This window comes from Mustelus asterias, chromosome 11, assembly GCF_964213995.1.
Source record: "Mustelus asterias chromosome 11, sMusAst1.hap1.1, whole genome shotgun sequence".
NCBI lineage: Eukaryota > Metazoa > Chordata > Chondrichthyes > Carcharhiniformes > Triakidae > Mustelus > Mustelus asterias.
In genome coordinates, this window is record NC_135811.1 from 110,723,084 (window position 1) to 110,867,262 (window position 144,179).

Genomic DNA, 144,179 nt, shown 5'->3' on the forward strand with positions numbered 1-144,179 from the left:
AAGGGCCTGTACTGCGCTGTAATGTTCTATGTTCTATGTTCTGTCGCCTGAGAAAACAACCTGTCCGCATCGATTCTGTCAAACCCTCTTCAGAATGTTTCAATGTGATCACATTGTAATAAACTCACAACATCCGATTAAAGTCCAACAGGTTTATATGGCAGCTACCAAATAAACCTGTTGGACTTTAACCTTGTGTTGTGAGACTACTTACTGTGTCCACCCCAGTCCAACGCTGGCATCGCCACATCATGATATTGTAATAAACATGATGTGGAGATGCCGGCGTTGGACTGGGGTAAACACAGTAAGAGTTTTAACAACACCAGGTTAAAGTCCAACAGGTTTATTTGGTAGCAAATGCCATTAGCTTTCGGAGCGCTGCTCCTTCGTCAGATGGAGTGGATATCTGCTCTCAAACAGGGCACAGAGACACAAAATCAAGTTACAGAATACTGATTAGAATGCAAATCTCTACAGCCAACCAGGTCTTAAAGGTACAGACAATGTGAGTGGAGGGAGCATTAAGCACAGGTTAAAGAGATGTGTATTATCTCCAGACAGAACAGCCAGTGAGATTCTGCAAGTCCAGGAGGCAAGCTGTGGGGGTTACTGATAGTGTGACATAAACCCAAGATCCTGGTTTAGGCCGTCCTCATGTGTGTGGAACTTGGCTATTGGTTTCTGCTCAATGACTCTGCGCTGTCGTGTGTCGTGAAGGCCACCTTGGAGAACGCTTACCCGAAGATCAGAGGCTGAATGCCCGTGACCGCTGAAGTGCTCCCCCACAGGAAGAGAACAGTCTTACCTGGTGATTGTCGAGTGGAGTTCATTCATCCGTTGTCGTAGCGTCTGCATGGTTTCCCCAATGTACCATGCCTCGGGACATCCTTTCCTGCAGCGTATCAGGTAGACAACGTTGGCCGAGTTGCAAGAGTAGGTACCGTGTACCTGGTAGATGGTGTTCTCACGTGAGATGATGGCATCCATGTCGATGATCCGGCATGTCTTGCAGAGGTTGCTGTGGCAGGGTTGTGTGGTGTCGTGGTCACTGTTCTCCTGAAGGCTGGGTAGTTTGCTGCGGATAATGGTCTGTTTGAGGTTGTGCGGTTGTTTGAAGGCAAGAAGTGGGGGTGTGGGGATGGCCTTGGCGAGATGTTCGTCTTCATCAATGACATGTTGAAGGCTCCGGAGTAGATGCTGTAGCTTCTCCGCTCCGGGGAAGTACTGGACAACGAAGGGTACTCTGTCCACTGTGTCCCGTGTTTGTCTTCTGAGGTGGTCGGTGCGGTTTTTCGCTGTGGCGCGTCGGAACTGTTGATCGATGAGTCGATCGCCATATCCTGTTCTTATGAGGGCATCTTATGAGAGCACCTCACTGTACCGCAAGCCCACGGATAACCTCACGCTGCTCCACTTCTCCAGCTATCACCCTAAACACATTAAAGAAGCCATCCCCTACGGACAAGCCCTCCGTATACACAGGATCTGCTCGGATGAGGAGGATCGCAACAGACACCTCCAGACGCTGAAAGATGCCCTCATAAGAACAGGATATGGCGCTAGACTCATTGATCGACAGTTCCGATGCGCCACAGCGAAAACCCGCACCGACCTCCTCAGAAGACAAACACGTCCAGTACTTCCCCGAAGCGGAGAAGCTACGGCATCTCCTCCGGAGCCTTCAACATGTCATTGATGAAGACGAACATCTCGCCAAGGCCATCCCCACACCCCCACTTCTTGCCTTCAAACAACCGCACAACCTCAAACAGACCATTGTCCACAGCAAACTACCCAGCCTTCAGGAGAACAGTGACCACGACACCACACAACCCTGCCACAGCAACCTCTGCAAGACGTGCTGGATCATTGACACGGATGCCATCATCTCACGTGAGAACACCATCTACCAGGTAGACGGCACCTACTCTTACAACTCGGCCAACATTGTCTACCTGATACGCTGCAGGAAAGGATGTCCCGAGGCATGGTACATTGGGGAAACCATGCAGATGCTACGACAACGGATGAATGAACTCCGCTCGACAATCACCAGGTAAAACTGTTCTCTTCCTGTGGGGGAGCACTTCAGCAGTCACGGGCATTCAGCCTCTGATCTTCGGGTAAGCATTCTCCAAGGCGGCCTTCACGACACACGACAGCGCAGAGTCATTGAGCAGAAACTGATAGCCAAGTTCCGCACACATGAGGACGGCCTAAACAGGGATGTTGGATTTATGTCACACTATCAGTAACCCCCACAGCTTGCCTCCTGGACTTGCAGAATCTCACTGGCTGTCCTGTATGGAGACAATACACATCTCTTTAACCTGTGCTTAATGCTCCCTCCACTCACATTGTCTGTATCTTTAAGACCTGGTTGGCTGTAGAGATTTGCATTCTAATCAGTATTCTGTAACTTGATTTTGTGTCTCTGTATGTCCTGTTTGAGAGCAGATTTCCACTCCATCTGACGAAGGAGCAGCGCTCCGAAAGCTAATGGCATTTGCTACCAAATAAACCTGTTGGACTTTAACCTGGTGCTGTTAAAACTCTTACTGTAATAAACTTCAGGGAATACTGGCTCACCTTACTCAATGCTCACTGACAGGACAATCCCCTCAATCACCCCAGCAATCAGCCAGTTGCATTTCGCTTGCTCCCTCTTTGAGGTAAGTGTCTCCTTTCTTTGGGATGGATAAGCTGCACATCTGCTCCAGGTGTTACCTCAACATGAACCGAGAAACTGCTGTAAGACTTTCTTTACTATTATCCTTTTGTAAGAAAGACTCTCCTGACATTAGCTTTCCTAATTACACACTGTACCTGTGTTCTGTCTTCCTGTGATTTGTGTACAGGGCATCCGAATTCCCCTCAATAGCAACAGCCAGGACAAACATCCTTCCTGTAACTACCCTATCACACCCTGTAAGAATTTTGTACATTTCAATGAGATCACCTCTCATTCTTCTGAACTCTTAATCCAGACCCAGTCTCCTCAATCTTTCCTCATAGGACAGTCTTGCCACCCCAGGGATTAGGCTGATGAACCTCCGCTGCACTCACTGTTTGGCCAGTATATCCTTCCTTTGGCAAGGAGACCAAACCTTCACACAATACTCCAGGTGTGGTCTCACCAGGGCGCTATACAATTGTAGCAAGACTTCCTTCCAGCTACACTCAAATCCCCTTGCAATAATGCCTAGCATACTGTTTTCCTAATTGCTTACTGCATCTACGTGTTAGCTTTCAGCACCTCATGAACAAGGAGACCCAGGTCCCTTTGAACATCAATATTTCCTAATCTCTCCCCAGGTCTGTTTTTCATACAAAGTGGATAACTTCAATTTTTATAATCCATCTGCCATGGTCTTGCCCATTCACTCAACCTCACACTTTGCATCCTCCTCACAAGTCACATTCCCACCTAGTTTTGTGTCACAGGAAACTTGGAAATATTACATATGGTCCCCAATTTGGATTGTGAATAGCTGGGACTCGAGCACTGATCCTTGCTGTATCCCGCTAGTCACAGCCTGCCAACCCACGAATGATCCATACATCCCGACTCTCTGTTTTCTGACCATTTAGGAATCCTCTTGTCAATGCCAGGACATTTCCCCCAATTCCATCCTCTTCACTCATCTCCTGTGTGGGACCCTATCAAAGGTTTTCTGAAAATCTGAATATGCCACAGTTCTTCCTCATTTATTCTGCTGGTATCATCCTCAAAAACTTCCAACAGGTTTGTCAAACATGATTTCCCTTTCATAAACCCATGTTGACTCTGCCCAATCTCACCATTATTTTCAAAGTGCCAATTATCGCAACCTTCTGATTAGATTCGAGCATTTTCCTTACTGAAGAAAGACATTTATGTCAAAGCTTTTCATCAGGCACTCATCAGAACAGTTCACAAGAATACCAACATCAAGGGAAAATTAAATTTATTCTGCATGAGAAGCGACTGCTGATTGGCAAGTGGACTCTGATTGGTGGAGTCGTTGCCATGGAGAATACACCAGTTGATGGTGACTGACAATTAATTGCCAAGCATTGTTTGAAATTTTGACCAGGTAGCTTGACTCTGATTAGTTGAGGCATTGCCCTGAGGAATGAATCAGTGAATGGCTCTCCCTTATTTTACATAGAACAATACAGCACAGGAACAGGTCCTTCGGCCCACAATGTTGTGCCAAACATGACGCCAAATTAAACAAATCCTTTTTGCCTGCCCTAAGTCCAGATCTCTCTATTCCTTGTATATTCATGTGCTTATCTAAAAGTTCCTTAAAAGCCCCTATCGTATCTGCCTCTATTGCCACCCCTGGCAGCGTGTTCCAGACACCTATCACTCTGTGTAAAAAGAAAACCTGCCCCTCACATCTCTTTTGAATTTTCCCCCTTTCACCTTAAGTACATGCCTCCTAGTATTAGACATTTCAACTTTGGGAAAGAGATTCTGACTGTCAACTCTATCTATGCCCTTCATAATTTTGTAGACTTCTATAAGGTCTCCCCTCAGCCTCCGCCACTCCAGAGAAAACAACCCTAGTTGGTCCAGTCTCCTTATAGCTCATACTGTATAGTTCAAACAGCATGCTGGTTAACCTCTTCTGCACCCTCTCCAAAACCTCCACATCCTTCCTGTAATGTGGCGACCAGAATTGAACGTAATACTCTTAAGTGCAGCCTAAGCAAAGTTTTATTAAGTTGTAACATGACCTCCTGACTCTTGTATTCAATGCCCTGACCAATAAAGGCAAGCATGCCATTTGCCTTCTTTACCACCCTATCTACTTGTGCGGCCACTTTCAGGAAGCTATGGACTTGAACCCCAACATCCTTCCACACATCAGGGTCCTGCCATTAACTGTATACTTACCCTTAACATTTGATCTCCTAAAGTACAGCACCTCACACTTGCCCGGATTAAACTCCATCTGTTATTTCTCCGCCCACAACCTTCTATACTATCCACAACTCCACCTATCTTTGTGTCGTCTGCAAATTTACTAACCCATCCAAATACATTTTCATCCAAGTCATTTATATACATCACAAACAGTTGTTTAGTTGAAACAGGGACATTATGTGTACATGTTCTTTCTGTCTGCAAGTAACAGACCTCTGTGTATATATGTAGCTTCCAGTACACACACATGTGCCACATTGAAAGCACGATTGACAATCTGAAATTGGTTGTCAGCGTAATTCCTAGCACACTGAAGACTATTTAGCAAATGTTGTCCAATCACAGAGTCACATCTAATGTTGGACACTGTGTTTTGAGTTTTGAAGCACGGACTAGTTGGGTACGGTCTGCACCTTGTCCATTGCGAAGAGCGGAAGGGACATGCTGTTTGATATGATGCCATATTCTTTGAGATGTCCAGCCTACATACCTAGCATCACACTGGCACTGAAATTCATATACCATATTACTCATTTGTGTGATAGTAAGAAAGTAGATTTGATCTAAACTGTCTGAATTTTGGAAGAATGAGAGGTGATCTCATTCAAACAAACAAGATTCAGAAGGGGTTTTAAAGGATAGAAACAAAAACAGAAAATGCTGGAAAATCTAATCAGGTCTGACGGTGCCTATGGAGAGAGAATAGAGCCAAGGTTTCAAATCTGGATGACCCTAAATCTCGAAATGTTGGCTCTATTCTTTCTCCACAGGCACCGTCAGACCTGCTGAGATTTTCCAGCATTTTCTATCCTTTTTTTCCAGATTCCAGCATTCGCACCAATTTGCTTCTGCTAAAAGAGTTGATTCTGATTGGTTCCCTGGTTGGGGAATCTAAAGCAGAAGCACAATTTCAGGGAAAAGGACCAATCATTTAGGACTGAGATGGGCAGTGCGGTGGCACAATGATTAGCGCTGCTGTCTCACAGCACCAGGGACCCGGGTTCGATTCCTGGCTTGGGTCGCTGTCTGTGTGGAGTCTGCACGTTCTCCCCGTGTCTGGGTGGGTTTCCTCGGGTGCTCTGGTTTCCTCCCACAGTCCAAAGATGTGCGGGTTAGGTGGATTGACTATATTAAATTGCTCCTTAGTGTCAGGAGGACCAGCTAGGGTAAATGCATGGGGTTATGGGGATAGGGTCTGGATGGGATTGTGGCCAGTGCAGACTATATGGGCCGAATGGCCTGCTTCTGCACTGTAGGGCTCTATGAGGAGAAATGTCTTCACCCAAGGGTTGGAGTTTAGAAAGATTTGTTTAAACTTTATTTATGAGTGTCACAAGCAGGCTTACATTAACACTGCAATGAAGTTACTGTAAAAATCCCCTAGTCACCACTCCGGTGCCTGTTCGGGTACACTGAGCGAAAATTTAGTAGGGCCATTGCGCCTAACCAGCACCAGTCTTTCAGATTGTGGGAGGAAACCAGGGCACCCAGAGGAAACCCACGCAGACATGGGAAGAATGTGCAAACTCCGCACAGACAGTGACCCAAGCCGGGAATCAAACCGGAGTCCCTGGCGCTGTGAGGCAACAGTGCTAACCACCGTTGCGCCCCTGAAGATGTTTCTATTTGTAGGCGAGACTAGGGTCCGAGGACACAACTTCAGAGCCAGAGGGTGGTGAATCTATGGAATTCATTGCCACAGAGGACTGTGGCGGCCAAGTCAGAGTGTATTAAAGACAGAGATAGATAGGTTCTTGATTGGTAAGGGGATCAAAGGTTAGGGGGGAAAGGCAGGATTTGATTTGATTTGATTTATTATTGTCACATGTATTAACATACAGTGAAAAGTATTGTTTCTTGTGCGCTATACAGACAGAGCACACTGTTCATAGAGAAGGAAACGAGAGAGTGCAAATGTAGTGTTAATGCAAGGTAAGTCCATTCAAAAGTCTGACAGTGCCAAATCTGTGAGAAATTGCATTAAAGCGTTGTTAGAGAGTTTAAAAGAGTTAGAATTAAGTTTTAGAAGCATAAAACAAGAGTAAAAGATAGAATTAGATGGTATGGTGGGCACAGCTTGCAAGAAGTCGCCTTGCTCCGGCGCCATCTTGGATTTTATAGGGTTGAGAAACTTACCAGCCATGATTGAATGGCGGAGGAGACTCAATGGGCCGAATGGCCTAATTCTGCTCCTATATCTTATGGTCTCATGGGTTGTGAATCTTTGGAATTCTCTGGTCCGGAGAGTTGCGGATGCTCCATCATTGAATATATTTAAGGCTGGGATAGACAGATTTTTGGATGAAGGGGTTCGTGGTAAGGTTACATTGAAGCTAAGCTCAATGATTGGAGCAGAGCAGACTCCGCAGCCTGTGTGTTTTACTCCTGCTCCTTATTCCTTTTATCTTGAGTCAGGTGAGCATGGAGGAGCTGGCTCCTGATCAGCACAGTCTTGCTAGCTCGGGCTGGCTCCTCCGGTTCGAATATAATCACATCATCGGGAATCAGGCACTGCAGACATTTCTGGATTATGTGACGAGGGTTTCAGTCCTTTCTGCTGTTGCCCTGGGCTGAATAAAGAGCCACAATGTTGTATACACACAACACTGGCTTCTAATCAGGGATGTTAGAGTGGGTCACTGCCCACTACCCCAGGCTGCTAGATACCAGGACAGTGAGACAGTGACCAGTTCTGTATTTTACTTCCTAAATTCTCATTTATAAACACTGCAGCTGTTTAAATCTGCTTCTCAATTACAGACTGTGGGCAGCACATTGCAGGAGGATGCAGCTGAAGAAAGGTTGGTGTCTCCAAACTGACTAAAATAATCCACATTAACCCTCATTTCAGTCTGCCATTTGTTGTGAACTCTGACCCCTTTCCCTCTGTGTGTGACTTCTGACTTTGTGCTGTGTGTTCTGTGGGGCAGAGGTTTGGAGGAGGTTGTGGGGATGGTGGTGGGGGTGTGAACTGGAGGGAGGGGGTCACTCAAGTTCATGGGTTTTTTTTAACTTTCTGCACTTCCTTCTATTTCAGATAATTCATCCAATCAGGTTTACAATTATCAACCATGTGACCACCCCGAACGCACCTGTGACGTCACCTGTCCCTGCGTCACCGCCCAGAATTTCTGTGAAAAATTCTGTCAGTGCAGCCCCGAGTGTGAGCTACACCGGAGGATCCAACACTCCGGGAGGGGGAGGGGGAGGGGGGGGGGGGGGCGTTGGAGTTGATGGACGGGTTGTGAGGGATAGGGTGAGGGAAGACCGCAGGGATTGGTCTTTGGCCCGCAATTGTTCACTATTTACATTAATGACCTGAGAGAAGGAGCAGAATGTGAGGTTTCCAGAGTTGCCGATGGTAAGAAGTTCGGTGGAAGGGCAGGTTGTGATGAGGATATTGTGATTCTGCAACGGGATATAGATTGTGTGACTGGGTGAAAACCTGGCAAATGGAGTTTAATGTGGGGAACTGTGAGTTCATGCACATTGGTAGGAGGAATCAAAAGGCAGATTATCTAAATGGAGAGAGACTGCAGGTGAGTGAAGTACAGAGGGATCCGGGTGTTCTAGTGCATGAATCACAGAAAGCTCGCAAGCAGGTCCAACAAGTAGTTCGAAAGGCAAATGGCATTTTGGTCTTTATTGCAAAGGGATTTGGGGTTTTAAAAAAGGGAGGTTTTGTTGCAATTGGACAGGGTGTTAGTGAGGCCTCACCTGGAATACTGCGTACAATTTTGGTCGCCTTATCTAAAAAGGATATAGTAACATTGGAGGCAGTCAGAAGGACATTCACCAGGCTAATTCCTGGGATGAGGGTTATCCTATCAAGAGACTAAATAATCTGTGTCTGTATTCCTTGGAGGAGTGACCTTATTCAAACATATAAGATCTTGAAGGGGCTTGACAGGGTAGGCGGTGAGATGTTTTCACCAGTGGGAGAGTCTCAAACAAGGGAACATTGCTACAAGATAAAGGGCCGGTTATTTAAAACTGAAGTGCATAGAAATTTCTTCTTGCAGAGGGTGGTGAATCTCCGGAATTCTCTGCCCCAAAGCGGGGTGGAGGCTGGATCATTAGAAGTATTTAAAGTGGAGGTGGATAAGTATTTGATAGGTCAAGGAATAGAGGGCTATGGGAAATGGCACAGAAAAGGAGCCAAGACCTGCATAGATCAGCGATGGGCTTGGTAGGGGTGCTGTGGGTTTGGGGCGGTGGGGGTGCTGTGGGTTTGGGGCGGTGGGGGTGCTGTGGGTTGGGGGATGTAGGGGGGGGTTGCGGGGAAGGGGGTGCTGTGGGTTGTGGTGGTGGGGATGGGTGGGGGGGGTGTAGGGGGTTGGGGGGGTTTGCGGGGGAGGGGGGTGCTGTGGGTTGGGGTGGTGGCGGGGATGGGTGCTGTGGGTTGGGGTGGTGGCGGGGATGGGTGGGGGGGTGCTGTGGGTTGGGGGGTGGCGGGGATGGGTGCTGTGGGTTGGGGTGGTGGCGGGGATGGGTGGGGGGGGTGCTGTGGGTTGGGGGGTGGCGGGGATGGGTGGGGGGGTGCTGTGGGTTGGGGGGGTGGCGGGGATGGGTGGGGGGGTGCTGTGGGTTGGGGGGGTGGCGGGGATGGGTGCTGTGGGGTGGGGGGGTGCTGTGGGTTGGGGGGTGGCGGGGTTGGGTGGGGGGGTGCTGTGGGTTGGGGGGGTGGCGGGGATGGGTGGGGGGGTGCTGTGGGTTGGGGGGGTGGCGGGGATGGGTGGAGGGGTGCTGTGGGTTGGGGGGGTGGCGGGGATGGGTGGGGGGTGCTGTGGGTTGGGGGGGTGGCGGGGATGGGTGGGGGGGTGCTGTGGGTGGGGGGGGTGCTGTGGGTTGGGGGGGGGGGTGAGGTTTTGAGCTATATGGCATCTATGGGAGGGTGTCTAACGGGGTTCAGTGTTTTGCCCAGGTGGTGCTTGGCTGTAAATGCAGCTTAAATCTGAAACCGTCAGAATCCAAAATAGAGAAAAATGTGGATAACTGATTATTCAGTGAGGTTTTCAGTTGGCTGAGCACAGGCCTTGTGGAGACTGGAACTCGAAACTGGTTCTGACAGGGCCATAGGCCTGAGGCTGAAGGAGAATCAGCTGGACACAGGCCTGAGTGTTAGAATAATCTCAGTCTGTTAACCAGCATTGCAGGCTTTAAATCTAATGTCACTCATACGAGTTGTAGCAGAGACAGACTGAATACATTTAGCAACAGAGTTTAGGAAAAATTCCTGTTGAATATTTGAAACAGGAACAGGAGGCCATTCAGCCCCTCGGGACTGTTCCACCATTCAGCCCCTCGGGACTGTTCCACCATTCAGCCCCTCGGGACCGTTCCACCATTCAGCCCCTCGGGACCGTTCCACCATTCAGCCCCTCGGGACCGTTCCACCATTCAGCCCCTCGGGACCGTTCCACCATTCAGCCCCTCGGGACCGTTCCACCATTCAGCCCCTCGGGACCGTTCCACCATTCAGCCCCTCGGGACTGTTCCACCATTCAGCCCCTCGGGACTGTTCCACCATTCAGCCCCTCGGGACTGTTCCACCATTCAGCCCCTCGGGACTGTTCCACCATTCAGCCCCTCGGGACTGTTCCACCATTCAGCCCCTCGGGACTGTTCCACCATTCAGCCCCTCGGGACTGTTCCACCATTCAGCCCCTCGGGACTGTTCCACCATTCAGCCCCTCGGGACTGTTCCACCATTCAGCCCCTCGGGACTGTTCCACCATTCAGCCCCTCGGGACTGTTCCACCATTCAGCCCCTCGGGACTGTTCCACCATTCAGCCCCTCGGGACTGTTCCACCATTCAGCCCCTCGGGACTGTTCCACCATTCAGCCCCTCGGGACTGTTCCACCATTCAGCCCCTCGGGACTGTTCCACCATTCAGCCCCTCGGGACTGTTCCACCATTCAGCCCCTCGGGACTGCTCTGCCATTCTTTACGATCATGGCTGTTCTGTGATGTAACTCCATGTGTTTTTATCTTAGGTCAGAATCGTTTTCCTGGCTGTCGTTGTAAAACTCAGTGTAACACGAAGCAATGTCCCTGTTACTTGGCTGTACGCGAGTGTGATCCCGATTTGTGCCAGACCTGTGGGGCCGCTGATCACTGGGACAGCAAGAACGTCTCCTGCAAGAACTGCAGTATCCAGCGTGGCCTCAAGAAGGTGCTGTAGAACTGGCTGAATGCCACCAATACCACGGAAATGAGCACGGTGACCACTAGTTGGGCCCAGTGTACGTGGGGACCCTGTAGCCGGGGTCTCCCTGTAGAAACATAGAAATATAGAAAAACTACAGCACAAAACAGGCCCTCCGGCCCCACAAGTTGTGCCGAACATATCCCTACCTTTTAGGCCTACCTATAACCCTCCATCCTATTAAGTCCCATGTACTCATCCAGGAGTCTCTTAAAAGACCCTATTGAGTTTGCCTCCACCGCCACTGACGGCAGCCGATTCCACTCGCCCACCACCCTCTGTGTGAAAAACTTCCCCCTAACATTTCCCCTGTACCTACCCTCCAGTACCTTAAACCTGTGTCCTCTCGTAGCAGCCATTTCCACCCTGGGAAAAAGCCTCTGCGAGTCCACCCGATCTATGCCTCTCAACATCTTATATACCTCTATCAGGTCTCCTCTCATCCTACGTCTCTCCAAGGAGAAAAGACCGAGCTCCCTCAGCCTATCCTCATAAGGCATGCCACTCAATCCAGGCAACATCCTTGTAAATCGCCTCTGCACCCTTTCAATCTTTTCCACATCCTTCCTGTAATGAGGCAACCAGAACTGAGCACAGTACTCCAAGTGGGGTCTGACGAGGGTCTTATATAGCTGCATCATTATCCCCAGATTCCTAAACTCAATCCCTCGATTGATAAAGGCCAGCACACCATACGCCTTCTGTAGCCGGGGTCTCCCTGTACCTGGGGCCCTGTTATTAATCAGCTGTCTGAAAGTCCAGCCCATAATGCAGCAGGACGCAGGCAGGTTTATTGTTGGAGGAGGGGGAGCGGAGGACAGCAGCCGATTCCCCTCAGAACGAACCTTTCTACTGGTGGCCAGTGCGGATTGTGAGGGAGGTCATTCCCAATGGGGGATCCGTTCCCGGGTGGGGGGGAGGTACACTGATCAGAGGGGTCTATTTGCAGTGCTGTCCAGCTGCTGGGACTCTCTTGTCTGGCCAACCCTGGATTTGGGTTTATCACAGTCTATATATCATAGTCTATATATCAAAATCTATATCACAAATCTATGGGATTCTCACTGATTCCTGTTTATTTCCCAGCACTTGTTACTTGCTCCATCGGATGTGGCCGGATGGGGAACTTTCATCAAGGATTCCGTGCAGAAAAATGAATTCATCTCGGAATATTGTGGAGAGGTTGGTTATGATTGTTGGAACGAAGGTGATAGTTCCCATGTGGCCAGAGTCGGAGTCTTTGTAGGTCTTGTAGGAAGGGTTTACTGGGAGAGGTTACAGGGAGCAGGAAGGTGAGACTTTGGAGAAATTTGACAAAGGATGAGAATCAGTCACTCTTACTGTCCTAAACTCCAGCAGAAACAAACCGCAAATGTCCAGCCTGTTATCATGAGACAAACCCCCCCCCATTCTAGGTGTTAGTCTAGCAAACCTCCTGTCAACTGCTCCCAACACATTTATATCCTTCCTTAAATAAGGAGACCAATAATCAACACACAACTCCAGACACGACCTTACCAATGCCCTTTGCAACTGAAATGTAACCTCCCTACTCTTGTATTCCATTCCCTTCGCAATAAACAATAACATTTTAAAAATGCTTTCTTTTTCTCTTTTTTATTCTTGCTGCCAAAATGAACAAGTTCTTTTTCAACATTTTACACCATTTCTCAGATCTCCTAACTCCTCTGTATTCTTCTGTGTGACACACCATTCGTTACATCCCGCCAACCAGAAAGAAACTCATCTACACCGGATCTCTATTCCCGTTAGCCAGCTAATCTTCAGTCCGTATCAATGTGTTACTCTACACCGTGAGCTTTGATGTGGCTCCTTATCAAATGTTTTCTGGAAATATAAATACAGTACGCGGTCCCCCTATATCCACAGCACATGTGACACCGTCAAAGAACGCCAATAAGTTGGCGTTATTATGATTTCCCTTTCACAAAACCATGTTGACTCTGCCTGATTACTTTGAAGTACCCCGCTGTAATGTCTTTAATAATGGCTTCTAGCATTTCCCCAATGACAGATGTTAGACCAACTGGCCAGTATGTCCCTGCTTTCTGCCTCACTCCCTTTTTGAATTAAGGATTTGATTTGATTTGATTTATTATTATCACATGTATTAGTATGCAGTGAAAAGTATTGTTTCTTGTGCGCTATACAGACAAAGCATTCATAGAGAAGGAAAGGAGAGAGTGCAGAATTGTAATGTTACAGTCATAGCTAGGGTATAGAGAAAGATCAACTTAATGCAAGGTAGGTCCATTCAAAAGTCTGACAGCAGCAGGGAAGAAGCTGTTCTTGAATTGGTTGGTACATGTCCTCAGACTTCTGTATCTTTTTCCCGACGGAAGAAAGTGGAAGAGAGTATGTCCGGGATACGTGGGGTTCTTGATTTTGCTGACTGCTTTTCTGAGGCAGCGGGAAGTGTAGACAGTCAATGGATAGGAGGCTGGTTTGCATGATAGACTGGGCTTCGTTCATGACCCTTTGTAGTTTCTTGCGGTGTTAGACAGAGCAGGGGTCATACTAGCTGTGATACAACCAGAAAGAATGCTTTCCATGGTGCATCTATAGAAGTTGGTGAGAGTCGTAGCGGACATGCCAAGTTTCCTTAGTAGAGGCGTTGGTGGGCTTTCTTAACTATAGTGTCGGCATGGGGGGACCAGGACAGGTTGTTGGTGAACTGGACACCTAGAAACTTGAAGCTCTCGACCCTTTCTACTTCGTCCCTGTTGATGTCGACAGGGGCATGTTCTCCTTTACGCTTCCTGAAGTCGATGACAATCTCTTTCATTTTACTGACATTGAGGGAGAGATTATTGTTGCCGCACCAGTTCACCAGATTCTCTATCTCATTCCTGTATTCTGTCTTGTTATTGTTTGAGATCCGTCCCACTACAGTGTTGTCATCAGCAAAATTGAAAATGAATTGGAGGGAAACTTGGCCACACAGTCAGAGGTGTATAAGGAGTATAGTAGGGGGCTGAGGACCCAGCCTTGTGGGGCACCAGTGTTGAGGATGATCGCGGAGGAGGTGTTGCTAGGAGACTGTCCCAACGTGGCAGCACCCTCTTTCCCGGTACTGACACCCCTCAAACCGGAACCCACTTCTGCCCTGTGCATTCATCTCTTTGATCTTATTTGCCCAATGCCAATTTGCTTCTGCTTCTTGGTTTGGCGCCTTGGCCTCTCTCCTTGCCCTGCCTCTGACCCTGGTACCAACATGGACCGCAACAACTGTGTCCTCCCCCTCCCACTGCAAGCTCCTGTCCAGCCCAGAGCAGATGTCCCAAACCCTGGCACCAGACAGCAACACAGCCGTCTGGGACCCTTGTTCTTTGCTGCAGAGAACAGTATCTTTAGCCCTCACTATCCAATCCCCCACAACAGCACATTCCAAGCTGCTACCTGAGCAGCTTCCTGCATCACGGTGCCTTGGCCAGTCAGCCCATCCACCCTCCAGACCAGACACGTTGTCAGCACCTCAAACCTATAGCAATAGGATCACAGCTGACCCAACATTCCTCACACCCACTTTCCTGCCCTTTCCCCGTAACCCTCGATTCCCTCACTGATCAAAAATCTATCTCGGCCTTAAATATAGACAAGGTTTCGGCCCCCACAGCTCTGTGGCAAGGAGCTCCAAAGACTTTCAACCCTCCCAGAGAAGAAATTCCTCCTTATCTCAGCCTTAAATTGGCGCCTCTTTATTCTGAGACTGTGCCCTCTGGTCCCAGACTCTCCTACGAGGGGAAACATCCTCTCAGCGTTTACCCTGTCAAACTCCTTAAGAATTCTACATGTTTCAATGAGATCACCTCTCATTCTTCTAAATTCCAATGAGTAGAGTCCCAGCCTGTTTAACCTTTCCTCAAGACGATCCCTCCATACCGGGCATCATCCTAGTGAACCTTCTATGAACCTCCAATGAAATAATATCTTTATTTAAATAAGGAAACCAAAACTGCTGACAGTGCTCCAGATGTGGTCTCACCAGTACTTTGTACAATTGCAGCAAGACCTCACTATCTTATACAGTAGCACAGTGGTTAGCATTGCTGCCTCACAGCTCCAGGGACCCAGATTCGATTCCCAGCTTGGGTGGCTGTCTTTCTGGAGTCTGCACATTCTCCCCGTGCCTGCGTGGGTTTCCTCCAGGTGCTCTGGTTTCCTCCCTCAGTCCAAAGATTTGTATGTTAGGTGATTAGCCATGGGAAATGTGTGGGGTTAAGGGGATAGGGCCTCGGTAAGATGCTCTTTTGGAGATTTGATGGGCAAAATGGCCTCTTTTGCACTGTAGGGATTCTAAGATACTCCAACCCCCTTGAAATAAGGGCCAACATTCCATTACCCTTCCTGATTACCTGCTGTACCTGTATGCGAACTTTCTGTATTTCGTGCACAAGTTCCCCCAAGTCCCTTTGTGTTGCAGCTTTCTGCCATTTTTCTCCATTAAAGTAACATTCTGTTCTTTTCTTCTCCTTTCCAAAATGAGCAACTTCACATTTTCCCACATTATATTCCATTGGCCAACATTTTGCCCACTTACTGAACCTATCAATTTCTCTTTGTAAACTGTATCCCTCTCACAACTTGTCTTTCCACCTATTTTTGTATTTTCTGTAAATTAGGCTGCAGGACATTCACTGCCTTCCTCCATTAATATATATTGTAAACAGTTGCGGTCCCAGCGCTGATCCCTGTGGAACCCCATTGGTTACAGGTCGCCAACCAGAAAATGAACCCCTTCTCCCCACTCGCTGTTTCCTGCCCATTGGCCAATTCTCTCTCCAATAAACTCCCTCCAGTACCATGGGCTCTTATCTTATGACTTAATCTTTTGTGAGATACTTTATCAAATGCCTCCTGAAAGCCTAAATACATCACATTTACTGGTTCCCCTCTATCCACTCTAGTTGAGATTTCCTTGAAAAACTCTAATAAATTATTCAGACATGATTTCCCTTCCATGAAAACGTGCTGACTCTGCTTGATTAGATTATAATTTTCCAAATGTGTTGCTATTGCTTCCTTAATAATTAATTCCAACATTTTTCCAACAATAGATGTCAGGCTAATCGGCCTATAGTTACCCCTTTTTGCCTCCCTCCCTTTTTGAATAGGGGTGTCGCTTTGGCAGTTTTCCAATCCTCCGGTACTTCTCCAGAATTCAAGGGTTTTTGGAAAATTACAACCAATGTATCCACTATCTCTGTAGATGCTGCTTTTAGGATCCTAGGATGCAAACCATCAGAGCCAGGGGACGGATCTGCCTTTAGCCCCATGAGTTTGTCTAATGCTGCTTCTCCAGTGATGTAATTAATTCCTCCCTGTATTCTTTAGCCTGTTTGACAATTCCAAAGCCTAAGTCTCCAGCACACCTGTTGGTCCCTTTACCTCACTCACCCTCACACCTTCTTATCCCTTACCACTGAATAAATCATTTGTTCAACTCTATTGTAAGAGGTGTGACTCTCCTGGAACTGCATACACTTTTGGTTTCCTCATTCCAGAATGTAGTTGCATTTGAAACAGTTCAGAGAAGGTTCGTTGAGCTGAAGGGCTTGTATGAGGTAAAATTGAGCAGATTGGACCCGTGAGTTTGGAAGAATGAGAGGTGATCTTATTGAAACATATGAAATTCTGAGGGAGCTTGACGGGGTCGATACTGAGAGGATGTTTCCCCTCGTGGGGGAATCTAGAACTAGGGGGCACTGTTTTGGAATAAGGGGTCTCCCATTTAAGTTGGAGATGAGGAGGAATTTCTTCAGTCAGAAGATAGTGAATCTTCCCAGAGAGCAGTGGGTGCCGGCTCATTGAATATGTCTAAAGTCAAGTTCCACAGATTTTCCATCGTGTTGAGAGTGAAGTGTTAGGAAAGTGGAGTTAAACTGTAATGGATTGGATGGTGAGGTTTGAGGAACCAAACCTTCTGCTGCATGATGTAGTGTCAGGTTTCCAAGGCAACCTCTTTTGCTGTCGGTCTGTAGCCTCCGATCTGGAAAATTCTTTAAATCTGCCCAGTCGCAGGTTGGGGGCCAGGTCGGGGCACGGCCGGGTTGGGGTCGGGTCGGGTGTACGGTTGGGGTTCGGCGTTCAGGACCAGGGACCGGGTCGGGGGCACGGTTGGGGGCCGGGTCGGGTCAGGGGTCAGGAGTACGGTTGGTTCGGGGGTCGGGGGCAGAGTCGGGGCTGAACTGGGCCACTTTCAGTCTCACTGGGCCACACTGGGCTGGGCTGTGGGATGTAAACAAGGTGCAGTCACTAATGGTTAATCTCTTTTTCTTGCAGATAATATCTCAGGATGAAGCTGACCGGCGTGGGAAAGTCTACGATAAATACATGTCCAGCTTTCTCTTCAACCTAAACAATGGTCAGCACTCGCGCTTCCTCTGCGGCAGTTACTGATTCACTCTCTGATTGAGGTGATGCTGGAGTTATTGCTTACCGCTGGCTGTCGGGGAGTTACGATACTCACTGGAGGATTATGCAGACCTGGCTTGGACCTTGCAGCAAATTCCCAGTGAGATATCACTGGGCTAGTGATCCCGAGGCCCAGGGTAATTCCCCGGAGATCTGGGTTGAAATCCCACGATGTGGAGATGCCGGCGTTGGACTGGGGTGAACACAGTAAGAGTTTTAACAACACCAGGTTAAAGTCCAACCGGTTTATTTGGTAGCAAATACCATTAGCTTTCGGAGCACTGCTCCTTCGTCAGATGGAGTGGAAATTTGCTCTCAAACAGGGCACAGAGACAGACCTGGTTGGCTGTAGGGATTCGCATTCTAATCAGTATTCTGTAACTTGATTTTGTGTCTCTGTGCCCTGTTTGAGAGCAGATATCCACTCCATCTGACGAAGGAGCAGCGCTCCGAAAGCTAATGGTATTTGCTACCAAATAAACCTGTTGGACTTTAACCTGGTGTTGTTAAAACTCTTATTGAAATCCCACCACAGCAGATGGTGAAATTTAAAATATCTGGAATTAAAATACTAATGATGACCAAAAAACCATTTTCAGATGTTGTCAAACTCACCTGGTTCACTAAATCTGGCCTGCCCTACGTGTGACTCCACACCCACAGTAATGTCATAAACTCATAGAGGTCTACAGCACAGAAAAAGGCCCTTCAGCCCATTGGGTTTGTGCCGGTCAAAGACAAACCAGCTAACTATTTTCATCCCATTTCTCAGCAGTTGGCCTGTAGCTTTGTCTGCCTTGGCATCGCAAGTGCACATCTAAATACTTCTTAAATGTTAATGTTAAAGTTTATTTATTAGTGTCGCGAGTAAGGCTTACATTAACACTGCAATAAAGTTACTGTGAAATTCCCCTAGTTGCCACACTCTGGCACCTGTTTGGGTCAGTGCAGTTAACCCGCACATCTTTGGACTCTGGGAGGAAACCCACGCAGACACGGGGAGAACGTGCAGACTGCACACAGACAGTGACCCAAGGCTGGAATTGAACCCGGGTCCCTGGCGCTGAGTCAGTGGTGCTAACCACCGTGCCACCCTATGAGCATCTCTGTTTCACCACCCTTTCAGGCAGTGAGTTCTAGACTCCCACTACCCTTTGGGGAAAAGGTTTTTCCTCACATCCCTCAAAACTCCTGTCAATTACTTTGCATCTTTGCTCCCTGGCCATTGATCCCACCACCAAGGGGAAAGATTTCCTGCTGTCTATCTTTGCCCCTCGTAATTTTATACATTTCAATCCTAATTCTCCCACCCCCCCCCCATTTCCTCTGTCCCAAGGAAAATAACCGCAGTCTATCCAATCTCTCTTCATAAATAAAACTCTGCAGCCCAGGCTCTATCCTGGTGAATCTCCTCTGCACCCTTCCCAGTGCTATCGCTGTCCCTCCGAGCAAGTCACTCAGTTCAAGAGCAATTAGGGATGGGCAATAAATGCCAGCCCAGCCAGATGTCCTGCGATGAGGAGTTTACCTGGATCTTTCGCAATTAGAAAAGAGAAGAAACATAGAAAAACTACAGCACAAAACAGGCCCTTCGGCCCCACAAGTTGTGCCGAACATATCTCTACCTTTTAGGCCTACCTATAACCCTCCATCCTATTAAGTCCCATGTACTCATCCAGGAGTCTCTTAAAAGACCCTATTGAGTTTGCCTCCACCACCACTGACGGCAGCCGATTCCACTCGCCCACCACCCTCTGTGTGAAAAACTTCCCCCTAACATTTCCCCTGTACCTACCCCCCAGCACCTTAAACCTGTGTCCTCTCGTAGCAGCCATTTCCACCCTGGGAAAAAGCCTCTGAGAGTCCACCCGATCTATGCATCTCAACATCTTATATACCTCTATTAGGTCTCCTCTCATCCTACGGCTCTCCAAGGAGAAAAGACCGAGCTCCCTCAGCCTATCCTCATAAGGCATGCCACTCAATCCAGGCAACATCCTTGTAAATCTCCTCTGTACCCTTTCAATCTTTTCCACATCCTTCCTGTAATGAGGCGACCAGAACTGAGCACAGTACTCCAAGTGGGGTCTGACGAGGTCTTATATAGCTGCATCATTATCCCTGGACTCCTAAACTCAATCCCTCAATTGATAAAGGCCAGCACACCATACGCCTTCTTAACCACCTCCTCCACCTGCAGGGCCGGTTTTAGAGTTCTATGAACTCGGACACCAAGGTCCTTCTGATCCTCTACAGTACTAAGAGTCTTTCCCTTTATATTGTACTCCTTCATCCCATTTGACCTGCCAAAATGGACCACTACGCATTTATCTGGGTTGAAGTCCATCTGCCACTTCTCCGCCCAGTCTTGCATCCTATCTATGTCCCTCTGTAACTTGTGACATCCCTCCAGACTATCCACAACCCCGCCAACCTTCGTGTCTTCGGCAAACTTACCAACCCATCCCTCCACTTCCTCATCCAGGTCATTTATGAAAATGACAACCAGCAAGGGTCCCAGAACAGATCCCTGGGGCACACCACTGGTGACCGACCTCCAATTAGAAAAAGACCCATCGATACACACTCTCTGCCTCCTTTGGGCAAGCCAGTTCTGGATCCACAGGGCAGCAGCCCCTTGGATCCCATGCCCTCTCACTTTTTCTAGAAGCCTTGCATGGGGGACCTTATCGAACGCCTTGCTAAAATCCATAACACCACATCTACGGCTTTCCCTTCGTCAATGTGTTTAGTCACATTTTCGAAGAACTCCACCAGACTCGTAAGGCACGATCTGCCTTTGACAAAGCCATGCTGAGTATTCTTGAGCATACTAAACCTCTCTAAATGCTCATAAATCTTGTCCCTCAGGATCTTCTCCATCAGCTTACCAACCACTGAGGTTAAACTCACCGGTCGGTAATTTCCTGGGCAATCCCTATTCCCCTTCTTGAAAATAGGAACCACATCCGCAATCCTCCAATCCTCCGGCGCCTCTCCCGTCTCCATCAACGACGCAAAGATCATCACCAGAGGCTCTGCAATCTCTTCCCTCGCCTCCCACAGTAACCTGGGGTACATCCCATCCGGACCCGGCGACTTATCTATCTTGATGCCACTCAAAGATTCCAGCACAACCTCTTTGTTAAAGTCCACATACTCAACCTTTTCAGTCCACCGCAAGCCCGCAGTACATCCACCCAGGTCCTTCTCCTCTGTGAAAACCGAGGCAAAATACTCATTAAGCACCTCTGCCATTTCTACTGGTTCCGTACAGATTTTCCCGCCTTCACCTTTTATAGGCCCGATTCCTTCACGTCTCATCCTTTTACTCTTCACATATTTATAGAATGCCTTAGGGTTTTCCTTAATCCTACCTGCCAAGGCCTTCTCGTGACCCCTTCTGGCTCTCCTAATTTCCTTCTTTAGCCCCTTCCTGCAAGCCGTATACTCATCTAGATCCCTATCTTCGCCAAGCTCTCTGAACCTTTTGTACACTTTCCTTTTCTTCTTGACTAGGTCCCGCACAGCTTTCGTGCACCACGGTTCCTTTAACCTACCAACTCCTCCCTGTCTGCTCGGAATGTTGTCCTGTAGAACTCTAGACAGACATTCCTTGAAAAACTAGATTGTTCTTGTTGGGGGGTTGATGTGGAGACTGGAGAGAGGTTGGGGAGAGAATCAATGGTCATAAGTAACAGGAGCAGGAGTGGGTCATCTCACCCTCCCTCAAACCTGGTTTATCATTCAATAATGAAGGAGCAGCGCTCCGAAAGCTTGTGATTCTAAATAAATCTGGACTTTAGCGTAGTGTTGTGAGACTTCTTACTATATCATTCAATAAGATCTCTGCTGATCTGATTGTGATTTTATTTCTACTTTCCTGCCTGTCCCACATAACCCCTGACTCTAGTCGATCAAAATCTGTCCAATTCGGCCTTGAACATACTCTGACCTTAACCTTAACTCAGCTTCCACTGCTGTCTTTGGAAGAGAATTCCAACCACCCTCTGAGAGAAAACACTCCTCACTGCTATCGCGATGGGAGACCCTCATGTCCCTTAGTTCCAGATTCCCCTGAGAGGAAACATCTCAGCATCTACCCTGTTAAAACCATCCGAAGGTTATATGTTTCAATAAGATCACCTTTCATTCTCTAACTCGGAGTCTGGGGGGGGGTAACTGGGATTCTGCTCATCGAAGCTTATATTCCTGTTTTGTAGATTTTGTTGTTGATGCAACGCGCAAAGGAAACAAAATTCGTTTTGCGAATCACTCCGTCAATCCCAACTGCTACGCTAAAGGTAAGGATCCAGCTTGTCTTGGAGGGGGGGAATGGGAGGGGTAAGGATCAAAGTGGGTGAGAGAGGAGCATGAAGGGATTAGTTGATGCGTTTAAGGAAGGGAGTGTTGAAGATGTGAGAAGGGAAACAGCAGTTTTTTGCCCATTTCAGATAGTCCCCCCCTGCCTCCACCTCCCCCCCCCCAACGCCCTCTGACCCCCTTCACCATGGGAATCACGACTAGCAGACTGGCAGCACATCCACCAGCCCTGTGACTTATGGGAGTATGACCTCCAAATCTGCGACCCCATGGCCAATGGAGCTGCAGGTCATGACCTCTGACCCCACAACTGATTCCTCCTGTGTATTGATAAGTTTTCTAACTCTTTCTCTAGTTGTCATGGTGAATGGTGATCATCGAATCGGTATCTTTGCAAAGAGAATGATCCAGACCGGCGAAGAATTGTTCTTCGACTACAGGTAAAACCTCAAATTAAATCTTCACAGACCATCGAATGAGAATTTCACAGTTAGTCAGTGACACAGCGACACAGTGACCAGTGACACGGCGGCACGGCGACACGGCGGCACGGTGACACAGCAGTTAGCACAGCGCCAGGGACAAAGTTTCAATTCCAGCCTCGGGTCACTGTCTGTGTGGAATTTGCACGTTCTCCCCCTGTCTGCGTGGGTTTCCTCCCACAGTTCAAAGATGTGCGGGTTAGGGAATTTGGTGGAGTAAGTTTGTGGGTTACAGGGTAAGCCTGGTTAAGAATCAGTGCAGACTTGATGGGCCGAATGGCCTCCTTCTGCACTGTAGGGATTCTATGATTCCATTTATCACTATCCTTCTCCTAGATCACAATTGCTTTGTGTCATTTTCAAAATGCACAGTACAAGTGAAATCTGAGAAACCGCGGGTCACAATTCCAGCCCCTGGTGAACTCCACTTCCATCAGCCACAAAACAGCCATTCACCAAATGCTGCCACTCGGCCAGTTTCACATCCTTGCTGCCATCTGCCTTTTATTCTGCGGGCTTCAACTTTGCTGACAAGCCTTTTGTGGCCTTTTGGAATTTCATGTATACCACATCGACTGCACCGCCCTGATCCACCCTGTGTAACCACATCGACTGCACCGCCCTGATCCACCCTGTGTAACCACATCGACTGCACCGCCCTGATCCACCCTGTGTAACCACATCGACTGCACTGCCCTGATCCACCCTGTGTAACCACATCGACTGCACCGCCCTGATCCACCCTGTGTAACCACATCGACTGCACCGCCCTGATCCACCCTGTGTAACCACATCGACTGCACCGCCCTGATCCACCCTGTGTAACCACATCGACTGCACTGCCCTGATCCACCCTGTGTAACCACATCGACTGCACTGCCCTGATCCACCCTGTGTAACCACATCGACTGCACCGCCCTGATCCACCCTGTGTAACCACATCGACTGCACTGCCCTGATCCACCCTGTGTAACCACATCGAAAAACCCAATCCAAACTAAAGCTGAGTTTTTTCCTCTCAAATCCGTGCTAGCTTTCCAGAGTTTCCGAGTGACAGTTTTCACTACAAACTCCATCTGGGGTGGGACCAAATGTCCGAGGTTAAATGAAATAAAAGAGGATGTTTGAGGGGCGAGGGTCCGCGGGGCGAGGGTTTATAATGAGTGCTGATGGTCAGTCTATCACCAGAGGTGAAGGAAGGGAAGTTTCGGTGACGGACAATGTGAGGGCACAAGAGGGGTAGAAATTGGAAGCAGAATTGATCATTTTTCCCAGGTCCAGGTGGGAGCACGAAGCGTCATCAATGTAATTATCGATGTGACACAGGAGGCATTGTGGGAGTGGACCTGGGTAAACTGGAACAAGGAATGTTCCACATGCCCCATAAAAAGACAGGCCCGTACTGGTAGCCATAGCAACAGCTTGTCTTTGCAGAAAGTGAGAAAGTTTAAAGGAGTTTCAGCCAAACCAGCAGAATGACACCACAAACCGATATTCCGCTCCCCCTCCCCCACCCCACTTCCCCCTCCCCCACCCCACTTCCCCCTCCCCCACCCCACTTCCCCCTCCCCCTCCCCCACCCCACCTCCCCCACCCCACCTCCCCCTCCCCCACCCCACCTCCCCCTCCCCCACCCCACTTCCCCCTCCCCCACCCCACTTCCCCCTCCCCCACCCCACCTCCCCCTCCCCCACCTCCCCCTCCCCCACCCCACCTCCCCCTCCCCCACCCCACCTCCCCCACCCCACTTCCCCCTCCCCCACCCCACCTCCCCCACCCCACCTCCCCCACCCCACCTCCCCCTCCCCAACCCCATCAGCATTCTGCAAGGAATGCTCCCTTTGCGATGCCATGGTCCACTCCTCTACTGCCCCCAATCCTTCATCCCCTTCCCACAGCACCTTCCCTTGCAATCACCTTCAGTGCAACACCTGCCCCTTTACCTCTGCCCCTTTACCTCTGCCCTCCTCACCATTTACAGCCCCATCCATTGACTCTGTCTACACTTCCCGCTGCCTCAGCAAAGCAGCCAGCATAATTAAGGACGCCACGCACCACGGACATTCTCTCTTCCATCGGGAAAAAGTTACAAAAGTCTGAGGTCACGTACCAACCGACTCAAGAACAGCTTCTTCCCTGCTGCTGCTGTCAGAGTTTTGAATGGACTTACCTCACATTAAGTTGATCTTTCTCTACACTCTGGCTATGACTGTAACACTACATTCTGCACTCCTTTCCTTCTCTATGAACGGTATGCTTTGTATTGCGCACAAGAAACAATACTTTTCACTATGTTAATACACGTGACAAATCAAATCAATCACTCCTTTCAGGTGCTGCAGCATTTCACGTGAACCTCCTTCAACTTGGTCTGTTGTAACCCAAAAGAGAAAACCCTGGAACATCTCAGCAGGTCTGGCAGCACCTGTAAACAGAGAAAAGAGCTGACGTTTCGAGTCCAGATGACCCTTTGTCAAAGCTAAAAGGGATAGAAAGTGGGAGATATTTATACTGCAGGGTGAGGGAACGAAAGATGAGTCATAGCCACAGAAACCAGGGGAAAGGCTGCTAATGGCAGCCCATAGAGAGAATAGAAGGTGTGAATGGCCAAACAGCAGAGAAGCTGGAATCAGAGGGTGAACTGTGACAGATGAAGATGTGGGGGGAGGGGGGTGGGAGAGAGGTAAAATTGAGAAAAGGGGGGATAAAATAGGGCGAGGATCTGGCAGATGGAATATAACGTTAGCAAATGTGAGGTTATCCACTTTGGAAGAAATAATAGTAAATTAGAATATTATTTAAATGGAGAAAAATTATACCGTGCGACTGTGCAGAGGGACCTGGGGGTCCTTGTGCACGAATCGCAAAAACTCAGTCTGCAGGTGCAGCAGGTGATCAAGAAGGCGAATGGAATGTTGGCCTTGATCACGAGGGGGATAGAATATAAAAGCAGGGAGGTCTTGCTGCAACTGTACAAGGCACTGGTGAGGCTGCAACTGGAGCACTGTGTGCAGTTTTGGTCCCCTTATTTGCGAAAGGATATATTGGCCTTGGAGGGAGTGCAGAGAAGGTTCACCAGGTTGATACCGGAGATGAGGGGTGTAGCTTATGAGGAGAGATTAAACAGATTGGGTCTGTACTCGTTGGAGTTTAGAAGGATGAGGGGTGATCTTATAGAGACATATAAGATAATGAAGGGGCTGGATAGGGTAGAGGTGGAGAGATTCTTTCCACTTAGAAGGGAAACCAGAACTAGAGGGCACAGCCTCAAAATAAGGGGGGGCCGGTTCAGAACAGAGTTGAGGGGGAACTTCTTCTCTCAGAGGGTAGTGAATCTCTGGAATTCTCTGCCCATTGAAGTGGTGGAGGCTTCCTCGTTGAATATGTTTAAATCACGGGTAGATAGTTTTCTGATCGATAAGGGAATTAGGGGATATGGGGAGCAGGCGGGTAAGTGGAACTGATTCGCTTCAGATCAGCCATGATCTTGTTGAATGGCGGGGCAGGCTCGAAGGGCCAGATGGCCTACTCCTGCTCCTATTTCTTATGTTCTTATGTTCTTATGAAAGAGTGGGGAGGGGAGGAAAATAAAGACAATAAAAAAATAAAAGGTAGAAAACAGTTAAAAATAAAATAGAATGAAAACAAAGGGGCCGAGATGGGGGAGAGCCAATCATCTCCAGTTGTTGAATTCGACGTTGAGACGGAAGTTTTATTTGCTGCTCCCAATGCAGTCTCCTCTGCATTGGAGAGACTAAATATAGACATTGCTTTGTGGAACACCTTCACTCAGTCCCTAAGCGTGACCCTGACCTTCCGGCCGCTTGCCCTTGGAGCTCAGCACCATGATCTCATGCCCACATGTCTGCCCGGGCCGGCTAAAATGTTCCAGTGAAACCCAACACAAATGGAGGCACATCACCTCATCTTCTGATTCGGCACCTTACAACCTACTGGACTCAACATTGAGTTCAAAAACTTTGTCTGTGACCTTTCTCCTCCATCGAGATGCCTCCCCACCCCTCAACACCCTTCCCCACCCCCTCAACACCCTTCCCCACCCCCTCAACACCCTTCCCCACCCCCTCAACACCCTTCCCCACCCCCTCAACACCCTTCCCCACCCCCTCAACACTCTCCCCCCACCCCCTCAACACCCTTCCCCCACCCCCTCAACACCCTTCCCCACCCCTACCCTGCCTCCCACCCCTCCCCCACCCTTCCCCTCCCCCCACCCCTCCCCCGCCACTCCCCCACATGGCCACCTGTGCCTTGTTCAGTTTTGCTGCCACTGAGCACTGACCTTTACTCTATTAACACATTCTGAGATGTGACGGTTTGTTGCTATGCTCACCCTTCAGTCCCGAATGGCGCCATTAACTCACTTTGTCTCTGATCCCTCCGGCAGTCTCTCCTTTGCTCTGACTTATCCCTGTCCTTCTGTTCTGCCCCCACCTCCACCCATCTCTCCAACTATATCATTCATTCCATTTCTCCCCCTCTTCAGTTCTGTAGAAGGTTTATACATATATATATATATATATGGACTCTAAACATTAACTCGGTTTCTCTCTCCACAGATTCTCCAGCATTTTCTGTTTTTGTTTCAGATTTAGAAACATGTACGCAGTGCCCTCGGTATTTTGCTTTTGTTTGTACTTTAAGCCAGGCCTGTGTTAGTACAATTCCCATGTGGTTCTCTGAAACTGCGGCTCATTAAGTTTATTCACTACACTTTGCAAGTCACATACAAGCACCCTAATATCCCGTCCTTTCCTATTTCTGCAGTAATTAAAGTACATTTACTGCTCTACGAATAGAAGGTTACTGAAATGCACAGTGCGGCTTTTCTGAGAGCCCAAAGCCCTTCCCAATTCAGGAAAGTCTGGCTTAAAAGTGTTGCTGACAATTCAATTCCTGAAACACCAATCACAGACTGGCTCCATGTTTCTGTTTCAGATACAGTCAAGCAGATGCGCTGAAATACGTGGGAATCGAACGGAAAATGGAAATGCTCTGATCCTGTTAATATTTTGGTGTCAAATTGTGTTTGATTGTGAGTTAGACAGACACGTCCATTAATACATTTGCTGAGCAGCTGGTGTGAGTTCAGCCTCCTTTAGCCTGTCAGAGGCAGGGATATTATTTCACGTTACTCTGCCTCAGTGTGTGATTAGCACAAACATTCAGTGTCTTTTGCTGCTCCTTATAATGCTCTTCCTGCTTCCCCTCCTCCATGTGTAACACCCCCTCCCCACTCCCTCAGTGCCAGACCCCGGACCGTCTGCTCCCCAGCTGGGAATTTGTGACCCTGGTTAAGGTTAATTAGGAGCCAGAGCTCGATGGCAAAGGGCATCGTCTCCGATGGATAAAATCACTGAGAATTCAGGATCCAACCCTGTGGAAGAAACTTGTCCTTCTCCAGGGACATAGTCCAGGTTCTGGATGGGTTTCTGATGTCAGGCTGCCTCCAGAGAAGCAGATGATTCTGTTCAGAATGTGGAAGTGCTGATCGCTATGTTAAGTGTTTCTGCTGCAGAAACCAACAGCCTTGCAATGCTGAGATGGAGAAAGAGAGAGAGAAAAATAAGTTTAGAAAGTTGGGTGGTTCTCTTACGCTGCTGTGTCCTGCTGCAGTGGAAGTCGTGTTATAATGCAGCTTACAGTCTGTGCTTGTGTAAGATGCTGCTGCCTGTGATTTACAAACCCCTGTGCGCTTGTCATTCACAATGTCTCCACTCACTGTTAGCCCAGGTTTGCGATGTAACTCCTGACGTAACTCGGTTTGTGTGAAGCCGTGAGTTTTCTGCTGGAACAATGGTTTTGAGAAGTTTTTCAGGGTCCCGGTTTTGCAGAGTTTCTGATTTTGCAATTTGAGAATGGTCTGAATGTCGAAGAGAAGCTTGAAGCAGAATCCACTCTTCCTATAAATTATATTTAAAATAAAAATATTAAAGGAATTTGCCTGCACATTCTTACTCTCTCCACCAGATGGTGCACAGCACCAACATTTCAAAATTATTCTGCCATTTATTAGGGTAGGTTTCAGTGAGAGGGAGGCTAATTTAAACCGGGGTGCAACATTGGTTAGAACAATGGCGAGTCTTCCAATAGTGTCATGGTGGGATCTTCAACATCCCTGCTGAGAGAACAAATGTCTCAACTGAAAAATGGTATCAAGGGTGGCAAATCTTCGGAATTCTCAATTCCAAAGGGATGTGGAGGATTAGCCATTATATTCAAGGACAAGATCGATAGATTTCTAGATATTAAGGACATCAAGGGATATGGGGACAGTGCGGGAAAATGGCATTGAGTTCGATCAGTCATGATATAATTGAGCGGTAGAGCAGGCTTGAGGAGCTGGGTGGTCTACTCTTGTTCCTGTGGGGAAGTGGTGACATTGCTGGACAAGTAATCCAGAGGATTAGGCTAATGCGTTTGGATCCCACCATGGCATGGAGTTTAAATTCAGTTAATAAATCTAGAAGTAAAGTGACCATGAAATGATTGTCGTAAAAACCGCTCTGGTGGTTCACTGTCATCCTTGGTCTGACCTACAGGTGACTCCAGATGCACAGAATCCACAGTAATGTGGTTGATTCTGAACTGTCCTTTGCAATGGCCAAGCGAGCCACTCAGTTCAAGGACAATTGGAGATGGGCAGCAAATGCTGGCCTTGCCAGCGACGCCCACTTCCTGTGAAAGAATAAATGAAATAAAGTCGCTCAGTTGCATCAAAATGACGTCAAAGTCCATAAAAAACAATGAAACTAGACTATCACCCAGAACTGACCTTGGCACAGGAAACGACAATTGCTTCAGGTGAGGTGCCTGAAGATTGGAGGGTGGCAAAAGTTGTGCCTTTGTTTAAGAAAGGCTGCAGGGAAAAGCCTGGGAACTACAAACCAATGAGCCTAATGTCTGTAGTGGGTAAGTTGTTAGAATGCCTGTAGATCCTGTCTGAGAGACAGGATCTACAGGCATTTAGAGATACGAGCATTGATCAGGAACAGTCGGCATGGCTTTGAGTGGAAAATCATCTCGCAATTTGATTGAGTTTTTTGAAGGGGTAACCATCGAAGGAGGGCAGTGTAGTTGATGTTGTCTACATGGACTTTAGCAAGGCCTTTAACAAGGTACCACATGGTAAGTTGTTGCATGAAGTTAAATCTCACGGGATCCAGGGTGAGGTATCTAATGGATACCAAATTGGCTTGACGACAGCAGACAGAGGGTCGTTGTAGAGGGTTGTTTTTCAAACTGGAGGCCTGTGACCAGCGGTGTGCCTCAGGGATCAGTGCTGGGTCCACTGTTATTTGTCATTTATATGAATGATTTGGATGAGAATATAGGAGGCATGGTCGGTAAGTTTGCAGATGACACAAAGATTGGTGGCATAGTGGACAGTGAAGAATGTTATCTAGGATTGCAACGGGATCTTGATCAATTGGGCCAGTGGGCGATGAATGGCAGATGGAGTTTAATTTAGATAAATACAAGGTGACGCATTTTGGTAGATTGAATCGAGGCAGGACTTACTCAGTTAATGGTAGGGCGTTGGGGAGAGTTACAGAATGAAGAGATCTCGGGGTATAGGTTCATAGCTCCTTGAAAATGGAATCACAGGTGGACAGAGTGGTGAAGAAGGCATTCGGCATGCTTTGTTTCATTGGTCAGAACGTTGAATACAGGAGTTGGGACATCTTGTTGAAGTTGTACAAGACATTGGTAAGGCCACACTTGGAATACAGTTCTGGTCACCCTATTATAGAAAGAATATTATTAAACCAGAAAGAGTGCAGAAAAGATTTACTAGGATGCTACCGGGACTTGATGGTTTGAGTTATAGAGAGGCTGGATAGACTGCGACTTTTTTTCCCTGGAGCATAGGAGACTTAGGGGTGATCTTATAGAGGTCTATAAAATAATAAGGGGCACAGATCAGCTAGATAGTCAATATATTTTCCCAAAGTTAGAGGAGTCTAAAACTAGAGGGCATAGGTTTAAGATGAGAGGGGAGAGATCCAGAAGGGGCAATTTTTTCACTCAGAGGGTGGTGAGTGTCTGGAACAAGCTGCCAGAGGTAGTAGTAGAGGCAGGGACAATTTTGTTTTTTAAAAAGCATTTAGATAGTTACATGCGTTAGATGGGTATAGAGGGATATGGGCCAAATGCAGTAAATTGGGATTAGCTTAATGGTTAAAAACTAGGCGACATGGACAAGTTGGGCTGAAGGGCCTGTTTCTATGCTGTAAACCTCTATGACTATGACAATGGTATAGCTGCAAAGTCCTTCTTACTAACATGTGGGAGCTTGTGACAAAATCAGGAGAGCTGTCTCACAGACTAGTCAGGCAGCAGCCTGATATAGTCATACTCACAGTACCATACCTCACAGACCATGTCCCTGGCATCACCATCCCTGTGCATGTCCTGTCCTACCAGCAGGACAGATCCAGCAGAGGTGGCTGCACAGTGTTATACACTCAGGAAGGAATTGCTCTGGGAGTCGCCAACATTAACCTCAGACCCTGTGAACTCTCATGGGTTCAGGTCATACAGGGTCAAGGAAACTGCCTGCTGATTATCACCTACCAATGCCCCAGAGTTGATGAACCTACTCTTGAATGTTGGACACCACTTGGGGGAAGCACTGAGGGCAGAGAATGAACGATGGTGGTGGGGGTTGTCATTGTGTTTGCTGCACTCTCCATTCACTCTGCAGGGAGCAGCAACATCCATTCTGTGAGTGGAGAGACATCCATCACCATGGGCAGTTTGCTCAATGACCAACACTGGCACATGGTTGAAATCGAGCGCTATGGGCAAGATGTTAATTTCACGCTCGATGGTCATGTTGAACGTGTGCACACTAATGGTGAATTTGACCACCTGAATTTGGATTTGATGGTAAGCTGGTTTTCCATTTGGAGCTGCCTTAGCTTGGTATTCTCTGGCTAAAATCTTCTGAATTCTTGGAAGAGATTCAACTCAGTTACAAATTTCAGTTCAACATTTCAACAATGACAAAAAGTCATCCAGACTCAACGTCGGTTCTGTTCTCTCTCCACAGAGGTTGTCAGACCTGCTGAGATTTTCCAGCGTTTTCTGTTTTTGTGTCAACAATTTCCTGTTGCATTTGAGTTTGTTCTTTATTTGTGTGTTAGCTGTTGCAGCTTTTCCTGCTTGTATGCCATTGTTTTGGTGAACAGATTGAGTCTGGGATATACAGCTCATGTACGTCTTACTTTCTCACTACTAACCCCCATTTGTCAGTTTTATATCAATCAATGTACATCACAAGGGGAGGTGGTGATGTAGTGGTTTAGTCACTGGGCTAGTAATCCAAGTTCAAATCCCACTACCATAGATGTTGGAATTTGAATTCAATCAAAAAATCTAGAATTCAAAGTCTGATGACGACCTTGGAACCATTTTTGATTGATGTAAGAACCCATCTGGTTGACGAATTTCCTTTAGGGAAGGAAATCTGCCGTCCTTACCCGGTCTGGCCGACATGTATCTCCAGAGCCACAGCAATGTCCTTGCCTCTTCAATACCCTCTGAAATGACCGAGCCTAGCAAGCCACTCGGTCGTATCAAACTGCTAAAAGTAACTCAATAAAGAAACAAACTGGACGGACCACAAGGGTATTGACCTCGGCACCGAAATGGCAATGGCAAACTCAGCCACTTCAATCCTGCAAAGTCCCCCTCACTTTGGCTTGAGCCAAAATCAGAAGAGCCGTCTCACAGACTAGTCAAGCAGCAGCCTGACATAGTCCCACTCACAGAGTCATACCCTATAGACAATGTCAAAGACATCACCATCACATCCCTGAGGTGGTATACAGTCGGGAGGGAGTTTCCCTGGGAGACCGCTACATCAACTCCGGCCCTCTTGGAGTCCCACGGCATCGCGTCAAACATGGACAAGGAAACCTCCTGCTGATTGCCACGTGCACCCTTCGCCCTGCTGATGAGCAACACCCGGAGGAAGCACTGAGGGTGGTGAGCACAGAATGTACTCTGGGTGGGGACTGCAATGTCGATCACCAAGAGTGGCTCAGTAGCATCGCCACAGAGCTGGCTGAGTCCCAAAGGACATCACTGCTAGACTGGGACTGCGGCAGGTGCTGAGGGAACCAAAAAGGGGGAAAAACATCCTCATTAATCTGCCTGCCACAGATGTACTGACCCTCTGACAGTGCGGCATTCCCTCAGTACTGACCCTCTGACAGTGCGGCACTCCCTCAGCACTGACCCTCTGACAGTGCAGCACTCCCTCAGTACTGACCCTCTGACAGTGCGGCATTCCCTCAGCACTGACCCTCTGACAGTGCGGCACTCCCTCAGTACTGACCCTCTGACAGTGCAGCACTCCCTCAGCACTGACCCTCTGACAGTGCGGCACTCCCTCAGCACTGACCCTCTGACAGTGCGGCACTCCCTCAGCACTGACCCTCTGACAGTGCGGCACTCCCTCAGTACTGACCCTCTGACAGTGCGGCACTCCCTCAGTACTGACCCTCTGACAGTGCGGCACTCCCTCAGCACTGACCCTCTGACAGTGCGGCACTCCCTCAGCACTGACCCTCTGACAGTGCGGCACTCCCTCAGCACTGACCCTCTGACAGTGCGGCACTCCCTCAGCACTGACCCTCTGACAGTGTGGCACTCCCTCAGTACTGACCCTCTGACAGTGCGGCACTCCCTCAGCACTGACCCTCTGACAGTGCGGCACTCCCTCAGCACTGACCCTCTGACAGTGTGGCACTCCCTCAGTACTGACCCTCTGACAGTGCAGCACTCCCTCAGCACTGACCCTCTGACAGTGCGGCACTCCCTCAGTACTGACCCTCTGACAGTGCGGCACCCCCTCAGTACTGACCCTCTGACAGTGCGGCACCCCCTCAGTACTGACCCTCTGACAGTGCGGCACTCCCTCAGCACTGACCCTCTGACAGTGCAGCACTCCCTCAGTACTGACCCTCTGACAGTGCGGCATTCCCTCAGTACTGACCCTCTGACAGTGCGGCACTCCCTCAGCACTGACCCTCTGACAGTGCAGCACTCCCTCAGTACTGACCCTCTGACAGTGCGGCATTCCCTCAGTACTGACCCTCTGACAGTGCGGCACTCCCTCAGCACTGACCCTCTGACAGTGCAGCACTCCCTCAGTACTGACCCTCTGACAGTGCAGCACTCCCTCAGTACTGACCCTCTGACAGTGCGGCACTCCCTCAGTACTGACCCTCTGACAGTGCGGCACACCGTCAGTACTGACCCTCTGACAGTGCGGCACACCGTCAGTACTGACCCTCTGACAGTGCAGCACTCCCTCAGTACTGACCCTCTGACAGTGCAGCACTCCCTCAGTACTGACCCTCTGACAGTGCGGCACTCCCTCAGTACTGACCCTCTGACAGTGAGATATTGCTTCTGGATTATTCTGGATTGTTCTGGGGTGGCAGTCTGGCTTTTCAGTTCTCAGGCACTTCCCCACATCAGAAATTGCCGAGTTATTTTCTGTCCTCTGTTCTCACTCATCCGTCTCTGGGCCATGCATCTGTTCACAAGCAACTGTAGAGTTTTGTTGTGTGGGAAATTATTTATTGTGGTTCCTTGTTTAAGGTCAGGAGCTGCTGAAAGTTGTGATCTAATTTGAATGAAACAGTCACTTGGAAGGAATGAAAACAATGTTTAATGTGAATGAGAATTAGAATGTCTCATTACAAACAACTCCGACAGGCAGACTTCCTCAAATATCCAAAAATTAAAATGATCCAATCTTCAGTTATCCATTCACATCTTTAACAAGTCATAACAATCAACTCTGTATTCAAAAAAACTAAACCTTCTGCAAAACCATTCCCACACATTTCACTGGTTTCCAGAATGTTTGATGGACACATTTCTCGTTCCTTTGCCCAGATATTTCACGTTTAATATTAAACAGAAACAAGAGCTTGTGACCATCCTGGTGATCACACCTGGTACATTCTGCATTTGAGCTCAAACGAGCCAGTTCCCACTCCATTCTGACATTTCACTCTTTTCCAAGCTTGAGGTCATATCCTGACACAAGTCTGGCTGATCCAGCACCCCCTCTCATTCACCTCCATTGGCTCCCAGTGTCAATGCATTGATTGCAAAACTCTCACGTGTTCCGATCTCTCCATGGCCTCGCTCACACTATCCACCCTCCCCCTCAACCTAATCTGCTCCAGAGCACAACCCGCCAACATATCTGATCTCCTCTGCTTCAGAGATGTATCTTCAATGTTAAAGGCTCTGAGCAGGAGTGTGTGTTGAACCTGAGTTTTAGGATTGTCTCAGGGACAGACCACTGGCCATAAGTCTGCATCAGTAACAAGCAGTTCCTTGGATTGGGAGCTTTGGGTTATGTTAGATTACACAAGGTGTCTGAGCAGATACTTCTTTCCAGTTCCAATGTATTCATATTCCAAGCAACAGCTGATTCTGAAATTTGGGGTGAAATACAAACATTGCTCATCGAACATCGAGATAACTTGGGGTCAAATCACATGTTTTCATGGAGAAATATGGGGGTTAAATATTTGCAGTCTTCAGCAGCCAGACAGTATTTCATCGGATGCGGGAGTCACTGGCTAGGTCAGCATTTATCGCCCGTCCCTAATTGCCTAATGAGATGGTCACGGTGCCGCCTTGAACCCGCAGTCTATGTGGTGTAGGTACACCCACAGTGCTGTTAGGGAGAAGTTCCAGGATTTTGACCCAGTGACAGAGCAGTGATATATTTCCAAGTCAGGATATGAGTGACTTGGAGAGGAACTTGCAGACGGTGGTGTTCCCTGCATCTTCTGCCCTTGTTTTTCAAGGTGGTAGAGGTCACGGGTTTGGAAGGTGCTGTCAAAGGAGTCTTGGTGAGCTCCTGTAGGGCATCTTGTAGATGGTACACAAGGCTGCCACTGTGTGTTAGTGGGGGAAGAACTGAATCTTTAAGGTGATGGATGGGATTCCAATCAAGATGGCTCCTTTTTCCTGCAGGTTCAGCTTCTTGAGTGTTGTTGGAGCTGAACTCATTCAGGCAAACAGACAGTATTCTATTACACTCCCGACTTGTGCCTTGTAGAAGATGGACATGCTTTGGGGGGGGGGCGGGGGGTGAAGGGGTGTCAGGAGATGAGTTACACACCTCAGAATTCTCAGCCTCTGACCAACTCTTGTAGCCATAGTATTTATATGGCTAGTCCAGTTTCTGATCAATGGTAACCCCTATGCTGTTGATAGTGTGGGATTCAGCAATGGGAATGATGGGGAAATGGGTGTGATTCTCTCTTGTTGGAGATTGTCACTGCCTGGCACTTGTGTGGTGCAAATGTTACTGGGTACCTGGATATTGTCCAGATCTTGCTGCATTTGGACATTGGACTGCTAGTCACAAATGGTACTGAAAATTGTGCAATCATCTGACCTACTAATGGAAGGAAGGTCATTGACAAAGCATCTGAAGATGGTTGGGCCGATGAACCCCAACCTAGGGAACTCCTACAGTGATGTCCTAGAACTGAGATGATTGACCTCCAACCACAATAACCATTTTCCTTTGTGCTGGGTATAAATGCAACTAGTTTAACAACACCAGGTTAAAGTCCAACAGGTTTATTTGGTAGCAAAAGCCACACAAGCTTTCGGAGCCCCAAGCCCCTTCTTCAGGTGAGTGGGAATTCTGTTCACAAACAGGGCATATAAAGACACAGACTCATGAATAATGGTTGGAATGCGAATACTTACAACTAATCAAGTCTTTAAGATACAAACAATGTGAGAGGAGAAAGCATCACGACAGGTTAAAGAGATGTGTATTGTCTCCAGACAGGACAGCCAGGACCAACCATTATTCATGTAAATTGAGTCTGTGTCTTTATATGCCCTGTTTGTGAACAGAATTCCCACTCACCTGAAGAAGGGGCTTAGAGCTCCGAAAGCTTGTGTGGCTTTTGCTACCAAATAAACCTGTTGGACTTTAACCTGGTGTTGTTAAACTTCTTACTGTGTTTACCCCAGTCCAACACCAGCATCTCCACATTATAAATGCAACTAGCAGAGAGTTTTCCCCGGATTGCCATTGACCCCAGTTTTGTTCAGGTTCCTCGATGCCACACTTGCTAAATGCTGCCTTGATATCAAGGGCAGTGTCTCTCATCTCACCATTGGCGTTCAGCTCTTTTGCCAGTGTTTGGACCGTGGCTGTCGTGAGGTCAGGAGCTGAGTGACCCTGGCATGACCCGGTCAGAGGGCAGGTTAATGCTGGTAATACACATGGCAGTGTCAGCACCAGGGCACAAGGCAGTCTGATTGGTGCTGATAAGGGCAGTGACCCTCATACTGCAGTTCGATACTTGATAGATTGTAGAATTTCTCAGCTGCTGAAGTTCTGTCTGTTTGGAGTCACGAGTTAGCACTGGATTTTACAGCAGTTTCAGCCACTTAATATGCCAAGCAGCCAAACTATTATGGAATGTATTTAGTACATAAAATGCACAAATAATAAAAACACGAATAAAACTATTACATCAACTGGACACTGTCAGACACAGATGGAAAAGGCACAGAGGCAGAGCAGGAGAGAGAAAGCGTCGGTGAGTGGGGAGAGATGGGGTGATCAGGAGGGAAGAGAGGCACCAGTGTGTGTATCAAGTCATCTTTTGGACACACTTTGGGGCAGTTCCATCGCTCAACACCCAGTGAATAGTGTCAGGACAGGAAGAACAATTCTTCAGAATCTCAGAATCCTTTTACAGTTAGAAAGGATGGGAGGGGAATTCAGAAAATAAAACTATCAAATCCCTCTTTAATCCTGAACCTTACTTAGAAGCTCTATTAACCCAACTAAAACCACCTCTCTGACAGCCTGAATCCAGTCTAGACACTGTCTCTGACAGCCTGAATCCAGTCTAGACTGACTGTGTCTCTGACAGCCCGAATCTAGTTTTGATAAGCCCCCTTTCACTGTAGTTGTATCAGAAAGACCCTAAAGGCTGTGATAGCTGGAGGTCCTGTTGCTTTGAGACACTAATCCTGGTTTTGATCGACACACATACTTGTCTGTGTTAACTGTTCCCAATTTCACCTGTAATGGCAGTGTTGCAGCAAGCTCTGATGTTCATGGTGTGAATCTCACAGCAAGTATACGTGGAGCAGGGAGTGGGGGGAACACTGACTGGCTTTGGTATGAATGGACATGAGTCCAGAGTCCTCACCATCTGCTGCACCCTCTCAATGAGTTTGCTTCATTCACTCGCACCAAGTTAAAGCCATTTAGAAAATATTACAGTAAGAATTTTAAACAATGTTGATTCAGACTTGACAAAAAGAACAGTAAAAAGTAAAAATATATTGCAAGTGATTGTTTATGTCAAAGTGAGGTGTATATTGCAGATATTTTGCATGCACTAGGACAGCATACAGTATAGCAGTGCATTGGTTATAGTTTGGAACAAGGATCCCAATCCTCACTCTAGCAGCAGCAGCAATTCAGAAATAGATACGGTTCCTACTCATTTTTATCCTTAATTATCAGCATTAGATTCCACATGATCTTTTAAAAAAAAAGAACCAATTAGAAAGATTTCCTCAGGTGTGAATATAGCAGATGTTTCACTAAAACCAGGTGATTTGGTTTTGTAAATTCCTTTTGCGTGTTTTTTTTAGATAAACCTTGATCACAAATCAGGAATGTTAATCAGAGACAGGGTTTAACGTGGAATTCCACCTCAAGCAGAGATTTTCTTACAACTCCCTCTTGACAAAACACAAATTCAGCTCCAACTATTCAGTTTTCGTCTCCTCCAGGATCTGTGGCAGGTTCTGCTCCTTCTTCAGTGAGGCGGCTTTGGAAGGCTCGAGCGGTTTGGCTTCATTCGTGTGATAGCTACCCTTGTGACGGTAATAATAGAGGAAAAGCAGCACCAACAGGGCGAGGATGGTGAATAGGATCACCGCTACGATGACTAAAAGAGAAAAAGACACAAACCTGATTAGTGGGAAATCCAAATACCTCTGGGCTCAGACACATGCTCCCAGAATCTGACAAAACAGGCTTGTTTTTCCCAAAAAATATCCCAAACATTTGATCTTTCTTGACAGATGACAAACCTGGAATGACAGGTTTGGTTCTGGTCATAGACACAAACAAGATTTCCCAGTACTGGAATCAGTCCGTTAGGGGGGGAACCCTTGGCCTCGAGCCTCCTTCTCCTCCTGTTGCAATATCCCCTCTGTGGGTCAGAGCTTTCACTCAGATTCCAGGCAGCACAAAGCTGGAGATCCAGTGAAGTAATGGGCAGGTGACAGTAAACTTTAGCCCACACCCAGAAAGCCCATCAGCAAAGCAAACAGGTGCCTTAAGGCTACTGAACCTTACACCGCTTTCCGGAAATTCTTGGAGGCTTTTGGCCAATGGAGGTAGCGTGAAGGGCTGAGGGGAGAGGTGAGGGAGGTGGCTATTATCCAACTGGCCAAAGTTTTAAGAGCCTATCTGTTCACAGTCCATGCTGATGGTTCAAGATAGCAAACTGAGGTTGGGGGTGGGGGGGGAGAGTGCAGCTTGTGAACTAGCCACATGCCAACAGCAGAGGCAATCACCAGAGTCCAACTTTATTTTTGCTCATTGCTCTGGCCTCTTTGTTCTTGAGAGCGGAAAATGAGAAAGAAAAGGCAACGGAAGGGATTACAACTCAGTATTATCAAAATTAAACCAAAGCTGCAGAGGAACAGGTCACAAAGCTTTAAATTAAATAGTGTGGCAAAGAATCAGACGAGGGAATCAGGTAAATGGAAACAACTAGGTAACAGAACAGGGCAGTAATGTGGCTGATGATTACAAAAGAGTGACAGGGACAGAAAATAAGAGTGCACCAAAGATAAAGCCAGAGATTACAAAAATTATTTACATAAAAGGCCCAGTACCTGAATGCATGTAGCAGTTGTAGAAAAATGGGTGAATTTTAGCTCAGATCGAGTTAAATATGCACGATCTGATAGGCTTACAGAGACAGTTGAAAGGTGAGCAGGACTGGGACTGAATGTTAAAAGTTATTTGACATATTAGAATGACAAGAGACTAGGAAAAGGTGGCAAGATAGCCTTGTTAATTAAGGAAGACATTAGCTCAGTGCTGAGGGACCACCTTAGCTTGAAAGACCACGATATAGAATCAGTTTGAGTAGAGATAAGAAATAGTAAATGTGAGCGGTGACTGTGGGGTGGTTTACAGGCTCCCTAACAACAGTTACTCTGTTGAAGGGGGGGGGGGGGGTGGTCAGCGCATTCCACAATTCCACAGACTCTCCAAAGGACCAACACTAACTTTACTCTTTTCCTATCCTAAACCATGTAGAAACCCTTCCTGCCTGGGAACCAACCTCTCAGCATCGACCCTGTCGGGCCCCCTGAGAATCCGACATGTCTCAATAAGGTTGCCTCTCATTCTCTAAACTCCAATGAGTACAGGCCCAGCCAACTCAACCTCTGCTCATAAGAAAATCCCTCCCTACCCAGAATCGACCAAGTGAACCTTCTCTGGACTGCCTCCAATGCCGGTATATCTTTCATAGAGTCATAGAGGTTTACAGCATGGAAACAGGCCCTTCGGCCCAACTTATCCTTGCCACCCTTTTTTTAAAAACCCCTAAGCTAATCCCAATTGCCCGCATTTGGCCCATATCCCTCTATACACATCGTACCCATGTAACTATCTAAATGCTTTTTAAAAGATAACTAATGGAGTGCCAAAGGGATCAGTGCTGGGACCGCAACTATTCACAATCTGCATCACAGACTTGGATGAAAGGACTGAATATATGGTGGCTAAATTTGCAATGACACCAAGATAGGTAGGAAAGCAAGTTGTCAAGAGGAGGTGAGTGTCTATAATGGGATTTAGATAGAACATAGAACATAGAAAGCCACAGCACAAACAGGCCCTTCGGCCCACAAGTTGCGCTGATCATATCCCTACCTCTAGGCCTATCTATAGCCCTCAATCCCATTAAATCCCATAGAACATAGAATAGGTTAAAGCAGTGGACAGAATTTGGCAAATGGGGTATAACACTAATAAATATGAACGTGTCCACATTGGCAGGAAGAATAGAAAAATTGTGTATTATTTAAATAGAAAGAGATTGCAGAGCTGATGGACAGAGGGATCTGGGTGTTCTGGTACATGAAGCAGAAAATGTTAATATGCAGATGCAGCAAGTGATTAGGAAGGCAAATGGAGTGTTGGTGTTTATTGCAAGGGTAATGGAATATAAAAATAGGGAAGCTTTACTGCAGCTGTGTAGGGCCTTGGTGAGACCACATCTGGAATACTGTGTACAACTTTGGTCTCCTTATTTGAAAAAGCTACAATTGCTTTCGAAGAGTTTCAGAGAAGGTTCACTGGATTCACTCATGGGCCAAAAGGCTTATCTTATGAAGAAAGGTTGGTCAGATTGGGCCAATACCCATTGGAGTTTAGAATAATAAGAGGAGATCTTACTGATCCTGAGGGGACCTGATAGGCTGGATGCAAAGAGGATGTTTCCCCTTGTGGGAGGGACTAAAAGTAGATGATAAAGTTAAAAAATAAGAGATTTTGTTTAAGATGGAGATGGGGAGGAGCTTTTTCCTCCTAAAGGGTCAGTTAAATGTGGAACTTTCTTCCCCAGAAAGCAGTGGAGGCTGGGCCATCAAATTATTCAAGACAGAGTTAGACAGATTTTTGATAGATGAGGCAATCGAGGGTGACCGAGGCAATCGAGGGTGACCGAGGCAATCGAGGGTGACCGAGGCAATCGAGGGTGACCGAGGCAATCGAGGCTGACCGAGGCAATCGAGGGTGACCGAGGCAATCGAGGGTGACGGGGACACAGACAAGAGAGCGGAGCAGAGACCAAAACCATGATCAGTCATGATCTTATTGGATAATGGAGTATGTTCGAGGGGCTGAATGGCCTCCTCCCACTCTTTATCCAACACCCCAAGTTCCCCACAATCCTCCCATCCCGGCTCTGTCTATACTCACCACCAATGATGACTCCCGTCAAGTAATCGTATCCAAATCGGGGCGTGTCTGAAAAACAGTTTGGTATTCAGTTCATTTCCATCCATTCTCACTCAGCCAATCAAACAATTGCACAGGGCAGATGCAGGGCAAAGGGGCGGGGGGGGGGGGGCGGAGGGACGGGCGAGAGAGGGGGAGTGTGGGGGACCGAGAGGGGGAGAGGGTGGAGGGGGGGCCGAGAGAGGGAGTGGGGAGCCGGGGGGGGGGGGGGGGGAGGGGGGCCAAGAGAGGGAGTGGGGAGGTGGGGGGCCGAGGTGGGGGGGGGGGGGGGAGCGTTAGGGGGCGAGAGGGAGCGGGGCGAGCCGACGGGGAGTGTGGGGGGGGGAGCAAGAGGGGGAGTGTGGGGGCAAGAGGGGGAGTGTGGGGGGCGAGAGGGGGAGCGGGGGGCCGAGAGGGGGAGCCGAGAGGGGGAGCAGAGGGGGAGGGGCGAGAGGGGGAGCGGGGGGGGCCGAGAGGGGGAGCGGGAGCGGGGTGAGGGCCGAGAGGGGGAGTGGGGGGGCCAAGAGGGGGAGTGGGGTCCGAGAGGAGGAGATCCGAACTGGGGGGGGGGGGGGGGGGACTGAGAGGGGGAGCAAGAGGGGGGCGGGCGGGGTGAGGGTCGAGAGGGGGTGGTGGGGGGCTGAGGGGGGGAGGCAGGGGGAAGCGGGAGGCCGGGGGGAGAAGCGGGGGGCCGGGGGAGGCGTGGAGGCCAGAGGGGACAAGAGGGGGGCAATATGGGTGTTGCTCTTCAAGCTTAAAAAGGTCCAAGAATCAAGCAGGGATTATTCCTCCCTCGTGCTCCTCCCCAGTCCCCACCACCTCCTCCATTACCCACCATCACACAGCTTTCCCCATCCCATGCACACCAACCTCCCCCCTCCCTCCCTCTCCCCCCCGCCCCCCCCACAACCTTCTCTCCCTGTCGTCCCTGGTTAACCCCAGCTCAGTGTAATAGAGTCATAGAGGTTTACAGCACAGAAACAGGCCCTGCGGCCCAACTTGTCCATGCCGCCCTTTTTTTTCTAAACCCCTAAGCTCGTCCCAATTGCCCGCGTTTGGCCAATAGGGGCGGCACGGTGGCACAGTGGTTAGCACTGCTGCTTCACAGCTCCAGGGACCTGGGTTCGATTCCTGGCTTGGGTCACTGTCTGTGTGGAGTTTGCACATTCTCCTCGTGCCTGCGTGGGTTTCCTCTGGGTGCTCCGGTTTCCTCCCACAGTCCAAAGATGTGCAGGTTAGGTTGATTGGCCATGCTAAAATTGCCCTTAGTGTCCTGAGATGCATAGGTTAGAGGGATTAGTGGGTAAATATGTAGGGATATGGGGTCGGCCCTGGGTGGGATTGTGGTCGGTGCAGACTTGCTGGGCCGAATGGCCTCTTTCTGTACTGTAGGGTTTCTATGATTTCTATGATATCCCTCTATACCCATCTTACCCACGTAACTGTCTAAACGCTTTTCAAAAGACAAAATTGTACCCGCCTCTACTACTACCTCTGGCAGCTTGTTCCAGACACTCACCATCGTCTGTGTGAAAAAATTGCCCCTCTGGACACTTTGTATCTCTCCCCTCTCACCTTAAACCTCTGCCCTCTAGTTTTAGACTCCCCTACCTTTGGGAAAAGATATTGACTATCTAGCTGATCTATGCCTCTCATTATTTTATAGACCTCTATAAGATCACTCTTCAACCTCCTTCGCTCCAGAAAAAACAGTCCCAGTCTATCCAGCCTCTCCTTATAACTCAAACCATCAAGTCCTGGTAGCATTCTAGTAAATCTCTTCTGCACTCTTCCTAGTTTAATAATATCCTTTCTATAATAGGGTAACCAGAACTGTACACAGTATTCCAAGTGTCCTTCAAGAAGGGGAGTAGGGACAACCCTGGTAATTATAGACCGGTGAGCCTTACTTCTGTTGTGGGCAAAGTATTGGAAAGGATTATAAGAGATAGGATTTATAATCACCTAGAAAGGAATAATTTGATTAGGGATAGTCAGTACAGTTTTGTGAAGGGTAGGTCGTGCCTCACAAACCTTATTGAGTTCTTTGAGAAGGTGACCAAAGAGGTGGATGAGGGTAAAGCGGTTGATGTGGTGTATGTGGATTTCAGCAAAGCGTTTGATAAGGTTCCCCATGGTAAGCTTTTGCAGAAAATACGGACACATGGGATTGAGGGTGATTTAGTGGTTTGGATCAGGAATTGGCTAGCTGTAAGAAAACAGAGGGTGGTGGTTGATGGGAAATGTTCATCCTGGAGTTCAGTTACTAGTGGTGTACCGCAAGGATCTGTTTTGGGGCCACTGCTGTTTTTCATTTTTATAAATGACCTGGATAAGGGCGTGGAAGGATGGATTAGTAAATTTGCGGATGACACTAAAGTCGGTGGAGTTGTAGAGAGTAGGGAGGGAAGTGGCAGGTTACAGAGGGACATAGATAAGCTGCAGAGCTGGGCTGAGAGGTGGCAAATGGAGTTTAACGCGGAAAAGTGTGAGGTGATTCACTTTGGAAGGAGTAACAGGAATACAGAGTACTGGGCTAATGGTAAGATACTTGGTAGTGTGGATGAACAGAGGGATCTGGGTGTCCATGTGCATAGATCCTGAAAGTTGGCACCCAGGTTGATAGGGTTGTTAAGAAGGCGTACGGTGTGTTAGCTTTTATTGGTAGAGGGATTGAGTTTCGGAGCCAAGAGGTCATGCTGCAGCTGTACAAAACTCTGGTGCGGCCGCACTTGGAGTATTGCGTACAGTTCTGGTCGCCGCATTATAGGAAAGATGTGGAAGTGTTGGAAAGGATGCAGAGGAGATTTACCAGGATATTGCCTGGTATGGTGGGAAGATCGTATGAGGAAAGGCTGAGGGGCTTGAGGTTGTTTTCGTTAGAGAGAAGAAGGTTAAGAGGTGACTTAATAGAGGCATACAAGATGATCAGAGGATTAGATAGGGTGGATAGTGAGAGCCTTTTTTCTCGGATGGTGTTGGCTAGCACGAGGGGACATAGCTTTAAATTGAGGGGTGAGAGGTATAGGACAGATGTTAGAGGTAGGTTCTTTACTCAGAGAGTAGTAAGGGCGTGGAATGCCCTGCCTGCAGCAGTAGTGGACTCGTCAACATTAAGAGCATTCAAATGGTTATTGGATAAACATATGGATGATATTGGAATAGTGTAGATTAGAGGGGCTTTAGATTGGTTCCACTGGTCGGTGCAACATTGAGGGCCGAAGGGCCTGTACTGCGCTGTAATGTTCTACGTTATTCTATGTTAAGTGTGGCCTTACCAATGTCTTGTACAACTTGACATCCCAACTCCTGTATTCAATGTTCTGACCGATGAAACCAAGCATGCCGAATGCCTTCTTCACCACTCTGTCCACCTGCGACTCCACTTTCAAGGCGCTATGAACATGTACCCCTAGATCTCTTCTGTAACTCTCCCCAATGCCCTACCATTAACTGAGTAAGTCCTGCCCTGGTTCAATCTACCAAAATGCATCACCTCGCATTTGTCGAAATTAAACTCCATCTGCCATTTGTCAGCCCACTGGCCCAATTGATCAAGATCCCGTTGCAATTGGAGATAACTTTCTTCACTGTCCACTATACCACCAATCTTGGTGTCATCTGCAAACTTACTAACCATGCCTCCTATATTCTCATCCAAATCATTAATATAAATGACAAATAACAGTGGGCCCAGCACTGATCCCTGAGGCACACCGCTGGTCACAGGCCTCCAGTTTGAAAAACAACTCTCTACAACCACCCTGTGGGAAGCCAATTTTGTATCCATTTAGATACCTCACCCTGGATCCTGTGAGATTTAACCTTATGCAACAACCTACCATGCGGTACCTTGTTAAAGGCCTTGCTAAAGTCCATGTAGACAACATCAACAGCACTGCCCTCATCTACCTTCTTGGTTACCCCTTCAAAAAACTCAATCAAATTTGTGAGTCATGATTTTCCACTCACAAAGTTTAAATGCCGATAGAATTTTATCTGACAACTCTGTAAAAGCCCAATCTGTCTCAAGGCTGTAATTAGATGCTGGTTGTTGATGAATTCAGGCTGAAATGATGCTTTGCAAAGTGCAACTGGCAGTAAATTTGGGAAGAATTCAGTTACATATTGTGACACAACCTCTCCAAGCGTCCTGTGTACCTGGCTGCAAAGCCCAAGGATCTTCCTCCAGGAGAACTGAAGACAGGATAATGGGGAGAGCTCCACAGTTCGATTCCACCAATTCCCCCAGAACCTCCACAGTCCGATTGGTGTCCGCTCTCAGCGCCACTTTCAATGGGGCGATTCCATTAAAGTTCACTCCAGCCAGACACCCGGTAAACCCTGGAGTGTTAAACCGCTGGATCTCTGGATCCAGAAGCCCCACCTCTGTCGGGATAATCAAACACAATAAATTCGCAAAGGCAGATTTACACACAGATGGTGCTGAAACATTACACAATGTGCTTGATAAACCGGCTCAAAGTGTGAGGGGATGACTCACCGTTAGATATCACATGGACTTCCAGAGGGCATTGGACAGAATCTCTTACACAACGCTCTCAGCTAAAGTTGAAGCTCTTGGAATTGAAATCAAACTAATCTGAGGTCAGCTGTTTCTCACGTCGGTGCTGACTCAATGAGCCAAAGGGCCTCTTCTGCACTGTATGATTTTACTGACCCTCTGACAATGCAATACTCCCTCAATACTGATCCTGACAGTGCGGCACTCCCTCAGTACTGATCCTCCGACAGTGCGGCACTCCCTCAGCACTGACCCTCTGACAGTGCGGCACTCCCTCAGCACTGACCCTCTGACAGTGCTGCACTCCCCCAGCACTGACCCTCTGACAGTGCGGCACTCCCTCAGTACTGTCCCTCTGACAGTGCGGCACTCCCTCAGTACTGACCCTCTGACAGTGCAGCACTCCCTCAGTACTGACCCTCTGACAGTGCGGCACTCCCTCAGTACTGACCCTTTGACAGTGCAGCACTCCCTCAGTACTGACCCTCTGACAGTGCTGCACTCCCTCAGCACTGACCCTCTGACAGTGCAGCACTCCCTCAGAACTGACCCTCTGACAGTGCTGCACTCCCTCAGCACTGACCCTCTGACAGTGCTGCACTCCCTCAGCACTGACCCTCTGACAGTGCGGCACTCCCTCAGTACTGACCCTCTGACAGTGTGGCACTCCCTCAGTACTGACCCTCTGACAGTGCGGCACTCCCTCAGTACTGACCCTCTGACAGTGCGGCACTCCCTCAGCACTGACCCTCTGACAGTGCAGCACTCCCTCAGAACTGACCCTCTGACAGTGCTGCACTCCCTTAGCACTGACCCTCTGACAATGCGACAGCCTAGATGCTGTGTACAGTTTTGGAGTGTGGCAGGATTTTGATGACCTGAGTAATCATTTTAATGAAGAAGAACAATTTAAACATTCTCACAAAATAAACAATACAAAATCTAGAAATATACAAAGAATATAAATGCAAAATGGAAGGAGCTGCTTGCAAGATTCACGCAGTCTTAGTGCAGCAAGAAAGTCCTGGAGAAGGTTTATAGCAACCCAAACTCACTGCTGCACACAGACCCATTCAGCTGCTCCCCTGCTGCCCCCCCGCATTCTGCCCACCCAGTCTCCTTCCCTCCCCCGCCATCACGCCAGTCTGTGTGGCTAAGGTCTCTGTGCCAAGGAGTAACAGCAGAGGGTCTGTGGCAGCAGGAATGGAATCAACACCATTAAAAATCACTTCCTTGTCACAGATCCCACAGTCCGCCCACCCGGCTTCAACCTGCCGGCATTCCACAGCCATTCCCACACTGCCCAAGGTCTTCCTGCAGGCACTTGGCACAAGTGGAGTCTTGTCGGCAATGCAGACTGCGGGTGTGATGCAGAGAGTGAGACCTGGTCTCTGTGGAAGCTGCCTCCTGGCTTGGTGATTATTGGACACAGGAATATAAAAGAACCGGACAGAGAGAGCTGCAATAGGAACAAGATGTGGAGATGCCGGCATTGGACTGGGGCAAACACAGTAAGAAGTTTAACAACACCAGGTTAAAGTCCAACAGATTTATTTGGTAGCAAAAGCCACACAAGCTTTCGGAGCTCCAAGCCCCTTCTTCAGGTGAGTGGGAATTCTGTTCACAAACAGAGCTTATAAAGACACAAACTCAATTTACATGAATAATGGTTGGAATGCGAAGACTTACAACTAATCAAGTCTTTAAGAAACAAAACAACGTGAGTGGAGAGAGCATCAAGACAGGCTAAAAAGATGTGTATTGTCTCCAGACAAGACAGCCAAGAAGCAGAGAAACTGCAGAAAGTTATAACCTCACCCATCACTCGACCCAGGAAGAGGGATCTTGGAGAATCAAAATTCTTATCTCCCCACAGAGAAATCTGATTTCTGACAATCGGAAACTCGTCCACCTGGAGAAAAAGCAGATGAGAGGCAAAGTTTTAAAACTGCAACAGTCAGACACTACCATGTCCAACCAGCAGGGGGAAGCAACTTCTGCAACTCAGTCCCATGGGAGGAGGGGAGTGTCTATGGGGCAGGGGGGCATGGTTGGTGGCTGGGGGGGCGGGGCTGATGGCTTGGTGGGGGGGGGGGGGGGGGGGGGGGGGAGTATCTGGTGGGGCACATGATGAGGGGAGTGTGCATGGGGGAGTTTGGGGAGTGGGTTTGGATGACTCACGCCGTAGCTTCACCAGGTTGACATGCTCCCAGCATGCCCTCTGGCACATTGACCCAGGGTGGATCTCGTGGCTTGATGGTAATGGCAGAATGGGGGATATTGGGGGCCAGGAGGTTACAGATTGTTGTTGTAAAGAACTCACCTGTTTTGAGCTGCTCGATCTGTTCTGAATCTAACATGTTTAACATACTAATAGAGCCACGCAATACGATGGAGAGTGTCTTCAGTGTGAAGACAAGGCTGTGGCCAGCTAGCCAACGTCCATCGACTATGGTAGTATTGGTAAATCCCACCGGGAGGGGGGACCGCACGATCCCACCGGGAGGGGGGACCGCACGATCCCACTATTGGCCTCCACATGTACAGTGCGGCGGTCGCTCTAACTGGCTGTCAATGCCAACACAGTGGTCATTTTTACATGCTGGTTCTTTCACTTCTGGGCACTAAGACCCAGCAATCACGGCCAGTTTAATGATCCAGTCACTGTCTGAAGGTGTGCAACCGTAATCCAGCCTTTTGTGACAACTAGGTTTGATCCGGCTTTGATCCGGGTGCAGCACCTGTATTTGCTCCGGGTTTAATCCGGGTACAGTACCTGTATTTGCTCCGGGTTTGATCCAGGTGCAGCACCTGTATTTGCTCCGGGTTCTCTCTGGGTTTAATCCGGGTACAGTACCTGTATTTGCTCCGGGTTTGATCCAGGTGCAGCACCTGTATTTGCTCCGGGTTCTCTCCGGGTTTAATCCGGGTACAGTACCTGTATTTGCTCCGGGTTTGATCCAGGTGCAGCACCTCATAGAAATCATAGAAACCCTACAGTGCAGAAAGAGGCCATTCGGCCCATCGAGTCTGCACCGACCACAATCCCACCCAGGCCCTACCCCCACATATTTTACCCACTAATCCCTCTAACCTACGCATCCCAGGACTCTAAGTGGCAATTTTTAACCTGGCCAATCAACCTAACCCGCACATCTTTGGACTGTGGGAGGAAACCGGAGCACCCGGAGGAAACCCACGCAGACACGAGGAGAATGTGCAAACTCCACACAGACAGTGACCCGAGCCGGGAATCGAACCCGGGACCCTGGAGCTGTGAAGCAGCAGTGCTAACCACTGTGCTACCGTGCCGCCCTATTTACTCCGGGTTGGATCCGGGTACAGTACCTGTATTTGCTCTGGGTTTGATCCAGGTGCAGCACCTGTATTTGCTCTGGGTTGGATCCGGGTACAGTACCTGTATTTACTCCGGGTTGGATCCGGGTACAGTACCTGTATTTGCTCTGGGTTCGATCCAGGTACAGTACCTGTATTTGCTCCGGGTTGGATCCGGGTACAGTACCTGTATTTGCTCTGGGTTTGATCCAGGTGCAGCACCTGTATTTGCTCTGGGTTCGATCCAGGTACAGTACCTGTATTTGCTCCGGGTTTGATCCAGGTGCAGCACCTGTATTTGCTCCGGGTTTGATCCAGGTACAGCACCTGTATTTGCTCCGGGTTGGATCCGGGTACAGTACCTGTATTTGCTCTGGGTTTGATCCAGGTGCAGCACCTGTATTTGCTCTGGGTTCGATCCAGGTACAGTACCTGTATTTGCTCCGGGTTTGATCCAGGTGCAGCACCTGTATTTGCTCCGGGTTTGATCCAGGTACAGCACCTGTATTTGCTCCGGGTTTGATCCAGGTGCAGCACCTGCATTTGCAGTGGGTTGGATCCGGGTACAGTACCTGTATTTGCTCTGGGTTGGATCCGGGTACAGTACCTGTATTTGCTCTGGGTTGGATCCGGGTACAGTACCTGTATTTGCTCCGGGTTTGATCCAGGTGCAGCACCTGTATTTGCTCTGGGTTGGATCCGGGTACAGTACCTGTATTTGCAGTGGGTTGGATCCGGGTACAGTACCTGTGTTAGCTCTGGGTTGGATCCGGGTGCAGTACCTGTATTTGCTCTGGGTTGGATCCGGGTACAGTACCTGTGTGTATACATCCCTGTCTTGTCTGGTGATGTTAACCCAATGCGCTTTGCCATCTGCCACATTTTCCTTTACCAGGATCCTGGTGTAGGGATTAGCAAAGGAGCCAAGCTGGTATCGAAGTACCAAACTCCCTGTAAAGAAAATGCCAACAAGCTGATTGCAAAGATTCTTTATATTAGACAGCTGGATAGAAAAAAATTAATTAAAAAATGAGAAATCAGGAGATAGATGCAGCGGGGCAATGACTTCATCCAAGGCCATCCAACAACCACTGGAGCTCAGAACAGTAAGTGTGGGCCATTTGGCCCCTCAGGACTCCTCTGCCATTTGATAAGACCATGACTGGTCTGCTTAATCCTACTTTCTGCCTGTTCCTCTTCTCTATGACTCCCTTGTCAATCAAGAAGCTATCTAACTGGATGACCAAGTCTCCACTGAACTCTGAGAAAGAGTTTCAGTCTAACGACCCTCAGAGAAAATAATTCACATCTTAGCCTTAAACGGGAAACGTCTTATTTTTAAACTGTGTCCCCTAGCGGAGAATGACTACAGAATTGCATGATTCACAGAAGATTAGTATGCAGGTATTAATTAATTATCTTAATTATTAATTCAGAAAGCTAATGGAATGCTATCCTTGATTACGAGAGAAATTCTCCATAAAGGTAAGGATATTATACAGGGGGATAATGAAACCACAGTCCGGAATACTGTGTGCAGTTCCTTAGTTGAGGAAGGATATAACTGGAGGCGGTTCAGAGGAGGTTACTGGATTCAGGAATGAGAGGGTTATCCTATCAGGATATGTTGGCCAGGCTGTGCTGCTTTCCATTGGACTTCAGAGAGTGAGGGGCGACTTGGTTGAAGTGTATAAAATCCTGAATGATCTCGACAAGGTGAACATGGACAGGATCTCTCCTCTTGTGGTGAGTCCTGAAGTGGGACTCACCACAAGAGAGAGTCTTTTTAGGACAGAGGAGGAGAGCTGTTTTCTTCCAGATTATGGAGCATTCTGTCTCAGAAGGCACTGGGGGTGGGGTCATTGAATAATTTTAAGGTGGAATTTTCATAGAATCCCTACAGTGCAGAAGGAGGCCATTTGGCCCATTGAGCCTGCACCGATAACAATCCCACCCAGGCCATATCCCTGTAATCCCATGTATTGACCCTACTAATGCCCTGAAACTCAGGGGCAATTTATCATGGCCAATCAACCTAACCTGCACATCTGTGGAATGTGGGAGGAAACCGGAGCACCCGGAGGAAACTCACACTGACACGGGGAGAATGTGCAAACTCCAGACAGTGACCCAAGGCTGGAATTGAACCTAGGTCCCTGGCGCTGTGAGGCAGCAGTGCTAACCACTGTGCCACCCTCAGATTGATTCCTTTACCTAACAAGAATCAAAGGAATGTGGAATTCAAAACACAAACCAATCAACTGTGATTTTAATAAATGGCGGACGGAGCAGGCTCGAGGGGCTGAATGGCCTACGGCAGCTCTTATTTGGTATGTTCTAGTCTCTCTCGTGGTTGCAGGGTGACCGGGACTGGGAACTGAATATACAGGGTTATCAGGCATTTAGGAAGGATAGACAGGTAGAAAAAGGAGGTGGGGTAGCTTTGTTAATAAAGGATAATATCAGGACGGTAGTGAGAGACGACATAGGCTCCAAGGAGCAAAACGTGGAATCGTTGTGGGTGGAGATAAGGAATAGTAGGGGGAGAAAGACACTGGTAGGCGTGGTCTATAGGCCCCCAAATAATAACTTAGAGGTGGGGAGGGCTATAAACAAGCAAATAATGGATGCGTGCAAAAGTGGAACGGCAATTATCATGGGGGATTTTAACCTACATATTGATTGGTCGACTCAAATTGGACGTGGAGGGCTTGAGGAAGAGTTCTTGGAATGCTGTCGGGATTGTTTCATTGAACAGTATGTTACAGAACCTACGCGAGAGCGAGCTATCTTGGATCTGGTTCTGTGCAATGAGACAGGTAGGATTAAGGATCTTCTTGTGAAGGATCCTCTTGGGATGAGTGATCATAACATGGTGGAATTTCTGATACAGATGGAGGGTGAGAAAGTAGGGTCCCAAACCAGTGTCCTCTGCTTGAACAGAGGGGAGTACGATAGGATGAGGGTGGAATTGGCTAATGTAGACTGGGCGAGCAGACTGGTAGGTAGGACAGCTGAGGAACAGTGGAGGATTTTTAAGGAGATTTTTTAAAGTACTCAGCAAACATATATTCCGGTGATAAAGAAGGACTGTAAGAAAAAGGATAACCGGACGTGGATAACGAAGGAAATAAAGGAGAGTATTAAAATAAAATCAGATGCGTACAGAGTGGCCAAAAATAGTGGAGAATTAGTGGATTGGGAAAGCTTTAAAGAAAAACAAAGAACGACTAAGAAAGCGATTAAGAAAGGAAAGATAGATTATGAAACTAAACTAGCTCAAAATATAAAAAATGATAGTAAAAGTTTTTACAAGTATATAGAACATAGAACATAGAAAGCCACAGCACAAACAGGCCCTTCGGCCCACAAGTTGCGCCGATCACATCCCCACCTCTAGGCCTATCTATAGCCCTCAATCCCATTAAATCCCATGTACTCATCCAGAAGTCTCTTAAAAGACCCCAACGAGTTTGCCTCCACCACCACCGACGTCAGCCGATTCCACTCACCCACCACCCTCTGAGTGAAAAACTTACCCCTGACATCCCCCCTGTACCTACCCCCCAGCACCTTAAACCTGTGTCCTCTCGTAGCAACCATTTCAGCCCTTGGAAATAGCCTCTGAGAGTCCACCCTATCCAGACCCCTCAACATCTTGTAAACCTCTATCAGGTCACCTCTCATCCTTCGTCTCTCCAGGGAGAAGAGACCAAGCTCCCTCAACCTATCCTCATAAGGCATGCCCCCCAATCCAGGCAACATCCTTGTAAATCTCCTCTGCACCCTTTCAATGGCTTCAACATCTTTCCTGTAATGAGGTGACCAGAACTGCGCGCAGTACTCCAAGTGGGGTCTAACCAGGGTCCTATAAAGCTGCAGCATTATCTCCCGACTCCTAAACTCAATCCCTCGATTAATGAAGGCTAGTACGCCATACGCCTTCTTGACCGCATCCTCCACCTGCGAGGCCGATTTAAGAGTCCTATGGACCCGGACCCCAAGGTCCTTCTGATCCTCTACACTGCTAAGAATGGTACCCTTCATTTTATACTGCTGCTCCATCCCATTGGATCTGCCAAAATGGATCACTACACACTTATCCGGGTTGAAGTCCATCTGCCACTTCTCCGCCCAGTCTTGCATTCTATCTATGTCTCGCTGCAACTTCTGACATCCCTCCAAACTATCCACAACACCACCTACCTTGGTGTCGTCAGCAAACTTACCAACCCATCCCTCCACTTCCTCATCCAGGTCATTTATGAAAATGACAAACAGCAAGGGTCCCAGAACAGATCCCTGGGGCACTCCACTGGTCACTGACCTCCATGCAGAGAAAGACCCCTCCACAGCCACTCTCTGCCTTCTGCAGGCAAGCCAGTTCTGGATCCACAAGGCAACAGCCCCTTGGATCCCATGCCCTCTCACTTTCTCAAGAAGTCTTGCATGGGGGACCTTATCGAACGCTTTGCTGAAGTCCATATAGACCACATCCACCGCTCTTCCTTCGTCAATGTGCTTGGTCACATTTTCAAAGAACTCAACCAGGCTCGTAAGGCACGACCTGCCCCTGACAAAGCCGTGCTGACTACTTTTGATCATAATAAACTTCTCTAGATGATCAAAAAGGAATAGAGTGGCTAGAGTGAATGTTGGACCCTTGGAAGATGAGAGGGGGGATTTAATAGTGGAAAACGAGGAAATGGCTGAGACGTTAAATAAGTTCTTTGTGTCGGTCTTCACGGTGGAAGACACAAATAGTTTGCCGAATATTAGAGATCGAGAGTTGGTGGGAGGGGAGGTCCTTAATACAATTACTGTTACTAAGGAGGTGGTGCTTGGTAGACTAATAGGACTGAAGGTAGACAAGTCCCCGGGCCCGGATGGAATGCATCCCAGGGTACTGAAAGAAATGGCTGAGGTAATAGCAGATACGTTAGTGGTTATTTATCAAAATTCGCTGGACTCTGGGGTAGTGCCGGCTGACTGGAAAACAGCTACTGTTACGCCGCTGTTTAAAAAAGGAAGTAGACAAAAGGCGGGTAACTACAGGCCGGTTATCTTAACGTCCTTAGTTGGGAAGATGCGAGAGTCCATTATTAAAGAAGAAATAACAGAGCACCTGAATAAGAATGGTTCGATCAAGCAGACGCAGCATGGATTCATGAAGGGAAAGTTATTTGACGAATCTACTGGACTTTTATGAAGATGTCACTAGTGCGGTTGACAGAGGGAAACCGGTGGATGTGGTGTTTTTAGATTTCCAGAAGGCGTTCAATAAGGTGCCTCACAAAAGGTTGCTGCAGACGATTGGGGTACACGGAGTTAGGGGTAAAGTGTTGGCGTGGATTGGGGATTGGCTATCTAACAGGAAGCAGAGAGTTGGGATAAATGGGTGCTTTTCTGGTTGGCAGTTGGTGACCAGTGGCGTGCCGCAGGGATCGGTGCTGGGGCCTCAATTGTTTACCATTTACATAGATGATCTGGAGGAGGGGACTGAATCTAGGGTATTCAAGTTTGCTGATGACACGAAGGTGAGTGGGAAAGCGAATTGCGTGGAGGACGCGGAAAGTCTGCAGAGAGATTTGGATAGGCTGAGCGAGTGGGCGAGGATCTGGCAGATGGAATATAACGTTAGCAAATGTGAGGTTATCCACTTTGGAAGAAATAATAGTAAATTGGAATATTATTTAAATGGAGAAAAATTACATCGTGCGACTGTGCAGAGGGACCTGGGGGTCCTTGTGCACGAATCGCAAAAACTCAGTCTGCAGGTGCAGCAGGTGATCAAGAAGGCGAATGGAATGTTGGCCTTTATCGCGAGGGGGATAGAATATAAAAGCAGGGAGGTCTTGCTGCAACTGTACAAGGCACTGGTGAGGCCGCAACTGGAGTACTGTGTGCAGTTTTGGTCCCCTTATTTGCGAAAGGATATATTGGCCTTGGAGGGAGTGCAGAGAAGGTTCACCAGGTTGATAGCGGAGATGAGGGGTGTAGCTTATGAGGAGAGATTAAACAGATTGGGTCTGTACTCGTTGGAGTTTAGAAGGATGAGGGGTGATCTTATAGAGACATATAAGGTAATGAAGGGGCTGGATAGGGTAGAGGTGGAGAGATTCTTTCCACTTAGAAGGGAAACCAGAACTAGAGGGCACAGCCTCAAAATAAGGGGGGGCCGGTTCAGAACAGAGTTGAGGGGGAACTTCTTCTCTCAGAGGGTAGTGAATCTCTGGAATTCTCTGCCCATTGAAGTGGTGGAGGCTTCCTCGTTGAATATGTTTAAATCACGGGTAGATAGTTTTCTGATCGATAAGGGAATTAGGGGATATGGGGAGCAGGCGGGTAAGTGGAACTGATTCGCTTCAGATCAGCCATGATCTTGTTGAATGGCGGGGCAGGCTCGAAGGGCCAGATGGCCTACTCCTGCTCCTATTTCTTATGTTCTTATGTTCTTATGTTCTCTCACAAGGGGAAACACCTCCCAGCATCGACCCTATAAAGTTCCCTCAGGATCACCTCTCAATCTTCTGAACTCTGACACAGGTCCAACCTAGATAAGCCCTTAATCCCAGAAATCGGTTGATTCATGTACCAGAAATGGAGGCCGCATTCAGGCAGCTGGGGTTCAGTGCTGGTGAGGAAATTCTATCGTCAACTGTTTCGAGGAGGAAGTATCAGTGTAAACCTGTCACTAGAGTCATTTTAACATTGACTGATTTAATTGGTCGATTTTCACTGTGACCAATATCTTTCACATCAATTGAACGGAAAAGAGACGACCGAATTCACCAAAATGTGTTAATTCATCGGAATATTCATGCAAGTATTAACACGCGAGTACCTGCATCAACATAGGTCTGATCGTGTAAACTTGTATGTACAATTCGGAGGAGCTCCAGGACTTTGACCCAGTGACAGTGACGGAATGGCGATATATTTCCAAGTCAGGCTGGTGACTGACTTGGAGGGGAACTTGCAGGTGGTGGTGTTCCCAGGTATCTGCTGCCCTTGTCTTTCTAGGTGGTAGAGTTTGTGGGTTTGGAAGTTGCTCCTAAGGAGCCTTGGTGAGTTCCTGCAGTGCATCTTGTGGATGGTACACACAGCAGCTACTGTTTGTCAGTGGGGGTGGGGGGGAGGGAGTGGATGTTTGTGGAAGGGGGAGCAATCAAGCAGGCTGCTTTGTCCTGGATGTGTCGAGCTTCTTGAGTGTTTTTGGAGCTGCACCCATCCAGGCGAGTGGGGAATATTCCCCCATCACACTCCTGATTTGTGCCTTGTAGATGGTGGACAGGCTTTGGGGAATCAGGAGGTGAGTTACTCTCCACAGGATTCCCAGCCTCTGACCTGCTCTGGTAGTCACAATATTTATATGGTTGGGTCCAGTTCAGTTACTGGTCAATGGTAACCCCCGGGATGTTACGATTGGAAGATGTGTTACTACGTGCGAACTACATTGACATGATGATGTTTGTGCTTACCATCATGTTTGATTATCACTGCGAGATAATCTCTGGAGTAGGAGCTGATGTACATGAGGACACTCGGTGGCTGCGATGTTTTGAAACTGAAGACAATCTCCTCACTGGTCGAGTTAAAATCACGATTCACTGGAACCATCATATTTGCGAAGGCGCTTGCTGCTGCTGTAAATGGCGACTGGAAACCATAACGAATGTAGGTTCCGGGTTCAAAATATCCACCAATAACTGGGAACAAAGAGATCACAATCAGGGTGAACCGCAGTGATCTTCACAGCATTAACTATTTGATTCATTCATGGGTGGGTGGCACAGTGGTTAGCACTGCTGCCTCACAGCGCCAGGGAGCCGGGTTCGATTCCCGGCTTGGGTCACTGTCTGTGCGGAGTCTGCACATTCTCCCCGTGTCTGCATGGGTTTCCTCCGGGTGCTCCGGTTTCCTCCCAGTCTGAAAGACATGCTGGTCAGGTGCATTGACCCAAACAGATGCCAGAGTGTGGCGACACGGGGAATTTCACAGTAACTTCATTGCAGTGTTAATTGTGACTAATAAATAAACTTTAAAAACAAAGTGTGGCCGGGCCAGCGTTTATTGTCCATCCCCAGTTGCCCTTGAGCTGAGAGTCTCGCTCAGCTATTTCAAAGGGCAGTTGAGAGTCAACCACATTGCTGCGGCTGTGGAGTCACGTGTCGGCCAGACCGGGTAAGGACGGCAGATTTCCTTCCCTAAAGGACATTAGTGAAGCAGATGGGTTTTTACAACAATCAACAAGGATCTCATGGTCATCTTTAGACTTTTAATTCCAGATTTTTATTGAATTCAAATTTTACCCTCTGCGGTGGTGGGATATGAACCCAGTTCCCCAGAGCATTACTCTGGGTCTCGGTGACAAAACCACTCATCACCTTTACAATTGATCAAGGGTGAAGGGATATATCCCGGACAGGTGGAACTTTACACTGGATTTTCCCAGAGCTTCGCCAATCGGATCACTGCTTGAAATCTAAGTGTCGTAGAGTTTTTTATTTGAGCAGACTTGCAATCCAGCAAGGTCCTAATGGTTAATGAAAAATCTCAGCACTACTTTAATGGCCTTTGTCAAGTACAAATGCCTCTAATGTATCCAAGCAGCACAGGGGTTAGCACTGCTGCCTCACAGCGCCAGCGACCTGGGTTCAATTCCTGGCTTGGGTCACCATCTGTGCAGAGTCTCCCCTTTGGGTTTCCTCCGGATATTCCGGTTTCCTCCCATAGTCCAAAGATGTGAAGGTTAGGTGGATTGACCATGCTAAATGCACAAGGTTACAGGGATAGGGTGGAAGGGGTGGGCTTTCAAAGATATGCTTTCAAAGAGTTGGTGCAGACTTGTTGGGCCGAATGGCCTCTTTCTGCACTATTGGTGTTTTATGGACCAAGCAGGAAAAGATAGAAAAGGAGGAAGTCAAAGAGGATGTTTCAAATGTTTCAGGAAGGATTTTGAGGATGGAAAAAATGTCTCATACAACCAGTCCCTTTGTAATCAGTCCCTCCACCCCTCCCCCCCCATGCACACACACACATACACGATTCAAAACACACACCCCCCACCCACACGCCAGGTGAAGATGTGGTCGCTGCCGGGGCAATTGGATCGACCCTTCTCCTCGTTTTCCATTTTCAGATAGTTCTTCACTCAGGCTCGGTGAATCTGTAGCTCTCCCAATTTGGCATCTCCAGACACCAGTGACCTGCGCTTCCCACTGGCGATGGTCGATGTTGCAGAGACTTCTTCAGGGAGCCTGTGAAATGTTTGTGTGCACCGCAGGTGACTGTTGTCCACCTGGGAAGTGTGATCATCCAATGCAGTTAGCTTTGCAGGAATGCTGCCTCGACGCTGATGTTTCCAGGACTTCAATGTTTGTGATGCGGTCCTGCCAGTGGATCTGGAAGATACCGAGGGGGCAGCGCTGATGGAACCTTCCAGAAAGTGTACCTCGGGACAGGTACAGGACAAGAACAAAGAACAGTACAGCACAGGATCAGGCTGTAGGCTCTCCAAGCCTGTGCCAATCATGATGCCCTAACTAAACTAAAAAAACCATCTGCCTTTCCCTGGTCCGTATCCCTCAATTCTTTCCCTATTCATGGACCCATCCAGATGCCTCTTAAATGTTGTTAATGTGCCTGCTTCCACCACCTCCTCTGGCAGCGCGTTCCAGGCACCCACCACTCTCTGCGTGAAAATCTTCCCCCGCACATCTCCCTTAAACTTTCCCCCTCTCACCTTGTACCTGTGCCCCCCTTGTAATTGACATCTCCACCCTGGGAAAAAAGCCTCTGTCTGTGCCTCTCAGAATTTTGTAGACCTCTATCTGGTCTCCCCTCAGCCTCTGTCTTTCCAGTAAAAACAATCCTAGTTTATTCAACCTCTCCTCACAGCCAACACCCTCAAGACCAGACAACATCCTGGTGAAGCTTCTTTGCACTCTCTCCAACGCTTCCACGTCCTTCTGCCAGTGTGGTGACCAGAACTGCACACAATACTCCAAATGCGGCCAAACCAAAGTTTTATATAGCTGCCACACGATTTCCCAACTCCTGTATTCAGTGCCCGGCCGATGAAGGCAAGCATTCCATATACCTTTGCAATCACCTTGGCCACCTGTGTTGCCACTTTTAGGGAACTGTGGACCCACACGCCCAGATCCCTCTGTATGTTAATGTTCCGAAGGGTTCTGCCATTTACAGTATAATTCACACCTAAATTTGATTCCCCAAAATGCATCACCTCACATTTGTCCGGATTAAACTCCATCTGCCATTTCTGTGCCCAAGTCTCCAATCTATCTCTATCCTGTTGTATCCTCTGACAATCCCCGGCACTATCAGCAACTCCACCAATCTTCATGTCATCCACAAACTTACTAATCAGACCCCCCACATTTTCCTCCAGATCATTTATATATACTACAAACAACAGAGGTCCCAGCGCTGATCCCTGCGGAACACCACTAGCTACAGATCTCCATTCTGAAAAAGACCCTTCCACCGTTACTGTCTTCTATGACCAAACCAGTTCTGTATCCATCTCGCCAGCCCACCCCGAATCCCGTGTGATTTTAATTTTTGTACCAGTCTGCCATGACCAATGACTCAGCACCATACAGACGAATGAGAAGGACTCTGGCTTTGTACACTCTGAGTTTAGCCTGTGCTCTGAGGTGCTCCACGCCGGTTTGCAGAGTCTGCAAATGTACAGTTTACTTTTGAAAGCCTAATGTCCATTTCCTTGTCCCTGATGGCATCAAACAGAATGAGGGTCCGCAAATAGATAAATTGCCTGACGTCATTCAGCTCATTTCTCTCAATGACAATGCTCGATGGTCGATAATTTCTACAGGCTGATGCAGGGGCGACACGGTGGCACAGTGGTTAACACTGCTGCGTCACAGCGCCAGAGGCTCGGGTTCGATTCCTGGCTTGGGTCACTGGCTGTGCGAAGTCTGCACGTACTCCCCGTGCCTGCGTGGGTTTCCACTGAGTGCTCCGATTTCCTCCCACAGTCTGGAAGATGTGCTGGTTAGGCGCATTGGCCATGCTAAATTCTCTCTCAATATACCCAAACAGCTGCTGGAGTGCGGCGACTAGCGAATTTTTACAGCAACTTCATTGCAGTGTTAATGTAAGCCTACTTGTGACTAATAAATAAATTTTAAACTTTAAGCAGCAGTTCAGTTTTCCTCAAATGATGCAAATGGTTTTCTGTCTGAAGAGTTTTGCTTTCTCAGAGAGACAGGTTGTTACATAGTGTGGTTCTGATTGACAGGTTGTTACACAGTGCGGTTCTGATTGACAGGTTGTTACACAGTGCGGTTCTGATTGACAGGTTGTTACACAGTGTGGTTCTGATTGACAGGTTGTTACACAGTGCGGTTCCAATTGACAGGTTGTTACACAGTGCGGTTCTGATTGACAGGTTGTTACACAGTGCGGTTCTGATTGACAGGTTGTTACACAGTGCGGTTCTGATTGACAGGTTGTTACACAGTGTGGTTCTGATTGACAGGTTGTTACACAGTGCGGTTCTGATTGACAGGTTGTTACACAGTGTGGTTCTGATTGACAGGTTGTTACACAGTGTGGTTCTGATTGACAGGTTGTTACACAGTGCGGTTCTGATTGACAGGTTGTTACACAGTGCGGTTCTGATAGACAGGTTGTTACACAGTGTGGTTCTGATTGACAGGTTGTTACACAGTGCGGTTCTGATTGACAGGTTGTTACACAGTGCGTTTCCAATTGACAGGTTGTTACATAGTGTGGTTCTGATTGACAGGTTGTTACACAGTGCGGTTCTGATTGACAGGTTGTTACACAGTGTGGTTCTGATTGACAGGTTGTTACACAGTGCGGTTCCAATTGACAGGTTGTTACACAGTGTGGTTCTGATTGACAGGTTGTTACACAGTGTGGTTCTGATTGACAGGTTGTTACACAGTGCGGTTCCAATTGACAGGTTGTTACACAGTGTGGTTCTGATTGACAGGTTGTTACACAGTGCGTTTCCAATTGACAGGTTGTTACACAGTGTGGTTCTGATTGACAGGTTGTTACACAGTGCGGTTCTGATTGACAGGTTGTTACACAGTGTGGTTCTGATTGACAGGTTGTTACACAGTGTGGTTCTGATTGACAGGTTGTTACACAGTGCGGTTCTGATTGACAGGTTGTTACACAGTGCGGTTCTGATTGACAGGTTGTTACACAGTGTGGTTCTGATTGACAGGTTGTTACACAGTGCGGTTCTGATTGACAGGTTGTTACACAGTGCGGTTCTGATTGACAGGTTGTTACACAGTGCGTTTCCAATTGACAGGTTGTTACATAGTGTGGTTCTGATTGACAGGTTGTTACACAGTGCGGTTCTGATTGACAGGTTGTTACACAGTGTGGTTCTGATTGACAGGTTGTTACACAGTGCGTTTCCAATTGACAGGTTGTTACACAGTGTGGTTCTGATTGACAGGTTGTTACACAGTGCGGTTCTGATTGACAGGTTGTTACACAGTGTGGTTCTGATTGACAGGTTGTTACACAGTGCGGTTCTGATTGACAGGTTGTTACACAGTGCGGTTCTGATTGACAGGTTGTTACACAGTGTGGTTCTGATTGACAGGTTGTTACACAGTGCGGTTCTGATTGACAGGTTGTTACACAGTGCGGTTCTGATTGACAGGTTGTTACACAGTGCGGTTCTGATTGACAGGTTGTTACACAGTGCGGTTCTGATTGACAGGTTGTTACACAGTGCGGTTCTGATTGACAGGTTGTTACATAGTGTGGTTCTGATTGACAGGTTGTTACACAGTGTGGTTCTGATTGACAGGTTGTTACACAGTGTGGTTCTGATTGACAGGTTGTTACACAGTGCGGTTCTGATTGACAGGTTGTTACACAGTGTGGTTCTGATTGACAGGTTGTTACACAGTGTGGTTGTGATTGACAGGTTGTTACACAGTGCGGTTCTGATTGACAGGTTGTTACACAGTGCGGTTCTGATTGACAGGTTGTTACACAGTGTGGTTGTGATTGACAGGTTGTTACACAGTGCGGTTCTGATTGACAGGTTGTTACACAGTGCGGTTCTGATTGACAGGTTGTTACACAGTGCGGTTCTGATTGACAGGTTGTTACACAGTGCGGTTCTGATTGACAGGTTGTTACATAGTGTGGTTCTGATTGACAGGTTGTTACACAGTGCGGTTCTGATTGACAGGTTGTTACACAGTGCGGTTCTGATTGACAGGTTGTTACATAGTGTGGTTCTGATTGACAGGTTGTTACACAGTGTGGTTCTGATTGACAGGTTGTTACACAGTGTGGTTCTGATTGACAGGTTGTTACACAGTGCGGTTCTGATTGACAGGTTGTTACACAGTGTGGTTCTGATTGACAGGTTGTTACACAGTGTGGTTCTGATTGACAGGTTGTTACACAGTGCGGTTCTGATTGACAGGTTGTTACACAGTGTGGTTCTGATTGACAGGTTGTTACACAGTGCGGTTCTGATTGACAGGTTGTTACACAGTGTGGTTCTGATTGACAGGTTGTTACACAGTGCGGTTCTGATTGACAGGTTGTTACACAGTGTGGTTCTGATTGACAGGTTGTTACACAGTGCGGTTCCGATTGACAGGTTATTACACAGTGTGGTTCCGATTGACAGGTTATTACACAGTGCGGTTCTGATTGACAGGTTGTTACACAGTGTGGTTCTGATTGACAGGTTGTTACACAGTGCGGTTCCAATTGACTGGGCGGCACGGTAGCACAGTGGTTAGCACTGCTGCTTCACAGCTCCAGGGACCTGGGTTTGAATCCCAGCTCGGGTCACTGTCTGTGTGGAGTTTGCACATTCTCCCCATGTCTTGAATTTTTTGAGGAGGTAACTAAGTGTGTTGATGAAGTTGGAGCAGTTGATGTCATATACATGGATTTTAGTAAGGCATTTGATAAGGTCCCCCATGGTAGGCTCATGAAGAAAGTAAGGATGTGTGGGATAGAGGGAAATTTGGCTGATTGGATAGGTAACTGGCTAGCTCATAGAAGACAGAGGGTGGTGGTGGATGGAAATTTTTCAGACTGGAGACCAGTTACCAGCGGCGTGCCACAGGGATCAGTGCTGGATCCTCTGCTATTTGTGATTTTTATAAATGACTTGGAGGAGGGGGCTGAAGGGTGGATCAGTAAATTTGCGGATGACACCAAGATTGGTGGAGTAGTGGATGAGGTGGAGGGGTGTTGTAGGCTGCAAAGAGACATAGATAGGATGCAGAGCTAGGCCGAAAAATGGCAGATGGAGTTTAACCCTGATAAGTGCGAGGTGATTCATTTTGGTAGGACAAACTTGAATGCGGATTACAGGGTCAAAGGTAGGGTTCTGAGGAATGTGGAGGAACAGAGAGATCTTGGGGTTCATATCCACAGATCTCTGAAGGTTGCCACTCAAGTGGATAGAGCTGTGAAGAAGGCCTATAGTGTGTTAGCATTTATTAACAGGGGGTTTGAGTTTAAGAGCCGTGGGCTTATGCTGCATCTGTACAGGACCTTGGTGAGATCACATTTGGAATATTGTGTGCAGTTCTGGTCACCTCACTATAAAAAGGATGTGGAAGCACTGGAAAGAGTGCAGAGGAGATTTACCAGGATGCTGCCTGGTTTGGAGGGTAGGTCTTATGAGGAAAGGTTGAGGGAGCTAGGGCTTTTCTCTTTAGAGCGGAGGAGGTTGAGAGGCGACTTAATAGAGGTTTATAAGATGATGAGGGGGATAGATAGAGTGGACGTTGAGAGATTATTTCCTTGGGTGGATGTAGCTGTTACTAGGGGGCATAACTATAGGGTTCGTGGTGGGAGATATAGGAGGGATGTACGAGGTATGAGGGTATAGTTGGGTGGATTAGCAAATTTGCTGATGACACCAAAGTCGGTGGTGTGGTAGACAGTGAGGAAGGGTGTCGTAGTTTGCAGGAAGACTTAGACAGGTTGCAAAGTTGGGCCGAGAGGTGGCGGATGGAGTTTAATGCGGAGAAGAGTGAGGTAATTCACTTTGGTAGGAATAACAGATGTGTTGAGTATAGGGCTAACGGGAGGACTTTGAATAGTGTGGAGGAGCAGAGGGATCTAGGTGTATGTGTGCATAGATCCCTGAAAGTTGGGAATCAAGTAGATAAGGTTGTTAAGAAGGCATATGGTGTCTTGGCGTTTATTGGTAGGGGGATTGAATTTAGGAGTCGTAGCGTTATGTTGCAACTGTACACAACTCTGGTGCGGCCGCACTTGGAGTACTGTGTGCAGTTCTGGTCCCCACATTACAGGAAGGATGTGGAGGCTTTGGAGAGGGTGCAGAGGAGGTTTACCAGGATGTTGCCTGGTATGGAGGGGAGATCCTATGAGGAGAGGCTGAGGGATTTGGGATTGTTTTCGCTGGAAAGGCGGCGGCTAAGAGGGGATCTTATTGAAACATATAAGATGATTAGAGGTTTAGATAGGGTGGATAGTGATAGCCTTTTTCCTCTGATGGAGAAATCCAGCACGAGGGGGCATGGCTTTAAATTGAGGGGGGGTAGTTATAGAACCGATGTCAGGGGTAGGTTCTTTACCCAGAGGGTGGTGAGGGATTGGAATGCCCTGCCAGCATCAGTAGTAAATGCGCCTAGTTTGGGGGCGTTTAAGAGATCCGTAGATAGGTTCATGGACGAAAAGAAATTGGTTTAGGTTGGAGGGTCACAGTTTTTTTTTAACTGGTCGGTGCAACATCGTGGGCCGAAGGGCCTGTTCTGCGCTGTAATGTTCTATGTTCTATGTAGGTTCTTTACTCAGAGAGTGGTTAGGGTGTGGAATGGACTGCCTGCTGTGATAGTGGAATCAGACACTTTAGGAACTTTCAAGCGGTTATTGGATAGGCACATGGAGCACACCAGAATGATAGGGAGTGGGATAGCTTGATCTTGGTTTCGGAAAAGGTTCGGCACAACATCGTGGTCCGAAGGGCCTGTTCTGCGCTGTACTGTTCTATGTTCTATGTCTGCGAGGGTTTCCTCCGGGTGCTCTGGTTTTCTCCCACAGTCCAAAGATGTGCGGGCTAGGTTGATTGGCCATTCTAAATTGCCCCTTAGTGTCCCAGGATGCAAAGGTTAGAGGAATTCGTGGGTAAATATGTAGGGATATAGGGATAGGGCCTGGGTGGGATTGTGGTTGGTGCAGACTCGATGGGCCAAATGGCCTCTTTCTGCACTGTAGGATTCTATGATTCTATGACAGGTTGTTACACAATGCGGTTCTGATTGACTGTGGACCAGTGAAAAGAGGTTCATGGGTATGGTTTTCGTGCATTTCTGTATGAGCCTGAATATGCCTGAGGTTGAAAAGACCTCCATCAATCTGGGAGTACGTAAATTCCCTCTTCAAGTTCTTCCATTGCTTGTTGCAGCGTTGTGCTGAAGAAGATGGTGAATAAGATCAGGGCAGCGCACATCCTTGTCGACACAACTAGTGATACTGAAGAGATTCAAGAGGTCGCTGTTGTGTTTGACTTGTCCATACTGACTTTCATGAAACTGCTTCACTGGAATCAGGCACCTGAGTGGCATCCCAGGGTTTTCCAGAGTCCATCTCTGCCCGTAGTGTCGAATGCCTTGATGAGTTGACAAAAGCGATGCAGGGGCCACTGATTTTCTATTTGTCTGAGTATAAATTCAGTCTCTGTGTGCTTCTGCTTGCTCCTAAACCACATTGGCTCGCTGGAAGGTTTTCTTCCACAACGATCGGTAAAAGCCTGTTCAGAAATATTCCAGTCAGGATCTTCCCAGCACTAGAAAGGAGGGTGATCCCGCAGTACTTGCAGCAGACTGACTTTTCTCCTTGTTTCTGTCCAAGACGATGATCACAGCATCAGGAAGATCCAATGGAATACTGCCCTGTTCCCAGCAGGCCATGGAAAACTCATGGGGCTGGGTAGATAGGAAAGGGACATCATGCTTCAAGGCTTCAGATGGAATTCCATTGATCCCAGGCGTTTTGTTGCTCTTTATTCTGTTGGTCACACTTTCCTCCAGAATTGGGCCGTTATCCAGTTTGGGTTTGACAGGCTGTTCTAGGATGTAGCTGGTGGCAGCATCATGCACTTGGTGCTGAGAGTGTTTCAAAGTGTTCTGAGTAGCAATCTAGGACTGACTCCTTGTTGGTGTGTAGTATCTTGCTATCAATGCTCCTCAGGGGGTTTTGGATTTTATATGGTGGTCTACTGACAAAAGCCAGTATCAGTATGTTTTATCTGGAAGTGCGGTCCACCAGTAATTTTGGACATTAGTCAGTTTACGTTGAAGAGTGCTGCATGTTTGATGATGTGCTATCTTTTTCTCTCAGTTAGCTAGTTGGGCCAGGGATTGGGAGCAGATCTCAATTTTCTTATTTCTATCAAACCAATTCCTGTCCTTCTAGGTGCTGCGTCCAATGACCTCATTGGGAAGTATTCAGTACTTCAACTTTGATGTGTTCCCAGAGTTCTGGAGTGGAATTAGCTGTTTATGTTAACCCATAATTACATACAAATGTAAGCTATAGTCCTATACAGAGCTGTGTCCATTCAGACTCGATTCTACACAGTCCACCAGCATGTGATTCTCTACACATACTGTGGGTGGAGCTGTTTGCCAGTCCCACATTAACCTTGTCTGCCCAAACATCCTTATCATTATTGCTTTATTTAAATATTGTTGATGGATTGCCAGCACTCTCCCCTACATTATGAGGCTGAGTGGGGCACCCACCCTAATGTACCTGTGTCTCTGCTAGAAACAAACCCGATGGCAGCGCATAGAATGCAGCCACATGCTCACACATTATTCCAAAATCTAGAATATTCCAAAATCCAAAAATGCGTTGGTGGTGGGAGCGCGCTTACTGTCCAGTATATTTATAAGTTTGACTTGGGTGCACAGGGCACTAATTCAAAATTTTCAAATGACTAAAAATTGGAAGTACAATGAAGTTTGGATGATGGATTTCAAGGGAACGTGGACAGTTTGGATGAGAGACGTGTGACAATGTTAAGTGATCTATTTTGATTGGAAAAATGAGGAAAGGTAAGCTAACATAAACCAAGTGGTGCAGGAAGGAGAGAGCTGCGGATAAATTACTGAATTACTGAAGGTGCAAGGCAGATTCAGAAAGTGGTTAAAAAGTGATCTTGATCCTGAGCTGTACAAATTGAGACATGGAATGCAAAAACAAGGAGGCTTTGATGACTTTTTATAAAACACTGGCCTGGCCACAACTGGAATACTGTGCTTGATTCTGGGTTCCACTCTTTAGGAAGGATGTAAAGAGAGTAAAGATTCACAAGAGTGGTTCCAGGGATGGGGCCTTCAGATGGATGGGCAGAATGGAGGGTTGGTGCTGTCCTCCACAGGGATAAGTTGATAGAGTTGTTCAAAAGCATGAGGAGTCTGGATAGGAGGGTGGATAGAAAGGAAGTGTTCCCATTGACAGGAAGATCGAGATCTTGAGGAATCTGATTGTAAAAGGATTACAAGTGACATGTGAATGGACAGATTCACTGAGAGGTTAGGATCTAGAATGCACTGCCCGAGAGGGTGGTTTTCAAAGGAATCAGATAACCAACTGATTGGAAAAAACTTGTACAGCCAAGGGATAAATGACCAATTGATCAAGCATTAGTTTCCAGATGGAAGAGAGTTCCAAACATCTTCCACCCTTTTTGTTGAAATGGTTCCCAATGTTACTCCTGAAAGCTTTGGTTCTTATTTCCCCAGAGTCCTCAACTCACCAACCAGCAGAAATAGTCGAGAGACAGAGAGACTGACAGAGACTAGTTAAATTGCTTTCGTAGAGAGATGGGGCAAGCTCTAAGGCTGAATGGTCTCCTGTACTATAACCATTCTATGATGCTCACAAGAACACAAGAAATAGGAGCAGGAGTGGGCCATTTGCCCGTCGAGGCTGCCCCGCCATTCAGTACAATCAGAGCTGATCTGGTCATCAGCTACATTTTCCCGCCCTCTCTCCATATCCACTAATTGCAACACCAAAAATCCGTCTCTTCCAGTCTTAAAAGTATTCAGCGATGGAACATCCACAACCGTTTGGGATACAGAATGCCAAAGATTCACAACCCTTTGAGCAAAGTAATTTCTCCTCATCTCAGTGGTAAATGATTGGTTCTTTATCCTGAAACCGTGGCTCTTTGTTCCCCTTGTCTGGGGAAACATCCCACTGGTGATCTGTCCATTCATAATCTTAAATATTTCAATCAGATCATCTTTCATTCTTTTAAACTCCAGGATTATTGACCCAGTCCATTCAGCCTCTCGCCATTAGACAATCCTTTCATTTCAGGGGCCAACCTGAACGGGTACAAAAAAAATCCCAAAAGCTAATAGAATGCTGGCTTTGATACTGAGAGGTCCAGAATACAAAGGAGTAAAGTCATGCTTCTGCTGTACATGGACCTGGTTAGACCGCACCTGGAACACTGTGAGCAGTTCTGACACTTCCTCTTCGGAAGCATATACTGGCTTTCAACAGAGTCCAGAGTCGATTTACCAGAATGATACTGGATTCGAAGAGTTAAGTGAAGCTGAGGACTAGGGAGGATAGCTTTAGAACTCGAGTCAAACTTTGCATGAGTAACATTGGGACAACTTCAACAAAAAGGCTGGTAGAATTTTGGAACTCTCTTCCGCCCAGTAACCGATGCTTGATCAGTTGTTCATTTTAAGATTGATCGATTTGTTACGAACAGATATTAGGGGGTATGACAAGGGGGCAACGTTAGGTTGCAGATCAGCCAATGATCTCACTGAATCTCATTGAAGGGGTTCAGTAGGTAATTCCTGTTGCTACATTCCTATGAAAGTTCTGTTTATCTCGTACAGGATGTTAGACAAACAGTTTAATAAATTTAAGAGACAGTGGAGAGGTAGATGGAGGTGTTGGCAAGGTAAAGTTGGAATCATCTGAAAACTAACATGTTTCAGGTAATGATGCCAAGAGGCAGCATGTAGATGAGAAAGAGGAGGGGCCAAGGATAGATTCCCAGGGACACCAGAGGTGCTGTATTGGGAAGAGAAGCCATTTACATCTGATTCTTTGGATATGATTTGATCAATAAGAATGGAACCAGCTGAGAGCATTCCCACCCAGCTGGACAATGGTGGGGAGCGAACCTTACTCACAATGCCTTAAATAAAGTGTAATCACTGTTGTATTGCAGTAAATGTAGGGGATTGGCATTGGGGATGGTGTTTGCACGGACTGGGAAGTCAAACTTTTTTGAGGAAAAAAATATTAGCAAATTTGAAAGAGGGGCAAATAGTCCGTGAGGAGAGAGAATATCAGCAAGATGAGGGCCAGGATGGGAAGGTGGGTGGTCAGAATTTTAGTGTGAATAGGGTTGAGAGAGTAGGAGATGGGTATCAGAGACAAGAGGGTAAAGGAGCCGATAGAAGAGAAACTAGCAAAATATACTGGTTACAGGATAACCCGGGCCTGCCACTGGGTAAACCCGGGCCTGTTGAGGAGCTGGTACCTTTATTGCAGAATGGGCCATCAAATGCACTGGAATTGCAGTCACATGTGTACGTGCTGTACCTCTCGACACACCTCCCTCCGTTCTGACACAGCACCTCAGAAGTGTTGCACTGTCCCACACAGCCTGCGTTCACTCCCTCCGTTAAATTGGCTTCACGTTCCAGATTCAGGATTTCTCCATTCATTCTCAGCCCACGGAGACAGCCAAAGAATGCATCCAGCCTGTACTCAGCTGCTCCTGTCACACAAAACACCAACAGCTTCAGCCAGAGGGGCAGCAATATCAGCACATCTGGACCGTGAGCGATACACACAGCTCTTCTCAGAGACAGAACTGTAACCACAGTTCAGGCCACCTCAGATCCTGTGCACCACCCAAACAACAACAAAAATCAAATAATATAGCAACGAGTAAGAAGCAAGCACAAAACCAAAAGAGAAAATGCTGGAAAATCTCAGCAGGTCTGGCAGCATCTGTAAGGAGAGAAAAGAGCTGACGTTTCGAGTCCAGATGACGCTTTGTCAAAGCTAAAAGGGATAGAAAGTGGGAGATATTTATACTGCAGGGTGAGGGAATGAAAGATGAGTCATAGCCACAGAAACCAGGGGAAAGGCTGCTAATGGCAGTCCATAGAGAGAATAAAGGGCGTGAATGGCCAAATGGCAGAGAAGCTGTAAGCTGTGACAGATGGAGATGTTGGGAAGGGGGAGGGGGCAATGGATGGTACAGAGGTAAAATTTAGGAAAGGGGGAGAAAGGGGGAGAAAAGGTAAGGGAAGGGGGATGAAGTAGGGGGAATGAGTGGGGGGAGGGGGGAGGAAGAAAATTGAAGAAAGACCATAAAGAAATAAAAGATAGAGAACAGTAAAAAATTAAATAAAATAGAATGAAAGCAAAGGGGGTGGAGGTGGGGTAGAGCGAATCGTCTGCAGTTGTTGAATTCGATGTTGAGACCGGAAGGCTGTGAAGTGCCGAGCCAGGAGATGAGATGCTGTTCCTCCAGTTTGCGTTGAGCTTCACTGGAACATTGCAGCAGGCCAAGGACAGGCATGTGGGCACGGGAGCAGGATCGTGTGTTAAAATGGCAGCAGCCGGAAGGTCAGGGTCCTGATTGCGCACAGACCGAAGGTGCTCAGCAAAGCGATCACCCAGTCTACACCTGGTCTCTCCGATATAGAGGAGACCACATTGGGAGCAGCAAATGCAATAGACCAAATTGAAACCTAGTCCACTCCACTATACCCAACACCTCTCCTGTCACCCCCGGCACCTTCCCATGCAATCACAGAAGGTGTAACACCTGTCCCTTTACCTCTTCTATGCTTCCCATCCAAGGTCCAACACACTCATTCCAGGTTAAGCAGCGTTTCACTTGCACCTCTTTCAATTTGGTCTATTGCATTCGCTGCTCCCAATGTGGTCTCCTCTATATCGGAGAGACCAAGCGTAGACTGGGTGATTGCTTTGTTGAGCACCTTCAGTCTGTGCGCAATCAGGACCCTGACCTTCCGGTTGCTGCCATTTTAACACACGATCCTGCTCCCATGCCCACATGTCTGTCCTTGGCCCTGCTGCAATGTTCCAGTGAAGCTCAACACAAACTGGAGGAACAGCATCTCATCTTCTGGCTGGGCACTTTACAGCCTTCCGGTCTCAACATCAAATTCAACAACTTCAGATGATTAGCTCGACCCCACCTCCACCCCTTTGTTTTCATTCATTTAATTTTTTACTGTTCTCTACCTTTTATTTCTTTATGGTCTTTCTTCATTTTTCTTCACCCCCCCCCCCCCCCCCCCCCCCCCCACTGTCTCCCCTTACCTTATCCCCCTTCACTTACCCTTTTCTAAAATTTTACCTCTGCCCCATCCACCCCGCCACTCCACATCTTCATCTGTCACAGTTTACCCTCTGATTTTAGCCTCTCTGCCGTTTGGCCATTCACACCCTCTATTCTCTCTATGGACTGCCATTAGCAGCCTTTCCCCTGGTTTCTGTGGCTATGACTCATCTTTCATTCCCTCACCCTACGGTATAAATATCTCCCACTTTCTATGCCTTTTAGCTTTGACAAAGGGTCATCTGGACTCGAAACGTCAGCTCTTTTCTCTCATTACAGATGCTGCCAGACCTGCTGAGATTTTCCAGCATTTTCTCTTTTGGTTTCAGATTGCAGCATCTGCAGTATTTTGCTTTTACTTTAACAAGCATGAAACGTTTGAGATGGATGGCGGCATGGCAGATCTCAGCACAGTGACATCTAACTGAATCTCCACCCTGTAACTTTCCGATTCTGACTGGCTGCTCGATAGCGGAATTCTAGTATTCCTGGGATTATCTGCCGAACAAATTTGATTGAACTTTTTGAGGAGGTGACCAGGTGTGTAGATGAGGGTAGTGCAGTCGATATAGTTTATCTGGATTTCATCAAAGTCTTTGACAAGGTCCCACATGGAAGACTTGTAAATTCACATGGGATATAGGATAATTTGATAAAACGGTTTCAAAATTGGCTCACTTGTAGGAGACAGATGGTGATGACAGAAGGCTGCGTTAGTGACTGGAAGCCAGTGTCCAGTGGCATTCCACAGGGATCTGTGTTCGGCCCCTATTATTCATCATTTATATAAACAACATACATGACTGTGGGGGTTAGGATTAGTGGATGACACTAAGATTGGCCGGGTGGTTAACAGTGAGGCGGACTCTCTTGGGCTACAAGATATAGATGGAATGGTCAAATGGGCAGATAAGTGGCAGATGGAATTTAACCCTGAAAAGTGAGGTGATGCACTTTGGAAGGAGTAATTTGACAAGAGAGCACTCAATGAATGGTCAGACACCAGGAAGTTCTGTGGAACAAAGGGATCTTGGTGTGTTTGTTCACAGATCTCTGAAAGCGGAAGGACATGTTAGTCCGATGGTGAAAAAGGTATATGGGACACTTGCTTTTATCAACTAAGGCATAGACTACCAAAGCAGGGAAGTCATGTTGGAGTTGTATAGAACTTTGGTGAGGTCACAGCCAGAGCACTGTGTGCAGTTCTGGTTGCCACATTATCGGAAGGATGTGATTGCACTGGAGGGGGTGCAGAGGAGATTCACCAGGATGCTGCCTGGGATGGAACATTTAAGTTACGAAGAGAGATTGGATAGACTTGGGTTGTTTTTGTTGGAGCAGAGAAGACTGAGGGGTGACCTGATCGAGGTGTACAAGATTATGAGAGACATGGACAGAGTGGATAAGGAGCAGCTGTTCCCCTTAGTTGAAGGGTCAGTCACGAGGGAACATAGGGTCAAGGTGAGGGGCAGGAGGTTTAGGGAGGATATGAGGAAAAGCTTTTTTACCCAGAGGGTGGTGATAGTCTGGAATGCGCTGCCTGGGAGGGTGGTAGAGACAGAATGCGTCACATTGTTTAAAGATAATCTGCATGAGTACTTGGCACATCATAACATTCAGGGCTATGGGCCAAGTGCTGGCAGATGGGATTAGGTGAGAGTTCAGGTCTTTCTAATGTGTCGGTGTAGACTCAGCACATCATCTAGGCTTGCAGTACTTGATGGGCCGAAAGGCCCCTTCTGCGCTGTATGAGTCTATGATCTTCCATCCCAGAAATCCAGCCAGTTCCACAGTTCAGGAATATAAAGACCTGCCAATCCACCCCCACCTTCTCTTTCCCACACTAAGAGTTACAATTGCAATTTTCACTGGAAGTCTCAGACTGGACTCTGATCCTCACTTGTTGTTAATTTTTGTGCTTCACTAGAAGCAGAGTTGAGGAATTTGAAACTTACCGACAAACAGTGGCTTTTCGAGCTTCAGTGATACGTAGCTCTGTGGTGGCGCCTCTCTCTGTCGCCATGGCAACTCATCCAGTCGCAAACGGGCAAACTTGACGTTGATCTCAGCTTCCACGAAGTGCCAGGCGTCATCGTTGAGCAAGGTCGCAGATTCTGTCTGCAGCTCCTCAGGACCATCACCCACATCGAAGGAAAACGAAACCACCTTCTCTGCTACAAAACATCAGGGCGAGGGTCAAAACGTCACTTACTCAACACCAGGGTCAGGTGGTCACACACTGGGGAAAGGGGGGGGAAAGAGAGAGGAGACGGCGGGGGGCACCAGGAGGTGAGATGTTCTCTTTGCTCCAGGTTTATATTGCTATCTCTTCAGCATTTTCTCTGTTATCTAATTTGTTATTTGAATAATTCCTCACTTTGCGATGATTCCCTTGTTCCAATATATTTTTATTTTAATTTTAATTTTGCTGCATCCATAATTGCAAATAATGAAACTCACATTTCAATTCCAGCCGGATAAAGTTTCTGTAACCGGAATTCTCCAGGAAGACACCAGAGGAAGATGTCGTTTTAAAATATAGTGAAATGTCAACACTTGGGCCGGGGTTGAAGCTCGGGAATGTCAGATAGTTCCCGTGAACAAATGAGGCCGTGTTCCAGGACCCCCCTGTGAAATTCAAACAAACGCTTCAATGTTGGCCCAGCAAACATCATTTCAATTAAATTCCCACCGTAACATGACACCAGCTTCTCCAGCACATCCCAACCCCACATTACCCCCTTCACGCCCTCTCCTCGGGGCCATTGACACTGCTTCCCTTCCCCCAAGCCCTCCCACCTCCAGACCCCAACAACAGCATCTCCCAGCCCACCCTCAGGCTCCCCTCCCGGGGGCCAGTGATACCACCCCACCATCCCCCCCCCCCCAGCAACCTTTCGGCTGAAAGGACATTGTTCTGGAACATTAACTCAGCTTCTCTTTCCACAGACGCTGTCAGACCTGTTGAATATTTCCAGAATTTTCTATTTCTAGCAGATATGCTAGTGATATTTAAGGGGCGTCTTGACAAATACATGAATAGGATGGGAATAGAGGGATGTGGTCCCTGGAAGGCTGGGGGGTTTTTGTTCAGTTGGGCAGCATGGTCGGTGCAGGCTTGGAGGGCTGAAGGGCCTGTTCCTGTGCTGTAATTTTCTTTGTTCTTTGTTGTTTTATTTCAGATTTCCAGATTTAATTCCTGCCCTCACTTTAAGATCGAGCGCCGACTGCCCATGTCTACCCCGACTTCCCATTAAACAGTCTGGCCCAAGGACACTCACCATCTCCATAGCAACGCAAAAGGCCCACATTAAACCGGGCCTCTGAACCCGAACGGTGTGTGTCACCAACAACAACTTTCGTAACCGGCAGATCCTCCCTGTACTTCAACAACCCTCGGTCAGATTTCCTATGGAATGCATTGGGATTAGTCTCATAAAGAGAGAGATAGGGCGGGCTGGATTGGAACACAAGATGTCCTTTAATATACAGAACAAATAGACAGGATGTTTCTCCCTTTTACAGTGACAGGAATCACACAGCTAGACTCACCACAGCCTGTAGTCTGCATCACAGTTGCAGTAATACTTTGGGTCAGTACAGGTTCTCTCCATCCCACAGGCACATCTCTGACTCCCGGGACTCGCACCTCCCCAGTAGAAATGTTTCTCAGATCCACGACCCAGCCACCAGGAGAAAGGCAGCCCAGCTAAGAGGAGAAATCACAGAGACAGGCAGAGACACCCTAGAGGGACAGGCAGAGACACCCTAGAGGGACAGGCAGAGACACCCTAGAGGGAGAGGCAGAGACACCCTAGAGGGAGAGGCAGAGACACCCGAGAGGGACAGGCAGAGACACCCTAGAGGGAGAGGCAGAGACACCCGAGAGGGACAGGCAGAGACACCCTAGAGGGCCAGGCAGAGACACCCTAGAGGGACAGGCAGAGACACCCTAGAGGGACAGGCAGAGACACCCTAGAGGGAGAGGCAGAGACACCCTAGAGGGAAAGGCAGAGACACCCTAGAGGGAAAGGCAGAGACACCCTAGAGGGAGAGGCAGAGACACCCGAGAGGGACAGGCAGAGACACCCTAGAGGGAGAGGCAGAGACACCCGAGAGGGACAGGCAGAGACACCCTAGAGGGAGAGGCAGAGACACCCTAGAGGGAGAGGCAGAGACACCCGAGAGGGACAGGCAGAGACACCCGAGAGGGACAGGCAGAGACACCCGAGAGGGACAGGCAGAGACACCCTAGAGGGAGAGGCAGAGACACCCGAGAGGGACAGGCAGAGACACCCTAGAGGGAGAGGCAGAGACACCCTAGAGGGAGAGGCAGAGACACCCGAGAGGGACAGGCAGAGACACCCGAGAGGGACAGGCAGAGACACCCGAGAGGGACAGGCAGAGGTACCCTAGAGGGACAGGCAGAGATACCCTAGAGGGACAGGCAGAGACACCTGAGAGGGACAGGCAGAGGTACCCTAGAGGGACAGGCAGAGATACCCTAGAGGGACAGGCAGAGGTATCCCAGAGGGACAGTGCTACAGACAGGCCACTGTCTGTGTGTGAATTTGTTGCCATGCCAATGGATTCATTTGGTATCAGACGAAGGACCGATTTAAAAGTGATTAACTTATCTTTCGCCACCAATAGATTCTCAGGAAGTTTTGGTTTGACACAAGCTGCATTCCGCTCGAGTGGATTGACTCACCTGGACTGTTCAGGAGCCGAGACTTGTAGCAGGAGAAGGAAATACTCTGTTCACAATACTCAGCTGCTAGAGTGATGGCAGAGATCTCCTCCTCTGTGTTATTGTAATATTGGATCTGACCAACGAAAGGTTTTTCCAAAGTCGAACCTGTCACTTTGGTTTCTTGTTGTTGCAGATGATAAACCACAGTCCAAGCTTTGTGCTCTATTGACAGAAAGTCGCTGAGTGAGTTCCGGGCTTATCACCTCCATCTGGCACCAACACCACTGGACCCTCCCAAACCAGCAGCCTCCTGCCAATCAACTGCCTGATCTCGCACCTCCCCTAACCCCACTCTGTCCAGCACCATCTTCCCGAACCACCCACCCAATCCAAACTAGCACCTCCCACTTCCCCAATCTGATAACACTCATCTACCCACCCCCCATCACCCATTCCCCAAATCCACCTGCGTGCCCCAAGCAACAACTGCCCCCATTGAATACCCCATTATCCAATACCCCCTCCGTAATCCACTGACCAATCAATACCCCACACTCCAGCTGCAATCCACAACAGACCCCCCCTACCCCTTAATGCAGCAGCAGACTCTCTCCAAAGCTTCCATGTCCTTCTGGTGTGGTGACACACTGTATTGTGCTGCACACAATACTCCAAATGCAGCCTAACCAAGGTTTTATATAGCTGCAATATGATTTGCCAACTTTTGTACTCAATACCCTAGCCAATGAAAACAAGCATGCCATATGCCTTCTTAATCACCTTGGCTACCTGTGTTGCCAATTTTAGGGAACAGTGGACCTGCATGCCCAGATCCCTCTGTATGTTAATATTCCTAAGGGTTCTGCCATTTACAGTATTAACTCACACCTAAATTTGATTCCCCAAAATGCATCACCTCGCATTTGTCCGGATTAAACTCCATCTGCCATTTCTGTGCTGAAGTCTCAAATCTATCGATATCCTGTTGTATCCTCTGACAATCCCCGGCACTATCAGCAACTCCACCAATCTTCGTATCACCCGCAAACTTACTAATCAGACCACCCACGTTTTCCTCCAGATCATTTATATATACTACAAACAACAGAGGTCCCAGCACTGATCCCTGTGGAACACCACTAGCTACAGATCTCCATTCTGAAAAACACCCTTCCACCGCTACTCTCTACCTTCTATAACCAAGCCAGTTCTGTATCCATCTAGCCAGCCCACCCTGAATCCCATGTGATTTTAGTTTTTGTACCAGTCTGCCATGTGGAGCCTTGTCGGACACCTTACTAAAGTCCATATAAACCACATCCACAGCCCTTCCCTCTCAATTTTTCTCGTCACCTCTTCAAAAAATTCAATTAAGTTGGTGAGACATGATCTTCCTTGTACAAAACCATGCTGCCTGTCACTAACTAGTCTATTTTCCTCCAAATGTGCATATATCCTGTCCCTCAGTATCTTCTCCAAAAGCTTCCCCACCACTGATGTCAAGCTCACTGGCCTATAATTTCCTGTATTACTGCTGCTTCCTTTCTTAAACAAAGGAACAACATTGGTTATTCTCCAGTCCTCTGGAACCTCGCCTGTGGTCAAAGAGGATGTGAAGATATGTTAAGGCCCCAGATATTTCTCCCCTTGCCTCCTGCAGTAACCTGGGCTAGATACCATCTGGCCCCGGGGACTTGTCTATCTTAAAGCAATTTAGGATACCCAACACTTCCTCCTTCGATATATTGACATTGTCTAGAGCAGTCACACACTCATCCCTGACCTCAACATCTGTCATGTCCTTCTCCTTGGTGAATACCGATACAAAGTACTCATTAAAGATATCACTGACTTCCTGTGGCTCCACGCATAACTTCCCTCCATTGTCCTTGAGTGTGTCGATCTTTCTCTTGCTACCCTCTTGCTCCTAATATATACATAAAAAGCCTTGGGATTCTCCTTGACCTTATTTGCTAAAGATATTTCATGGCCCCTTTTAGCCCTCCTAATTCCACGTTTAAGTTAATTCCTATTTTCTCTATACTCCTCACGTGGAGTGAATTGAATTGACTGGAGACTGGCATCTGAGATTCTGGGGACCACTGGAGGAGGCCGAGCTGGATCATCCACTCGGCACTTCTGGCTGAAGATTGCTGTGAATTCTTCAGCCTTATCTTTCGCACTGATGTGCTGGGCTCCTCCATCATTGAGGATGGGGATATTTGTGGAGCCTCCAGTGAGTTGTTTAATTTTCCACCATAATTCACTACTGGATGTGGAAGGACTGCAGAGCTTAGATCTGATCTGTTGGTTGTGGGATCGCTTAGCTCTGTCTATCACTTGCTGTTTTTGCCGTTTGGCATGCAAATAGTCCTGTGTTGTAGCTTCACCAGGGTGACGCCTCAGTTTTAGGTATGCCTTGTGTTGCTCCCAGCATGCCCTCCTGCACTCTCCATTGAACCAGGGTTGATCCCCTGGTTTGATGGTAATGGTTGAGTGGGGGATGTGCCGGGCCATGAGGTTGCAGATTGTGCTGGAGTACAATTCTGCTGCTGCTGATGGCCCACAGCGCCTCCTGGAGGCCCAGTCTTGAGTTGCTAGATCGGTTTGAAGTCTGTCCCATTTAGGTACTGAAGAAATTAAGTAAATACCTGTCATTGTGCAGTGAACAGTGAAGGGTCTGGATGGACCACTCCCATCAGGGTCAATGGTGTAGTTTCCAGAAGTTCTAACACCCAGCTTTCTATATCCATCACATGACTCTGGATAGAGGGCTTGAAATGGATTGAAAAAATGAGAGGGAAAGGGGGAATGAAGGTGGAGGAAGGAAGAATGAATTGGGCGGTTAGAGTGATATGAAGAGGTGAAAAAGACAGAATCACACACTCACCCCAGGCGTAACCACAACAATCGCATTGCCACCACTCCCACCCACAGGGTCATACTTTCCAATAAGGATTATGGGAAATTGGGAAAAGTTCTGCTTATTCATCTGGAAAAAACACTCAGAAAAATCAGACACTCCCAGGACAGGTACAGCACGGGGTTAGATACAGAGTAACGCTCCCTCTACACTGTCCCCATCAAACACTCCCAGGACAGGTACAGCACGGGGTTAGATACAGAGTAAAGCTCCCTCTACACTGTCCCCATCAAACACTCCCAGGACAGGTACAGCACGGGGTTAGATACAGAGTAAAGCTCCCTCTACACTGTCCCCATCAAACACTCCCAGGACAGGTACAGCACGGGGTTAGATACAGAGTAAAGCTCCCTCTACATTGTCCCCCATCAAACACTCCCAGGACAGGTACAGCACGGGGTTAGATACAGAGTAAAGCTCCCTCTACATTGTCCCCCATCAAACACTCCCAGGACAGGTACAATACGCGGTTCGATACAGAGTAAAGCTCCCTCTACACTGTCCCCATCAAACACTCCCAGGACAGGTACAGCACGGGGTTAGATACAGAATAAAGCTCCCTCTACACTGTCCCCATCAAACACTCCCAGGACAGGTACAGCAAGGATTAGATACAGAGTAAAGCTCCCTCTACATCGTCCCCATCAAACACTCCCAGGACAGGAACAACATGGGATTCGATATAGAGTAAAGCTCCCTCTACACTGTCCCCATCAAACACTCCCAGGACAGGTACAGCACGGGTATGATACAGAGTGAAGCTCCCTCTACACTGTCCTCCATCAAACACTCCCAGGATAGGTACAGCACGGGGTTAGATACAGAGTAAAGCTCCATCTACACTGTCCCCACAATACAGCTCCTACCACAGATCAGTTTATATACTATTACTCACAGTTATGACAGGTTGGTCCTTTATATCCCGTCCTTTCACAATCACAGACAAAATTCTCTGACGTCTGCAGACAGATTCCTCCATGTTCACATAAATTTGGGGTGCATCTGCCAATAATGGAAACAAAAAACAACCTCATTAAGACAGCAAATAACACAAAATAATCAGTTCACTGCCAAAAGCTGAATTTCAATACAGAAAGCTGTATAAGCAAAGTCACTGTTTAGTCAGCAGTGTAAAGATCACTCACTGTGTAAACGTACAGAGTCGCTGTTTATTCAGGGTAAGGATCACTCACTGTGTAACTGTACAAAGTCTCTGTTTATTCAGCAGGGTAAGGATCACTCACTGTGTAACTGTACAGAGTCACTGTTTATTCAGCAGGGTAAGGATCACTCACTGTGTAACTGTACAGAGTCACTGTTTATTCAGGGTAAGGATCACTCACTGTGTAACTGTACAGAGGCAGTGTTTATTCAGGATAAGGATCACTCACTGTGTAACTGTACAGAGTCACTGTTTATTCAGGGTAAGGATCACTCACTGTGTCACTGTACAGAGTCACTGTTTATTCAGGATAAGGATCACTCACTGTGTAACTGTACAGAGTCACTGTTTATTCAGGGTAAGGATCACTCACTGTGTAACTGTACAGAGTCACTGTTTATTCAGGGTAAGGATCACTCACTGTGTAACTGTACAGAGTCACTGTTTATTCAGGATAAGGATCACTCACTGTGTAACTGTACAGAGTCACTGTTTATTCAGGGTAAGGATCACTCACTGTGTAACTGTACAGAGGCAGTGTTTATTCAGCAGGGTAAGGATCACTCACTGTGTAACTGTACAGAGTCACTGTTTATTCAGCAGGGTAAGATGCACACACTGTGTAACTGTACAGAGTCACTGTTTATTCAGGATAAGGATCACTCACTGCGTAACTGTACAGAGTCACTGTTTATTCAGGATAAGGATCACTCATTGTGTAACTGTACAAAGTCACTGTTTATTCAGCAGGGTAAGGATCACTCACTGTGTAACTGTACAGAGTCACTGTTTATTCAGGGTAAGGATCACTCACTGAGTCACTGTACAGAGTCACTGTTTATTCAGGGTAAGGATCACTCACCGTGTAACTGTATAGAGTCACTGTTTAATCAGCAGGGTAAGGATCACTCACTGTCACTGTACAGAGTCACTGTTTATTTAGAGTAAGGATCACTCACTGTGTAACTGTACAGAGTCACTGTTTATTCAGGATAAGGATCACTCACCGTGTAACTGTACAGAGTCACTGTTTATTCAGGGTAAGGGTCACTCAGTGTGTAATTATACAGAGTCACGGTTTATTCAGCAGGGTACGGGTCACTCACTGTGTAACTGTACAGATGGGGAGATGCCGGCGTTGGACTGGCGTAAGCACAGTAAGAAGTCTCACAACACCAGGTTAAAGTCCAACAGGTTTATTTGGCAGCAGTAGCTATCGGAATCTCAAGCTCCTTCATCAGGTGAGTGAGGAGTTGTGTTCACAAACAGGGCATATAAAGACACAAGCTCAATTTACAAGATAATGGTTGGAATGTGAGTCTTTACAGGTAATCAAGTCTTAAAGGTACAGACAGTGTGAGTGGAGAGAGGGCCAAGCACAGGTTAAAGAGATGTGTATTGTCTCCAGTCAGGACAGTTACACACCTCTTTAACCTGTGCTTGGCCCTCTCTCCACTCACATTGTCTGTATCTTTATATGCCCTGTTTGTGAACACAAGTTTGTGAACAACAATGTTGTTCCTTTGTTTAAGAGGGGTAGCAAGAATAATCCAGGTAATTACAGGCCGGTGAGCCTGGAGAGGGATGTGTTGACTGGGAGTGTCTCGGAGGGGAGTGTTGAACCGTTGGAGAAAATCTCCATTACCAGGGAGGAAGTGTTAGGTTTGTTAGAGAATATAAAGACTGACAAATCCCCAGGGCCTGATGGAATCTATCCAAGGCTGCTCAGGGAGACGAGAGATGAAATCGCTGCGCCTCTGACGCAAATCTTTGTCTCGTCACTGGACGCAGGTGAGGTCCCAGAGGATTGGAGGATAGCTAATGTGGTCCCGTTATTTAAGAAGGGTAGGAAGGATAACCCGGGTAATTGTCGGCCGGTGAGCTTGACGTCTGTGGTGGGGAAGTTGTTGGAGAAGATTCTTAGAGATAGGATGTATGCGCATTTAGAAAGGAATAAACTCATTAAACGATAGTCAGCATGGTTTTGTGAGAGGGAGGTCATGCCTCACTAACCTGGTGGAGTTTTTTGAAGAAGTGACCAGAATGGTTGACGAGGGAAGGGCAGTGGATGTCGTCTATATGGACTTTAGTAAAGCGTTTGACAAAGTCCCTCATGGTAGGCTGGTGAAAAAGGTTGGATTTCATGGGATAAATGGCTAGATGGGTGGAGAACTGGCTTGATCACAGAAGACAGAGGGTGGTAGTGGAAGGGTCTTTTTCCGGCTGGAGGCCTGTGACTAGTGGTGTTCCGCAGGGCTTTGTATTGGGATCTCTGCTGTTTGTGATTTATATAAACAATCTGGAAGAAGGTGTAACTGGGGTGATCAGTAAGTTTGCGGACGACACAAAATTGGCAGGACTTGCAGATAATGAGGAGCATTGTCAGAAGCTACAGAAGGATATAGATAGGCTGGAAATTTGGGCAAAGAAATGGCAGATGGAGTTCAATCCTGATAAATGCGAAGTGATGCATTTTGGTAGAAATAATGTAGGGAGGAGCTCTACGATAAATGGCAGTCCCATAAAGGGTGTAGATACGCAGAGGGACCTGGGTGTGCAAGTCCACAGATCCTTGAAGGTGACGTCTCAGGTGGAGAAGGTAGTGAAGAAGGCATATGGCATGCTTGCCTTTATAGGACGGGGCATAGAGTATAAAAGTTGGGGTCTGATGTTGCAGTTGTATAGAACGTTGGTTCGGCCGCATTTGGAATACTGCGTCCAGTTCTGGTCGCCACAGTACCAGAAGGACGTGGAGGCTTTGGAGAGAGTACAGAGGAGGTTTACCAGGATGTTGCCTGGTATGGAGGGGCTTAGTTATGAGGAGAGATTGGGTAAACTGGGGTTGTTCTCCCTGGAAAGACGGAGGATGAGAGAAGACTTAATAGAGGTGTATAAAATTATGAAAGGCATAGATAGGGTGAACAGTGGGAAGCTTTTCCCCAGGTCGGTGGTGACGTTCACGAGGGGTCATAGGTTCAAGGTGAAGGGGGGGAGGTTTAACACAGATATCAGAAGGACATATTTGACACAGAGGGTGGTGGGGCCCTGGAATGCGCTGCCAGGCAAGGTGGTGGAGGCGGGCACACTGGGAACATTTAAGACTTATCTAGACAGCCATATGAACGGAGTGGGAATGGAGGGGTACAAAAGAATGGTCTAGTTTGGACCAGGGAGTGGCACGGGCTTGGAGGGCCGAAGGGCCTGTTCCTGTGCTGTATTGTTCTTTGTTCTTTGTACATCAGTGGTAGGGAAATTATTGGAGAGAATTCTTTGAGACAGGATTTATTCCCACTTGGAAATAAGTGGACGTATTCGTGAAAGGCAACATGGTTTTGTGAAGGGGAGGTCGTGTCTCACGAACTTGATCGAGTTTTTCGAGGAAGTGTCGAAGATGATTGATGAGGGTAGGGCAGTGGATGTTGTCTATATGGACTTCAATAAGGCCTTTGACAAGGTCCCTCATGGCAGACTGGTGCAGAAGGTGAAGTCGCATGGGATCAGAGGTGAGCTGGCAAGGTGGATACAAAACTGGCTTGGTCAAAGAAGACAGAGGGTAGCAGTGGAAGGGTGCGTTTCTGAATGGAGGGCTGTGACAAGTGGCGTTCATGATGTGTGGTGTTCCTCAGGGATCAGTGCTGGGACCTTTGCTGTTTATAATATATATAAATGATTTGGAGGAAAATGTAACTGGATTGATTAGTAAGTTTGCGGACGACACAAAGGTTGTTGGATTTGCGGATAGCGATGAGGACCATCAGAGGATACAGCAGGTTATAGATTAGTTGGGGACTTGGGCGGAGAGATGGCAGATGGAGTTTAATCCGGACAAATGTGAGGTTATGCATTTTGGAAGGTCTAATACAGATAGGAAATATACAGTAAATGGCAGAACCCTTTGGAGTATTGATAGGCAAAGGGATCTGGGTGTACAGGTACACAGGTCACTGAAAGTGGCAAAGCAGGTGGAGAAGGTAGTCAAGAAGGCATACGGCATGCTTGCCTTCATTGGCCGGGGTATTGAGTTTAAAAATTGGCAAGTCATGCTGCCGCTTTATAGAACCTTAGTTAGGCCGCACTTGGAATATAGTGTTCAATTCTGGTCGCCACACTACCAGAAGAATGTGGAGGCTTTGGAGAGGGTACAGAAAAGATTTACCAGGATGTTGCCTGGCATGGAGGACATTAGCTACGAGGAGAGGTTGGAAAAACTTGGTTTGTTCTCACTGGAACGACGGAGGTTGAGGGGAAACCTGATAGAAGTCTACAAGATTATGAGAGGCATGGACAGAGTGGATAGTCAGAAGCTTTTTCCCAGGGTGGAAGAGTCAATTACTAGGGGGCATAGGTTTAAGGTGCGAGGGGCAAGTTTTAAAAGAGATGTACGAGGCAGATTTTTTACACAGAGAGTGGTGGGTGCCTGGAACTCGTTGCCGGGGGAGGTAGTGGAAGCAGATACAGTAGTGACTTTTGAGGGGCGTCTTGACAAGTACATGAATGAGATGGGAATAGAGGGATACGGTCCCTGGAAGTGTAGGGGGTTTTAGTTCAGTCGGGGCAGCATGGTCGGTGCAGACTTGGAGGGCCGAAAGGCCTGTTCCTGTGCTGTAATTTTCTTTGTTGATTTTTAGGGTAAGGGCCACTCACTGTGTAACTGTGTAATGGCTGTGTAAATGGCATTTGCTACCAAATAAACCTGTTGGACTTACATAAGAACATAAGAAATAGGAGCAGGAGTAGGCCATCTCGCACCTCGAGCCTACCCCGCCATTCAATAAGATCATGGCTGATCTGAAGTGGATCAGTTCCACTTACCCGCCTGATCCCTTTAACCCCTAATTCCCTTACCGATCAGGAATCCATCTATCCGTGATTTAAACATATTCAACGAGGTAGCCTCCACCACTTCAGTGGGCAGAGAATTCCAGAGATTCACCACCCTCTGAGAGAAGAAGTTCCTCCTCAACTCTGTCCTAAACTGTCCCTCCTTTATTTTGAGGCTGTGCCCTCTAGTTCTAACTTCCTTTCTAAGTGGAAAGAATCTCTCCACATCTACCCTATCCAGCCCCTTCATTATCTTATAGGTTTCTATAAGATCCTCCCTCAGCCTTCTAAATTCCAACGAGTACAAACCCAATCTGCTCAGTCTCTCCTCATAATCAACACCCCTCATCTCCGGTATCAACCTGGTGAACCTTCTCTGCACTCCCTCCAAGGCCAATATATCCTTCCGCAAATAAGGGGACCAATACTGCACACAGTATTCCAGCTGCAGCCTCACCAATGCCCTGTACAGATGCAGCAAGATATCCCTGCTTTTATATTCTATCCCCTGGTGTTGTTAAAACTCTTACTGTGTTTACCCCAGTCCAACACCGGCATCTCCACATCATAACTGTACAGATTCACTGTTTATTCAGGGTAAGGATCACTCACTGTGTAACTGTACAGAGTCACTGTTTATTCAGCAGGGTAAGGATCACTCACTGTGTAACTGTACAGAGTCACTGTTTATTCAGCAGGGTAAGGATCACTCACTGTGTAACTGTACAGAGTCACTGTTTATTCAGCAGGGTAAGGATCACTCACTGTATAACTGTACAGAGTCACTGTTTATTCAGCAGGGTAAGGATCACTCACTGTATAACTGTACAGAGTCACTGTTTATTCAGCAGGGTAAGGATCACTCACTGTATAACTGTACAGAGTCACTGTTTATTCAGGGCAAAGGTCACTGACCTTATTTGTTGTTTTCCTATTTTAATTGATTTGCAAATGTATGATTCACCTACCTGTCCGTTATCCCACATGTGTTAAACAGCATTTCTGCATATCTCCCGAGTGTCCGTCGTTTTACGAGGTCCAGATCCACAAGATAATTGTCCACATGGATTCGCTGCATGCAGCCGTGGAACACACTCATGTTGGAAAAGCAACCCAAGTTCCTGACACTGGAGGGGCAGCCTGTGCATGTTCAGGGTAGAAAGTGATGGTGTGTGTTCGTGTACACAAAGACAGAGAAAAGGTTCAATTGTCAACAAAAGCCTCGTTTGAAAAGCAGAATACAAACGGCTGTGATTAGAATCATCAATTCGATAGATAAATAATAGTGTTCGCAAGAAATTAAAATAAAGAGGACATTCTGAAGCCTAAATAATGATGATAACATTCAGCCGAATAAGAGATTAAGAAGAATAAAAAGTGAGGAGAGAGAAAGTGATGTCTGCGAGAGGGAACAGCACAGATTCGCTCAGACAGAAGCTTCCTTTTTGAAATACAAAGGCAGATTTAGAAAATTGGGACTACTTTTGTCAGACAGGGAAATTTCAGATAGAGTATTTAAAATTCTGAAATGATGGGACAGAGTAAATGGAACATTATAAGTGTCTATTTTAGATATTTGTGTAATGGGACAGGGTTAATTAGTAATCTCCAATGAGGAAGAATCATCATATGAAGCATTTCACTTTGTGTTTAAGAATGACGTACTCAGTCTGAAACTCGAGTATTGAAGCTAAATAAGGGTGAGTTCGCTAATGTAGATTGGGAAATCAGTTTAAAAGGTGTGGCAGTCGGATGACAGTGGCAAATATTGAAAGAAAGACCAATAATTCTCAAAAAATATATATTCCATTGAGAAGTAAAAACTCCAAGAACCATCCAGGGCAATGCAAAGAGGTTAGCATTAGATTAAAACAAGTGGATTTTAATATTGCCTAAGAGAGTAGCAAGTCACAAAACACCAGCAAGGAATGGCCAAAATATTGATAAAGAAGCAGAAAAGGGAACAAGATTAAAAGATAAATATAAATGTACGCAAAAAAGAAAATACAACAGTGAAAGTAAATGTGGGTTCCTGAGAAAGGAGAAATTATACTGGAGAATCGATAAAAAGCAGGACATTAAACGTATATTTTGGGTGGGATTCTCCCAAAGAAACTCTAAGTGTTGAATTTGTGTGAAAATTGGAGTAAATCACGCTGGTTTTTTCAGCGGGAGTTTTAAAATGATTCTCCCACACTCTGTGCAGTGCAGAGTGCAATAGCGGGATTCACTCCAGAATTCAGTGGGCAGGGTCTATTCCCCTGGAGAGGCCGGCAGCATAATGCTGAGTGGGCCACTGCGCATGTGCTGATCTGTCAGTGCTGATATTGGCGCATGCACAGTGGCTCCCCACTGATGGCCTCCCAATTGTTGGCCATGACCCCCGCAATGCCAGCTCTCAGCGCCTCCACGGCCCGATCGCTGGACCCCCATGCATGTCTGGCCCAGCCTCGCCCACCCCACCTTCTCCTCCCCGCAGCCCCAATCTCCTGCTCCCCATGCAGTCCTGACTCCCCCATCACCCCAATGGCCAGGACTGATCGCTGGCCTCCTTCCCTCCCCCACCGGTCCTGTCTGCAGAGTAGCAATGGGACCCCCCACCCGCATCGATTGCCCCACCGTGCCTGCCTCCAGCACCCTCATTGGACCCGCCACCTTGGCACGGCCTGATGCCCGATGGGCAGTGCCAAGGTGCCACCTGGGCATTAACACTTTGCCCCTTGGGCAGTGCCACGGGGCACAGGCTGGCATTGCCAAGGTGCCAATGCCCCAGGGCACCACCACCCTGGCACCCGTCCCGGCCCCAATTGCACCCTCCCCCCACTTCGCTCCATTGGGGTCGGGCCACCAACTCCCCGAAAGTCCGCTAATGATATTTAAAATATAGGGAAGTGCTCATTTCCCCGCCGATTTCTGGTGCGGAGTTGACCCCACCGGAAATCCGGCGCTGGGAGACGTTATCAGGCTGGGCGCTGCTTGAATCTCCTAGCCCACTGCAGCGGGATGGGAAAATCGCCCCCTTTGTGTCTGCCTTCTTTGTAGAAGCCACAAATAATACTAAAATAATGGGAAAATCAAAGGCCTAATATGTGAGGGACTTAAAATAATTATTAGAAAAGGGAATGGAGAAATTAACTCAACAACTCCCAGGACCAGACAATCTGCACTCCAGGGTTCTGACTGTAGATATCATAACATTATCTAAATTCTGGAATGTTCCAAAGGATTGGAGGGCAGAAAATATAACAATGATATTCAAGAAAGGAGGGAGAGGTAAACAGGGAACTCTTGTGAGAGGCATAGATAGGACAGATTTTAAGAATCTTTTTCCCTTGCAGAGGTATCCAAGTAAGAAGTCTCACAACACCAGGTTAAAGTCCAACTGGTGTTGTGAGACTTCTTACTGTGTTCACCCCAGTCCAATGCCGGCATCTCCACATCATGAGGTATCTAAGACCAGAGGGCGCCGGAGTGTGACAACTAGGAGAATTTCACAGTAACTTCATTGCAGTGTTAATGTAAGCCTTACTTGAGACTAATAAATAAACTTAAGTTAATATGTGCGATCTTCTTGGAGGTCCTCTCCACTTTGAACCGCACGGTTTGCAGGGTCTATGGTAGTCATGATGTGAGATATTGGCGTTGGACTGGGGTGGGCACAGTAAGAAGTCTCACAGGACCAGGTTAAAGTCCAACAGGTTTATTTGGAATCACGAACCTTCGCGCGCCGCTCCTTCATCAGGTGAGTGAAGGATGAAGGAACACCTATTTTTCTTGGAGCTAACTGTAATCTCCTCACATATTTGCTCCTCAATTTCCCGCGGACTATTTGGGGGCCTGAAGTACAATCCTGTCAAAATGATTTCTCCCTTCTTAATTTTTCAGTTCTACCCATATAGACTCAGTGGGCAAACTCTCGGATATATCCCCTCGCAGTACTGCCGTGATGTTCTCCTTAATCAAAACCGCAACTCCCCCTCCTCTCTTACCTCCTGTTCTATCTTTCCTACAGCATCTGTACCCTGGAACATTGAGCTGCCAGTCCTGCCCCCCCCTTAGCCATGTTTCAGTAATTGCTATAATATCCCAGTCCCATGTACCCATCCATGCCCTGAGTCCATCTGCCTTGTCCATCAGGCCACTTGCATTGAAATAAATGCAGTTTAATCTAGACTTCTCTTTCTCTCTGCCCTGCTTTCTCAAGATGTGGAGATACCGGTGTTGGACTGGGGTAAACACAGTAAGAAATTTAACAACACCAGGTTAAAGTCCAACAGGTTTATTTGGTTATCTCTCCGGCTATGTCGAGGGCATCCTGAAACCCATTGTACAAAGAACCCCCAGCTTTTGTCGTGACACGACGGACTTCCTACAGAAACTCGGCACACATGGAGCAGTTGAACCAGGAGCGCTCCTCGTCACAATGGATGTCTCGGCACTCTACACCAGCATCCCCCATGATGATGGCATTGCTGCAACAGCCTCAGTGCTCAGCGCCAACAACTGCCAGTTTCCAGATGCAATTTTACATCTCATCCGCTTCATCCTGGATCACAATATCTTCACCTTCAACAACCAGTTCTTCATCCAGACACACGGAACAGCCATGGGGACCAAATTCGCACCTCAATATGCCAACATCTTCATGCACAGGTTCGAACAAGACTTCTTCACCGCACGGGACCTTCAACCGATGCTATACACTAGATACATCGATGACATTTTCTTCCTTTGGACTCATGGTGAACAATCACTGAAACAACTATATGATGACATCAACAAGTTCCATCCCACCATCAGACTCACCATAGACTACTCTCCGGAATCGGTTGCATTCTTGGACACACGCATCTCCATTAAGGACGGTCACCTCAGCACCTCACTGTACCGCAAGCCCATGGATAACCTCACGATGCTCCACTTCTCCAGCTTCCACCCTAAACACGTTAAAGAAGCCATCCCCTACGGACAAGCTCTCCGTATACACAAGATCTGCTCGGATGAGGAGGATCGCAACAGACACCTCCAGACGCTGAAAGATGCCCTCATAAGAACAGGATATGGCGCTCGACTCATTGATCAACAGTTCCAACGCGCCACAGCGAAAAACCGCACCGACCTCCTCAGAAGACAAACACGGGACACAGTGGACAGAGTACCCTTCGTTGTCCAGTACTTCCCCGGAGCGGAGAAGCTACGACATCTCCTCCGGAGCCTTCAACATGTCATTGATGAAGACGAACATCTTGCCAAGGCCATCCCCACACCCCCACTTCTTGCCTTCAAACAACCGCACAACCTCAAACAGACCATTGTCCGCAGCAAACTACCCAGCCTTCAGGAGAACAGTGACCATGACACCCCACAACCCTGCCACAGCAACCTCTGCAAGACATGCCGGATCATCGACACAGATGCCATCATCTCACGTGAGAACACAATCCACCAGGTACACGGTACATACTCTTGCAATTCGGCCAACGTTGTCTACCTGATACGCTGCAAGAAAGGATGTCCCGAGGCATGGTACATTGGGGAAACTATGCAGACGCTTCGACAACGGATGAATGAACACCGCTCGACAATCACCAGGCAAGACTGTTCTCTTCCTGTTGGGGAGCACTTCAGCGGTCACGGGCATTCAGCCTCTGATATTCGGGTAAGCGTTCTCCAAGGCGGCCTTCGCGACACACGACAGCGCAGAGTCGCTGAGCAGAAACTGATAGCCAATTTCTGCACACACAAGGACGGCCTCAACCGGGATATTGGGTTCATGTCACACTATTTGTAACCCCCACAGTTGCCTAGACCTGCAGAGTTTCACTGGCTGTCTTGTCTGGAGACAATACACATCTTTTTAGCCTGTCTTGATGCTCTCTCCACTCACATTGTTTTATTTCTTAAAGACTTGATTAGTTGTAAGTATTCGCATTCCAACCATTATTCATGTAAATTGAGGTTGTGTCTTTATATGCTCTGTTTGTGAACAGAATTCCCACTCACCTGAAGAAGGGGCTTAGAGCTCCGAAAGCTTGTGTGGCTTTTGCTACCAAATAAACCTGTTGGACTTTAACCTGGTGTTGTTAAACTTCTTACTCTGCTTTCTCAGACCATCTGTCCCATCATGTTTTGTACACTCTCTCTGTGTTTCATTTCTCTGAGCCTTACTGGACCCAGTCATTGAGCTCTCCACAGTCTCTGTACTCTGGCCCTTTTTAATTTTTGTCTTTGGTTTCTCTGCCTTTCACTTTTCCCCTCAATGCCTTTTGTTTCTGTCCCCACTTTACTTCCCTCTGACTTCCTGCATCGGTTCCCTTCCCCCTGCCACATTAGTTTAAACCCTCCCCAACAGCACTAGCAATCACTCCCCCTAGGACATTGGTTCCAGTTCAGCCCAGGTGCAGGCTGTCCAATTTGTACTGGTCCCACCTCCTCCAGAACTGGTTCCAATGTCCCAGGAATTTGAATCCCTCCCTCTTGCACCATCTCTCAAGCCACATATTCATCTTAGCTATCCTGACTTTCCTACTCTGGCTAGCACGTGGCACTGGGAGCAATCCTGAGATTACTACTTTTGAGATCCTACTTTTTAGTTTAACTCCTAACTCCCTAAATTCAGCTTGTAGGAACTCATCCCATTTTTACCTATATCGTTGGTGCCTATATGCACCATGACAGCTGGCTGCTCACCCTCCCCCTCCAGAATGCCCTGCAGCCACTCCAAGACATCCTTGACCCTTGCAACCAGGGAAGCAATTTACCATCCTGGAGTCTTATTTGTGTCCGTAGAAGTGTCTGCCTATTCCCCTATCACAGAATCCCTACAGTGCAGGAGGAGGCCATTCGGCCCATCGAACCTGCACTGACAACAGTCCCATCCAGTCTCGATCCCTGTGTGTCCCACATACTTACCCTGCTAATCCCCTGACACTAAGGAGCAATTTAGCACAGCCTAACCTGCACATCTTTGAACCATGGGAGGAAACCGGAGCACCCGGAGGAAACCCACGCAGACACATGGAGAATGTGCAGACTCCACACAGACAGTGACCCAAGGCCAGAACTTAACCTGGCATGCTGGCACTGTGAGGCAGCAGTGCTAACCACTGTGCCACCGTCAAGCGAAGGGGGTTAGATCCTCCCTAATTGGAAATGGTCATTGCCTGGCATTACGTGCTGCCAATATTACTTAAACTTTAACAGAAAACACCCGAGTAAAGAAATTGACCAAATGAATTGACACTCACTTCCAAAGTAATACTGATCTCCGGTCTGCACCCGTAAAGCGTGGTTTATCCGTATGGGCGAATCCTCCCTCTCATCAATGACAACAACAACAGAGTCCATTCGTGCCAACAGCTGGACCGAGTGCCAGTGTCCGTCAGTCAAGTTATAACCTGGCACAGCAAAGAGGGGGTTAGTCTGTCAATAACTGAACGACTGTCCGCAATTCCTTCTCCCTCTGCGATGGGATCAGTAAGAATAGGCAACGGCACCTGCTCCATGATCATCCTCAACAATTCCAAGATCAACATTTTAAAATAAATTAAAACATCAAATAACAATACCTCAACATGTCCTCAGCCCCCTACTATACTCCTTATACACCTTTGACTGTGGCCAAATTCCCCTCCAACTCGACTTTCAAGTTTGCTGATGACACCACCGTAGTGGATCGGATCTCAAACAATGACGAGACGGAGTACAGGAAGGAGGTAGGGAATCTGGTGAACTGGTGAGACAACAATAATCTCTCCCTCAATGTTAACAACACGAAGGAGATAGTTACCGACTTCAGGAAGCGTAGTGGAGGACATGCCCTGTTTGCATCAATGGGGATGAAGTGAAAATGGTCGAGAGCTTGCGGTTTCTCGGTGACCAGATCACCAACAGCCTGTCCTGGTCTCTCCGCACTGACGCTATAACTAAGAAAGACCACCAACGCCTCTACTTTCTCAGAAGACTAAGGAAATTTGGCTATCTGCTACGACTCTCACCAACTTCTACAGATGCACCATAGGAAGCATTCTTTCTGATTGTATCACAGCTTGGTATGGCTCCTGCTCTGTCCAAGACTGCAACAAACCACAAAGGGTCGTGAACGAAGCTCGGTCCATACCAGCCTCCCATTCTCTCTGTCTACACTTCCCACTGCCTCAGAAAAGCAGCCAGGATAATCAAAGACCCCATTCCCCCCGAACATACTCTCTTTCACATTCTTCCGTCGGGGAAAAGATACAAAAGTCTGAATCCCCCCCCCCAAATCAGGAGGTGGTTTAGATAATTCCTCCCGTTCATCATTACTGATTTTACAACACGGTTTTGTGAAGGGTAGGTCATGCCTCACAAATCTTATTGAATTCTTTGAGAAGGTGACCAAAGAGGTGGATGAGGGTAAAGCAGTTGATGTTGTGTATATGGATTTCAGTAAAGCATTTGATAAGGTTCCCCACGGTAAGCTATTGCAGAAGATACTGTAAGAAGACAGAGGGTGGTGGTTGATGGGAAATATTCATCCTGGAGTTCAGTTACTAGTGGTGTACCGCAAGGATCTGTTTTGGGGCCACTGCTGTTTGTCATTTTTATAAATGACCTGGATGAGGGCGTAGAAGGATGGGTTAGTAAATTTGCGGCTGACACTAAAGTCGGTGGAGTTGTGGACAGTGCGGAAGGTTGTTTCAGGTTACAGAGGGACATGGATAAGCTGCAGAGCTGAGCTGAGAGATGGTAAATGGAGTTCAATGCGGAAAAGTGTGAGCTGATTCACTTTGGAAGGAGTAACAGGATTACAGAGTACAGGGCTAATGGTAAGATACTTGGTAGTGTGGATGAACAGAGAGATCTCAGTGTCCATGTGCATAGATCCCTGAAGGTTGGCACCCAGGTTGATAGGGTTGTTAAGAAGGCGTACGGAGTGTTAGCTTTTATTGGTAAAGAGATTGAGTTTCGGAGCCAGGAGGTCATGCTGCAGCTGTACAAAACTCTGGTGCGGCCGCATTTGGAGTATTGCGCACAGTTCTGGTCACCACATTATAGGAAGGATGTGGAAGCATTGGAAAGGGTGCAGAGGAGATTTACCAGGATGTTGCCTGGTATGGTGGGAAGGTCTTATGAGGAAAGGCTGAGGGAATTGAGGTTGTTTTCGTTAGAGAGAAGAAGGTTAAGAGGTGACTTAATAGAGGCATACAAGATGATCAGAGGATTAGATAGGGTGGATAGTGAGAGCCTTTTTCCTCAGATGGTGATGGCTAGCACGAGGGGACATAGCTTTAAATTGAGGGGTGAGAGATATAGGACAGATGTCAGAGGTAGGTTCTTCACTCAGAGAGGAGTAAGGGCGTGGAATGCCCTGCCTGCAGCAGTAGTGGACTCGCCAACGTTAAGGACATTTAAATGGTCATTGGATAAACATATGGATGATATGGGAATAGTGTAGGTTAAATGGGCTTTAGATTCGTTTCACAGGTTCGCGCAACATCGAGGGCCGAAGGGCCGGTACTGCGCTGTAATGTTCTATGTTCCACAACAGGACAGCTTGCCTCATGCAGAGTGCTACATTGAGCAATGCAGCTCTGTGCTACACCACAAGAGGGCATCATTGAGACCCAGCTGCTCAGTGAACAGTGCGTACCTGCAGCAAATTCCAGTCGTTTCTTGCCAGTCTGTTGGAATGATATGTTGATCTGCCCTTCACTTAAACCCATCTCCAGCCAACCAACACCTTCAGAAAAATTGCTGAAAAGAAGCAGGCCACTTGTATCTAAGGACCGGAAAGTGAAGTTGACAGAGAGCTGGTTCTGCATTGGTAGGCCTGGTACCTGAATAAAGCTGGTTGGTGTTGCGAATGTTATGGGGTAGTATGGCTTGTCCTTATAGAGGAATTCACGGCAGCGAAATTGCACATTACCCTGATTGAAGGAATGGAAAAAACACAGAAATTAATGACACCACCTTCTGTCCAACAACAAAACCATGAAAGCTCATCACTGACTCCAGGGGAACCCTGTGAGTTAATGCATTCCATTTTATTATAAGCTTCCTTTCTCTCCTGTATACCTCATGTCAACCCTAAGTTGGCCCCTTGTTACCAATTCACCAGCCAGTGAAAACGATCCATTTACCCTCTCAAACTCTTTAAAAGTACTCGGATAAATTTCCCGTAACTACCCTGTGAATACAGAGGTCACTTTCCCGCCAAATCTCTCCTAGAACCATATCATGCAATGGTGCCAACTCTGATTGTACATTACTCATCGCCTTTATAATCAGAAACACAACGCTGTACACTCTGACAACTTTATAGGTTCACCACCTCCCTTCACTGCCCGAAAGTTGAGAATGAAAGTTCCAGAAGACGATGATGGGCTGAGTGGTCTTGTTATATGCATCATTCTATGGGTCACATTGATCTTTCTGTGGTTGGTTCTACTGGTGGCAAATGGATTGTTGGCCTTTGCCTCGAGGAAGTAAGGGCAATTATGAGGCTATTAGGCAGGAAATTAGAGGCATCAATTGGAAGGAGGTTTTCTCAGGGAAATGTACGGAAGAAATGCGGCAAATTTTCAAGGAAAATTTGTCTGGAGCTCTGCACAGCAACGTTCCAATGAGACAGGGGAGTTATGGTAGGTCACAGGAACCATGGTGCACGAAAGCTGTAATGAATTTAGTCACGAAAAGAAAAGCCTACAAAAGGTTCAGGGAGCTAGGTAATGTTAGAAATCTAGAAGAGTATACGACTAGTAGGAAGGAACTTAAGAAGGAAATTAGAAGAGCAAGAAGGGGTCATGAGAAGGCCTTGGCAGACAGGATAAAGGAAAACCCCAAGGCATTCTACAAGTATGTTAAGAGCAAGAGGATAAGATGTGAAGGAGTCAGACCCTATCAAATGTGACAGTGGGAAAGTCTGTATAGAACCGGTAGAAATAGCAGAGGTACTCAATGAATACTTTGCTTCAGTATTCACAGTGGAAAAGGATCTTGGTAGTTGCAGTGCAGACTTGCAGTGGACTGAGAAGATTGAGCATATGGACAGTAGGAAAGAGGATGTATTAGAGCTTTTGAAAAGCATCAAGTTAGATAAATCGCCGGGACCGGATGGGATGTACCCCAGGTTACTGTGGGAGGTGAGGGAAGAGATTGCTGAGCCTCTGGCGATGATCTTTGCGTCATCAATGGAGATGGGAGAGGTTCCGGAGGATTGCGGATGTGGTTCCATTATTCAAGAAAGGGAGAAGAGATAGCCCGGGAAATTATAGACCGGTGAGTCTAACCTCAGTGGTTGGTAAGTTGATGGAGAAGATCCTGAGAGGCAGGATTTATGAACATCTGGAGAGGAATAGTATGATCAGAAATAGCCAGCACGGCTTTGTCCAAGGCAGATCATGCCTTACGAGCCTAATTGAATTTTTTGAAGATGTAACTAGATACATAGACGAGGGAAGAGCGGTAGATGTAGTTTATATGGATTTCAGCAAGGCGTTTGATAAGGTGCCCCATGCAAGGCTGATTGAGAAAGCGAAGGGGCATGGGATACAAGGGGACATTGCTTTGTGGATTCAGAACTGGCTTGCCCACAGAAGGCAAAGAGTGGTTGTAGATGGGTCTTTTTCAGCATGGAGGTCGGTCACCAGTGGAGTGCCCCAGGGATCTGTTCTGGGACCCTTGCTCTTTGTGATTTTTATAAATGGCCTGGATGAGGAAGTGGAAGGATGGGTTGGCAAGTTTGCTGATGACACAAAGGGTGGTGGCGTTGTGGATAGTGTAGAGGGATGTCAGCAGTTGCAACGAGACATAGATAAGATGCAAGACTGGGTGGAGAAGTGGCAGATGGACTTCAACCCAGATAAGTGTGTGGTGGTTCATTTTGGCAGGTCGATTAGGATGAAATATAATATTAAGGGTAAGATGCTTGGTAGTGTGGAAGATCAGAAGGATCTTGGGGTCCGGGTTCATAGGACGCTCAAAGCAGCGTCGCAGGTGAAGGCTGTGGTTAAGAAGGCGTATGGAGTACTGGCCTTCATCAATAGAGGAATTGAGTTTAGAAATCAGGAGATAATGCTGCAGCTGTATAGGACCCTGGTCAGACCCCACCTGGAGTACTGTGCCCAGTTCTGGTCGCCTCATTACAGAAAGGATGTGGAAGCCATAGAAAGGGTACAGAGGAGATTTGCAAGGATGTTGCCTGGGTTAGGTGGCATGCCTTATGAGGATAGATTGAGAGAGCTAGGTCTTTTCTCCTTGGAGAGGTGAAGGATGAGAGGTGACCTGATAGAGGTGTATAAGATGTTGAAGGGTATTGATAGAATGGATTCTCAGAGGCTTTTACCCAGGGCTGAAATGGTTGCCACAAGAGATCACAGGTTTAGGGTGGTGGGGAGTAGGTAGAGAGGAGATGTTAGGGGTAAGTTTTTCACTCAGAGGGTGGTGGGTGCATGGAATCGGCTGTCGGTAGTGGTGGTGGAGGCGGATTCAATAGGGTCTTTTAAGAGACTTTTGGATAAGTTCATGGAAATTAGTAAGATAGAGGGTTATAGGTAAGCCTAGTAGGTAGGGACATGTTCGGCGCAACTTGTGGGCCGAAGGGCCTGTTTGTGCTGTAGCTTTTCTATGTTCTATGATTGGAACATTAACGTGCGCAAGTTATGCTTTAGTTGAATAGAGCTCATTGAGGATGTTGTACAGGAACGCGCTCCGGTGTAATAGTGTGTTCCGTTCAGGCACGGACCCTGAGCTTTGACATATTGGTCCCTGTCCAGCTCTGTGTATTTATTTCACACACCCACCCTGTCCACTCACTGAGACTTTTACTATTTTTAATCTCTTAATTTTCTAGAAAACTCCACATTTCTCAATGTTGACCCACACAACCTGATCGATATCCATCCTGTTTGGTTATTAGTTTGCTGAGGCTAATTTGGTGTTTGCAATTACTGACATTATTCTGAATGTAGCCTGTCCACAATTATTTATATTTAAGGTAAAAGAGATCTAAACGTTAATCTGAATATTTTAAGAGAGTGATAAATTAACACAAAATTAAAGTTTGCAGCCTGGAGCCAGGGGCCTTTCCTTTTTCTACTTCAACTATGTTCAACTCTCCTTTAATTGATTTGATAACTGGGGTTGGAACAGGATCAGTTGTTTCAAAAATACAAACATGTTGGCAAGACAGACGATTCTCTCTATCTCATCCTGTTCAGCATAAAGACCATTTCTTTTCCCTGCGTCTTTGCTTGCTCTCTCTCAGGTAGTTACCCACTGACTGAGCACTTGGAGTCTGACATTCATTTCCCAGATTTTATTGGCTGCTCCTTACCAGGCTCTGTGTTTGTGAATGTCTTCCTCTTGCCAAGTCAATCACGCTGATATTGTTATACATGATGTTCTCCATACAGCCCTGGAAGTTTGGTTTGTCAACCAGTCTCAGTCTCTCAGTGGGTATCAACCCACCAAAGTAAATCTGAAATAAAGGTAAAGTGAAAGAAAGCTTTTTTATTCATTTATGGGATGTGGGCGTTGCTGGCAAGACCAGCATTTATTGCCCATCCCTGATTGTCCTCGAGAAGGTGGTGGTGAGTTGCCTTCTTGATCCTTCTTGCAGTCCCCGAGGTGTAGGTACACCCACAGTACTGTTAGTGAGGGAGTTCCAGGATTTTGACCCAGTGACAGTGAAGGAATGGTGATGTATTTCTAAGTCAGGATGGTGAGTGAGTTGGGGGAGGAACTTGCAAGTGGCGATGTTCCTATGTGTCTGCTGCCCTTGACCTTCTAGGTGGTAGAGGTCACAAGTTTGGAAGCTGCTGTCAAAAGAACCTCGGTGAGTTGCTGCAGTGCATCTTGTAGATGGTACACACAGCTGCCACTCTTTATAGGTGGTGGAGTGAATGTTGAAGGTGGTGAATGGGGTGCCAATCAAGTGAGCTGCTTTGTCATGGATGGTGTCGAGCTTCTTGACTGTTGCTGGAACTGCACTTATCCAGGCAAGTGAGGAGTATTCCATCACACTCCTGACTTGCGCCTTGTAGATGGTGGATAGGCTTTAGGAAGTCAGGAGGTGAGTTACTTGCTGCAGGATTCCCAGCCTCTGACCTGCTCTGGCAACCGCAATATTTATGTATCTAGTCCAGTTTAGTTTCTGGTCAAAGGTAACCTCCAGGATGTTGATAGTGGGGGATTCAGTGGTGGCAATGTAATGCAATGTAAAAGGGTGATGATTGGATTCCCTCTTGTTGGAGATGGTCATTGTCTGGTACTTCTGTAGCACACATATTTCTTGCTACTCAGCCCAAGCATGAATGTTGTCCAACTCTTGCTGCATTTGAACATGGACTGCTTCAGTATCTGAGGAGTTGCAAATGCTGCTGAACATTGTGCAATCATCAGCGAACATCCCCACTTCTAGCCTGATCACGGAGGATAGGCCATTGATGAAGCAGCTGAAATGGTTGGGCCTTGGACACTATCCTCAGGGACTCCTGCAGAGATGTCCTGGAGCTGAGATGATTGACCTCCAACCATCACAACCATCTTCCTTTGTGCTGGGCATGACTCCAACCAGTGGAGAGTTTTCCCCCTGATACCCATTGACTGCAGTTTTGTTCAGGCTCCTAGATGCCACACTTGATCAAATGCAGCTTTGATGTCAAGGGCTGTCACTCTCACCTCACCTCTGGAGTTAAGCTCTTTGGTCCTTGTTTGAACCAAGGCTGTAATGAGGTCAGGAGCTGAGTGACCCTGGCGAAACCCAAACTGAACATCAGTGAGCAGGGTATTTCTAAGCAAGTGTTGCTTGTTCGCGCTGTTGATAACCCCTTCCATCACTTTACTGATCATTCAGGGAAGGCTAATGGGGCGGTAATTGGATTTGTCCTGCTTTTTGTGTACATGACATACCTGGGCAATTTTCCACATTGCCGGGTAGATGCCAGTGTTGTCACTGCACCGGAACAGCTTGGCCAGGGGAGCGGTGAGTTCTGCTGCACAAGTCTTCAGTGCTGTTGCCGGAATGTTATCAGGGCCCATCGCCTTTGCAATTATCAGTGTCTTCAGCTGTTTCTTGCTATCATGTGGAGCAAATAGAATTGGCTGGAGACTGGCATCTGTGATGCTGGAGACCACTGGAGAGGGATATGGGCCAAGTAAGGGCAGAAGGTTTTTTTTAAAGTTAGGGCATCATCATCGGCACAGGCTTGGAGGGCCAAAGAGCGTGTCCCTGTGCTGTACTTTTCTTTGAGGCCAAGATGGAACATCCACTTGGCACTACTGGCTAAAAATTGCTGTGACTGCTTCAGCCTTATCTTTCACACTGATGTGCTAGGCTCCTCCATCATTGAGGATGGGGATATTTGTGGAGCCTCCTCCTCCAGTGAGTTGTTTAATTGTCCACCACCATTCTCGACTGGATGTGGCAGGATTGCAGAGCTTAGATCTGATCCGTTGGGATTGCTTAGCTCTGTCTATCGCTTGTTCTTATGTTGTTTGGCATTCAGGCAGTTGTGTTGTAGCTTCAGCAGGCTAACGTCTCATTTTTAGATATGCCTGGTGTTGCTCCCAGCATGCCCTCCTGCACTCTCCATTGAACCTGGGTTGATCCCCTGGTTTGATGGGAATGGTTGAGTGGGGGATATGTCGGGCCATGAGGTTGCAGATTGTGCTGGAGTACAATTCTGCTGCTGCTGATGGCCCACAGCGCCTCCTGGATGCCCAGTTTTGAGTTGCTCGATCTATATGAAGTCTATCCTATCTAGCACGGTGATAGTGCCACATAACACAATGCAGAGTATCCTCAATGTGAAGGCGGGACTTCGTCTCCACAAGGACTGTGCGAAGGTCACTCCTACCGATACTGTCATGGACAGATGCATCTGCAAGCGTTGGATTAGTGGGGATGAGATCCAGTGCGCTTTCCCATTGGTTCCCTCAGCACTTGCCGCAGTCCCAGTCTAGCAGTGATGTCCTTTAGGATTCAGCCAACTTTGTGGTGATGCTACTGAGCCACTCTTGGTGATGGACATTGCAGTCCCCACCCAGAGTACATTCTGTACTCACCACCCTCAGTGCTTCCTCCAAGTGTTGCTCAACATGGAGGAATACTGATTCGTCAGCGCAGGATTGGGGGGGGGGGGGGGGGGGGGCAGCAGAGTTGATGTAGTGGTCTCCCAGGGAAACTCCCTCCCGACTGTATACCACCTCAGGGATAGTGATGGTGATGTTTTTGACATTGGCCATGCTAAAATTGTCCCTTAGTGTCCTGAGATGCATAGATTAGAGGGATTAGTGGGTAAAATATGTAGGGATATGGGGGTAGGGCCTGGGTGGGATTGTGGTCGGTGCAGACTCAATGGGCCGAATGGTTTCTTTCTGCACTATAGGGTTTCTGTGTCTATAGGGTATGACTCTGTGAGTGTGACTATGTCAGGCTGCTGCTTGACTAGTCTGTGAGACGGCTCTCCTGATTTTGGCTCAAGCCAAAGTGAGGGGGACTTTGCAGGATTGAAGTGGCTGAGTTTGCCATTGCCATTTCGGTGCCGAGGTCAATACCCTTGTGGTCCGTCCAGTTTGTTTCTTTATTGAGTTACTTTTAACAGTTTGATATGACCGAGTGGCTTGCTAGGCTCGGTCATTTCAGAGGGTATTGAAGAGGCAAGGACACGGCCAGACCGGGTAAGGACGGCAGATTTCCTTCCCTAAAGGAAATTCGTCAACCAGATGGGTTCTTACATCAATCAAAAATGGTTCCAAGGTCGTCATCAGACTTTGAATTCTGGATTTTTTGATTGAATTCAAATTCCAACATCTATGGTAGTGGGATTTGAACTTGGATTACTAGCCCAGTGACTAAACCACTACATCACCACCTCCCCTTGTGATGTACATTGATTGATATAAAACTGACAAATGGGGGTTAGTAGTGAGAAAGTAAGACGTACATGAGCTGTATATCCCAGACTCAATCTGTTCACCAAAACAATGGCATACAAGCAGGAAAAGCTGCAACAGCTAACACACAAATAAAGAACAAACTCAAATGCAACAGGAAATTGTTGACACAAAAACAGAAAACGCTGGAAAATCTCAGCAGGTCTGACAACCTCTGTGGAGAGAGAACAGAACCGACGTTGAGTCTGGATGACTTTTTGTCATTGTTGAAATGTTTAACTGAAATTTGTAACTGAGTTGAATCTCTTCCAAGAATTCAGAAGATTTTAGCCAGAGAATACCAAGCTAAGACAGCTCCAAATGGAAAACCAGCTTACCATCAAATCCAAATTCAGGTGGTCAAAATCACCATTAGTGTGCACACGTTCAACATGACCATCGAGCGTGAAATTAACATCTTGCCCATAGCGCTCGATTTCAACCATGTGCCAGTGTTGGTCATTGAGCAAACTGCCCATGGTGATGGATGTCTCTCCACTCACAGAATGGATGTTGCTGCTCCCTGCAGAGTGAATGGAGAGTGCAGCAAACACAAACATATTAACTTTCACAAATTACAGCACATCTAGAACTTTGCAATAGAGCCTGGAACCAGCAGTGTACATGCAATCATCTAATTTGTTTTCTAAATTTTTAAGTCCTTGCATCACTGGCTAGGCTAATATTTGTTGTCCATCCCTAATTGCCCCTCGAGAAGGTAGTGGTGAGCTTTTTGAACCATTGCTGTCCCTGTGGTGCAGATACACCCATGTGTCTGCTGCCCTGGTCCTTCTAGGTGGCAGAAGTCTCGGTCTGGAAGGAGAGTTTGCAAGTTACTGCAGTGCAGTCATGTACTTAGATTCAGGTTTCCTTCTGCCCTGCTTGTCTGGTTTTATGGACTCAATCACCACTGAAGTTAGTAACTTCTGTGATGAACAGATGCTGAGAGGCTATTTCCCCTTGTGGGAGAGTCCAGGACCAGAGGCATCATCTCAAAGTAAGGGGTCACCTATTTAAGACAGGGATGAGTAGGAATTTCTTCTTGCAGAGGATAGTAAATTGGTGGAATTCTTTACCAGATAGAGCAGCACGAGGTTAAGATAGACAGCTTTTTAATCAGTAAGGGAATCAATGGCTATGGGGATAAGGCAGGAAAGTGGAGTTGAGGATTATCATATAAGAACAGTCATGATTTCAATGAATGGCAGAGCAGACTCAATGGGCTGAATGGCCGACTTCTGCTTCTATGTCTTATGATCTTATGTTAAATGTGCGTTTCCATAGATTACATACCTAAATTAATGTGAAAGAGCAATTTTGCTCCCTGCAGCTGCACAGTGATATAATCTCCCTCTTCTCCCTCGCTGTGTAAGAGAACTCCATCCTGAGCCATTGTTTTGAAGTTGAACGATATGGAGTCAAAGAGCGTGCGAGTCGTTGTGTTCTGGAATCGGTAGCTCAGAGAGCTGTTCCCATCGAAAGCAACCACATCAGAACCTAAACATGGAAGAAAGTTTTCAGCATTAATCCTGGTCCAAGTCCAGAAATATCAATCATTTCAAACAGCACCAGGGATGGAAGACAGGAAGAAATGAAAAAGCAGCATTTCTTGCTTTCTCCAAAGTTACATTGTGCAGTCAAGAAGTCCAGTCATTGTTAGAATGTAGGAAAATCTTTGTACAAGTTACTCTCAGTCAGAATAACTGAAGCAAACAAATTAGCCAGTAGTAATAAAAAGTTAACATGAGGTTCTGGATACAAAGAGAATGTTTTCTCTTGGGGAAGAGCATCACGAGAGGCCACCAATATAAGACAGTCATCAGGAAATGCAATCGGGAATTCAGCAGAATTCGGAGGCTATTAAAGTAAATAGTATATTTAAAGCTCATCAAACATCAGAGGGAGATGAGAATAGAGGGTCACAAATGGTAGATTTAGCTCAGGGAAGTTGGGAGGAAGCTCGAGCGGAGCATCAACACCAGCATGAACTGGCTGGGCTAAATGGCCTCAATGCTGTATATCGTGTGCAATCCCACATAATACTGATGTACAATTAAATTAAACTTACAATTCTTCATATTTCAAAAAATTTACAAGATGTTTCAATCCAATTTCAAACATTGAGTTGGTTTGATTTACACACCCTGGCCTCAGAAACCAAGGGAAAAACATTTGAGGAATAGAATTAATGTTTCAGGTCAATCAAATTCCAGGTAGTACATGAAACGGATTATTGGCCTGAAACCTGGAGTGGGTTAAATAAGGAATTGAACAGATCTTGGCCAATAAATGGGATTCAAGATTATTAGAAATGTACCAAAGGAATAGTGGGATAGGTTGGTAAGTTGGGCTGAAGATCTCAAACTTGACACTGCTACTTTGATGCTATCATGATATCAAAGTTCTGTGAACCTTTGCAACAGTTAATAATTTTGTAGCAATCTCACAAAATTAGCTCTTCATCAGCTGAAGAAACCAATCCTCACAAATCAGTTAACACAAAGCACGCAAATATTCAGCAAATATGTTAAATTGAGAGATCTCGCTGATTCTTTCCTGTTTGCCTCAATCTATCCAATATTGTTTTAATCCGTCTTACATCTCCCAGTTGCTGTCTCCTTTTCTCTGTCTGGAGCTGGGTCTGTTTCCCTCCTATGTGACATCTGTGCACAAATCCTGGCCTGAGTGACTTCCTGATCCAGTGCAGAGCTCTCTCTCTCTCACTGTCCCGTTAAGCAGGATGAGCAGTATAGGTACTTGCCGTAATGGCAGCCGTAGACTTCGACACGGAGCCCGACATAATGACCCGGCCTCCAACTGATTGCTACAAAGCGGACAGAACGTGCGAGAACTGGCCGCCACAGCTCGTGTCGAACCACATCATCAGAATTCCGGTTTCCTGCAAATGTCTTTAACAAAAGTATCGTTATTCACAGGGTGAAGGGTGAGGTTGGAAGGCAGAGAGGGGGTTAGGGGGCAAAGAGGTTGGTGAATCTAGATGGGAGTATTTATCACCCACAATATTACACCGAGAACTGTTTATTAAATCGCCACATAGCCTCACTTTCAGCAAAGTCATACCTACTCCTAACATGTTTATTGGACAATGTGTCAATCATTTCACAGAATGGTTCCGGTGCAGGAGGCCATTTGGCCCGTCGTGATTGCACTAGCTCTCCAAATGAGCATCATGATTTAGTGCCATTCCTTGGCCTTTTCCGTGTCCCCTCTGCACATTATTTAAACAGTAAGAAGTCTCACAACACCAGTTAAAGTCCAACAGGTTTATTTGGAATCACGAGCTTTCGGAGCGCTGCTCCTTTATCAGGTGAATGTGAGTGAGACTCACCTGATGAAAGAGACTTCTTACTCTGCCTACCGCAGTCCAACGCTGGCATCTCCACATCATTATTTGAATAGAAATAATCATCTAATGCCTACAAACGCCTCAACTGAACTTGCCTTCACCACACTTCCAGGCAGTGCGTTCCAGACCCCAACCACTCGCTGAGTGAAAAAGTTTTGTCTCACATTATATTTGCTTCTTTTGCAAATTGCCTTAAATCTGTGCCCTCTCGTTTCTGATCCTTTTCCGAGCGGGAACAGTTTCTCCCGATCAACTCTGTCCAGCCCCCTCGTGATTTTGAACATTTCTATCAAATCTCCTCTTAGCTTTCTTCTCTCCAAGGAGAACAGTTCCACCCTCTCCAATCTATCTTCAGTAGCTCAGTTACTGAGGATATGGTGACATTTTGATCAATCTCACTTATTCAGTTGATGAGGTGTAATAATAAACTGAAGCCCCCCCAAGGACAAAGCCCTTGAAAATATATTCTGCATTTTGGACATTTTTCAGTCTCCATGAGAGGTCTATTCGTGAATGTCAGACTTACCCAGTTATGCCCCTGTTGATAGAAAGGTTTCCAGTTGTCTGCTCGGTCACCATATAGGAAGAGATACTTGGTCACCCAATCATAAGAGTTGTAAGTTCCTTGTGTGGCGATTGCGGTAATTTTCGACCTCTGGGACAGGTTAATCTGCAGCCACGGGAGTTTATCCGAAACCTGAGGGGACCAACCTCCTCGCGCTGAAAAACAAAGCCAATGACAGCAAGTGAGGCCCAGTCCACAGCACCCGAACCATGTGATAAGCAGCCTCAATGGCATTACAGGGAGCAGACTGGACAGCTCCAAACCACAGCCCCTTCAACACACGCATCAATTCAGAGATAGGCCACACAGAAAGGGGCATTAATCCTGGAGACATGAATGACTTTCAGAGTTGACGGAGGGCTTGAATAAATGTGGCCTCTTCCCCCACTCCTTCTCTCCCCTCACCACCTCTACCAATCTTTTACCCTCGTTTTCCCCTCATCACTCACAGTTCCCTAGCAATCCCCCTCAAGCTAGAACGCCACTCCCATATCCCCTTTTCCTGAACTCCACCCCTTATCACTTTCCCCTTTCAACAGCCACCTTTGCTTCACCCTTCCAACCATACCCTTTGCCCACACCTCTTCCCCCTCTCCCCTAGCCCTATCCCTTGCACATAAACACGCAACCAAGGTGCAGGAGTAGGCCATTCAGCCCCTCGAACCTACTTCGCCATTTAATAAGGGCTGATCTGACAGTAACCTCAAATCAACATCCCGTCTACCCCTGCTAACCTATCAGCCCCTGTTAACCAACAATCTGTCCACCTCTGCTTTAGAAATATTTAGACACTGCTTTTCAGAAAGAGTTACAAAGACTCACAACCCTCAGTAAAAATGTCCACCTCATCTCCATTTTAAATGGATGACCCTTTATTTTTAAACAGTGACGCTTAGCTCTAGATTTTCCAACAAGAAGAAACATCCTCTGCACATCCACCCTGTCGACATCCCTCAGGATTTTGTGTTTCAATCAAGTCACCTTTTACTCTTCTAAACTCAGTGGATACAAACATAGGCAGTCCAGCCTTTCCTCATATGATATGAGGAAATACTGGATGTCCTTGATAGGTATGTCCCTGTCAGGCAGGGAGGAAATGGCCGAGTGAGGGAACCATGGTTCATGAAAGAGGTGGAATGTCTTGTGAAAAGGAAGAGGGAAGCTTATGTAGGGATGAGGAAACAAGGTTCAGATGGCTCGATTGAGGGTTACAAGTTAGCAAGGAATGAGCTGAAAAAGGGGCTTAGGAGAGCTAGGAGGGGGCATGAGAAGTCCTTGGCGGGTCGGATCAAGGAAAACCCCAAGGCTTTTTACTCTTATGTGAGGAATAAAAGAATGACCAGGGTGAGGTTAGGGCCGGTCAAGGACAGTAGTGGGAACTTGTGTATGGAGTCAGTAGAGATAGGCGAGGTGATGAATGAATACCTTTCTTCAGTGTTCACCAAGGAGAGGGGCCATGTTTTTGAGGAACAGAAGGTGTTACAGGCTAATAGGCTGGAGGAAATAGATGTTCGGAGGGAGGATGTCCTGGCAGTTTTGAATAAACTGAAGGTCGATAAGTCCCCTGGACCTGATGAAATGTATCCTAGGATTCTTTGGGAGGCAAGGGATGAGATTGCAGAGCCTTTGGCTTTGATCTTTGGGTCCTCGCTGTCCACGGGGATGGTGCCAGAGGACTGGAGAATGGCGAATGTTGTTCTTCTGTTTAAGAAAGGGAATAGAAATGACCCTGGTAATTATAGACCGGTTAGTCTTACTTCGGTGGTTGGTAAATTGATGGAAAAGGTCCTTAGAGATGGGATTTACGACCATTTAGAAAGATGCGGATTAATCCGGGATAGTCAGCACGGATTCGTGACGGGCAAGTCGTGCCTCACAAATTTGATAGAATTTTTTGAGGAGGTAACTAAGTGTGTTGATGAAGGTAGGGCAGTTGATGTCATATACATGGATTTTAGTAAGGCGTTTGATAAGGTCCCATGGTCGGCTTCTGATGAAAGTGAGGAGGTGTGGGATAGAGGGAAAGTTGGCCGATTGGATAGGTAACTGGCTGTCTGATCGAAGACAGAGGGTGGTGGTGGATGGAAAATTTTCGGACTGGAGGCAGATTGCTAGCGGAATGCCACAGGGATCAGTAAATTTGCTGATGACACCAAGATGAGGTGGAGGGCTGTTGTAGGCTGCAAAGAGACATAGATGGGATGCAAAGCTGGGCTGAAAAATGGCAAATGGAATTTAACCCTGATAAATGTGAGGTGATTCATTTTGGTAGGACTAATTTAAATGTGGATTACAGGGTCAAAGGTAGGGTTCTGAAGACTGTGGAGGAACAGAGAGATCTTGGGGTTCATATCCACAGATCTCTAAAGGTTGCCATTCAAGTGGATAGAGCGGTGAAGAAGGCCTATAGTGTGTTAGCTTTTATTAACAGGGGGTTGGAGTTTAAGAGCCGTGGGGTTATGCTGCAACTGTACAGGATCTTGGTGAGACCACATTTGGAATATTGTGTGCAGTTCTGGTCACCTCACTATAAGAAGGATGTGGAAGCGCTGGAAAGAGTGCAGAGGAGATTTACCAGGATGCTGCCTGGTTTGGAGGGTAGGTCTTATGAGGAAAGGTTGAGGGAGCTAGGGCTGTTCTCTCTGGAGCGGAGGAGGCTGAGGGGAGACTTAATAGAGGTTTATAAAATGATGAAGGGGATAGATAGAGTGAACATTCAAAGACTATTTCCTCGGGTGGATGGAGCTATTACAAGGGGGCATAACTATAGGGTTCGTGGTGGGAGATACAGGAAGGATATCAGAGGTAGGTTCTTTACGCAGAGAGTGGTTGGGGTGTGGAATGGACTGCCTGCAGCGATAGTGGAGTCAGACACTTTAGGAACATTTAAGCGGTTATTGGATAGGCACATGGAGCACACCAGGATGATAGGGAGTGGGATAGCTTGATCTTGGTTTCAGATAAAGCTCGGCGCAACATCGTGGACCGAACGGCCTGTTCTGTGCTGTACTGTTCTATGTTCTGTGATATACCATTCCTGGTATTACTCTAGCAAACATAGAACATAGAACATAGAAAGCCACAGCACAAACAGGCCCTTCGGCCCACAAGTTGCGCTGATCATATCCCTACCTCTAGGCCTATCTATAGCCCTCAATCCCATTAAATCCCATGTACTCATCCAGAAGTCTCTTAAAAGACCCCAACGAGTTTGCCTCCACCACCACCGACGTCAGCCGATTCCACTCACCCACCACCCTCTGAGTGAAAAACTTACCCCTGACATCACCTCTGTACCTACCCCCCAGCACCTTAAACCTGTGTCCTCTCGTAGCAACCATTTCAGCCCTTGGAAATAGCCTCTGAGAGTCTACCCTATCCAGACCTCTCAACATCTTGTAAACCTCTATCAGGTCACCTCTCATCCTTCGTCTCTCCAGGGAGAAGAGACCAAGCTCCCTCAACCTATCCTCATAAGGCATGCCCCCCAATCCAGGCAACATCCTTGTAAATCTCCTCTGCATCCTTTCAATGGCTTCAACATCTTTCCTGTAATGAGGTGACCAGAACTGCGCGCAGTACTCCAAGTGGGGTCTAACCAGGGTCCTATAAAGCTGCAGCATTATCTCCCGACTCCTAAACTCAATCCCTCGATTAATGAAGGCTAGTACGCCGTACGCCTTCTTGACCGCATCCTCCACCTGCGAGGCCGATTTAAGAGTCCTATGGACCCGGACCCCAAGGTCCTTCTGATCCTCTGCACTGCTAAGAATGGTACCCTTCATATTATACTGCTGCTTCATCCCATTGGATCTGCCAAAATGGATCACTACACACTTATCCGGGTTGAAGTCCATCTGCCACTTCTCCGCCCAGTCTTGCATTCTATCTATGTCTCGCTGCAACTTCTGACATCCCTCCAAACTATCCACAACACCACCTACCTTGGTGTCGTCAGCAAACTTACCAACCCATCCCTCCACTTCCTCATCCAGGTCATTTATGAAAATGACAAACAGCAAGGGTCCCAGAACAGATCCCTGGGGCACTCCACTGGTCACTGACCTCCATGCAGAGAAAGACCCCTCCACAGCCACTCTCTGCCTTCTGCAGGCAAGCCAGTTCTGGATCCACAAGGCAACAGCCCCTTGGATCCCATGCCCTCTCACTTTCTCAAGAAGTCTTGCATGGGGGACCTTATCGAACGCCTTGCTGAAGTCCATGTAGACCATATCCACCGCTCTTCCTTCGTCAATGTGTTGGAACTGCTTCCTTCGTCAATGTGTTGGAACTGCTTCCTTCGTAAATGCATTGGAACTGCTTCCAATGCATTTACATCTTTCCTAAAATAAGGAAACCAGTACGGTACACAATACTCCAGATGTGGTTTCACCAACGCCCTGCACAACTGAAGCATAGCCACCCTACGTTTGTAATCACTTCCCCTCACAATATATAACATTAGCAGCTTTCCTAATGACTTGCTGTACCTTTATACCAGCCTTTAGTGATTCATTCACTAGGGCACCCAGATCCCTCTGCACCTCAGAGTTCTGCAATCTTTCTATTTACACAATAACCTTTTTTTATTCTTTCTGCCAAAATGGACAAGTTCACATTTACTCACATTATACTCCATTTGTCAAATCTTTGCCCATTCACTTAACCTATGTCTCCTTTTACTTTCCCATCAGCAAATTTAGCAACCATTCATTTGGGCCCTTCATCAAAGTCATTTATATAAATTGTAAACAGTTGAGATCCCAGCACTGATCCCTGTGACACTCGTTACATCCTCCCAAACAGGAAATTACCCATTTATGCCAACTCTCTGCTTCCTGGTAGCCAGCCAATCTTCTATCTCTTACTACCTCACCCTCCTCTCACCCACGAGAATTATAAAACCATAGAATCCCTACAGTGCAGAAGAGGCCATTTGGCCCATTCAGTCTGCACCGACTCTGACAGAGCATCTTACCCAGGCCGTCTCTCCCGCCCTATCACTGTAGCCCCACACATTTACTGTGGCTAATCCCACCTAACGTACACATCTTTTGACAAGGGGCAGCTTAGCATGTCCAATCCACCTAACCTGCACATCTTTTGAGTGTGGAAGGAGACCAGAGCACCTGGAGGAAACCCACGCAGACACGGGGAGAACGTGCAGATGCCACACAAGCAGTCACCCAACGCTGGAATCGAACCTGGGTATCTGGAACTGTGAGGCAGCAATGCTAACCACTGCCAACGTGCTGTCCCAACTACCTCTCCCTCTATCCCACCACCCGTTCCCTTACATTCCTTCTACCTAACACTGCTTCTTTCTGTCCCCATTTCACTAGCCATCTGGTTCACCCTCTTCCCTGCCCACTCCCCCAACCCCACTCTCCACCTGCCCCCGTCCCGTACATGATTTGAATTTTGACCTTACTGTACAGTTTTCCATAGCTGGGTGAATAGGAATATGAGTAATAGGAGGAAGCTGTCAATGCACTGGAATATTCTTGTTCGACCAGAGCCTCATTACATCGTTCTGAAAGAAAGAACAAACGGACTTGTTTTTGCTTCTTTACGACAGTTTCAGATTTTGAGCATCAACCTCAGAATTAGTTTGAAAACATCATCAGAACTCTGAACCTGACCTCAGCTCCAACATCCTAATAAAACATTCCAATTGGACTAATTGATAAGTTCCTCAAAATGACAACCAATAGCAGCAGCTCCCAGAGCAGTGGGAGAAATCAGCCAGCGGGAATCCAGCTTCTCTAAAAAGCAATGAGAGCAAATGGCTGATTTACAGTTTTATAATTTACCAACTGCCTTGTGATTCTCTGAATATTCGACCCCAGAAATGGGTTAGTTTAGGTTAGGTGGGATGTATGTAAAATGTTGGCATCCTGCCTCCTGATCTGATCTCTTCTGATTCAGGGTGGGGCAGTGGCAGTTTGCGGATAATCCACTCACAGCGGGTAGGTTCGACTTCTGAAAACAAGCAGGCTGAGTGCCTCATTTTAACACAAATTTTAAATATGACACTGGCCCTTGCGAAATTGGTCACTTAAAGTGTCGGGAGGACAGCTGAATCCAGTTGACATGTTTCACCAAACTCCACACCCCAACCAGTGCACTCAAAGTGTATCCAATCACCTCCTCCCAATCCCCCAAAAGCCTCCAATGTCTCCTCCCCCACTCCATTCAGAAATAAATGTTACATTCAGCAGAACTTGACGCAAACACACCCATGCACCCTAACTCTCCGACACCCCTGAACCTACTACTCCAACCAACCCCTGACACCCCCAACTCCTCCTACCGGGCACATCACACCCCCCAATACACCCACCCACTGCACATAGACCCCCACCTCCCAATTGCCTCCAAACCCCGAGCTACTATTGAACCCCTCCCACCGCACTCATCCCAATCTGCACCTCCATCCGCTCCAACTCAATCTTGGGGCCTGTGTATTGCAGTGGCCAGCAGGAGGCCATTCTACCCATTGTGCCTGTGCTGGTTCTATGGAAGAGCTATCCAATAACTCCCATTCCCACTACCCCGCTCTTTCCCCAGAGTGCTCTAAATTACTTCTCTTCGAATAGTTCTCCAATTCCCTTTTCTAAGTTCCTATAGAAACTGCCAAGGATCAGCCATCATCTATGATGGCTAAACGGACCATGATGTGGAGATGCCGGCATTGGACTGGGGTGGGCACAGTAAGAAATCTCACAACACCAGGTTAAAGTGGCCACTCACCTGATGAAGGAGCAGCGCTCCGAAAGCTTGTGATTCCAAATAAACCTGTTGGACATTAACCTGGTGTTGTGAGACCTCTTAATGTAAACAGACCAGACAGTTGACCCCCCACTGCGTGACCGACAGTCTCCCCCCGCGCTGCGACCGACAGCCTAACCCCCCGCGCTGCGACCGACAGTCTACCCCCTGCGCTGCGACCGACAGTCTACCCCCCACGCTGTGACCGACAGCCTACCCCCCGCGCTGCGACCGACAGCCTAACCCCCCCGCGCTGCGACCGACAGTCTACCTCCTGCGCTGCGACTGACAGTCTACCCCCCGCGCTGTGACGAGTCTACCCCCCGTGCTGCGACCGACAGTCTACCCCCCGTGCTGCGACCGACAATCTACCCCCCGCGCTGTGACCGACAGTCTACCCCCCGCGCTGTGACCGACAATCTACCCCCCGCGCTGCGACCGACAGTCTACCTCCTGCGCTGCGACCGACAGTCTACCCCCCGCGCTGCGACCGACAGCCTAACCCTCCCCGCGCTGCGACCGACAGTCTACCCCCCGCGCTGTGACGAGTCTACCCCCCGTGCTGCGACCGACAGTCTACCCCCCGTGCTGCGACCGACAATCTACCCCCCGCGCTGTGACCGACAGTCTACCCCCCGCGCTGTGACCGACAATCTACCCCCCGCGCTGCGACCGACAGTCTACCTCCTGCGCTGCGACCGACAGTCTACCCCCCGCGCTGCGACCGACAGCCTAACCCTCCCCGCGCTGCGACCGACAGTCTACCTCCTGCGCTGCGACCGACAGTCTACCCCCCGCGCTGTGACGACAGTCTACCCCCCGTGCTGCGACCGACAGTCTACCCCCATGCTGCAACCGACAGTCTACCCCCCGTGCTGTGACCGACAGTCTACCCCCCGCGCTGTGACGACAGTCTACCCCCCGTGACCGACAGCCTACCCTCTGCTCCCCGACCAAGTCTACCCCTGCTCCATGACCCCAACAGTCTACCCCCGCTCTGCGACCGATAATCTACCCCCCGCTTTGCGACCGACAGTCTAACCCCTACTCGGCGATCGACTATCCCCTGCTCTGTGACCAACAGCCTAACCCCCGCTCCGCGACCGACAGTCTACTCCCCACTCCACGATCCTGACAGTCTAACCCCGCTCCGCGACCAACAGTCTACACCCCCCCCCCCCTCAGTGACCGACAGTCTACTCCCCCCTCCCGCTCCGCCACCAACAGTCTACCCTCCTCTCCTTTGGCCAATCACTCTGTCCCTCGGGCTCGGACAGCCCCACGGGCTCCTCTGGATTTTTTCTGAAACCCTTTCCCGATTTGGAACATTTCTATTTAATCTCCTTTTAACCTTCTCTGCTCCAAGGATAACAATCCCAGATTGCCCATCCCTGGAGCCATTCCAGTGTCTGCAGGGACCGGACCTCCTTCCAGGAGAATCAGCCGCATTTTCCCGCATCGCTGCTGAAGTGTCAGGGTCTGGTTTTGCCCCGGGGGTGAGCCCGGGGGTGAGCCCGGGCAGATCCCGGGAGTGAGCCCGGCAGATCCCGGGGGTGATCCCGGGGGTGATCCCGGGCAGATCCCGGGGGTGATCCCGGGCAGATCTTGGTGGATTCTGATTACTATCCGGTCACCTCCAAATTTGGGGGGTCAGACATTGCGGAATCCTCACTCAGATCCCATTTTCTGCTCCTTACCGGCGGAGCAGCGGCTCAGGGTGAGGATGAGAAGCGGCAGGAGCTGCGGGAACGCGGTACCGGGGCTGCGGCGCTGCATTCTCCCGGTCTGCAGCTCTCCGGCTCCGGCTCTGCGGGCTCGGGCTCGGGCTCCGGGGCTGGGCTGGTCTTCGGCTCTGCGGGCTGAGCTGGGCTGGGCTCCGCTCGGCTCCGGGGCGGGGATGCCGCAGTCACTGACGCAACTTTTCCCCTCCCACCGGCCCGGCTGCGGATTGAGGGCGGCCCCGGGACTGCGGCTGCGGAGGGTCCCTGCCGGAGGCAGCAGAGAGCTGTCACAGTGACCAGGGATCTGTAATAGGGATCTGTAAGAAGTCTCACAACACCAGGTTAAAGTCCAACAGGTTTATTTGGTAGCAACGCCGGCATCTCCACATCATAATGATCTGTACCAGTGATCAGGGATCGGTAACAGTGATCTGTACCAGTGATCAGGGATCTGTAATAGTGATCAGGGATCTGTAATAGTGATCTGTAATAGTGATCAGGGATCTGTAACAGTGATCTGTACCAGTGATCAGGGATCTGTAATAGTGATCAGGGATCTGTAATAGTGATCTGTAATAGTGATCAGGAATCTGTAATAGTGATCAGGGATCTGCAACAGTGATCGGTAATAGTGATCAGGGATCTGTAATAATGTTCTGTAATAGTGATCAGGGATCTATAATAGTGATCAGGGATCTGTAACAGTGATCTACAATAATGATCTGTAACAGTGATCAGGGATCTGTAACAGTGATCAAGGATCTGTAACAGTGACCAGGGATCTGTAATAGTGATCTGTAACAGTGATCTGTAACAGTGACCAGGGATCTGTAACAGTGATCAGGGAAATGTAATAGTGATCAGGGATCTGTAATAATAATTAAGGAGAATCCCAAGGCATTTTATTCATACGTTAGGAACAAAAGGGTTGTCAGGGAAAAAATCGGACCTCTCAGGGACAGGATGTTGCCTGGTTTGGAGGGGCTTAGTTATGAGGAGAGATTGGGTAAACTGGGGTTGTTCTCACTGGAAAGACGGAGGATGAGGGGTGACCTAATAGAGGTGTATAAAATTATGAAAGGCATAGGTAGGGTGAACGGTGGGAAGCTTTTTCCCAGGTCGGTGGTGACGTTCACGAGGGGTCATAGGTTCAAGGTGAGGGGGGGGAGGTTTAACACGGATATCAGAAGGACGTATTTTACGCAGAGGGTGGTGGGGGTCTGGAATGCGCTGCCAGGCAAGGAATGCGCTGCGGACACACTGGGAATGTTTAAGACTTATCTGGACAGCCACATGAATGGAGTGGGAATGGAGGGATACAAAAGAATGGTCTAGTTTGGACCAGGGAGCGGCGCGGGCTTGGAGGGCCGAAGGGCCTGTTCCTGTGCTGTATTTGTTCTTTGTTCTTAATCTGTAATAGTGATCAGGGATCTATAACAGTGATCAGGGATCTGTAATAATGAACAGTAATCTGTAATAGTGATCAGGGATCTGTAATCCAGCGGGAGATAGAGGAACAGATATATAGGCAGATTTTGGCAAGGTGTAAAAGTAACAAATTTGTTGTGGTGGGAGATTTTAACTTCCCCTATATTGACTGGGACTCACTTAGTGCTGGGGGCGTGGATGGGGCAGAGTTTGTAAGGAGCATCCAGGAGGGCTTCTTGAAACAGTATGTAGATAGTCCAACTAGGGAAGGTGCCACACTGGACCTGGTATTGGGGAATGAGCCCAGCCAGGTGGTCGATGTTTCAGTAGGGGAGCAATTCGGGAACGGTGGCCACAATTCAGTAAGCTTTAAGGTACTGATGGATAAAGATAAGTGCAGTCCTCAAGTTAAGGTGCCAAATTGGGGCAAGGCCAATTTTGATGGTATCAGGCAGGAACTTTCAAAAGTTAATTGGGGGAGTCTGTGGGAAGGAAAAGGGACGTCTGGTAAGTGGCATGCTTTCAAAAGTGTGTTAACCAGGGTTCAGGATAAACACATTCCTCTCAGAGTGAAGGGCAAGGCTGGCAGAAGTTGGGAACCCTGGATGGCTCGGGATATTGAGGCCCTGGTCAAGAAGAAGAAAGAGGCACATGACGTGCATAGGCAGCTGGGATCAAGCGAATCTCTTGAAGAGTATAGGGGGTGTAGGAGTAGAGTTAAGAGAGAAATCAGGAAGGCAAAAAGAGGACACAAAATTGTTTTGGCAGGTAAGGCAAAGGAGAATCCAAAGAGTTTCGACAAATACATAAAGGGCAAAAGAGTAACAAGGGAGAGAGTAGGGCCTCTTAAGGATCAACAAGGTAATCTATGTGCGAATCCACAAGAGATGGGTGAGATCCTAAATGAATATTTCTCATTAGTATTTACTGTTGAGAAAAGCATGGATGTTAGGGAACTTGGGGAATTAAATATTGATGTCTTGAGGAGTGTACATATTACAGAGAAGGAGGTGCTGGAAGTCTTAAAGCGCATCAAGGTAGATAAATCCCCGGGACCTGATGAGGTATATCCCAGGACGTTGTGGGAGGCTAGGGAGGAAATTGTGGGTCCCCTAGCAGAGATATTTGAATCATCGATAGTCACGGGTGAGGTGCCTGAAGATTGGAGAGTGGCGGATGTTGTGCCTTTGTTTAAAAAGGGCTGCACGGAAAAACCTGGGAACTACAGGCCAGATAATCTAACATCTGTGATGGGTAAATTGTTGGAAGGTATTTTGAGAGACAGGATCTACAGGCATTTAGAGATGCAAGGGCTGATTAGGGACAGCCAGCATGGCTTTGTGAGTGGAAAATCATGTCTCACAAATTTAATTGAGTTTTTTGAAGGGGTAACCAAGAAGGTAGATGAGGGTAGTTCAGTTGATGTTGTCTACATGGATTTTAGCAAGGCCTTTGACAAAGTACCACATGGTAGGTTGTTGCATAAAGTTAAATCCAGCAGGATCCAGGGTGAGGTATCTAAATGGATACAAAATTGGCTTCTTGACAGAAGCCAGAGGGTGGTTGTAGAGAGTTATTTTTCAAACTGGAGGCCTGTGACCAGCGGTGTGCCTCAGGGATCAGTGCTGGGCCCACTGTTATTTGTCATTTATATTAATGATTTGGATGAGAATATAGGGGGCATGGTTAGTAAGTTTGCAGATGACACCAAGATTGGTGGCATGGTGGACAGTGAGGCAGGTTATCGCGGATTGCAATGGGATCTTGATCAATTGGGCCAGTGGACTGACGAATGGCAGATGGAGTTTAATTTAGACAAATGCGAGGTGACGCATTTTGGTAGATTGAACCAGGGCAGGACTTTGTCAGTTAATGGCTGGGCGTTGGGGAGAGTTACAGAACAGAGAGATCTAGGGGTACATGTTCATAGCTCCTTGAAAGTGGAGTCACAGGTGGACTGAGTGGTGAAGAAGGCATTCGGCATGCTTGGTTTCATCGGTCAGAATATTGAATACAGGAGTTGAGACGTCTTGTTGAAGTTGTACAAGACATTGGTAAGGCCACACTTGGAATACTGTGTACAGTTCTGGTCACCCTATTATAGAAAGGATATTATTAAACTAAAAAGAGTGCAGAAAATATTTACTAGGATGCTACTGGGATTTGGTGGGTTGAGTTATAGGGAGAGGCTGGATAGACTGGGACTTTTTTCTCTGGAGCGTAGGAGGCTGAGGGGTGACCTTATAGAGGTCTATAAAATAATGAGGGGCATAGACAAGGTAGATAGTCAATACCTTTCCCAAAGGTAGGGGAGTCTAAAACTAGAGGGCATAGGTTTAAGGTGAGAGGGGAGAGATACAAAAGTGTCCAGAGGGGCAATTTTTTCACACAGACGATGGTGAGTGTCTGGAACAAGCTGCCAGAGGTAGTAGTAGAGGCGGGTACAATTTTATCTTTTAAAAAGCATTTAGATAGTTACATGGGTATGATGGGTATAGAGGGATATGGGCCAAATGTGAGCAATTGGGGTTAGTTTAGGGTTTTTTAAAAAAAAAATGAGGGCGGCATGGACAAGTTGGGCTGAAGGGCCTGTTTCCGTGCTGTAAACCTCTATGACTCTATGACTATGACTCTGTAACAATATTAGGCAGGAATGGAAGAATGTAGATTGGGGGCAGATGTTTGAGAGCAAATCAATATCTGTCATGTGGGAGGCTTTCACGTGTAAGTTGATAGGAATTTAGGACAGGCACATTCCTGTCAGGAATACTGCGCCTAGCATTTGGAATACTGCGCCCAGTTTTGGTCGCCACACTACCAGAAGGACGTGGAGGCTTTAGAGAGAGTACAGAGGAGGTTCACCAGGATGTTGCCTGGTATGGAAGGACTTAGTTATGAGGAGAGATTGGGTAAACTGGGGTTGTTCTCACTGGAAAGACGGAGGATGAGGGGTGACCTAATAGAGGTGTATAAAATTATGAAAGGCATAGGTAGGGTGAACGGTGGGAAGCTTTTTCCCAGATCGGTGGTGATGTTCACGAGGGGTCATAGGTTCAAGGTGAGGGGGGGGAGGTTTAACACGGATATCAGAAGGACATATTTTACACAGAGGGTGGTGGGGGTCTGGAATGCACTGCCGGGCAAGGTAGTGGAGGCGGACACACAGGGAACATTTAAGACTTATCTAGATAGCCACATGAACGGAGTGGGAATGGAGGGATACAAAAGAATGGTCCAGTTTGGACCAGGGAGCGGCGCGGGCTTGGAGGGCCGAAGGGCCTGTTCCTGTGCTGTATTGTTCTTTGTTTGATGAACAAAGAACAAAGAACAGTACAGCACAGGAAACAGGCCCTTCGGCCCTCCAAGCCTGTGCCGCTCCTTGGTCCAACTAGACCAATCTTTTGTATCCCTCCATTCCCAGGCTGCTCATGTGACTATCCAGGTAAGTCTTAAACGATGTCAGCGTGCCTGCCTCCACCACCCTACTTGGCAGCGCATTCCAGGCCCCCACCACCCTCTGTGTAAAAAACGTCCCTCTGATGTCTGAGTTATACTTCGCCCCTCTCAGCTTGAGCCCGTGACCCCTCGTGATCGTCACCTCCGACCTGGGAAAAAGCTTCCCACTGTTCACCCTATCTATACCCTTCATAATCTTGTATACCTCTATTAGATCTCCCCTCATTCTCCGTCTTTCCAAGGAGAACAACCCCAGTCTACCCAATCTCTCCTCATAGCTAAGACCCTCCATACCAGGCAACATCCTGGTAAACCTTCTCTGCACTCTCTCCAATGCCTCCACGTGAAGGATAAGTATGGCAAGTTTCAGGAACCTTGCATAACGAGAGGTATGCCAAAACATTGAATGCATTCAAGAGGTGGCTGGATGTAGTACTTGGGGCAAATGGGATCAAAGGTTATGGGGACAAAGCGGGATTAGGCTATTGAGTTGGATGATCAGCCATGATCTGCATGAATGGCGGAGCAGGCTTGAAGGGCCAAATGGCCTCCTCCTGCCCCTATCTTCTATGTTTCTATATTGTGAGGGTTGGTTTCCTCCGGGTGCTCCAGTTTCTTCCCTCAGTTCAAAGATGTGCGGGTTAGTTTGACTGGCCATGATAAATTGCCCCTTAATGTCATAATAGATTAAGAGGGTAAATATGTGGGGATGCGGGAATAGGGCCTGACTGGGATTGTGGTCGGTGCAGACTCAAAGGGGCCAAATGGCTCCCTTCTGTACTGTAGGGATTCTATGATTCTAGTCAAAGGGATAAAGGAAGCATTTGTCAAGGATAAGAGGCTGGGAACACATGAAGCTAGTGTGGAATACAAGGAAAGTAGAAAGAAACTTAAGCAAGGCATAAGGAGGGCTAAAAGGAGTCACGAAAAATCATTGGCCAGCAGGATTAAAGAAAATCTCAAGGCTTTTTATACATATATAAACAGCAAGAGGGTAGCCAGGGAAAGGGTTGGCCCACTCATGGGACAGGGGAGGGAATCTATGCGTGGACCCAAAGGAAATGGGCACGGTATTAATTGAGTACTTTGCATCAGTATTCACCAAAGAGAAGGACTGAGTGGATGATGAGTCTGGGGAAGGGTATGTACATAGTTTGGGTCATGTTGAGACCAAAAAGGAGGTGGTATTAGGGTTCTTGAGAAACATTAAGGTAGACAGGTCTCCAGGGCCTGATGGGATATACCCCAGAATACTGAGAGAGGCAAGGGAGAAAATTGCTGGGGCCTTGAGAGGAATCTTTGTATCCTCACTGACTACAGGGAAGGTAAACACAGTAAGAAGTTTAACAACACCAGGTTAAAGTCCAACAGGTTTATTTGGTAGCAAAAGCCACACAAGCTTTCGGAGCTCTTAGCCCCTTCTTCAGGTGAGTGGGAATTCTGTTCACAAACAGAACTTATAAAGACACAGACTCAATTTACATGAATAATGGTTGGACTGCGAATACTTACAACTAATCAAGTCTTTAAGAAACCAAACAATGGGAGTGGAGAGAGCATCAAGACAGGCTAAAAAGATGTGTATTGTCTCCAGACAAGACAGCCAGTGAAACTCTGCAGGTCCACGCAACTGTGGGAGTTACAAATAGTGTGACATGAACCCAATATCCCGGTTGAGGCCGTCCTCGTGTGTGCGGAACTTGGCTATCAGTTTCTGCTCAGCGACTCTGCGCTGTCGTGTGTCGCGAAGGCCGCCTTGGAGAACGCTTACCCGAATATCAGAGGCCGAATGCCCGTGACCGCTGAAGTGCTCCCCAACAGGAAGAGAACAGTCTTGCCTGGTGATTGTCGAGCGGTGTTCATTCATCCGTTGTCGCAGCGTCTGCATAGCAGTTGCGTGGACCTGCAGAGTTTCACTGGCTGTCTTGTCTGGAGACAATACACATCTTTTTAGCCTGTCTTGATGCTCTCTCCACTCCCATTGTTTTGTTTCTTAAAGACTTGATTAGTTGTAAGTATTCGCATTCCAACCATTATTCATGTAAATTGAGTCTGTGTCTTTATAAGCTCTGTTTGTGAACAGAATTCCCACTCACCTGAAGAAGGGGCTAAGAGCTCTGAAAGCTTGTGTGGCTTTTGCTACCAAATAAACCTATTGGACTTTAACCTGGTGTTGTTAAACATCTTACTGTGTTTACCCCAGTCCAACGCCGGCATCTCCACATACAGGGAAGGTCTCAGAGGATTTTAGAATAGCCAATGTTGTTCCTTTGTTTAAGGAGGGTAGCAAGGATAATCTAAGTAATTACAGGCTGGTGAGCTTTATGTCAGTTGTAGGGAAACTATTGGAGAGGATTCTTCGAGACAGGATTCACTCCCACTTGGAAATAAGTGGACGTATTAGCGAGAGGCAACATGGTTTTGTGAAAGAGTGGTCATGTCTCACTAACTTGATCGAGTTTTTCGAGGAAGTGATGAAGATGATTGATGAGGGTAGAGCAGTGGATGATGTCTACATGGACTTGAGTAAGGCCTTTGACAAGGTCCCTCATGGCAGACTGGTACAGAAGATGCAGTCGCATGGGATCAGAGATGAGCTGGCAAGGTGGATACAGAACTGGCTCAGTCGTAGAACACAGTAAGAAGTCTCACAACACCAGGTTAAAGTCCAACAGGTTTATTTGGTAGCAAAGGCCACTAGCTTTCGGAGCGCTTGCTGCTCCTTCATCACTCAACTGACGAAGGAGCAGCAAGCGCTCTGAAAGCTAGTGACTTTTGCTACCAAATAAACCCGTTGGACTTTAACCTGGTGTTGTGAGACTTCTTGCTGTGTTTACCCTAGTCCAGTGCCAGCATCTCCACATCATGTCAGTCATAGAAGACAGAGGGTAGCAGTGGAAGGATGCGTTTCTGAATGCAGGGCTGTGACAAGTGACGTTCCTCAGGGATCAGTACTGGGACCTTTGCTGTTTGTAATATATATAAATGATTTGGAGGAAAGTGTGTAACTGGTTTGATTAGTAAGTTTGCAGACGACACATGGTTGGTGGAATTGCGGAGAGCGATGAGGACCATCAGAGGATACAGCAGGACATAGATCGTTTGGAGACTTGGGCGGAGAGATGGCAGATGGAGATTAATCCGGACAAATGTGAGGTAATGCATTTTGGAAGGTCTAGAACAAAGAAAGTTACAGCACAGGAACAGGCTCTCCAGCCCTCCAAGCCTGCACCGACCATGCTGCCCGACAGAACTAAAACCCCTACCCTTCTGGGGACCATATCCGTCTATTCCCATCCTGTTCATATATTTGTCCAGATGCCCCTTAAAAGTCACTATCGTATCTGCTCCCCAGGCACCCACCACCTTCTGTGTAAAAAACTTGCCTCGTACATCTCCTTTAAACCTTGCCCCTCACAAATCAGTCCATCAAGGGCTATGAGCGATGGGCAACAAATGCTGGTCATGCCAGTGACATCCATATCCCATGAAGGAATAAAGATAAAAGTAGTAATCAGTAATAATGGTCAATTATCTGTAATTATAATCACCATCTTGACTTGGTAATATATCACCGCTCCTTCACCGCCGCTGGGTCAAAACCCTGGAACCCCCTCCCTAACAGCACTGTGGATGTACCTACACCACATGGCCTGCAGCGGTTCAAGAAGGCAACTCAACACCACCTTCATAAGGGGAATTAGGGATGGGCAATAAATGCTGACCTAACCAGCAAGACCCTTGAATGAATTAAAAAATATATATATTTGTGATGGTTACCAACAATCTGGAAGCTGCAGCAATGATTAATATGTACTGATGATCAATAATCTATACTGGTAATCAGTAATGGTGATCACTAATGTGTTGCAGGAGTAACTAGCTATCTGTAAAGACACCAGTGACACCCACATCCCATAAATGAATAATAAAAGAAATGGCAATCACTGCCAGCTGTATCGGTTTGTGAAATGTCGCTAGATATGGTGATTGTTCACCAAGACTCGCATTGCAAAGCACATTGCAGATGTCAAGAATCACAAACACTTTAGCGCTATATAGGCACACAACAAACACTTCATAGTTAGCAGAGGATAATGGTCTGGATTCATGGCTTTGGTAAGGCTTCGAAATGTAAGCAGATGCATATCAAAGAACAAAGAAAAGTCCAGCACAGGAACAGGCCCTTCAGCCCTCCAAGCCTGTGCTGATCATTCTTTGATACAACTACAATCAAACTGATCCATGAAATCTACAATATTAAAGAAGAAACAAAGTTCTGTCTGACCATCAAAAGTTCCCTTCAGTTTATCCCACAGAGCCATTTACCAGACACAGAACATGTTGAATTGAAGGTATCTTTAAGAGGGGGTTTAGAATAACTTGGGACTAAAAGATTAACGAATCAGAGTAGGTTAATTTAGAGTGAAGTCATAAAATGCCTGGAATATATCTTACAAAGGTACCTGTTTGCATAGAGACACATATAACCAATGTTAGAGAATTTAGACATGTATTTCTGAATATTCTGTATTAGAAGTGTATACCTAGATCAACAGCACAATGCTCTACGGCATGATGGGACATAGTCAAATAAAAAGAACCACATTCTTTGGAACAATACAGCTACTGAGTGCAGCTCTTATCAATGTGGACTCCAGACAGTCCAAGCAATCCCAGACAAGTTAATGAATAGGGCATATGGTTTCCCGATAAGGAGTTGCAAGGAGACGATGAGGAAGGCTTTCAAAATCAATGAACCCAAGTAATCCCATGCTGTCAAGGAGTAAATGTTATTGGCCATGGTAAATAACCCATGCTAATAATGATAGCGATCAGTGTGAGCCAGTGGCTCACACTGGCTGGGGTGAGCAATAATTGTAATATTGAGAGCGATGTAATTTTAAAGTGGTTTTGGATCATCACCAAAACTGCTCTCCCTCGCTGAGTTGAACCAGGCCTGGGAAATAAAGGAACGTCTTTAACCAGAATACTGTCTCCACGAGTCTTTGTATTAGCTGAGCCAGATTAATGCTTCGTCTCTGATAAAAGCTCCAATATTTTTTCACTCCCAGTTTTGTACCCTCCCCATTACTGAATAGTCCGGGCCGGGGGACACACATTTATAATGAATACTGATGCCATGGCACAGAACCCCCACAAATGGTGGGGACTCCAAAATGATCAGTGGCTGCTGAACTGTTGGAAGTGCTGGATTTCAGCAGAAAGATTTAGGGGTGGGGAGCGGGAAGGGACTGGGAGAGGAAGGAGACTGGGGAGGGAGAGGAGAGGGGTTGGGGGAGGGATTGGAGGAGGGGAGGCTTTGGGGAAGGGGGAGGGATGGGGAGGGGAGAGGTTGGAGGGAGGGGATGGATTGGGGAGGGGAAGGAGAGGGATTAAGGGGGAGGGATTGGGGGAAGGGGAGGGGGATTCACTGTAAGCAGTCTCAGCATGCTCCAGGCAATACGAATGGATATCTGAGATGTAAGAGACAGGAAACACTCCCCATTTGATATCCTCTTGTAGATATTAAATTCACCATTCTGTGCTTCCCAAGTTCTGCTGTTGCAATGCAGCAGGCTCAAAGTTGCTGTGCTGCAGGTTGCAGTGCTGCAGGTTGCATGCTGCAGGTTTCAGTGCTGCGGGTTTCAGTGTTGTGGGTTGCAGTGCTGCGCGTTGCAGTGCTGCGCGTTGCAGTGGTGCGGTTGCATTGCTGGGTGGACAGTTTTCAATGCTGGTTATAAAACAAGAGGAGAGGGGGAGAGGGAAAGGATCTGGATGCCACACATTTTGTGTAAAGTTTTGGTCTCCTTACTACTGTGTATAGTTTTGGTCTCTTTACTTGAGAATGGATATACTGGCACTGGAGGGGATGCATAGGAGATTCACTAGGTTGATTCCGGAGTTGAGAGGGTTGGCTTATGAGGAGAGACTGAGTAGACTGGGGCTATACTCATTGGAATTCAGAAGAATAAGGGGATATCTTATAGAAACATATAAGATTATGAAGGGAATAGATAAGATAGAAGCAGGGAAGTTGTTTCCACTGGCGAGTGAAACTAGAACTAGGGGGCATAGCCTCAAAATAAGGGGAAGCAGATTTAGGACTGAGTTGAGGAGGAACTTCTTCACACAAAAGGTTGTGAATCTGTGTAATTCCCTGCCCAGTGAAGCAGTTGAGGCTACCTCATTGAATGTTTTTAAGGCAATGATAGATAAATCTTTGAACAATAAAGGAATTAAGGGTTATGGTGAGCGGGCGGATAAGTGGAGCTGAATCCACAAAATGATCAGCCATGATCTTATTGAATGGCGGAACAGGCTCGAGGGGCCAGATGGCCTACTCCTGCTCCTAGTTCTTATGTTCTTATTCATTTTACTGCATTAAAACCCTTTTCTTTATATGCAGCAGCAAGAGAAAGCCTGAACGTTACAAAAACCCACTGAGGATCCGAGTTGAACTGAACAGGGAGCCACTGAGTGAGGGGCAATAGGAAGACCATTCCATTGCGTACTATATATTCGGAGGGGACCGGGTGGGAAATGATCTTTCATTCAAGCTTCAGTCTTTTAGTTGTGAGTGTTAATGGGGCTTTGAGCTGGCGCTGTTTTGAGCAGAGTAGGGGTATCTTCGGGCAGTACTGATATCCATCATGTCACAAAGCAGGCTATCCTGGGCGGGGTTATTCGCAGACATCTTCAACCTCTCTTTACAACATTCTGAGGTCCCTATCTGCTTCAAGAAGATGACCATCATCCCAGTAGCTAAGAAAAACCAAGCAGCGTGCCTTAATGACTATCGGCTGGTGGCTCTGACATCCATCATTATGAAGTGGTTCGAAAGGCTAGTCATGGCACAAATCAAACCCAGCCTCCCGGACTACATGGATCCATTACAGTTTGCCTACCACCGCAACAGGTCCACAGCAGATGCCATCTCCCTGACCCTGCACTCAACCCTGGAACACCTAGATAACAAGGACACCTATGTCAGACTCCCATTTATTGATTACAGCGCAGCCTTCAACACCATTATTCCCACAAAGCTCATCTCCAAACTCCGTGGCCTGGGCCTTGGCACCTTCCTCTGTGACTGGAACCTGAACTTCCTAACTCACAAACTGCAATCAGTAAGGATAGGCAACAATACCTCCTCCACGATCATCCTCAACACCGGTGCCCTTCAAGGCTGTGTTCTCAGCCCCCTACTATACTCCTTATACACCTATCACTGTGCGGCCAAATTCCCCTCCAATTCGATTTTCAAGTTTGCTGATGACACCACCGTAGTGGGTCGGATCTCAAACAATGACGAGACAGAGAACAGGAATGAGATAGAGAATCTGGTGAACTGATGCAGCGACAATAATCTCTCCCTCAATGTCAACAAAACAAAGGAGATTGTCATCGACTTCAGGAAGCGTAAAGGAGAACATGCCCCTGTCTATATCACAGTAAGAAGTTTAACAACACCAGGTTAAAGTCCAACAGGTTTATTTGGTAGCAAAAGCCACACAAGCTTTCGAGGCTCTGAGCCCCTTCTTCAGGTGAGTGGGAATTCTGTTCACAAACAGAACTTATAAGACACAGACTCAATTTACATGAATAATGGTTGGAATGCGAATACTTACAACTAATCCAGTCTTTAAGAAACAAAACAATGGGAGTGGAGAGAGCATCAAGACAGGCTAAAAAGATGTGTATTGTCTCCAGACAAGACAGCCAGTGAAACTCTGCAGGTCCACGCAACTGTGGGAGTTACAAATAGTGTGACATAAATTCTGATTCTAGGATCGCATGATAAAGACTCAGGAGGAAAAAAGCAGAAATATTTATGTGAAATAGTGTGACATAAACCCAATATCCCGGTTGAGGCCGTCCTTGTGTGTGCGGAACCTGGCTATCAGTTTCTGCTCCGCGACTCTGCGCTGTCGTGTGTCGCGAAGGCCGCCTTGGAGAACGCTTACCCGAATATCAGAGGCCGAATGCCCGTGACCGCTGAAGTGCTCCCCAACAGGAAGAGAACAGTCTTGCCTGGTGATTGTCGAGCGGTGTTCATTCATCCGTTGTCGCAGCGTCTGCATAGTTTCCCCAATGTACCATGCCTCGGGACATCCTTTCTTGCAGCGTATCAGGTAGACAACGTTGGCCGAGTTGCAAGAGTATGTACCGTGTACCTGGTGGATGGTGTTCTCACGTGAGATGATGGCATCTGTGTCGATGATCCGGCACGTCTTGCAGAGGTTGCTGTGGCAGGGTTGTGTGGTGTCTTGGTCACTGTTCTCCTGAAGGCTGGGTAGTTTGCTGCGGACAATGGTCTGTTTGAGGTTGTGCGGTTGTTTGAAGGCAAGAAGTGGGGGTGTGGGGATGGCCTTGGCGAGATGTTCGTCTTCATCAATGACATGTTGAAGGCTCCGGAGGAGATGCCGTAGCTTCTCCGCTCCGGGGAAGTACTGGACAACGAAGGGTACTCTGTCCACTGTGTCCCGTGTTTGTCTTCTGAGGAGGTCGGTGCGGTTTTTCGCTGTGGCGCGTTGGAACTGTTGATCAATGAGTCTAGCGCCATATCCTGTTCTTATGAGGGCATCTTTCAGCGTCTGGAGGTGTCTGTTGCGATCCTCCTCATCCGAGCAGATCCTGTGTATACGGAGGGCTTGTCCGTAGGGGATGGCTTCTTTAACGTGTTTAGGGTGGAAGCTGGAGAAGTGGAGCATCGTGAGGTTATCCGTGGGCTTGCGGTACAGTGAGGTGCTGAGGTGACCGTCCTTAATGGAGATGCGCGTGTCCAAGAATGCAACCGATTCCGGAGAGTAGTCTATGGTGAGCCTGATGGTGGGATGGAACTTGTTGATGTCATCATAGAGTTGTTTCAGTGATTGTTCACCATGAGTCCAAAGGAAGAAAATGTCATCGATGTATCTAGTGTATAGCACCGGTTGAAGGTCCCGTGCGGTGAAGAAGTCTTGTTCGAACCTGTGCATGAAGATGTTGGCATATTGAGGTGCAAATTTGGTCCCCATGGCTGTTCCGTGTGTCTGGATGAAGAACTGGTTGTTGAAGGTGAAGATATTGTGGTCCAGGATGAAGCGGATGAGATGTAAAATTGCATCTGGAAACTGGCAGTTGTTGGCGCTGAGCACTGAACCGGGATATTGGGTTTATGTCACACTATTTCACATAAATATTTCTGCTTTTTTCCTCCTGAGTCTTTATCATGCGATCCTAGAATCAGAATTTATGTCACACTATTTGTAACTCCCACAGTTGCGTGGACCTGCAGAGTTTCACTGGCTGTCTTGTCTGGAGACAATACACATCTTTTTAGCCTGTCTTGATGCTCTCTCCACTCCCATTGTTTTGTTTCTTAAAGACTGGATTAGTTGTAAGTATTCGCATTCCAACCATTATTCATGTAAATTGAGTCTGTGTCTTTATAAGTTCTGTTTGTGAACAGAATTCCCACTCACCTGAAGAAGGGGCTCAGAGCCTCGAAAGCTTGTGTGGCTTTTGCTACCAAATAAACCTGTTGGACTTTAACCTGGTGTTGTTAAACATCTTACTGTGTTTACCCCAGTCCAACGCCGGCATCTCCACATCCTGTCTATATCAACAGGGATAAAATAGAAAGGGTCGAGAGCTTCAAGTTTTTAGGTGTCCAGATCACCAGCAACCTGTCCTGGTCTCCCCCATGCCGACACTATAGTTAAGAAAGCCCACCAACGCCTCTACTTTCTCAGAAGACTAAGGAAATTTGGCATATCAGCTACGACTCTCACCAACTTTTACAGATGCACCATAGAAAGCATTCTTTCTGGTTGTATCACAGCTTGGTATGGCTCCTGCTCTGTCCAAGACCGCAAGAAACTACAAAAGGTCGTGAATGTAGCCCCATCCATCACGCAAACCAGCCTCCCATCCATTGACTCTGTCTACACTTCCCGCTGCCTCGGCAAAGCAGCCAGCATAATTAAGGACCCCACGCACCCCGGACATTCTCTCTTCCACCTTCTTCCTTCAGGAAAAAGATACAAAAGTCTGAGGTCACGTCTCAACCGACTCAAGAACAGCTTCTTACCTGCTGCTGTCAGACTTTTGAATGGACCTACCTCGCATTAAGTTGATCTTTCTCTACACCCTAGCTATGACTGTAACACTACATTCTGCACTCTCTCGTTTCCTTCTCTATGAACAGTATGCTTTGTCTGTATAGCGCACAAGAAACAATACTTTTCACTGTATGCTACTACATGTGACAATAATAAATCTAATCAAATCTAGTAAAGCTCACTGTTGTTTGTGGGAGCTTCCTATGCCCTGCACACTGACTGGAGCTCTACAGAACCCTACTGGCTGATTGTCACTCTACACAATCACTAGAGGCCTCAAAGCATTATTCCATTGCAGCCTTTTATAAACTTCAGCGTAAAGATGGGGGGAGAGAGTCACAGGTTAAGTGAACCTGCAGATCCCCCTGTCTAACCTACTTTGAGAACACTTCATATCTTGATGCATTTTAAAGGACAATAAATGGAGACACGAACTCGGGGATAAATGTAACTTTCATAAATTCAGCTTAACCATCGACTTTAATCTCTCTCCTGAATGTCGAACGTATTCGTTACATTTTTTTATTACTGACAAACATTTAGATTAAGTTGAACATGAAACGAGCTAAAGAGTCAATCCTGAAATGCAGCACATACACTGCAGGATCGGTCATGTCAGAAACTAGTTTCTCTCTCCACAGAAACTCAGGACCACATGCTAACCGATTCTGCTCATTTACATGCCCCTCTTGAGTTGTGTTGTCCCGTCAGTGGCACTCAATTTTTCCGATTGAGTGGCGAGGACTGAGGTTAGTGTGCAGCAGCGACTGTAATAACCACTGCCCTGCAGGTTGGGAATGTGTCCGGGGGCCTGGCGGGGGGGGGGGGGGGGGGGGGGGGGGCTGCTAAGCACAGGGGCCCCCATTAACTGTAAAACCGCAACTGACTCCAGGAGCTTTCTGTATTAAATATTCCTTACTTAGCGACCCATCAGTGGATAATGTTCTATTTATTTCTACAAAATTAATGATGTTCGTATGCAGACAGACCTTTCTACCCAACAGAGGGAGTAATGTCAATGATGTTAAAATCCAACTTACACCCAAAATCACCACTTTGAACCTGGATTCCTACTTGTCCTTTAACTGGGTGAGTCACATGTAAGTTTGGGTCAATTAGTAATTGGCCCAACCTTTGCAAACATAAAATCTGTATTGGTTTTTCGTATTTTAAAAAATGCTTTCACAGGATGTGAGCATCACTGTCAAAGTGAACATTCAGTGCCCGTTCCTAACTGCACATGAGAGGGTGATGGTGAGCTGCTTTAGAACATACAACAGTACAGCACTGGAACAGGTCCTTCGGCCTACAATGTTGTGCTGAACCTGGCGCCCAGTTAAACTAATCCCTTCTGCCTCTCCTAGGTACATATCCCTTTATTCCTTGCATTTTCATGTACTTATCTAAAAACCCCTTAAACACCCCTATTGTATCTGCCTCCTGCACCACCCCTGACAGTGCGTTCCAGACACCTATCACTCTCTGTGTAAAGAAATTGCCCCTCACATCTCCTTTGAACTTTCCTCCTCTCACCTTAAGCACATGCCCCTTAGTATTAGACATTTCAACTCTAGGAGAAAGATTCTGACTGTCAACCCTATCTATGCTTTCTTGAACCGCTGCAATCCACGTGGTGTAGGTATACCCACAGTGCTGTTAGAACCATAGAACCATAGAAAATTACAGCTCAGAAACAGGCCTCATGGCCCTTCTTGTCTGTGCCGAACCATTTTGTGCCTAGTCCCACTGACCTGCACTTGGACCATATCCCTCCACACCCCTCTCATCCATGAACCCGTCCAAGTTTTTCTTAAATGTTAAAAGTGACCCCGCATTTACCACTTTATCCGGCAGCTCATTCCACACTCCCACCACTCTCTGCGTGAAGAAGCCCCCCCTAATATTCCCTTTAAACTTTTCTCCTTTCACCCTTAACCCATGCCCTCTGGTTTTTTTCTCCCCTAGCCTCAGCGGAAAAAGCCTGCTTGCATTCACTCTATCTATACCCATCAAAATCTTATACACCTCTATCAAATCTCCCCTCAATCTTCTACGCTCCAGGGAATAAAGTCCCAACCTATTCAATCTCTCTCTGTAACTCAGCTTCTCAAGTCCCGGCAACATCCTTGTGAACCTTCTCTGCACTCTTTCAATCTTATTTACATCCTTCCTGTAACTAGGTGACCAAAACTGTACACAATACTCCAAATTCGGCCTCACCAATGCCTTATATAACCTTACCATAACACTCCAACTTTTATACTCGATACTCCGATTTATAAAGGCCAATGTACCAAAGGCACTCTTTACGACCCTATCCACCTGTGACGTCACTTTTAGGGAATTCTGTACCTGTATTCCCAGATCCCTCTGTTCAACTGCACTCTTCAGAGTCCTACCATTTACCCTGTACGTTCTTCTTTGGTTTGTCCTTCCAAAGTGCAATATCTCACACTTGTCTGCGTTAAATTCCATTTGCCATTTTTCAGCCCATTTTTCTAGTTGGTCCAAATCCCTCTGCAAGCTTTGAAAACCTTCCTCACTGTCCACTACACCTCCAATCTTTGTATCATCAGCAAACTTGCTGATCCAATTTACCACATTATCATCCAGATCATTGATATAGATGACAAACAACAATGGACCCAACACCGATCCCTGCGGCACACCACTAGTCACAGGCCTCCACTCAGAGAAGCAATCCCCCACAACCACTCTCTGGCTTCTTCCATTGACACGTTCTTCCATTGAGCCAATGTCTAATCCAATTTACTACCTCTCCATATATACCTAGCGACTGAACCTTCCTAACTAGGAAGGGAGTTTGGGCAAAATGGAATCATATTTACAATATTTGGAATTTGAAGTCACTGCATTGACTCTAGTTATCAAATCAACTTAAATAAAAGCAAAATAGTGCGGATGCTGAAATCTGAAACTCTAGTCTCTCTCTGCACAGATGCTGTCAGATATGCTGAGATTTTCCAGCATTTTTTGTTTTTATATCAAATTAACTTCATTGATGTAAAGGCATTGGAAAGATATTCCTGGGATAAAAAGTTTTATGAGGAGAGATTAGAAAAGTTTAAACTGTTCTCTTGGAACAAATGCTAAGAGGAAGTTTAACAGATTTTCTGACAGTTGCAAGCCTTACTATTCACTCTGGTGGTCAATAACCAGATACATTTAACAGGTAACAAATTGTCATAAGCATAACAATACAGATAAAGTCAATGAAAAAAGATCTGAAAGGAGATGAGGGAAATATTTTCACTCAGAGATTTGTTGAAAACTGGAACAATCAGCCTGAAATGTGATGGAAGCTGATTCCATAAATAGGTTTAAAGGAATAGGACAAAAACTCTTGGAGGAGGAACTTCCAGAGTTCTGGACAATTGGACATGGGACTAAGTACAACAGCTCTTTTAAAGAGCCAGTACATACAAGATGGGCCAAATGGTCTTGTTTTGTTCAACAAGTTAGAGTCATAGAGATTTACAGCATGGAAACAGGTCTTTTGGCCCAACTCGTCCATGCTGCCCTTTTTTTAAACCCCTGAGCTAGTCCCAATTGCTTGCGTTTGGGCCATATCTCTCTATACCCATCTTACCCATGTAACTGTCTAAACGCTTTTCAATAGACAAAATTGTACCCGCCTCCACCACTACCTCTCGCAGCTTGTTCCAGACACTCACCATCCTCTGTGTGAAAAAATTGCCACTCTGGATCCTTTTGTATCTCTCCCCTCTCACCTTAAACCTATGCCCTCTAATTTAAGACTCCCCTACCTTTGGGAAAATATATTGACTATGTTCCTCATTATTTTATAGACCTCTATAAGATCACTCCTCAGCTTCCTACTTCCAGAGAAAAAAGTCCCAGCCTATCCAGCCTCTCCTTATAACTCAAACTATCAAGTCCCGGTAGCATCCTAGTAAATCTTTTCTGCACTATTTCTAGTTTGATAATATTTTTTCTATAATAGGGTGACCAGAACTGTACACAGTATTCCAAGTGTGGCCTTACCAATGTCTTGTACAACTTCAACAAGACGTCCCAACTCCTGTATTCAATATTCTGACCAATGAAACCAAGCATGCCAAATGTTTTCTTCACCATTCTATCCACTTGTGACTCCACTTTCAAGGAGCTATGAACCTGTACCCTGAGATCTCTTTGTTCTATAACTCTCCCCAACGCCCTACCATTAACCGAGTAAGTACTGCCCTGGTTCAATCGATCAGAAAGCATCACCTAGCATTTATCTAAATGAAACTCCATTTGCCATTCGTCAGCCCACTGGCCCAATTGCTCAAGATCCCATTGCAACCCTAGATAACTTTCTTCATTGTCCACTATGCCACCAATCTTGGTGTCATCTGCAAACTTACTAACCATGCCTACTAAATTCTCATCCAAATCTTTAATATAAATGACAAATAACAGTGGACCCAGCACCGATCCCTGAGGCACACTGCTGGTCACAGGCCTCCAGTTTGAAAAACAACCCTCTGCAACCACTCTCTGGCTTCTATCAAGAAGCCAATTTTGTATCCATTTGGCTACCTCGCTCTGTATCCCGTGAGATTTAACCTTATGCAACAAGCTACCATGCGGTACCTTGTTAAAGGCCTTGCTAAAGTCCATGTAGACAACATCAACTGCACTGCCCTCATCTACCTTCTTGGTTACCCCTTCAAAAAACTCAATCAAATTTGTGAGACATGATTTTCCACTCACAAAGCCATGCCGACTGTCCCTAATCAGTCCTTGCGCCTCTAAATGCCTGTAGATCCTGTCTCTCAAAATACCTCTAACAACTTACCCACTACAGATGTGAGGCTCACTGGCCTGTAGTTCCCAGGCTTTTCCCTGCAGCCCTTTTTAAACAAAGGCACAACATTTGCCATCCTCCAATCTTCAGGCACCTCACCTATGACTATCGATGATTCAAATATCTCTGCTAGGGGACCCGCAATTTCCTCCCTAGCCTCCCATAGTGTCCTGGGATACACTTCATCAGGTCCTGGGGATTTATCTACCTTGATGTGCTTTAAGACTTCCAGCACCTCCTTCTCTGTAATATGTACACTCCTCAAGACGTCACTATTTATTTCCCCAAGTTCTCTAACATCTATGCTTTTCTCAACAGTGAATACTGATGAGAAATATTCATTTAGGATTTCACTCATCTCTTGTGGATCCGCACATAGATGAACTTGTTGACCCTTAAGAGGTCCTACTCTCTCCCTTGTTACTCTTTTGCCCTTTATGTATTTGTAGAAGCTCTTTGAATTCTCCTTTGCCTTATCTGCCAAAACAATCTCGAGTCCCCTTTTTGCCCGTCTGATTTCTCTCTTAACTCTACCCTCTATACTCTTCAAGGGATCCACTTGATCCCAGCTGCCTATGAATGTTAAGTTTCTTTTCATTTTCAGCAATCCTGCAGACAGAGCGCAGCATAGATCACCTGGCCATGGCCAGATGGGTCTGTCCACTCCAGGATAGACTTCCTCTTTGTGTCCTGAGCTCTCAGTCAGATCCACTGATGTCAAGCCGGTGTTCTTCTCTGACCACTGCCTCCTACTGGCCGAATGCCACCTAGAGGAGGACCAGACGTTTGGCAGGGGAAAGTGGAAGCTGAATGTGAAACTTCTGACCCCAGAACTCAAAAGGGAAAACCAAGGTTGGAGAACTGTGAAACCCTTCTTTGAGCCTCCATCATTCTGGTGGGAAACAATCAAGGGGAACATCAAAAGGTTCTTCATCCGTAAAGGAGTTCAGAAGGCCAGGGAGAGATGGGGGGAAATGTCCCGACTCCAGAAAAGCATGCAGAATCTACTCCAACTGCAGTAAATGGGAAGTCACTGTCAAGGAGGATTTCCAGGAGGTGAAGAGCCAGCAAGCTTCACTCTTTGCCTCAGAGGCCTCCAAGGTCATCTTCCGATCCAGGGTCCGCTCCATGGATGAAATGTGCTCGCGTTCTTCTTCCAAAAGGTGCACACAGAGACCTCTGTGATCAGTAGCCTGAAGGAAGAAGATGGCTCTGTAGAGTCATCGTAGTCTGACATTCTGAGGATCTGCAAATCCTTCTATGCCGGACTGTTTGACCTGAAGCCAACAGACAGCGCGGCCTCCCAGTCTTCCCTGTCATGGAGGTCTTAGAGGACGGTGAGCAGGAGAGCCTGAACAGACCGTTATCTCTGGGTGAGCTGACAAAGGCCCTTGAGCCTTTTGAGACAAGTAAAACTTCCAGAAGCGATGGCTTACCGGGCTGAGTTTTACTCTGCGTTGTGGGACTTGACCGGCCCGGACCTGCTGGAAGTATACGAGAGTATGCTTCTGGAAGGCAGCATGTCAGAATCTATGAGGAAAGGCATCATTACCCTCATTTAGAAGCAGAAGGGAGAAAGGGAAGAAATTAGGAATTGGCGACCCATTTCACTGTTGAACGTGGATTACAAAATTCCAGCCAAGGTCATCACCAAGTCTGCTCTGGGGTCGGTGATCCATCCCGATCAAACCTGTGCTGTACCCAGCAGGAAGAACTCTTACAGCCTTGTACTACTCAGGGATACTATTGCCAATGTGTGGGGCAGGAGTGTGGACACCTGCCTCATCAGCCTAGAACCGAAGGCGTTTGACAGAATATCGCACACCTACATGATGGATGTGCTCTCCAAAATTGGGTTTGTGAAGGAAATCCAAATTGGATCCAATGGTTCTACACAAACATCAGTAGCAAGGTTTCAATCAATGGGTGGGAATCCAAAAAGTTTCCAATTCAATCTGGCATCAGGCAGGGCTGCCCTCTCTCCTCTGTCCTGTTTGTGTGTTGTATAGAACTATTTGCTGAGCCCATCAGGAAGGATCTGGCATAAGAGGATCCCAGGCAGCAAGTCCCAAGCACTCAAGTTGAAGCCTCCCTGTACATGGATGACATCATCATCTTCTGCTCAGATTCGCTGTTGGTGCGCAGACTGATCAACATCAGTGACCAGTTCAAACTGGCCTCGGGTGCCAAGGTAACTCATAGGAACATAACAACTAGGAGCAGGAGTAGGCCATCTGGCCCCTCGAGCCTGCTCCGCCATTCAATAAGATCATGGCTGATCTTTTTGTGGACTCAGCTCCACTTACCCGCCCGCTCACCATAACCCTTAATTTCTTTACTGTTCAAAAATCTATCTATTCTTGCCTTAAAAACATTCAATGAGGTAATCTCAACTGCTTCACTGGACAGGGAATTTCACAGATTCACAACTCTTTGTGTGAAGAAGTTCCTCCTCAACTCAGCCCTAAATCTGCTCCCCCTTATTTTGAGGCTATGCCCCCTAGTTCTAGTTTCATTTGCCAGTGGAAACAACTTCCCTGCTTCTATCTTATCTATTCCTTCATAACCTTATATGTTTCTATAAGATCTCCCCTCATTCTTCTGAATTCCAATGAGTATAGCCCCAGTCTACTCAGTCTCTCCTCATAAGCCAACCCTCTCAACTCTGGAATCAACCTAGTGAATCTCCTCTGCACCCCCTCCAGTGCCAGTATATCCTTTCTCAAGTAAGGAGACCAAAACTGTGCACAGTACTCCAGGTGTGGTCTCACCAGCACCTTATACAGCTGCAACATAACCTCGCAATTTTTAAACTCCATCCCTCTAGCAATGAGGGACAAAATTCCATTTGCCTTCTTAATTATCTGCTGCACCTGCGAACCAACTCCTTGAGATTCCTGCACAAGGACACCCAGGTCCCTCTGCACAGCAGCATGCTGCAATTTTTTACCATTTAAATAATAGTCCATTTTGCTGTTATTCCTACCAATGGATGACCTCACATTTACCAACATTGTACTCCATCTGCCAGACCCTCGCCCACTCACTTCGACTATCTATATCCCTTTGCAGACTTTCAGCATCCTCTACACACTTTGCTCTGCCACCCATCTTAGTGTCATCTGCGAATTTTGACACACTACACTTGGTCCCCAATTCCAAATCATAAGAACATAAGAACATCCCGGCGGGAGATTTGCTAGAGCCACTCGGGAGGGTTTAAACTAGTTTGGCACAGGGATGGGATCCAAAGCAGTAGGGAGACAGAAGAGAAGTGTGAGGACAGTACAGAAGTTAAAGAGAGCACATTAAGTAGTAAAGGCAGTGTCAGTAACCCTAGTACCAGACAGATCAGGCAAAAGCAAGACAGAGAGAAAGAGAAGTCCAGATTAAACTGCATTTATTTCAATGCAAGAGGCCTGACAGGCAAGGCAGATGAACTCAAAGCGTGGATAGGTACCTGGGACTGGGATATTATAGCAATTACTGAAACATGGCTAAAGGAGGGACAGGACTAGCAGCTCAATGTTCCAGGGTACAGATGCTATAGGGAAGATAGAACAGGAGGCAAGAGAGGAGGGGGAATTGCGCTTTTGATAAGGGAAAGCATCACGGCCGTACTGAGATGGGATATATCCAAGGAGTCTACATGGGTAGAACTAAGAAATAAGAAGGGGGAAATCATTTCGATAGGGTTGTACTATAGGCCCCCAAATAGTCAGCGGGAAATTGAGGAGCAAATATGGAAGGAGATTACAGATAGCTCCAAGAAAAATAGGGTGGTAATAGTCGGAGATTTTAACTTTCCCAACATTGACTCGGACAGCCATAGTATTAGAGGGTTGGATGGAGAGAAATTTGTGGAGTGTACTCGGGAAGAATTTCTCATTCAGTATGTGGATGGCCCGACTAGACAGGGGGCAAAACTTGACCTCCTCTTGGGAAATAAGGAAGGGCAGGTGACAGAAGTGTTAGTGAGGGATTACTTTGGGACCAGTGACCATAATTCCACTAGTTTTAAGATAGCGATGGAGAATGATAGGTCTGGCCCAAAAGTTAAAATTCTAAATTGGGGCAAGGCCAATTTTGATGGTATCAGGCAGGAACTTTCAAAAGTTAATTGGGGAAGTCTGTGGGAAGGCAAAGGGATGTCTGGTAAGTGGCACACTTTCAAAAATGTGTTAACCAGGGTTCAGGGTAAACACATTCTTCTCAGAATGAAGGGCAAGGCTGGCAGAAGTAGGGAACCCTGGATGACTCGGGATATTGAGGCCCTGGTCCAGAAGAAGAAGGAGGCACATGACATGCATAGGCAGCTGGAATCAAGTGAATTCCTTGAAGAGTATAGGGGGTGTAGGAGTAGAGTTAAGAGAGAAATCAGGAGGGCAAAAAGGGGACTCGAAATTGTTTTGGCAGATAAGGCAAAGGAGAATCCAAAGAGCTTCTACAAATACATAAAGGGCAAAAGAGTAACAAGGGAGAGAGTAGAGCCTCTTAAGGATCAACAATGTCATCTATGTACGAATCCACAAGAGATGGGTGAGATCCTAAATAAATATTTCTTATCAGCATTTACTTTTGAGAAAAGCATGGATGTTCTTTGTTCTTTGTTAGGGAACTTGGGGAAATAAATAGTGATGTCTTGAGGAGTGTACATATCACAGAGAAGGAGGTGCTGGAAGTCTTAAAGCGCATCAAGGTAGATAAATCCCCGGGACCTGATGAAGTATATCCCAGGACATTGTGGGAGACTAGGGAGGAAATTGCGGGTCCCCTAGCTCAGACATTTGAATCATCGATAGTCACGGGTGAGGTGCCTGAAGATGGGAGAGTGACAAATGTTGTGCCTTTGTTTAAAAAGGGCTGCAGGGAAAAGCCTGGGAACTACAGGGCAGTGAGCCTCTCATTTCTGGTGTATAAATTGTTAGAAGGTATTTTGAGAGACAGGATCTACAGGCATTTAGAGATGCAAGGACTGATTAGGGACAGTCAGCATGGCTTTGTGAGTGGAAAATCATGTCTCACAAATTTGATTGAGTTTTTTGAAGGGGTAACCAAGAAGGTAGATGAGGGCAGTGCAGTTGATGTTGTCTACATGGACTTTAGCAAGGCCTTTAACAAGGTACCACATGGTAGCTTGTTGCATAAGGTTAAATCTCACGGGATCCAGGGTGAGGTATCTAAATGGATACAAAATTGGCTTCTTGACAGAATAAGAAGTCTCACAACACCAGGTTAAAGTCTAACAGGTTTATTTGGTAGCACAAGCCACTTGCTTTCGGAGCACTGCCCCTTCATCAGGACCCACCTAGTCCAACGTCGGCATCTCCACTTCTTGACAGAAGCCAGAGGGTGGTTGTAGAGGGTTGTTTTTCAAACTGGAGGCCTGTGACCAGCGGTGTGCCTCAGGGATCCACTGTTACTTGTCATTTATATTAATGATTTGGATGAGAATATAGGAGGCATGGTTAGTAAGTTTGCAGATGACACTAAGATTGGTGGCATAGTGGACGAGTGAAGAAAGTTATCTCCAATTGCAACGGGATCTTGATCAATTGGGCCAGTAGGCTGACAAATGGCAGATGGAGTTTAATTTAGACATAGAACATAGAACAGTACAGCACAGAACAGGCCCTTCGGCCAGGTTGTGCTGAGCTTTATCTGAAACCAAGATCAAGCTATCCCACTCCCTATCATCCTGGTGTGCTCCATGTGCCTATCCAATAACCGCTTAAATGTTCCTAAAGTGTCTGACTCCACTATCACTGCAGGCAGTCCATTCCACACCCCAACCACTCTCTGAGTAAAGAACCTACCTCGGACATCCTTCCTGTATCTCCCACCATGAACCCTATCGTTATTCCCCCTTTTAATAGCTCCATCCACCCGAGGAAATGGTCTTTGAACGTTCACTCTATCTACGACCCTTCATCATTTTATAAACCTCTATTAAGTCTCCCCTCAACCTCCTCCGCTCCAGAGAGAACAGCCCTAGCTCCCTCAACCTTTCCTCATAAGACTAACCCTCCAAACCAGGCAGCATCCTGGTAAATCTCCTCTGCACTCTTTCCAGCGCTTCCACATCCTTCTTATAGTGAGGTGACCAGAACTGCACACAATATTCCAAATGTGGTCTCACCAAGGTCCTGTACAGTTGCAGCATAACCCCATGGCTCTTAAACTCCAACCCCCTGTTAATAAAAGCTAACACACTATAGGCCTTCTTCACAGCTCTATCCGCTTGAGTGGCAACCTTCAGAGATCTGTGGATATGGACCCCAAGATCTCTCTGTTCCTCCACAGTCTTCAGAACCCTACCTTTGACCCTGTAATCCACACTTAAATTTGTCCTACCAAAATGAATCACCTCACATTTATCAGGGTTAAACTCCATCTGCCATTTTTCAGCCCAGCTTTGCATCCTATCAATGTTTCTTTGCAGTCTACAACAGCGCTCCACCTCATCCACCACTCCACCAATCTTGGTGTCATCAGCAAATTTACTGATCCACCCTTCAGCCCCCTCCTCTAAGTCATTAATAAAAATCACAAAGAGCAGAGGACCAAGCACTGATCCCTGTGGCACTCCGCTAGCAACCTGCCTCCAGTCCGAAAATTTTCCATCCACCACCACCCTCTGCCTTCGATCAGATAGCCAGTTACCTATCCAATCGGCCAACTTTCCCTCTATCCCACACCTCCTTACTTTCATCACAAGCCGACCATGGGGGACCTTATCAAACACCTTACTAAAATCCATGTATATGACATCAACTGCCCTACCTTCATCAACACACTTAGTAAACCTCCTCAAAAAATTCTATCAAATTTGTGAGGCACGACTTACCCTTCATGAATCCGTGCTGACTATCCCGTATTAATCCACATCTTTCTAAATGGTCGTAAATCCCATCCCTAAGGACCTTTTCCATCAACTTACCAACCACCGAAGTAAGACTAACCGGCCTATAATTACCAGGGTCATTTCTATTCCCTTTCTTAAACAGAGGAACAACATTCGCCACTCTCCAGTCCTCTGGCACCATCCCCGTGGACAGTGAGAACCCAAAGATCAAAGCCAAAGGCTCTGCAATCTCATCCCTTGCCTCCCAAAGAATCCGAGGGTATATTTCATCAGGCCCAGGGGATTTATCGACCTTCAGTTTATTCAAAACTGCTAGTACGTCCTCCCTCCGAACATCTACTTCCTCCAACCTATTAGCCTGTAACACCTTCTCTTCCTCAAAAACATGGTCCCTCTCCTTGGTGAACACTGAAGAAAAGTATTCATTCATCACCTCGCCTATCTCTACTGACTCCATACACAAGTTCCCACTACTGTCCTTGACCAGCCCTAACCTCACCCTGGTCATTCTTTTATTCCTCACATAAGAGTAAAAAGCCTTGGGGTTTTCCTTGATCCGACGCGCCAAGGACTTCTCATGCCCCTTCCTAGCTCTCCTGAGCCCCTTTTTCAGCTCATTCCTTGCAAACTTGTAACACTCAATCGAGCCATCTGAACCTTGTTTCCTCATCCCTACATAAGCTTCCCTCTTCCTTTTTGCAAGACATTCCACCTCTATTGTGAACCATGGTTCCCTCACTCGGCCATTTCTCTCCCTGCCTGACAGGGACATACCTATCAAGGACACACAGTATTTGTTCCTTGAAAAAGTTCCACTTTTCATTAGTGCCTTTCCCTGACAGTTTCTGTTCCCATCTTATGCCCCCTAATTCTTGCCTAATCGCATCATAATTACCTCTCCCCCAGTTATAAACCTTGCCCTGCCGTACGGTCCTATCCCTCTCCATTGCAATAACAAAAGACACCGAATTGTGGTCACTATCTCCAAAGTGCTCTCCCACAACCAAATCTAACACTTGGCCCGGTTCATTTCCCAGTACCAAATCCAATGTGGCCCCACCTCTTGTCGGCCGATCCACGTTTTGTGTCAGGAAACCCTCCTGCACACACTGCACAAAAACTGCCCCATCCGAACTATTCGACCTACAAAGGTTCCAATCAATATTTGGAAAGTTAAAGTCCCCCATGACAACTACCCTCTGACCCCCACACATATCCATAATCTGCTCAGCAATTTCTTCCTCCACATCTCTATTACTATTTGGGGGCCTATAGTCAACTCCTAACAACGTGACCGCTCCTTTCCTATTTCTAACCTCAGCCCATATTACCTCAGTGTGCAGATCCCCCTCGAAGTGCCTTTCGTAGCCGTTAAACTATCCTTGATTAACAATGCCACTCCTCCACCTCTTTTACCTGCTTCCCTACATTCACTGAAACATCTATACCCCAGAATGTCCAACAACCATTCCTGTCCTTGTTCTACCCATGTCTCCGTGATGGCCACAACATCGTAGTCCCAAGTACCAATCCACGCCCCAAGTTCATCCACCTTGTTCCGGATGCTCCTTGCATTGAAGTAGACACACTTCAACCCACCTTCCTGTCTACCGGTACCCACCCTTGACCTTGACACCTTCCCCAATACCTCACTACCCTCACTGACTTCTGGACTACAGCTCCTTTTCCCACCCCCCTGACAAATTAGTTTAAACCCCCCTGAAGAGCCGCAGCAAATTTCCCTCCCAAGATATTGGTGCCCCTTTGGTTCAGGTGCACCCCGTCCTGTTTGTACAGGTCCCACCTTCCCCAGAATGTGTTCCAATTATCCACGTAGCTGAAACCCTCTCTCCTACACCATCCCTGCAACCACATGTTTAACTGCACTCTCTCCCTGTTCCTCAACTCGCTATCACGTGGCACCGGCAACGTATCAGAGATGACCACATGTTTTGTCTTGGCTCTCAGCTTCCAGCCCAGCTCCCTAAATTCCAGTTTTAAATCCCCGTCCCTTCACTTACCTATGTTGTTGGTACCAATGTGTATCACGACTTGTGACTGTTCCCCCTCCCCCTTAAGAATCTGGAAAACACGGTCTGAGACGTCACGGACCGCGGCATCCAGTAGGCAACATACCATTCGTGAGTCTCTTTTGTTGCCACAGAACCTCCTATCTATCCCTCTAACTAACGAGTCCCCAATAACTATTGCCCTCCCGCTCTCCTCCTTACCCTCCCGAGCCACAGAGACGGACACAGTGCTGGAGATCCTCTCACTGCGGCTCACCACTGGTATGACGTCAAATGCGGATCACTACTGGTATGTCATACAAACGCGAGGTGATGCATTTTGGTAGATTGAACCAGGGCAGGACTTACTCAGTTAATGGTAGGGCGTTGGGGAGAGTTACAGAACAAAGAGATCTAGGAGTACATGTTCATAGCTCCTTGAAAGTGGAGTCACAGGTGGACAGAGTGGGGAAGAAGGCATTCGGCATGCTTGGTTTCATCGGTCAGAACATTGAATACAGGAGTTGGAATGTCTTGTTGAAGTTGTACAAGACATTATTAAGGCCACACTTAGAATACTATGTGCAATTCTGGTCACCCTATTATAGAAAGGATATTATTAAACTAAAAAGAGTGCAGAAAATATTTACTAGGATGCTACCAGGACATGATGGATTGAGTTATAAGGAGAGGCTGGATAGACTTGGACTTTTTTCTCTGGAGCGTAGGAGGCTGAGGGGTGATCTTATAGAGGTCTATAAAATAATGAGGGGCACAGATCAGCGAGATAGTCAATATCTTTTCCCAAAGGTAGGGGAGTCTA

General features: G+C 47.3%; 1 protein-coding gene across 4 annotated transcripts; it reads right to left on the reverse strand.

Annotated features, from left to right (window-relative positions):
• Positions 1–34,060: 34,060 nt before the first annotated feature.
• cntnap1 (contactin associated protein 1) lies at positions 34,061–114,824 on the reverse strand. Of its 4 annotated transcripts, XM_078224289.1 has the most exons (24): positions 114,635–114,824; positions 111,598–111,699; positions 106,128–106,321; positions 104,996–105,143; positions 103,528–103,731; positions 102,573–102,757; positions 98,633–98,776; positions 94,949–95,225; positions 92,565–92,714; positions 86,286–86,457; positions 80,230–80,336; positions 79,063–79,185; positions 76,430–76,633; positions 75,271–75,427; positions 75,000–75,127; positions 74,179–74,346; positions 73,674–73,892; positions 69,877–70,116; positions 56,789–57,016; positions 50,125–50,258; positions 47,790–47,883; positions 45,608–45,835; positions 41,429–41,476; positions 34,061–38,369 (listed from the first exon to the last, which is right to left on the reverse strand). In XM_078224289.1, the coding sequence occupies exons 1-24, from the start codon at positions 114,711–114,713 to the stop codon at positions 38,188–38,190; spliced, it is 3,915 nt and encodes a 1,304-aa protein (XP_078080415.1). In that variant the 5' UTR covers positions 114,714–114,824; the 3' UTR covers positions 34,061–38,187. The 4 variants fall into 4 exon arrangements, with proteins under 4 accessions (XP_078080415.1, XP_078080416.1, XP_078080420.1 ...); XM_078224290.1 differs by lacking the exons at positions 75,000–75,127; positions 75,271–75,427 and having other exon boundaries at positions 114,635–114,788; XM_078224294.1 differs by lacking the exons at positions 74,179–74,346; positions 75,000–75,127; positions 75,271–75,427 and having other exon boundaries at positions 73,674–73,889; positions 114,635–114,788.
• Between the last annotated feature and the right edge of the window lie 29,355 nt (positions 114,825–144,179).

Excerpts from the sequence above, each read along its gene's own strand:
- cntnap1 (XM_078224289.1), bottom strand. The coding sequence starts at position 114,713 with ATGCAGCGCCGCAGCCCCGGTACCGCGTTCCCGCAGCTCCTGCCGCTT. Across the intron at positions 106,322-111,597 it reads CAGCTATGGAAAACTGTACA|CGCGAGGAGGTTGGTCCCCT; the intron begins GTAAGGTCAAAA and ends TTTGTTTTTCAG. Across the intron at positions 38,370-41,428 it reads GACGGGAGTCATCATTGGTG|TCATCGTAGCGGTGATCCTA; the intron begins GTGAGTATAGAC and ends TTTCTCTTTTAG.